Below are 143,775 nucleotides of genomic sequence, written 5' to 3'. Positions count from 1 at the left end.
TTTACAGTTCAGCCATGCCTAGGTCTTCTCTCCAAGTTCTGAAGGTGCTTCTTCACAATAGTTCTTAGAGCTGAAACTTTCTTTCAGTTAGCCCAAGCCCTAGCCACTACATCCCTGAGTATAGCCAATTATTGGCATCAAATGCCTACTTGATGCCTGGCCTTGTTCTTTTTTCTCTACTTTATTGAGGGATAACTAACAAATAAAAATGTGAAATATTTAATGTGCACGGGGTGATGTGTATATATCTGTACGGGGAAAGTACTCCTAGCATAGAGCTAATTAACACATTCATCACTTTATATCGTTACCTCTTGTTTTTTTGTTCTCCGTAAGAACACTTAAGTTCTTACTCTTTCAACACCTTTCGATTATACAATACAATGGTAGCAGTATAGTTCTCATGTTCCACATTAGAGCCCCAGGCCTTATTCATCTTACCACTGACAGTGTGTATATTCTCTTACCAGCCTCTCCCTGTTTCCATCACTCCTTTCACCTCCTGGCAACCACCATTCTACTCTCCGTTTCTGTGAGTTTGGCTTTTTTTTCCCTTTAGATTCCACATGAGAGAGATCATGCAGTTTTTTGCTATTTTTTTCTATCTGGCTTATTTCATTCAGCTATGCCCACCAGTTTCATCTATGATGTCACAAATGGAAGAATTTTCTTTCATTTAAGGCTAAAAAAATCCCATTTTGTGTGTGTGTGTGTGTGACATTGTCTTTATCCATTCATGCATTGACGGACCCTTAAGTTGTTCTGATAACCTTGGCTGCTGTCAATAATGCTGCAATGAAGACGGAAGAGCAGATATCTCTTTGAGATAGCAATTTCATTTCCTGTGGATGTATACCTAGAAGTGAGATTGTTGGATCATATGGTAGTTCTATTTTTAATTTCTTGAGGAACCTCCATACTGTTTTCCATAATGGATGTACTTTTTTTTTTTTTTTTTTGTATTTTAAGGGCCGCACCCATGGCATATGGAAGTTCCCAGGTGAGGGGTAGAATCAGAGCCACAGCTGCCAACCTACACCACAGCCATAGCAATGTGGGATCTGAGCCACGTCTGCAACCTACACCACAGCTTATGGCAATGCCAGATCCTTAACCCACTGATCAAGACCAGGGATCGACCCCACATCTTCTTCATGGATACTGGTCAGGTTTGTTACCACTGAGCCATAACAGGAACTCCCTGGATGTAATAATTTTTATTCCCAGCTACAGTGCATAAGAGTTCCCTTTTCTCCACATCCTCACCAACATTTATCTCTTATCTTTTTCATAAGAGCCATTTCAATAAGTGTGAAGTGATGTCTCAGTGTGGTTTTGATTTTCATTTTCCTTGATGATTAGTGATGTACATCTTCTCATATATTTGTTGGCCATTTGTATGTTTTCTCTGGAAAAAAAATCTGTTCAAATTCTTTGCCTTTTTTTTTTTTTTTTTGGCCTCACCTTCACCATGCAGAAATCCTGGTGCCAAGGATGGAACCTATACCACAGCACTGACCAGAGCCACAGTAGTGACAACACCAGATCCTTAGACCACTGAGCCACTAGAGAACTCCCCCTCTGCCCCATTTTTTAATTGGGTTAATTGGTTTTTTTGGAGTTGTATGACTTTCTTGTATATTTTGGGCATTAACCACTTTTCAAATAGGCAGTTTGCAACTATTTTCTCCTCTTCCATGTATTTCCTTTTTGTTTTGTTGATGGTTTCCTTTCCTCTGAAGAAGCTTCTTAGTTGATGTAATCTCGCTTGTCTAGTTTTGCTTTTGTGGCCTTTGCTTTTGGTAGGTCAACTCCGAAAAATAATTGCCAAGACCTATGTCAAGGAAATTAGTCCTTCTGTTTTCTTCTAGGAGTTTGACAGTTTAGGTCAAGTCATTAACTAATTTTGAGTCAATTTCTATATGTGGGGTAAGATAATAATTCGGTTTCATTCTTTTGCATGTGGCTGGCTAGTTTTCCTAACACTCTCTATTGAAGAAAATATCCTTTCCCCATAGTATGTTCTTGGCTCTTTTGTTGAAAAGTTATGGACCATATACACATGGGTTTATTTCTGGGCTCTCTATTTTGTTCCATTGACCTATATGTCTGTTTTCATGTCAATACCATACTTTTTTTTATTACTATAGCTTTGTAATACAGTTTGACACCAAAGGGTGATCAGCTTTCTTCTTTCTCAAGATTGCTTTGGTTTATGTGGGGTCTTTTATTGTTCCATACAAATTTTAGAATTGTTTCTGTGAAAATTCCTTTGAAATTCTTATAAGGATTGCATGAATCTGTAGATAGTGTTGGTTAGCATATTTAAAAACTGCTTTTTTTGTTTGCTTAGTTCTGGGGCCCTCATGGATGCAAGCCCCCTTGGCTGTCAGAGCTGGATGATCTGGGAACTCTCCTTCAGGTGGCAGCTGTAAAAATGGGGCGCTAGATATGAGGACAAGATCCTTCTAGGGAGATGCTGATGACTCAATTGTCAGAGCAACCTAGAGGAAGAAGGCAGCAGAAGTGCCCACCAGCTTCTCTAGACTCCTGATTCTGGATTCTGGGGAGGAAAGCAGCCAGACCCTGGTTGTGTGCTAAACAAGAAGCCAGATCCTCAGGCAGCACTTGTAAAGTGTGCCATCAAGCCTCTTTCAAGGGAAGACTGGAACGGTTTTTGCCTGAATCCTCTGCACTGAGCCCTGTTGGGGGATAGCTATGATGAGCATTCAGTCCCCATAAGGAACTTTTTCTTCATTGGCTATAGTCCTGTAGCCCCATTGGCTTTCAGAGTTAGGTGTCTGCCCCTCAGGTGTAAGTCTTAAAAGTTGGGGGGCTAGATGTGTGGTCCAAAGCTTCACTCCCCACAGGCAGGGAACTCACTCCCTTTGGAAACTGAGAACATGGACAGCCAGACTGTGGAAGTAAATTGCCGAAGCTCCCCTAACTTGCCAGCAGTAAAGTTCCTTCTTTTCAACCTAGCGATTTCATTAGGAAAAAAATTAACTATATGTGTGCGTTTTAGAAGGCAGGACAAGTTGACTCTTCCGTTCCTACTCTAAATTACACCCAGAAAACAAATATGCCCAGGATGGTTTATGCTGGAAAGATCCTGGTGCTGTAGGAGGTGTCAGGGCTCTTCAAACATTACACTTGAGGTCAAGCAGAGGCTGCCCATTGCAAAAGAGAAGTTCCAAAGGCTTGGTGGTTAAAAAAAAAAAAAAAAGAAAGAAAGAAAAAGAAAAAGTCCCACATTACCATGAGCAAAACATCTGCTTTTGGATTAGGATTCATTTACCGAAAGCCAGGGCAGCAATTACCTGTTTGTTTCCTCTTTAATTTGTTTGTTCATTCAGCAAATATTCCCTAAACATCTCTCAAGGAACTTCAGTGATGGAGACAGGGAAGAGTACCCAGTAAATAAAATCCATGTGAGACAGAGTGGACTAACTGGAAGAGGCCCCAAATCAAAACCACACCGAGCTATCACTTCACACCTGTTGAAATGGCCCTTGTGAAAAAGACAAGAGATAAATGTTGGTGAGGATGTGGAGAAAAGGGAACAGGGAACGCTTATGCCCTGCAGCTGGGAAATAAAAATGAGTACATCCAGGGAGTTCCCACGGTGGCTCAGTGGTAACAAACCCCACTAGGATTCATGAGGATGGGGGTTCCGTCCCTGGCCTCAATCAGCGGTTTAAGGATCCGGTGTTGCCATGAACTGTGGTGTCGTTTGCAGACATGGCTCAGATCCCTTGTTGTGGCTGTGGTGCAGGCCAGCAGCTGTAGCTCCAATTTGACCCCTAGCCTGGGAACTAACATATGCCTCACGTGTGGCCCTAAAAAAGCAAAAGATGAAAGAAAAAGAAAAAAGAAAAAAATGAGTACATCCACCATAGAAAACAGTATGGAAGTTCCTCAAGAAATCCAAACTACAACTACCATGTGATCCAGCCATCTCACTTCTAAGTACATCCACAGGAAATGAAACTACTATCTCAAAGACATAGCTGCACTTCCGTGTTCATTGCAGCATTATTCACAGTAGCCGAGGTTCAAAACAACCTAAGTGTGTGTCATAACAGAGTTTAAAACAAATGCTTTATGGAGATTTTGAAAGAAAAAGGGGAAAAAAATTACTCTTACATTGCCAATTACTGTTACATTATATATTAATGTAACCCTTGGAAAATCTTTGACATAGGTATCATTGTCCTCATTTTGCGGGTAAATAAACAGGAAATATTTGATTACGGATGCTAGCCCCCATTTGCATATCAAGTCATGTAAGTGGAAAATTACCATAATAGTTCCTGAATCCCAGTGGTTAAACGAGCACATGGTAATAAGGGTAAAAAATTCAGTAAAGATGTGAGTGAAAGGAAATCCAGTGGGACTAAAGTCATAAACAAGAAAAACCGGTGCCAGTGCTTGGGCGGGAGCTCTTAATTACCTGGGTACGTCTCGAAGGACTTCTTGAGATATCCTGTTTCCGCACACCTCACTTAACGACAGACCTGCCCACACATCCACCCTCCGCTGTCTGCCAGCCTTCCTGAGCAAGAGAGGGAATTTAGGGCATTTGAGCGCCTGCCTTCCTCCATCACTCTCAAAAGGATGTGTCCTCCATGGCTGCGAGGCAGCCGCATGGATCATGGGGCTGATGGAGATGAAGCAGCTGCGCAGAAAGCTTAGCTCCCTCCACCGCCTCTGCCATCCTTACTCGCGACTGCAAGATCGGATGCAAAACCGCACAATGCTAAAATGTTCAACCCAAATTGTGATCGTTTTCTCTACTTGTCTATATTTCATACAAAATAAGTTTCTAGTTAAGAGAAAAAAGGAACGTCTGGAGGGGAAAAGATTTAACTTTGTCTTTTTGATTGTGAGCCACGCTGTAACAGCAGAGACAGAGGCAGAGGACAAGCAGGGACGGTGCCAGGTGTTCTTGACAAGCCCTGGGGGACCTGGTGCAGCCCGTGCTGCTCTTCTCATCCCTGTCTGGGCCCCCTGGTCAACAGCCCTTTCTGACTCCTACTTGATAAATTCCCCCCGCTCTTGGAGCGCATCACTTGTGAAGGGCAGGTCGGTTCCTGGAGATGCTACATGGATAAGATCTGCTGCTTTAGGCCTCATTTCCTCCTCTGGTTTCAGGTCCTGACCTCGGTTCTCACTCTGCCCTATCATCTCTCTCTTTCCAACTACTCCTCTCTGCAGGCTTTTTTTTTTAATTTTAATTTTTAAATTTATGTTTTATTTATTTTGCTTTTAGGGCCACACCTGTGGCATAGGGAGGTTCCCAGGCTAGGGGGTTGACTCAGAGCTACAGCTGCTGGCCTGCACCACAGCCACAGCAATCCAGATCGGAGCCTGCATCTGCAACCTACACCACAGGTCACGGCAATGCCAGATCCTTCACCCACCGAGCGAGGTCAGGGATCGAACCTGCAACCTCATGGTTCCTAGGCCAATTCGTTTCCACTGCGCCACGATGGGAACTCCTGTGTCTGCAGGCTTTAATTTATCTTCTTATAAACATGATCCCCCCCCACACACACACACACACACACAGGACCCAGACCAGGTTGTTAGTATTCTGCAACTTAGTTACAAGTATCTGTTGGTAAAAAAAAAAAAAAAACAAAGCCTGGGGCTTCCTGCCCAGTTTTGCCTGATGCTAATGCATCCCCTTTTCCTCTGGAGGCTGCCACTGGGATCAGGTAGATGGGGCCCACCTGCTCCTGCCCCCTCATTACATTCCGGTGGGTCTGCCCGAGGAGCTCAAAGGAGTTTGCTCTCCGTGTTCCAGCAGCACTAGGGCCCGGCTCTGGGAAAATTGTGCATCATTCCTCCCTGGATGCCTGTTTCCTGAGAGGGCTCTCTGCTGGCTGCAGTCAGAACCCAGTGAGGTTTCAAACAGGTATTGCTACCCCCTGGTAAAAGCAGCATCTGTAAGGGCTTTCAGGTCTGTGCACAGAGCGCTGGCAATCAGTGTGGGTGGTTGAGGGAGCAGGCCTGCCCACGGGCGGACCCTGGAGCTCTTCTCCGGCCTCTCGTCCCTCCTCATCAAGGCGGGGAGCCTCAGGTCACTTGGACACGTTGTGCCCAGGAGCCCTGCCCTCTCGCTGCGTTCCATCCACAGGCGTTCAGTTCAGGTGACGGGTTTGCCTTCACTCTCCCCTGGGGCCCAGGCTGCCTTCTCGTCCATAGTTTGTCATGATGAGCCAGGATGGATGCTGCTCCGAACCAGGCCCTTAAGTCTGCACTTGGCCCTGGCAGCTCATGAGCTGACTCCCTGCCAGCAGACAGCATGGCGGCGCATCTGCCGCACCCCCTTCGTTATGAATCTCCTTGTTCTTCTGAACCACCCACCTCCTGGCATCCCGCTTCCTTTCAGAAACTCTGCGCTCTTCCCACCAGCATTCCCAGAGGCCTGGTCATGAGGCTTTGGACATTTCTATTTTTAGTTCTGAGCTCCAGGAGAGAAGGAGCTGCAGCCTTGCGCTCTCTTGGGAAGGCTGAGAGCACAATGCTGATGGAAGGGCGGAGAGGGCACGGAGGGGGTTGCGGCAGGAAAGGACGAATGCAGGGTGAGAGGAGAAGGGCAGGATGACCCGGGCCTCTGGGTGCCCTTGGCCTGTGGGGAGGAGGAGACGGATTAGGGAAAGTCTTGAAAAGGGGCAGCATAGCTGTCTGGCACTACAGGGGGCGGGGGGAGGAGCAGGAAGGGGTTCCCCATGCCCAGACTACTGGCGTTGATGAGGGTCCTGAGCAGGTCAATACTGCCTCTTAGAGCAGTTTCAGGAGTGGGGAGGGATGGGGAAGCCTAAAGACAGACCCAGAAAAGTCAGGAAGGAGAGGGGTGGCTGGCATGCAGAGAGCCCTGCTGTACCTGGTGACCCAACATGGTGTCACGAGGGAGGATGGGCAGAGACTCACACGCATGGGGCACGAAACAGGGACAACTGGTTTGCACTGGTCGTGTTTGTTTTTGCCATAGAGGAACATGTTGGAACTCAGAGAGGAAGGCCCTTAGAGCAAGGTGCAGACGGCAAAGGTGCTGGCAGAGGACATGACTGATGAAGTCCCCGCATCACACTAAGGGTGGGAGGTGTTGTGTGCGTGGAGGCAGCGTATGGCCCCAGGGCTGGGACTCTGCTGGGCTCAGGTCAAGCTGGGCTGGGCTCTTGGCTTAGCCTACAGGTGGCATCTCCAATGTTATGCTATCCCCAGATCTGAGTCTTGCTGCCTTTTTTATTTTATTTTATTATTTCTTTTCTTTTTTGGTCTTTTTGCCTTTTCTAGAGTCGCTCCCACAGCATATGGAGGTTCCCAGGCTAGGGGTAGAATCGGAACTGTAGCCACCTGCCTACGCCACAGCCACAGCAACGCGGGATCTGAGCCGCGTCTGCGACCCACAACACAGCTCACTGCAACACTGGATCCTTAACCCACTGAGAAAGGCCAGGGACTGAACCCACAACCTTATGGTTCCTAGTCGGATTCGTTAACCACTGCGCCACGACAGGAACTCCGAGTCTGGCTGTCTTATCAGGGCCTGGAGGTGGAGCCCAGGGCAGTGTTGTGAGAAGAATGTGGGCCCCCAAGGAAAAGGGAAGAGGGTGCGTGTGGCCGGCTTGCCAGTCCCTGTGAGGGCCTGAGCCTGTTTACTCACACAGGGGCCTGGAAGGAGGAAACGAGGTGGGGAGAACATACACACACACACAGTAAGTATGAGTCAGTTTTTCTTCCAGTCTCCTGCAAGGAAGAGTTAGATGGAAAGCACGAAGACACTCAGAGCCTGAATTAGATCCTCCCACCCCTCTAACCTCCCTGCCATGGTGTGGAGGCAAATACCGAGCAGAAGAAAGCCTCCTGCCTGAGGCCTGGGATGTCATGCATCCAGACTGGACCCCTTAACACAGGGCAGAGCTTCCTAACCCATCAGTAGATCATTCACCACGGACCCCGTCTTGGGAATGAGTGGGGCCTGGGGTCGACTGACTTGCCTGGATGTTCAGATCCTAGAGACAGGCCGGGCTGCTCTCACATTCAGAGGCACCCAGATATTGGCTGAATGAACACCCACCTGAACGTACTCATTTTCATGTATGTTAGAAAAAACATCTAGAGCATGTTAAGCCCATGGAGATCATAAAAGACACCCTTGGGAGTTCCCGTTGTGGTGCAGTGGGTTAAGAACCCGACTAGTATCCATGAGGATGTGGGTTTGATACCTGGCCTTGCTCAATGGGTTAAGGATCTGGCATTGTCACAAGCTGTGGTGTAGGTTGCAAATGTGGCTCGATCCTGTTTTGCTGCGGTGGTGGCTGTGGCCGGCAGCTGCTGCTCCGATTCGACCCCTAGCCTGGGAACTTCTATATGCTGTGGGTGCAGCCCTAAAAAGATTAAAAAAAAAAAAAAAAAGGCACTTGAATGAGAGACTAAGTATATTTACTCTGCATTGGGAAATATATATAATGAGCAAGTTAAACACATGATTTCACAAATATTTTTGGCTAGGACAAGGCTAAGTTAAAAAATAATTGATTTAAATTTGATTTCAGGAAACATATAAGTAAAATAACATTACAAGCAGATAGAACCATCATCAGACCAAGATACACTGTCTCCCCCATTGCCTGTATCACCCACAAGAGGTTTGTCTCTGTTCTGTCTGGATGGGAGGAGAGGAAGGAGACTCCCTCAGTGTCAGGCGCTGGGTATACATTTTGCACCTGTTTTTCCTTCAACCTGGTAACAGCCCTTTGACTATTATCTCTCAGAAGTATTATCAGCCTTAGGAGTTCCCGTGGTGGCTCAGGGGAAATGAATCTGACTAGCATCCATTGGAACGTAGGTTCGATCCCTGGCCTCACTCAGTGGGTTAAGGATCTGGTGTTTCCGTGAGCTGTGGTGTAGGTCACAGATGCGGCTCAGATCTGGCATGGCTGTGGCTGTGGCTTAGGCCAGCAGCTACAGCTCCAATTCAACTCCTAGCCTGGGAACTTCCATACGCTGCAGGTGCGGCCCTAAAAAAAAATATATATATATATATATATATATATATATAAAATCAGCCTTAGAAAAATTAGGTAACTCATCCAAGATCAATCAACTATAAATAGAGCTAGAATCCAAGCACAGCTCTGGCTGACTTCACAGTCCTGCTCCTTTTCTCTCTCTGTCTGGCGAGGAGAAGAGAGTGAGTCAGTCTATAGAAAATGTTCCACAGGAGGGAGTTTCCTTGGAAGGTCCCCCGTCTCCATGAAGTCAGTAGTGTCTCCATCTGCCGAGCCACTGTGGGGGATTGGATAAGAAATCACCCCGAGTGAAGCTTTCATCCTGATTTGATGGAAGATTAAAAGAAAGAAAAGAACTGGAGAGGCAGACCTTTAGAGAGTATGCAGCACCCGTGGCACTTCATGCCAGGAACTAATACTTAGGGATTTATCCACTGCAAGATAGTGTGACACTTATCCACACATTTGAAGGCGGTCTTAAGTTTTCACAATTCCCCTACACCAGGGATCTCTGGCTCTTTGCTACTCAAAGTGCAGTCCATGGGGAGTTCCCATTGTGGCTCAGCAGAAATGACTCTGACTAGGAACCATGAAGTTGCGAGTTCGATCCCTGGCCTCTCTCAGTGGCTTAAGGATTTGGCATTGCTGTGAGCTGTGGTGTAGGCCAGTGGCTACAGCTCTGATTCAGCCCCTAACCTGGGAACCTCCATATGCTGTGGATGCGGCCCTAACAAACAAAAAACAAACAATCAAAGTGCAGTCCGTGGACCAGCAGTAGGGTGACTGGCCATCATGGTTTCCTTGGGGCTCTCCTGGACAAAGGTTTTTCAGTGGCAAAACTGAGACGGTCCTCGGATGAGTTGGTCACCCTAACCAGCAGCACCTGGAAGCTTTTTAGAACTGGGGAATCCTGGGCTTCCTCCCAGATCTACTGAATCAGACAGAATCCATCCCTGAACTGTGATCTTTCATGAGCCCATTCAGGCCCGAGAAGCAATGTTGTAGATGAGATAGTGGTGTAGTGGGGTGAACGGTGGCCCCCTGTCTTAATCAGGGGTCTCTGGAACAACCAATGGGATGTATATATAGAGAAGGAATGAGGTTTATTTTAAGGAATTGGATCATGTGATGGTGGTGGCTTGGCGAGTCCAAAATCTGGTGGGGGAGGTAGTAGGCTGGAGACTCAGGAAAAAGTTGTCGTTTGTGTCCAAAGGCAGGCTGGAGATCCAGGAAGAGCCAATATTGCAGATGAAGTCCAAAGGTCATCTGCTGGCCAAATTCCCTCCTGCTCTGGGGAGGTCAGCCTTTTGTTGGATTCAGTCCTCCGACTGATTGAGCAAGGCCCACCCACATCCTGGACAATCTGCTTTACTCACAGTCCATTGATTTAAATGTAAATCTCATCCACACACACCCTCTCTGAAATGTCCCGAATAATATTTGGGCACATATCTGGGCACCATGGCCCAGCCAAACTGACACATGAAATTCATCATCATCCCCCCGAAAAGTTATGTCCATGTCAAATCCCTGGAATAGTCAATCCAGAACTGTTGCCTTCTCTGGAAAAAGAGTTTTCAGAATTAAAATATCTTGAGAGGAGGAAATGGTCTTGGATCTAAGGGCTTGGATCCAGGTAAGCCCTTAGTCCACTGGCAAGGAGAGATGCATGGGAGAGAGAGGAAAGCCACGTAAAAATGGACAGGAGATGCGAAGGTGGTGGCCACAGCCAGGTTCACCCCTAGAATGCAAAGAGGCAAATAAAGATTGTCCCCTGGAGCCTCCAGGGGAAGTGTGGTCCTTCACCACCTAGGCTCAGAACTTGCAGCCGCTAGACTGGGAGAGAGTGCATTGCCGTTAAGCCACACAGTTTGCTGTACTTTCTTAGCGCTGCCACAGGAAATTCATTCAGCAGGGAAATGGCAAGAGGCTCCTCCTCCCTCACTCCTGGACTGTGGTTCCTCACTCTTGGAGTCACACACTCGAGAAGGAAGGTGAGAGGCCGTCCTTTCTTCTACTCCCTGTTCTGTTTGGGCGCCTCCACTCCAGGCTCCCAGGCCCCCTAAACAGGACCCTTAACCTCCGCTCTTCGCAGACCTCCTGCCCAGGCCCTGCTCTGCCAGAGCAGCTCAGCTCTGCTTTCTGGGTGCTAGTCAGCATCTCCTGCCTGCCTGGCACCCCGGTTCTGGGTGCCTCCCTCCTCATAGACTCTCTGTCTCCAAGGATGTGGTCCTGATTCTCTCCTCGGCCCAGGAGGCTGTTCCCCTGCTCAGCCCTGCCCCCACCCACTGTCACCCTGTCACAGGTCAGCAACATTCATTGTGTGTCTTCGTGGTGAGGCGGACACTCTTCAAAGGGTGGGAGGCACCTAGAAGCCCTGCCCTCCACGCGTGTACTCTTTGCTCAGTAATTTCCCATCCTCTCCTGTCTCTGCGACCACCCATTTCCCGCACTGTGCTTTAGGGCCGGCTCCTCCTCTGACTTTCTGGATGCAAGGATTCTACTGTGCTGGATACTAGAACCGGAATCTAACTGTGGTTCACCCTCTTTCAAATATGCCCAGTGTCATTTGTTGGGTTTTTTGGCTTATTTGTTTTTCATTTTGTCTTTCGTCTTTTTAGGCCCACACCCACAGCCTATGGAGGTTCCCAGGCTAGGGGCCAAATCGGAGCTGTAGCCGCTGATCTACACCAAAGACACAGCAACACAGGATCTGAGCCGTGTCTTCGACCCACATCACAGCTCTCGGCAAGTGCTGGATCCTTAACCTACTGAGCGAGGCCGGGGATCGAACCTGTTACCTCATGGATGCTGGTCAGATTCATTTCTGCTGCACCACAATGGGAACACCTTTATTTGGTTTTTTTTTTTTTTTTGGTCTTTTTGCTATTTCTTGGGCCGCTCCCGCGGCATATGGAGATTCCCAGGCTAGGAGTCCAATTGGAGCTGTAGCCACTGGCCTATGCCAGAGCCACAGCAATGCGGGATCCGAGCCGCGTCTGCAACCTACACCACAGCTCACGGCAACACCGGATCGCTAACCCACTGAGCAAGGGCAGGGATCGAACCTGTAACCCCATGGTTCCTAGTCGGATTCGTTAACCACTGCGCCATGACGGGAACTCCTTTTTTTTTTTTTTTTTTTTTTTTTGCTTAGAAAGAAGCCATAGGCCCAAGGAACTAAGGCAGGGATTAAATTTGACACAAGGAGTTACAAATCGTTATTTCATCAAAGCCATTGACCTAACACGCAGTCATGTTAGATATGAAAAGATGAGGACAATGATGTAATGTTTCCCAGTCTAGAGTGGTTAAAATTTATACAAGGTTTAACATAGTCGCTAGAAAAATGTGAGTGTGCCCTAATTTCTAATCCCGAGTCTTAAAAAAAAAAAAATGCATGCTGTAAAATCCACTTAATCAAGATATTACATCAATATGAATTTGTATTTATTTAATCAATGTATCATATTCTCTGAGTATGAGTATACGCCCTTCAGGTGTGATTCTCTTTTTTAAAAAAGAAACCTCTTTTATATCTTTGCTGTAGTTGTACCCACTTTCAAAAATACAAAACAGGGGAGTTCCCGTCGTGGCGCAGTGGTTAACGAATCCAACTAGGAACCATGAGGTTGCGGGTTCAGTCCCTGCCCTTGCTCAGTGGGTTAGCGATCCGGTGTTGCCGTGAGCTGTGGTGTAGGTTGCAGACGCGGCTCGGATCCCGCGTTGCTGTGGCTCTGGCGTAGGCCGGTGGCTACAGCTCCGATTCGACCCCTAGCCTGGGAACCTCCATATGCCGTGGGAGAGGCCCAAGAAATAGCAACAACAACAACAACAACAACAAAAGACAAAAGACAAAAAAAATACAAAACAGGGAGTTCTGTCATGGCGCAGGAGAAACAAATCCGACTAGGAACCATGAGGTTGTGGGTTCGATCCCTTCCTCACCCAGTGGGTTAAAGATCTGGCATTGCCATGAGCTGTGGTATAGGTCACAGATTTGGCTTAGATCCTGAGTTGCTGTGGCTGTGGTGTAGGCCTGCAGCTGTAGTTCCGATTGGACCCCTAGCCTGGGAAACTCCTTATGCCACGGGTATGGCCCTAAAAAGCAAACAAACAAAAAATGAAACATGTTGCATCCTTTTTTTTTAGTGTGTGTGGGGGGGATTTTTAGGGCCGCACCTGTGGCACAGCTCCCAGCTTACACCACAGCCACAGCAACTCCAGATGTGAGTCACATCTGCGACCTACATTGCAGTCTTCAGCAATGCTGGATAATTTATCCCCTGAGCAAGGCCGGGAATCGAACCTGCATCCTCATGGATCCTAGTCGTGTTCTTAACCCACTGATCCACAATGGGAAGTCTGCTGATCACTTTCAATAGATCAAATAATCTACTCCAGACCAAAAATTGTAAGGATTAAGACTGAATTGACCTTCGGCACCAAAGAGACCGTTCTGTCTCAGATTTCTTCAGCTGTCTCATAAATACATTTTCCCAGCTCTTTTTAATTGAATTCACAATTTATTGAGTGCCTCTGATGTGCTTGGCACTATGCAAGATTCTGGAAATACAAAGAGGACCAAAATAACTGTGAAGATCCTAATGGAGTTTACAGCCCACTCCCAGCCCAGCCTGTTGAACTGTTGTCCACTGGAGTGGCAGTTCTAAACGTGGGGTCTCGGGACCCCTGGGTAGGGAAGAGGAATCCATGAGACTCTGAGTGAAGCCCAAACATATTCCTGTATTCATAATAATACAGCCTATTCTCATTTTTCTTGGTGCTTAGATTTTATAAAGCTGCTGTGAACGCTGAATTAGTGACTACCCACCAAACTCTTTATTGCTCCTCAGGGAAACACAAGGTTCAGTTCCCGTGAGCCTCCAGTCACATTGCTGTCATCTGGTCAATATACAACCTTGCATGGTGGGTGTTTCTGTTTAAAGACACCCTAACGTGGAGTTTCCATCGTGGCGCAGTGGTTAATGAATCCAACTAGAAACCATGAGGTTGTGGGTTCAATCCCTGGCCTTGCTCAGTGGGTTAAGGATCCAGCCTTGCCGTGAGCTGCGGTGTAGGTTGCAGACGCGGCTAGGATCCCACGTTGCTATGGCTGTGGCTTAGGCCGGTGGCTACAGCTCCGATTCGACCCCTAGCCTGGGAACCTCCATATGCTGCAGGAGCGGCCCTAGAAAAGGCAAAAAGACAAAAATAAAATAAAATAAAATAAAAAAATAAAGACACCCTAACATAAGAGGATGGGAGCCTGGTGGGCCCTTTGCCATCCACTTCCCTACCTTCCCTGGGAGGTTATCAGGACATGAGCTCTCATGGACTTCCAGGTCCTGAGGGCGTAAGGAGCTTCCTGCCCCAGTCTCCTCAAAATGCGGCTGCAGCCTGGAGCAGGCTCCTCAGCAATGGGCCATCCCACATTTTGCACTGCTGTCAATGGGCCCTTTTTGTCTCTGTGGTGTCCTTTTGGGGGTGCATGACAGGGATGAAGGGAGTTGACAGCCTAAGAGTGGCTCGTTGTATACTTTTTTTTTTTTTCCTTTTATTTAGGGCCACATGCTAGGGGTCGAATTGGAGCTGCAGCAGCCAGCCTATGCCACAGCCACAGCAATGCAGGATCCAAGCCGCATCTGCAAACTACACCACAGCTCAAGGCAATGCTGGATCTTTAACCCACTGAGCGAGGCCAGGGATTGAACATGCATCCTCATGGATACTAATTGGGTTCTTAACCCACTGAGCCACAATAAGAACTCCTGCATCTTTATACTTTAGTCAGACCCCGTCCTTGGCTTTGTTTGTGCTTGGCCAATATGAGCATCTGAAGGCTATCAGTTCTGTGGGTGCCCTGCCCTTGGACTCTGCTCATAGCTGAGCCCTCTGGCCCCCAGATGCCCAGCCTGAAACCCAGGGATGAGAACATTCTCCAGGTCAGCCCTCGGAGCTGAGCTTCAGTGATAGCGACTAGAGAAGGAAGGAGCGGGAGTTCAGTCGTGGCTCAGTGGAAATGAATCTGATTGGCATCCGTGAGGACGCACGTTCGATCCCTGGCCTCGCTCAGTGGGTTAAGAATCCAGCGTTGCTGTTATCTTTGGTGTAGGTCCCAGGCGCGGCTTAGATCCTGAGTTGCTCTGGCTGTGGTGTAGTCCGGGAACTACATCTCTGATTCGACCCCTAACCTGGGAACAGCCATATGAGTTGGGTGCGGCCCCCAAAAAGACCAAAGAATAAAAAATAAAAAAAAGCAGACTTTTTACTAAAGTGAGAAGAAGCAGACTTGATGTAAGGAAATAGATAGGAATGAAGAGTGGACATTTAACTAAAAAATGCTGCTGAGGGTTATACCCTTTGTCATGTTTGGGAACTCTAAGAAAATTGTTGGTTTATTTTGAAATTAGTCTTTGCCGGCCCAGCTGGTTTCTCTGATTGCAACACTGCTTCAAGTTCAGACTGTGGTGTCTTTCATGGTCCATAAATATATAATGATTAACTAGGGATTTCTGTGCCTGGAGGGAGATCCGTGATGCCTGACACCCTTGAACTTCTCAACCAAATGGCACAAGACAGTGCTGTTATTTTTTATGTAATTACAAATGCCTTAAGCTTTCTACATGGGATGAAAGGAGAGTGGGCATCCTATTTCGGCAGAATTTCTCAGTGGCGGGATCCTTGCCATTTGGGACAGGAGAGTTTTTGGTTGTACAGGACCATTTAATTCTACAGGCATTCCCCCCCCAAAATTCTTCTTACCCAGCGAAACCAAAGGCACCTGTTCCTCATTGTGACAAAGTTTACTTCCCCCTATGCATTTCGGAATGTACCCCTCTTGGGGATGGAACTGCCTCCCTGGAGTAGATGGAGAATATCTGAGAAATTCGGCTCAAGCCTCCCTCTGCCTAACTGTGTCATACTGTTTATTTCACTCCGGCAGCCACCTCCATGATGATGGGACATTGATATGAACTAAATGTTTGTGTCCCCCCAAAATTCATATGCTTGAAACACCCCTCCCCCCAATATGGTGGTATTAGAAGGTGGCACCTTCAGGAGGGATTAGATTTGGATGAGGTCACGGGAGTGGAGCCTTTGTGAATGGGATGAGTGCACTTGTAAGAGTGAAGGGAGTGCAGTTCCCTTTGTGGCTCAGTGGGTTAAGAACCTGGCTAGTATTCATGAGGATCTGGGTTCGATCCCTGGCCTCGCTCAGTGGGTTAAGGATCCAGTGCTGCCCTGAGCTGTGGTGTGGGTTGCCAACGTGGCTCGAATCTGGCACCCGCATCATATGGAGGTTCCCAGGCTAGGGGTCTAATCAGAGCTGTTGCTGCTGGCCTACGCCACAGCCACAGCAACACCAGATCCAAGCTGTGTCTGTGATCTACACCACAGCTCATGGCAACACCAGATCCTTGACCTGATGGGCAAGGCCAGGGATCGAACCCACAACCTCCTGGTTCCTAGTCGGATTCATTTTCCACAATGGGAACTCCTGGAACTATTTTAATTTTTTTATTTTATGTGTTGCATTCCACCCCTTTCGAAGATCTTGGCAGTGGCCGAGTACTCCCAGTTTGAGAGGGAGGCCAGCATGGTGGTTGGGTTCTTGCCCTCCCTTGTGCTTCCCCAGTGCTTCCCTGAGTCTGCCTGGCAGCCTGAGCCTGGGGATCCTGCCGAACCAGTGAGCAGCTCCTATGAAGAGAGAGGAAGTAAGGCTTGCAAGTGGGCTCCTGGATGTTCCTAACAGTTCATTTTTACCTGGCAATGCTTACAGGGTGTTCACACTTTATAATTTGCGCCCCCTTTTCGTGTATGTGTTATATTTCAAGTGAAAAAAAAAAGTTAAAAATTTCCTTTTGTTTGCTGACAAAACTCTGACCTTAACTGGAGTATACTCACTCAACCTAATCACCTGAATTTATCCAATTAAACAGTACTGGTCTCCCCCACTACCCCATAAACTCTAAATATTGTGATTTGTTTGCTTATTGTTTTAAATTGTGGCTATTATTTTATTCTAAAAGTACTACATGTTACAGCACAAAAGGACAGCATTGTAAATCAACTATAGTTTAATACAAACATAATAATAAATAAAAACACTAATTACAGTAGTTAATAAGAAATAAAAGTGCTAACTAAACTAGGGTTACGTGTTAATTATAGAAAATTCTAGAAAAGTATAAATAGGAAAATTACAATCTGCAATTTTACCATCAGGGGAAACCACTGTTATTTTTTATTTCCTTCTTGGTTTTTTTTTTTATGCCTACGTAAGCTATGTATGGTGTATACAGAGATAGGTTTTTTTTAACAATATTAGGATCATTTTATTTTTAAAGTTTTGAAGCCTACTTTTTCATTTGATACATTGTGAACATTTTCCTATAAATTACTATACTTTGAAAATAAAATGTTAATGCCTATAAAATATATTATATTTTGCTACTCTAGGTCATTCATTTATTTGTTCATTCAGCGAACCAGTCTAGACTATGTGCCCCGAACACAGTGAGAACAAGACAGACTTGGTCTCTTGTCTTCAAGGAGTTTTCAGTCTATAGGGAAAGAGAAATTGAAAAACTAAATTAAACCAATAAAAAAATCCCAGCTGGGCCTTCTCATGGAACTTGGCAAGTTGATCCTAAAATTAATATGGAAAAGCAAAGAATAGAGGAAAAAATATTAAAGGATAAAGACTGTACCTGAATACTTTAAGTTTTTAAGAGGCATAAATGAAGATAGGGTATGATTTGAATTGTGCTTTTTTGAATGTTGAATTGCTTTAGGAACAAAATGTGTGGTTTTGTGACTATAATGTGATCATTGACATATCTATACATGTCTTACAATTCATAGAATATAGTTTATATATTTTTTTACATACATGGGATCACAGTATGCATATAGTTTTGATGCTGCTTTTTCATCTAACAATATCCCTAGGAAGTGTTCCATACTGATACATAAAAGCCTGTATATTTTAACAATTACATAGTATCTTACAGTATGGATATTCTGTATTTATTTTACCAGTCTTCTGTTGAGTCTTTAACTTTTTTAAAAGGTACGATAATTGTAATTATATATATACATATATAATTTTTTTTTGCACACATTGTTAGAAACAGTGAGGGAAGAAGGAGGCAGAGATGGGAGCAATGAGATCTCAAGCAGACTTATTGACCAACAGAGTGGTTGGGAGCACGGAGCAGAGAGAACTCCGGCTCCCCTCGGCTTAGGGAGCAGCTAGTTATATAGGGAAAGGGGAAGTTCTTATTTTTAGTACATTCTATTTTTAGTGGAGGTCGGAGATGGAGTAAGAAACAAGGAAACCACAAATTATGTTGTTACAATTTAACAGTTTCTCCAGCTACTTTTGTCTTGCAGCTTTGCCTTTCATTTTGTGCAGTTACCACCAAACACACATTAGCAGGTACGTATGTACCATAGATGACTTGAAGTGGAAGTGATGAGTCAGAGAATATGGACATTAAGAAGTTCTGATAGATGTTGCCAAATTGTTCTCCAAGAAGAAGGTAACTATTCATACTCTAATCAACAAAGTCAGAGAGTCCTCGTTTCCCCAAAACCATCACCATTATTATATAGTATCAAGATTATATTATATAATTTTGATCATTATATAGTATCTTTAGTTTTATAAGGTATGATAAGCAAAAAATAATTCCTCCTCTGCTTTTTTTTTTTTTTTTGGTCTGTTTAGAGCCGCACATGTGGCATATGGAGGCTCCTAGGCTAGGGGTCAAATTGGAGCTGTAGCCACCAGCCTACGCCAGAGCCACAGCAACTCGGGATCTGAGCTGCATCTGTGACCTACACCAGAGCTCAGGGCAATACCAGATCCTTAACCCAATGAGCGAGGCCAGCAATTGAACCTGCGTCCTCATGGATCTAGTTGGGTTCATTAACTGCTGAGCCACAATGGGAACTCCCTCCATGTTTGTTTTCATTTCTACTTCTCTAAATGCTAATGAGGTTGGGAATTTTTTTCAAATATTTGCGGAAATATTTCTATTTCCTATTCTAAGAAGTACCTGTTTTTCTCCCCTGGTTTTTCTTCTCTATTAGCTTGCTTATTTTTGTCATATTTGTAGGAATCCTAGGTAAATAGTAGAGTTATTAAGCATCTGTCTGTGGTATATGCTGCAAACATTTTTCTTGGTCTTTCACTCTGAGGAGTTTTATATTTCTATTTAATAAAATCTGTTTTTTCTTGTGTTTTTCCCAACCCATGATTATAAACGTATTGTCTGGAGTTTTCTTCGGTGCTTTTGTAATGTAGATCTTGAATAAATCTGGATTTATTTCGTAATATGGAGTAAGGTAATGATTCACTTTAATTTTTTCCTTATGGCTCCCTATTATCCTAGTGCCATTTTTTTTTTTTGAGTTATCTCTCATTTTCCCACTGTCTAGAAATTCCACTTTTTTTTTTTTTTTGTCTTTTCTAGGGCTGCTCCTGCGGCATGTGGAGGTTCTCAGGCTAGGGGTCTAATTGGAGCTGTAGCCACTGGCCTACACCACAGCCACAGCAACGAGTGGTCCAAGCCGCCTCTACGACCTATACCACAGCTCACAGTAACGCCGGATCCTTAACCCACTGAGCAAGGCCAGGGATCGAACCTGCAACCTTATGGTTCCTAGTCAGATTTGCTAACCACTGCGCCATGACAGGAACTCCTAGAGATTCCACCTTTATCATATGTCAAATTCCTATGAGTTACATGGGTCAGTTTCTGAACTCTACTGTCTTTCACTAATCCATATGTTTATTTGTACTCCAACACTGCGTTGTTTTTTTTTAATTAGAATATAGTTGATTTACAATGTTCTGATTTCTGCTGTACAGCAAAGTAACTCAGTCATACATAAATATATACATTCTTTTTCTTAGATTATCTTCCATCATGGCCTATCCTAAGAAATTGGATATAGTTCCCTGTGCTATAGAGTAGGACCTCATTGCTTATCCATTCTAACTGTAATAGTTTGCATCTACTAACCCCAAACTCCCAGTCCATCCCACTCCCTCCTCCCCTCCTTGGCAACCACAAGTCTGTTCTCTATATCTGTGACTCTATTTCTGTTCTGTAAATAGGTTCGTTTGTGCCCTATTTTAGATTCCACATATAAGTGATATCATATGGTTTTTGTCTTTCTCTTTCTGACTTCACTTAATATGAGAATCTCTCATTGCACCCATGTTGCTGCAAATGGCATTCTTTTGTTCTTTTATGGCTGCATATTATTCCATTGTATATGTGCACCACAAAATCTTAATCCATTCATCTGCCACCGGACGTTTAGGTTGTTTCCATCCCTTGGCTATTGTGAATAGTTCTGCTATGAACATGCAAGTGCATGTATCTTTTTGAATTATAGTTTTGTCTGATATATGCCCAGGAGTGGGATTGCTAGTCCATATGGTAATTCTATATTAAGTTTTCTGAGGAACCTCCATTCTGTTTTCCATAATGATAGTACCAAATTTCATTGCCACCAACAGTGCGGGCGGCTTCCCTTTTCTCCACACAGTCTCCAGCATTTGTTATTTGTAGACTTATTAATGGTAGCCATTCCAACCAGTGTAAGGTGGTACCTCATTGTAGTTTTGATTTGCATTTCTCTAATAATTAGTGATGTTGAGCATCTTTTCATATGCCTGCTGGCTGTACACATGTCTTCTTTGGGAAATGTCTATTTAGGTCTTCTGCTCATTTTTCAACTGGGTTGTTTTGTTGTTGTTGAGTTGAATGATTTGTTTGTATATTTTGGAGATAAGCTCTTGTCAGTTGCATCATTTGCAGCTATCTTCTCCCATTCCAAAGATTGTCTTTTCTTTTTTCTTTTTGTCTTTTTAGGGTTGCACCCACAGCCTATGGAAGCTGCAAGACCAGGGGTTGAATCTGAGCTGTAGCTGCCGACCTATGCCACAGCCACAGCAATGCCAGATCTGAGCCACGTCTGTGACCTACACCACAGCTCACGGCTACACTGGATCCTTAACCCACTGAGGGGGCCAGGGATTGAACCCGTGTCCTCATGAATACTTGTTGGGTTTGTTACTGCTGAGCCATGATGGGAACTCCTCATTTTTTTGTATGGTTTCCTTTGCTGTGCAAAAGTGTGGAGATTTGATTAGGTCCCATTTGGTTATTCTTGTTTTTATTTCTACTGCCTTGGGAGACTGCCCTAAGAAAACAATTATATGCTATATGCCAGAGAATGCTTTGCCTATGTTCTCTTCTAATAGATTTATGAAGTCATATCTTACGTTTAAGTCTTTAAGCTATTTGAGTTTATTTTTGTGCATGGTGTGAGGGTGTGTTCTAGTTTCACTGATTTACATGCAGCTGTCCAGTTTTCCCAGCACCATTTGCTGAAAAGACTGTCTTTTTCCATTTTATATTCTTCCCTCCTTTGTTGAAGATTAATTGACCGTAGGCATCTGGGTTTATTTCTGGCCTCTCTATTCTGCTCCATTGATTCACATTGTTTTACTTATTGCAGTTTTATAGATTGTTTTCATATCTGGTAGGGCAAATTCTCCACTTCATTTTTTTCCTTTTTTTTGATATATTTTTCTTTTCTAGTAGAACTAGGGAAACAACTTTCATGTTCAGTTAAAAATCTTTTTTTGGGGGGGGGGGAAGGAAAAAGGAGTAGTTTTTATTGCTTTGCAAAGGAGACCACAGCAGGCTAGTGACCTGGAGACAGTTGCCCTCCTTGGGAGAGAATAGAAAGGGGTTTTATAGTTTGGGAGTGGAAAATGGGGCCACAGATAAGGAACAGGGTAAGTGCAAACTTGCATTCTTCTTAAAAGCCAGTGTTTACTGGCCCCAGGATGGGACTGATTCTGGTGGTCCTTGAGATTATCCTACTTGTGACCTCCTTTCAGGAAAGAAGGCTTCATCAAGTAGTTAACACCTTCCATTTGTTGGGGGTTTAAATAGGTCTTAAAACAGAACAAAATGAAAAGCATGTGGTATTCATCATAGCTTGTTATTTTCTGTATTTCTGATGTTTTGGTGTCCAGAGCCTCCTTTAGCCTGAAGACACATTCTCCGAGAGTGAACCAAGTCTCTGTGTCTGGACCCATAGAGGTTCAGGTTCTTCATGCCTCCGTGCAGAAGGCATTCAGTGAGAGACAAAGGGATAGGCAAGAAATAGATTTATTAAGATAGGACATTTGCAAGAGTTGCAAGCGGGCAGGCACGGAAGCTCTGCTCACTTAAAAATCTTGTGAAAATGTCCATAGAGATTGCTTTGGATGTGTAGATTATTGGGGAAGAATCAACATTCTTCCAGTAAGTTTTTTTCGTCTGCCTTGTACATTTTTTTATTAGGTTAATTCCTAGGTACTCAGTTGTCTTTGTTGTTCTCGTGAATGGGATTTTTTTTTTCCTGTTACGTTATTCTTTATTACTGAGGATTTTGTAACTAGTCACCTCAGTTATTATCATAGTTATTTTTTCTTTTTATGGCCACATATGTGTGGCATATGGAAATTCCCAGGCTAGGGGTCAAATTGGAGCCATAGCTGAGGCCAATGCCACAGGCACAGCAAAATTGGATCTGAACCACATCTGGGGCATATACCATAGCTTGTGGCCATACTGGATCCTTAAGCCACTGAGCAAGGCCAGGGTCAAACCCATATCCTCACGGAGACAATGTCAGGTCCTTAACCCACTGAGCCACAATGGGAACTCCTATAATAGTTATTTTAGTTGATCCTCTTGGGGTAGCTAGATAGGTAACCATATACTTTACAGAAATAATTGCTTTAATTCTTACTTTACAATATTTATATTTTGTATATTTTTCTTATTGCTCTGGTTACAACTTTCAACGCAGTGTAAATAGTGATAGCCACAGCATGAGAGGATTTTTGTTCTACCATCACATATGATGCCTGCTATATAGCTTTTGGTAGTTATGCTTTAATGAGCTAATGAAGTCTCCAGATACTCTACATGACAAAACGAACTTTTGTCCTAGTTTTATTTTAAAAATATTCGAAACGGGGAGTTCCCACCATGGCTCAGTGGTTAACGAATCCGACTAGGAACTAGGAGGTTGCGGATTCGATCCCTGGCCTTGCTCAGAGGTTAAGGATCCAGTGTTGCCGTGAGCTGTGGTGTAGGTTGCAGACATGGCTCGGATCCCGTTTTGCTGTGGCTCTGGGGTAGGCTGGTAGCTACAGATCTGATTTGGCCCCTAGCCTGGGAACCTCCATATGCCACAGGAGCGACCCTAGAAAAGGTAAAAAAAAAAGACAAAAAAAAAATCAAAATGGGTCAAGCAAATTCTTTTACAAAATCCAACTTACACAGTTTTTTTCTTTTGTTCATATAAAAGATTATATCAAAAGATGTTCTAAAGTTGAACCATCCTCACAGTTGAGACAAACATCATTTGGTCATTTGGTCTTATCTTTTCATACTTGTTAAGGTTTATTTACTAATATTTTATTTAGGATTCTTTAAATGGATTTCATTTTTCAGTTTGTGCTAGCTTGTGTTAGTTCATTACCTATACTAGCCTCCATGTTCCCCTTTCTGTTATTCTTATTTACTTTGGTATTTATTTATTTACTTATTTATTACTTTTTTTAAGGACTGCACCTGCGGCATATGGAAGTTCCCAGTCTAGGGGTCAAGTCGGAGGTGTACTGCCGGCCTACGCCACATCAATGAGGGATACGAGCCACATCTGCAATCTACACCACAGCTCACTGCAATGCTGTATCCTTAACCAGCTGAGTGAGGCCAGAGATTGAACCCGCATCCTCATGGAGACTAGTCAGAATCGTTTCTGCTGAGCCACGATGGGAACTCCTGTTCATTCATTTTTAAAAACAGCAGCATTAAGTGTTCTCTGAGAAATGGATTACTTTCTAGTTGTCCTTAAGTGGAAGATAAAGTTGTGTGATAAAGCTAAATGGTGATGGGTTCAAATTAGCATACTCCAATGAAATTGAAATAAGTAGATCATCAACCTGTATTCCAGCCACCAGTCTGGGGTCAGTGCTGGGGTCCCTTTGCACCAAAAGCATTAGGTTTCTCCCTTATAAAATGTAGCAACAGTTTCCTATTCTAATGTGGCTTAGCTACATTGCAACAATATTGATTTTTCCTTCCATCTCATGAAACCAAGGGGGTATATTGAGGTCTCTGACTATGAAGAAACCTTAGGCCCTCTAGTTTAATCTCTTGATTTTACTTTGCTCTAAGGAGTACATCAATAAATATTTTGAATGTGCCTGTGTGTGAAAACAATGTGAAAAAGGCTATTGAGATTTTGACTGCAGATTTTTTATTGTACCTTCAAGAAACTCAGAAGAAAATAATTTTTCGAGTGGAAAATAAATCATCAGGTAGAATTATGTATCAAAAACAGGAAAGTAGGTGTTCCTGTCATGGAGCAGTGGAAACAAATTTGACTAGGAACCATGAGGTTTCGGGTTCGATCCCTGGCCTCGCTCAATGGGTTGAGGATCCGGCGTTGCCAGTGAGCTGTGGTGTAGGTCGCAACGTGGCTTGGATCTGGCATTGCTGTGGCTATGGCGTAGCTTGGCAGCTGTAGCTCCAATCAGACCCCTAGCCTGGGAACCTCCATATGTCGCGGGTGTGGCCCCAAAAAGACAAAAGACAAGACAGAAAAACAGGAAAGTAATGAAAGTTCTTCTGTGGCCTATGGGCTAAAGACTTCATAGCTATGACTCAGGTTCCATCCCATTTGGGAGGGGTGGCCAAAAATAAGACCCAAACAGGAAAGTATCGCTCAGACGCTGCCTGTCCTCCTACTTTGAAAAGCTACTGGCCAGGAGTACAGGAAGAATTTCGAGTCACTTTTTTTTTTTTTTTCCTTCCCTTTCAGAGAGGCGGGGCTCAAGATTGAGCCTGGAATTCAGATGTCTGTTAAGAACTGCTCTGTGGCAGTAAAACCAAGAGAACAAAGAACTGCCCTGCTCATTGATTCAAACACCACAAGATACAGAGCTTATGCTACAGAGCTTGGGCTACAGGATGGTCAGTGTATATCCTCACCACGGGCAGTGCTTTCTAGGCCCTCATGTAAGTAACTTGGCAGAGTGTATAGACCTTTATCATTGAAACTGTAATCAGCAAAAAAGGAGAAATTGACAAGAAGGAAAAGTTGGGGTTCAAGGTCTATCACATCTGCCTTTTTTTTCCTAATGTCTTTTTTTTTTTTTTTCTGTTGCTAAATCCTTGTCATTTTCTGGTTGCTCTTCATTTCTTAGTGCCTGCTGTAACTCAGGGTCTCTTAACTCAGGGTCTCTTAGCAATTATAACCTGAAAGTGGAAAAAGAACCCTTTCTTTCAGCTTCTCTGGTGCTTTCATCCTCTAAAGAGGGCAATTGTTACTTTTTGAATCTTCTGCTTCATAAATGCAGCTTATTTCCAGAGGTGCCATATTTAATGTAACTATTTTTCTTTGTGTCCTGTGCTTTGGAAGCGTGGTATATAGTGCTTGTAGTACTTTTTCTCCCAGCTGTCACCTATTGAATGACCACACTGGAGTGCATTTATTTTGAGTTTATTAGTATTTGAGACAAATCAAGTGCAAATTACCATGTTTATCAATATAAATATATGTCATATAGTGTGCTATATTATAACATAGTGGAGTTAGCCTAAAATTTTTATTGAGGCATGAGGATATCCAGACGTTTTAGGAAATCACATTTCAGTTTGATGATTTTTTAAAAAATAGGTCTATCTATTCAATTGAAAGATCATTTATAGTTAAAGAAATGGCTTACAAGCATTTTTCAATCAAATGATGGCATTTATGCCATCACTTTTCAATACAAGCTACTTCTAGTTATATCACTAATGCCTAATTTCAATTTGCCTTCTTCAATGAGATTTTCTTGTTTTTATTATTTAGTAGCTCTTGCACTCATTTTAAATTCAAGATGAGATTTTCTGAGCTTCTGGCTGGAACGTCTTAGTTTTTTTTTCCCCCTCTCATGTCTTCCCTGAAATGTAAGAAATTGTTGTCTCTGGTTACAAAGGTAATAGTTGCTCTGATTCCTACTTTTCAAGTGACTGATTTTTTAAAAATCATCCTGAAATGACTCTTTGCCTAACATTTGGTGGTTCTACAATCACATCAGCTCTGAAATACTCCCCGTGTCCTTAATATAACTGTCCAAAGTACTCTCCCACTTAATAATCCAACTGTATTTTCCAATATTTCTCATCCCTCCGGGCTAGTCTCACTCCCTTCTTATTACCTTCAGTCACACCATGTGCTCATCTAGGAAAAATGCTTGTTTAAAATGTAAAATAGGTAGAATTTCATAGCAGCCTGAATTAGAGAAAGGAGGAGAAGTCAGGGGTGGCCCTCAAATGACTGGGAGGGTGAGAAAAACATCCCTGAGAATAAGAACGGAGAAAGCCCAGGTTTATGGGGAAGAGGAAAACTTCATTGTGGCAAGTTGCCTTAAAGTGCCCATGGAAAATATCTGATTAAAAGTGTCCTAAAAAGAAGCCAGAGGAGTTCCGTTGTGCATGTTCAGTGGTGAATGAACAACTAGCAACCATGAGGATGTGGGTTCGATCCCTGGCTTGCTCAGTGGGTTAAGGATCTGGCGTTGCCGTGAGCTGTGGTGTAGGCTGCAGATGCGGCTCAGATCCCGAGTTGTTGTGGCTCTGGTGTAGGCTGGCGACTACAGCTCTAATTAGACCCCTAGCCTGGGAACCTCCATATACTGTGGGTACTGCCCTGAAAAGACAAAAGACAAATAAATAAATAAGTAAATAAATAAATAAAAAGAAGTTGGATATTTGATATGGACTGAGCAGACTGGGCTAGGCTTTCAGATTTAGCAATGATGTTGCTGGTTGTTTGGCAAGCCTGGCAAGTGGATGAGGTCACATTAGGTGTAATCTAAAATGAGATGAAGGAAGGCTAAATAGGGGATCCTAGGAAACTTAACTTTTTTTTTTTTTTAATGGTCCCACCCACGGCATATGGAGAGGTTCCCAGGCCAGAGATGGAATCTGAAACACAGCTGCAACCTATGCTGCAGCTGCAGTAATGCTGGATCGTTTAACCCACTGCACTGGGCTAGGGATCGAGCCTGCCCCTCCGCAGCCACCCGAGCCACTGTGGTGGGATTTTTAACCTACTGCGCCACAGCAGAAACTCTGGAAACATTAACTTTTAAGTAGCGGGGCTGAGGAAGTATAGCAGCCAGGGAGGTTGAGGTAGGTGGGAAATTGGGAGCTGTCATGAAGCCCCGGAAGAAGAAAGTTTTAAGAATATAGCTGTGACCAAAAGTGTAAAGAAGGGGTTAAGAGATCAAAGTGGGAGGGCAGAAAAGATTATGTGCATGGGCAGGCAGTTGGATAAAGTGAGTTGGAAAGGAAGGAACGTGGCCAGGAAACACCCCTGAAATCCAGGGACTGTGATGCAATAAAGTACAGTCCCTGGATTTCCACAGAACTTTACTCCCTATGAAATTAAATTGTATAGTCCTAGAGTCTGATTGTCTAAAACTTTGATAACTACTATATGTAACATATTATAAAAAGAGTTCTAAAGTGGCCAAGAGTGAAAATATAACAAACTGGGAGACAAGAGCTTTGGAAAAATCTAGTGAAACAGGTAGGACAAGGAAAGCAGTTGGGTGTGTTGGGCTAAGGATGAGTGGGGTATATTTCCAAACAGATACCCATTGGAGACCCCACTGTGATGCAGTGGGTTAAGAATCCAACTATTAATGGTTCAGGTCACTGTGGAGGCTTGGGTTAGATCCCCAGTCCTGGTGCAGTGGGTTAAAAGCATCTAGTGTTGCCGCAGCTGTGGCTCAGATCCAGTCCCTGGCCCAGGACCTTCCAAATGTTGCAGGTGTGGCCATAACAAAACAAAGCAAACATTGTATTGAGTTATGCCTCTCACAAGTCTGTCCCTCCAACCCACATCTTTCTCCAGGTCCTCAATCTTATGAAAATGTCCTTTGGGGACTAAAATTTCAACAACATATCCAAATCAGATCTTTTCTTCTGGCTTACCCCAGCCCACCACCAACCCACTTCTCTATTTCAGGAAATGGCAGGACCAGCCAGCCCATTATCTGAAGTGGAAACCTCCATCATTCATCCACTCTGTCCTCATCTCCTTGGTCTCATCTCATCTCTGCCATCATGTTCTGAACTTTCTCCACATTTTCTTCCTTCCTTCCTTCCTTCCTTCCTTCCTTCCTTCCTTTCTTTCTTTCCTTCCTTCCTTCCTTCCTTCCTTCCTTCCTTCCTTCCTTCCTTCCTTCCTTCCTTCTTCTTTCTTTCTTTCTTTCTTTCTTTCTTTCTTTCTTTCTTTCTTTCTTTCTTTCTTTCTTTCTTTCCTTCCTTCCTTCCTTCCTTCCTTCCTTCCTTCCTTCCTTCCTTCCTTCCTTCCTGTCTGTCTGTCTCTCTTTTTAGGGCCGCACCTGTGGCATATGGAGGTTCCCAGGCTAGGGGTCGAATTGAAGTACAGCTGCCAGCCTACACCACAGCCACAGCAACATGGGATCCTTAACCCACTGAGCGAGGCCATGGATCAAACCTGCAACCTCATAGTTCCTAGTCGTGTTCGTTTCTGCTGCGCCACGACAGGAACTCCGTCTCCACATTTTCTTGATTCCATCCTCTTGCTTTTCATTCCCACCACCACCACTGGCTTATTCAGGTCCTGAAATACTCCTTATCCGTCTACCTTCTTGTAGTCGTTTCTCCTCTTCCCGGTCCATTTCCCACAACTCTGATGAAGCATATCGGATCCTGTCCCTCTGCTGAATACAAAATCTCCCAAGGAGCTCCTGCCATGGTGCAATGGGATAGGCCAAATCTTGGGAGCACTGGGACGCACGCAGGTTCAATCCTCAGCCCAGCACAGTGGGTTAAGGGGTCTGGCATTGCTGCTGCTGTGGCTTAAGTCAGGACTGCAGCTCAGATTGGATGCCTGGCCTGGGAGCTCCATGTGCCTCGGCGCAGCCAATAATGAAAAAAAAAAACAAAAAACAAAAACCCTCCCAATTCCAGTGATGAGAAAGGGAGTCTGACCTCCCTAGCATGACATCATGCAAAGCCCCTGCTGACTCAGCTTTGCCCCACATCTGAATGGCATTTCGGTGACTTTCTGCCTCCACACTCCTATCTTATCGCACCACTAAGTTTCTCCTTGATCTGCAGCTCATCGAGCTCTTTTACACTTGATTCACTGTAAAGATGGAGCAATAGTGCTGTGCTGCTAAGATCATAAGCTTGGGTATTGGAGGAGGATAGATGGGAGAAGTTGATTATAAATGATATGGAGCAGCCCTAGAGACAAAAATAGGGGTGGCAGTGACTCTTTGATAAGAAATGTGATCTTCCCCCATTGGACTCTGTCTTTATTAGACTGTATCTCGTAAATAAATCATAATTCAAGGGAGACAAGTATATCCAACAGAGCTAATTTGGCAGAATTTATGATCTGATGAGAAACCTAAGACAAATAAAATGAGGTAATTAATTTGACTGATTTTCTTGGGTTCATAATAAAACAACAGATTCATGGCTTGACACCCACCTCCATACCTTCAAACATACCAGGTAATTAATAGTAAGTGTGACAGGTGTCACCAAGACAAGTCCTACAGGAATTTAGAGGAGAAAGGGATTGTCTGGGGACAGGGTGTTTAGTTTAGGTTTCACCAGAGAAGTAGGACTTGAAACCCAAGGAGGGTGAGCATGGCAGGAGGAATGCTGTAATTGACAGGGAAGGACACAAACAGAGGCAGAGGAGGATGTGTCCAGGACAGAAGGGCCTGGGTAGGGGAATAATGTTGGCAAGGATCAGAAGAAGTCAGGGCGTGATTGCGGGGGGACCCTTTAATGACAAGCTTGATCCCCTAGGCATACTTTACCTAGCAAGGAATGGAAGCCACTGAAGTTTTCCTTAAACAAAAAAATGACTTAAACCAATCTTCTTCTTTTTTTTTTTTTTGGCCATGCCCATGGCATTGAAAGTTCTTAGGCCAGCAGCACAGCAGTGACCCGTTGTCAAGCTGTGGTGTGGGTTGCAGACGCGGCTCAGATCCTGCGTTGCTGTGGCTGTGGCTGTGGCTGTGGCTGTGGCTATGACATGGGGCAGCAGCTGTAGCTCCAATTTGACCCCTGGCCTGGGAACTTCCACATGCTGTGGGTGTGGCCCTGAAAAGCAGAAGAAAAGAAAAAAAAAAAAAGAAGAAGAAGAAGATGATGAAGAAGAAGAAGCCCCACTGCAATATTTCAAAGGAATGTCCATGTGGGCCCCCACTTTCATTCTTGGCTGGATGTTGACAATTATCTGTAGGCTCTTCCCCAGCTCCAGGATTTCTGGACCAATGCCTTGGCTGGTTCCTCAGCCTTGGTTGAGAAATCATGAAATTTCTCCAAAGGATTATTGCTGGCATTGAGTGCAGTTGATCTTAGCCAGATCCTTCAAAGTCCAGGAGAACACACTTCCCACATAGCTCTTTAATGAGCAGTTTTTTAAGAACGTAATTCTGTTGATCCAACTTTTTATAACAGAGTCAAAGTTAAAGGCAAACTAGTTCTTAACACTTTTCCAGATCAGCTGGAATAGCTGTGCCAATTAAACTTTCTGAACCCCTATTTGTCAGGGATGGCTGAGTTCTCTCTAGTTTACCTCGCTTCCTTAGCAGACAGGTAAGAAGTAAAATTATTTATTGGCTTAAAATGTAATACTTTCATAGCCTGTAAAAATGCATTTAAAATTTTCCAATGCAGGGCAGTGTTTCACAAAAACATAGTCATTGTATTTATTTGTACTTTTCATCTATAGTTGGGAAAGCTAGCCCAGAGCTGGCTCACTATCACAGGAGCCCTAAAAAACTGATTGGCTAATGGGTAATTGGGCATGTGAATAGTGATTCTATGGTCCAAATACAAATTTCACAAAGGCTTCTCTTCCTGTCATGAGTGTCTTCTTCAGGACATTTGTAAGCCTGTCTTTCACACGCATGGTCTTCCAAAACTGAAGTTGGTAAAATCATTCCGTTTAGGATATTACTGAATTATTTTCTTTTGGTCTTTTTGCTATTTTCTTGGGCCACTATCGCGGCATATGGAGGTTCCCAGGCTAGGGGTCAAATCGGAGCTGTAGCCGATGGTCTACACCAGAGCCACAACAACTCGGGATCTGAGCCGCATCTGCAACCTACACCACAGCTCACAGCAATGCCGGATCCTTAACCCACTGAGCAAGGCCAGGGATCAAACCCGCAACCTCATAGTTCCTAGTTGGATTCATTAACCACTGAGCCACGATGGGAACTCCAGGATGTTACTGAATTATTTTCAGCCGGTGTAAACGTAATCCTCACATGCCTTTCCCAAGAGGTAAAGAGCTGTTTTCCCCTCTACATAGTGTAGGCTCGTCAGTGGGAGAGGAACAGTTCTCTCTGTTCTGGGGAGGTGCCCATATGACTTTGTTAGGCTATAAACCATCTGGCTTATGCCGTGATATCTGGCTTGTAAGGTGAGCTTTACCTCTTTATGGACTCAAGAGACTCTGGCAACAATTAAACATATTGTGGCTGACAGAGTTCCCATTGCGGTGAAACAGGAACAAACCTGACTAGTAACCATGAGGTTGCGGGTTCGATCCCTGGCCTCGATCAGTGCGTTAAGGATCCCATGTTGCTATGGCTGTGGTGTAGGCTGGCAGCTGTAGCTTCAATTCGACCCCTAGCCTGGAAACCTCCATATGCCATGAGTGTGGCCCTAAACACACACACACACACAATGTTGTATCTGAGCTAAGCTATAGAGTGGGCTGAGGGGAACAGCAAAGAGAAGGTTATTTTTTAAACAGAAATATCCAGTTTAATCCGGTGATTACTCAGTTTTTTCCGTCTGTTAATTTTATCACAATGTAGGCACTTCCCACTCGCCAATCCTCTTTGTATTCAACAGTCAAATGCTTCCTAGAGCTAGTTTAACAGGCTTTGTTAATCACCATTGTGTCTCTTCCTAAGCATGTGTTTGGTGCCAGGTTTTGTCATGGGTCATGGATAGGCAGCCCTTGGGCAGGCAGCCCATGGATACTGGTCGTGTTTTCTTTCTTTATAAATGGTGGCTATCCAGATGTGTCCACCACAGGAAAATTCAAAATTCAACACATGGTTACTATGTGCAACTTCCTTTGGGTTATTTTCAATCAGCTTATTTTTTTTTTAAGTTTTGCCCAACTGATCTCATTTTCTTTTTGAAGGCTTTATCAAACTAGTACATCAGGAGAATGTCATAGACACACATCTTTATTTTAAAAAAGATAGTTTTAAAAATTTCCCGGGACCGTTATGTGCAATTCAGAGAGATGTGGGCAGGATAATAGAAGAGTCATGTGAATTATTCTTTTTTCCTTTTTTTTTAGGGCCTTACCCGCGGCATATGGAGGTTCCCAGGCTAGGGCTCTAATCAGAGCTACAGCTGCCAGCCTACACCACAGCCATAGCCATGCAGGATCTGAGCCATGTCTGCAACCTACACCATAGCTCACGGCAACGCTAGACCTACACCAGAGCCACAGCAACTCGGGATCCGAGCCTCGTCTGTGACCTACACCACAGCTCATAGCAACGCTGGACCCTCAACCCATTGATCGAGGCCAGGGATGGAACCTGCAACCTCATGGTTCCTAGTCGGATTTGTTTCTGCTTCACCACGATGGGAACTCCTGAATTCTTAACTAGTAGAACCACTTACTCCTAAGCCAATGATCAAGATCAACCTGAAGAGAGGTGTCTGTCACTGTGTGTAAGGGCTCTGTTTAGTGTGTAGAGAGGAAACATAAGGGAGTTCCCGTCGTGGCTCAGTGGTTAACGAATCCGACTAGGAACCATGAGGTTGTGGGTTCGATCCCTGGCCTTGCTCATTGGGTTAAGGATCCTGCGTTGCCATGAGCTGTGGTGTAGATTGCAGACGCGGCTCAGATCTGGCGTTGCTGTGTTGCTGGTGTAGGCCGGTAGCTATGGCTCCAATTAGACCCCTAGCCTGGGAACCTCCATGTGCCGTGGGAGTGGCCCTAGAAAAGGCAAAAAGACAAAAAAAAAAGAGAGAGAGAGAGAGGAAACATAGGGTAGCAGCCAAGCATATGGGATCAAGAGCTGGGCTCTTTTGCTTAACAGCTGTTGGACCTTAGGGAACTTGTCCTTCTGTACTTCATTCTATCTATAAAATGGGGATGATAGAATCTACATCTTAAGATTGTTAGGAGAACTAAGTGGGCACAAATAAGGTGTTAAGAATAGTAAGATACTAATCTGTGGGTAGAATTTGTAGAGAGGCAGAGTGCTTTATAATTCAATCACAAGTTGAAGAGCAAGACAAGAAGTTCCCATCGTGGCTCGGCAGAAATGAATCTGACTAGTAACCATGAGGTTGTGGGTTCAATCCCTGGCCTTGCTCAGTGGGTTAAGGATCTAGCATTGCCGTGAGCTGTGGTGTAGGTCACAGACAGGGCTCGGATCTGGCATTGCTGTGTCTGTGGTGCAGGCCTGCAGCTGTAGGTCCAATTAGACCCCTATCCTGGTAACCTCCATATGCTGCAGGTGTGGGCCTAAGAAGACTGAAAGAAAAAAAAAAAAAAAGAAAAGAAAAGAAAAGAAAAAAAAAGCAAGGCAAGTCTCCATGAGAAGAAATGTCCCCTCAAAGTGGCCCAATGAACAGGGATGCTATAGAGAGATCATTTCCTTTAATGGGAAGGTTGGATTAGATGATTTCTTGGGTCTAGGATTCTTTGACAATCTAGTTGTACCCTGAACACTTGACGTTATAATTCTGCTTATATAATTCTACAGAAAAATCGATTATGCTACTGTATGATCCTATTATTTTGTCAAGCCATAAGTACTTTTTTCAACTTTCGAGCCCCAGATTAAAGCCAGAGAAAATCAAACCCAACCAACACAACAGAATGGCTTGAGGAGGAGTGGCCAAGACAGTGGAGCAAGATCCCAAGCTCCCTTCCTCCCAGGAACACATGAATTTTGCAACTATTCACAGACCAACTACCGGTGAGAGCCGCCTGAAGACTCACAGAAAAGGTCTCCTAGGAGCTAAAGGTATCAAGAAGGAACCCCGGGAATTCTCCAGTGGCTTAATAGGCCTTGTCCCTGCTATGGCTCTGGTTATGGCTGTGGCACAGGTTCAGTCCCTGGCCTGGGAACTACCAACATATGGTGGGTGCGGAAAAAGAAGAAAGCTAAGGAGTAGAAGAAGAGCAGGAGGAGGAGGAGGAAGAAACCACAGTGAAAAGAGGAGAAGGGGCAGAGGTACAGAATAGTCAAGACCATACATCTGAGTAGGTGACCCACAAACAGGAGGATAATTATAGTTGCAGAGGTTTTTCCCCCAAAGTGGGGTCCAAGCTCCACATTAGGCTCCCCAGACCAGGATCCTGAACTGGCAAGATGAATCCCCAGAATGTTTGGCTTGAAGGCTGGTGGAGCTTTCTTTAGGGAGACCCAGAGGGCTGTGGAGAATAGACACCACCCTTAAAGGGTGCAAACAAAATCTCACACACTCTGAGAACCAGGGTGGAAGAAGGAGTTTGAAAGAATCCTGGGTCAAGCCTACCTGCTGCTCTTTGAGAGCCTCTTGGAGAGGCAGAAGCAACTGACACTCACTCTGGGGACAGAGATACTGGCAGCAGCCACTTTGGGGGTTCAACCCACCATAAGGACACTGTGGCTGGTAAGCACCAATTTGAAATCTTCCCTTTAAAAAACAAACAAACAAACAAAAAACAAAGGAAAAAGGGAGTTCCCGTTGTGGCTCAGTGGTTAACGAATCCAACTAGGAACCATGAGGTTGTGGGGTTTGATCCCTGGCCTTGCTCAGTGGGTTAAGGATCCGGAGTTGCCCTGACCTGTGGTGTAGGTCACAGAGGCGGCTCAGATCTGGTGTCGCTGTGGCTCTGGTATAGGCCGGCAGCTGTAGTTCCGATTAGACCCCTAGCCTGGGAATCTCCATATGCCGTGGTTGGGGCCCTAAAAGGACAAAAGACAAAAAAAAAAAAAAAAGAAATCTTCAGTTTAGCTTATGGATGCCAGAACCCACCTGTCCACCAGCCAGTCAGCACCAATCCTGGGATACCCCAGGTCAGGCTGCTAGCTGGGAAGGACATAACCTCACCCACCAGCAGGAAGGACCCCTTCAACGCCCCCCCCAAGACACATTCCCACCTACCAGAGGGCCCAGGACCAGCTTCACCTACCTAGTGGACCTATACCAACTCCAGAACCTCTGACCCCTCAATCAGAGACCCCAGGACTCATCTCCACCTACCAGTGGGTAGACTTGCCTTGAGAAGAGACCTCACCTACCAATGGGTGGACACCAGCCTTGTAAACATCCAGAGCCTGCGGCCAGCTGTGGCAGGACATGGTATGCTCACTAGCAGGCCAATACCAACTCTAAGAGCACCAGGGCCCTGCCCCTTCCCAATATGAGGCCGACATTGACGCCAGGACACCTTGGGGCCCACAGACAGCCATGTTAAGATCTGGCCCCATCTACCAGCAAGCCATCACCAGTTCTGGGTTACCCTGGACCTGTAGCATGTTCAGAATCAGCCCCACCCATCAGTAGGCTGACACTAACTACAAGACCCCCAGCCCAGCAGCTAGCTGCCCTGGGATCCAGCTCCCACCCATCCGTGTGCTGGCCCTATCCCTGGCATACCCGCCCCCTCCCCGCTCAGGGATCTGTAGGCAGTTGCCTCATGATCTGGCCTGGCCCACTGGTGAGTTGGCACCAGGACCAGGATGCCCCTGGCTGTGCAGACAGCCATGCCAAGACCTAGCCTAGTCTACCAGTCGCTGACAGCCTCTGCACAAGTTAGGGTGTTGCGAGCAACCAGAATGGGCACCAACCACACTTACTAGCAGGCCCACAGTAGTCAGCCCACTTACAACAGAAATTCTCAAGCAGCCCATAGGGAGGGCACCCTAAAGCAAATAGCTCTGGTAAGCAGAGACGCGTGTGCTGCCAGGAACCGTAGGATGTGTTCTACATAAGGCCAATTCTCCAAGATCAGGAAGCACATCACTGACCTACCAAGTGCATAGAAATAAAAGCAGAAAATTAGGCAAAATGAGGCAACAGAGACTTATGTTCCAAGCAAAAGAAAAAAAAAAACCCAAACAAACCTCAGAAAAAGAACTACGTGAGTGGAGATAAGCAATCTATCAGATAAAGAGCTCAAGGCAATGATCCTAAAGATACTCAAAGAACTCGGAAGAACAGTGAATAGAGTGAGAAGCTGGAAGTATTTTTTGTTTTGTTTAGTGGCACTTGTAGCATGTGGAAGTTCCCAGGCCAGGGACCGAACCCACACCACAGCTATAACCAGAGCACCAGCAGTGACAATGCTGGATCCTTAACCTGCTGAGCTGCAAGAGAATTCCTAGAAGTTTTGTTGTTGTTCTTTTGGGGGGGGCGGGGTTTAGAGCCGCATCTGCAGCACATGGAAGTTCCCAGGCTAGGGGTCAAATTGGAGCTATGACTGGCCGGCCTCAGCCACAGCCACAGCCACAGCAATATGGGACCTGAGCCGTGTCTGCAACCTACACCACAGCTCAAGGCAATGACAGGTCCCTACTTTCAAGGGAAAAAAAATTAATGTTCAATTCTGGATGTTTGGTGGTATGGCATGTACCTTTATATTTCCATCTGGAACATCTTCTGGACTTTCAGTATCACTTGTGGTAGGCAAAATAATAGCTTCCCAAAGATAGCCACATCCTAATCCCCAGAACTTGTGACTATGTTTCCTTACATACCCAAAGAGATTTTGCACATGTGACTGAACTGAGGATTTTTTGAGATGGGAAAATTATCCTGGACAGAATGAATCCAGTGTAATCATAAGGGTCTATTTTATGTGAAAGAGGGAGTCAGGACAGTCAGAGGAGGAGATATGACAAGGGTAGCAGATGTCAGAGAGGCCACAAGCCAAAGAATGGGGGCCGCCCCTGGAAGTTGGAAAAGGCAAGAAAGCAGATTCTCCCCTGCAGCCTAAGGAAGATAAACCTACTGATACCTTTTTTTAAAAATTGAGATATATTTGATATATAACATTATATTCGGTTCAGGTGTGTACCGCATGGATCCGACATATATATATCTTGTGAAATAATCATCACAATAAATCTAGTTAACATCCCTCACCACACATAATCAAATTTTTTTTTCTTGTGATGATACCTATACCGCTTCTTGGATTTTAGCTCCTCAAAACCCATTTCAGACTCCTAACCTCCAGGACTGGAATACAATTGTGTTTTTAAGCCACTATTTTTTTTTCCCCCTTTTTATAGCCATGCCTGCAGTATGTGGAAGTTCCTAGGCTATGGGTCGAGTTGGAGCTGCAGCTGCTGGCCTATGCCACAGCCACAGCAGCACCGGACCTAAGCTACATCTGTGACCTATGCTGCAGCTCGAAGCAACAATGGATCTTTAACCCACTGAAGGAAGCCACAGATTGAACCTTCATCCTCATGGACACTATGTTGGGTTTGTAACCTGCTGAGCCACAGCGGAAACTCCTTAAGCTACTAAGTTTTATGTAATTTGTTACAGCAGCAGTAGGAAACTAATACACCATGAATCTGTGTCCAGATATCTTATTGCCTATTTGACAGCTTCATGTGACTGTCTCATAGGGATCTCAACCCTAACATACTACAAATTAAAACTTTACTATTAACTCCCCAAACCTGGTCACTCCACCAGCTTTTCTCATCTTGGTAAATGGCACCAATCAACCAATTATTAATGCCAGACATCTGGAAGTCAACCTGGTTTCCCTCCTTTTCTCTGACATCCTCTCATACATAAACCATAATTAAGTTTCATCAGTTCTACTTCCAAACTAAATATCATAGCCATCCACTTCAACTGAATTCCACTGCCACCATTTTTTACAATTAATTTTATTTTATTCTTTTTACTATGGGATGTGTGCATATACTATACAATACAAAAGATATTATAAAAAGGGATTCAGTGAAAAGTCTGTCTCCTCCCAGCCCTGCCTGATGCAGTTAGTGGTACTAGGGTTTTTGGTTGGTTGGTTGGTTGGCTTGGGGTGTTGGGGGGGGTGTATCCTTTCAGATACTTGTTTTTCACAGCCACCACTCTTGACTCCCACCCAATTCATCCTCCACAGAGTAGCCAAAGTGATATTTGAAAAAGAAATCCGCCGGCACTTCCTTGCAGGAAACCCATTAATGTCTTTTTTATAGCTGATGTGACGTTTTGGTGGCTCCAGGCTAGCTGCAGGAGAACTAACAGTTCATGAGTTCACATGTATTTTGTAAATTAGAACATCATTAATGGAAATACATCCAGTGCAAAAGTTTGGACTTGAAATTCACTTCATAGCAAGAACCTTCAATGAATTGTTAGATTGTTTAAAACAGTTTCACCCAGGGTAATTTAATGGTTGTGAAAAGCGTTTTAATGTTTTAAACCGCCAATTCAAACTTCTTATCAATGGCAACTAAGACATCTGAAAACATCATTAGAAAATCTTCATCGGGAGTCCTTTGAGCCTTTTCCTGCCATTGCAATGTTCCTTTCTGCAAGTCTCTAGGGCAGGTAGGCAGGGGGTGGGGAGTTCCCCCGCCCGGGAGGCGGAGGCTGAGCTCAGTATGAGGATCAGCTGGTTTCGGCCTTGCCTTGGTCATCATCAGCATTCCACAGAACCTTCTGGCAGACACCGTTCTGGAGTGGCACGGCTTTACTCTCGAAAGGGCCCTGGGTGGACGGCAACGCGAGCGAAGTGTTTTGGTCATGCCGATGCAATGACTGCGAGAATGGAAGGCGAAAGAAACGGCACCTCGGACGCAAAGCCAAAACAACCAGCCCATTGGGCGTCTGGGTTCCAAGCACTCGGTTGGCAAGCGGAGGAGTGGCTCCGGGGCGGGCACTCGAGCGGGCAGCCCGCGGCTACGCCACGACCAAGGAAAGCACCGCCCCGCCCCGGCCCGGCCTCCCGGCACAGCCAATCGCGGAAATCCTCCCCGCTCACGTAAGGCGCGGTCGGCGATTTGGCGCTCGGTGGGTGTGCAGAGCGAGCGGGGCGAAGGGGGAGTGCGGAGTGGGGGGTCGAGCGCGTCATCGCCTGCGGGGCCGAGTGGCGGAAGCCGAGGGGGCGGGCTCGCGCCGACCTGCTTTCCGGCGTGACACTCGGCTCTCGCCCGTGACACTCGGCTCTCGCCCGTGAGGCCCGGTGGAGGCGGCGGGAGGAGCGGTGGACCGGCGTTTGGTGAGAACCGCGCGCCAGCTGGGCACTCGGGGTGGGGGAGGCGGGCTCGTGGAGCGCAGTCTCCCGGCCCCGATCCTGAGGCCTCAGCTCTGTGGCCCGCCCAGAGCTCGCCCCGACTCCCGCGGGCCTGCACGCCAGGGCCGCTCTTTAGTCCAGATGTGGGCTCTGCCTTTGGCAGGTGGCACAGAGAGGTTGAGTGCGGACCCCGGGGGAATAGCCGGGAAGTTGGGGCGCGGGGTGTTAAGGGGGCGGTCGGGTTGCCTTCCATCCTTACCTGCTGTCCTGAAAGATAGCGAGCATCCCGAGGCGGGGGTGGGCAGGAGAGCGCAGAGAGCGCCAAGGCAGGCAAGTGGCCCTGGGGTGTAAAGCATTGGATTTAAAGATGATCTTGAGGGTCTGCGCCCAACTTTGAGTATTCTGAGTTTCCTTGGAAGTTTGGTAGGCGTTTATTTTTACCCCCAATCTTGAGCACTCTTGTGTAATTGTAAGAGCACGAGAAAGTATTCTTTGGAATACTGATGGAGAAGAGGGGTCGGGTACAGTGTAGCATTTGGAGAGAATTGGTTAACCTGACTATGCAAGCTCTGGAAGAAGTCACCCGGAGTATAGCTCAAGATAGGGTTCTGGACTTCAGATCGTTTTATATGGCTCCCTGCTTATTCCTGTGCGTCTCATCCCCTCTGCACTGAAGGAAGTGTGATACATCGCATGTTTCATTTATTCCCATGGTGCCTGGCAGTTCCAGGCACAAGGAAGGTTCTCAGTCATGGGTGTTTATGAAATGAACAGACACAGGCAAACACTGGATATACATGCTACCCTGAATGCTGATTGGGTGTTCGGTTCTGGCAATAATTAACTGTGATTCGGGGCAAGTAAATTGGGTTTCACTGTACCTCAGTGTGCCCATCTATAAAATAGGACTTATAGGCTAGGGCTGTGAGGATGAAATGTGTTAATGCTTGTTAAGCTTTTAACACAGTGCTTGGCAGCTAATGACTGTGATGGTTTCTTCTGCTCAGAGCCTGCTGGAGCCAGGTGTTCGTCTTTTTCCATAGTTGAGTAGGAGTTAATTTTTCTGGAAAAGGTCACTTACCTTTTGTCAATATTTATAATGTTTAGTGATGGGTTGAGAGATTGCAGGTTTCTCAGAGTTTGCCTGTGAGTTCAAAGTGAAGGCTTTTTTTTTTTTTTTTCTTTTTTGGTATCTTTGTTTTAGTAGCTCTGGTTACTATTAAGGAATTGAGTGAAATGGATGTAAACATCCAATTCCACCTGCTTCCTGAGCTTTAGTCTTTAAGGTCTGTGGATTGTGCATCTTCAGGGACAAAGATTTCTTGTTTTTAATATTTCAAGTATACTGAAAAGGACAGAAGACAATATGACACCCTCTACCAATTATCAAGATTTAACATATGTTAACATGTTACTGTATTTATTTCAGAGCTCTGCTTTGTGATTTAAAAAAAATAAATGTTTGGGAAGTTCCTCTTGGGGCTCGGTGGTTAACGAACCCGACTAGTATCCATGAGGGTGTGGGTTCAATCCCTGGGCTCTCTCAGTGGGTTAAGGATCCGGCATTGACATGAGCTGTGGTGTAGGTTGCAGACGTGGCTCGGATCTGGAGTTGCTGTGGCTCTAGCGTAGGCTGGCAGCTACAGCTGCAATTCGGCCCCCAGCTTGGGAACCTCCATATGCTGCAGGTGCAGCCCTAAAAAGCAAAAAAAAAAAAAAAAAAAAGTTTTTATAGAGAACAAAAACTCTTTAAGCTCCCTTTTCCTTTCCTTTCCCTCCTCCTTCACAGCTAACTGCTTTCCTGAATTGATGTGTAATTTTGCTATAGATCAATAAACAGCATATAGTAATGTTTTACTTTTTTTTTTTTTTTTTTTGCCTTTTAGCCGTGTATCCGAGGCATATGGAAGTTCCCAAGCTGGGGGTTGAATCGGAGCTGTAGCTGCCGGCCTGCACCACAGCCACAACAATGTCAGATCCGAGCTGCATCTGCAACCTGCACCGCAGTTCAAGGAAACACTGGATCTTTAACCCACTGAGCGAGACCAGGGATCGAACCTGCGACCTCATGGATACTAGTCAGATGTGTTTCCCCTGAGCCATGATGGGAACTCCATGTTTTACATATTTTTAAATGGTGCCCTTTTGTATCTAACTTTTTAGAATTTTCTGTTTGCCTCTAACATGTTTTTTGAGATCGATTGATCTATCTATATTTGCCACACCCATGGCACTTGAGAGTCCCCGGGTCAGGGGTCAAACCTGCACAGCAGTGACAACACTGGATCCTTAAGCTGCTAAGCCACCAAGAGACTCCTAGATTTAACAATATTGATACCTTGAGACATTCCATTTTTTTGTTGCTGACCAGGATTCCTCTGTGTAAATAAATATTTTTATCTTGTTTTACGTTGCTCTTTGTGCAACTGAAACCCTCCTATTATAGTTAAGTCTATGGGTCACATTTATTCATTCCTTACTGCTCATGGACACTCTGGTCACAGTTTGGTATAAAAAGGGATCTTTGGGCATGACATTTTGTCCAGAACAAATAATAGTGTATACAGGGCTGAGGAAAAAAATTATGCTGCTTGCAGTGCTTCTCTTTGGGAAAGTGAACTGGCGAAGATCTATTATGTAGCCTGGTGTCATGTATTAGATTGTAAGTTTATAAAAATCAGAGGTAAGGTCTTCGCTCCACGTCTCTAAGTTTTCTTCACAGCGCTCCACACAGATTCGATTCTCAACAATTGTGCCATTGGCCGTTTTTACTTTCAGGGTTCTCATAATCCTACATGTATTTGAAAAGTTGTGGCTAGCAGTTTTCAAAACTACGCTTTTGGAGTTCCCGTCGTGGCACAGTGGTTAACGTATCCGACTGGGAACTATGAGGTTGTGGGTTCTATCCCTGGCCTCGCTCAGTGGGTTAAGGATCTGGCATTGCTGTGAGCTATGGTGTAGATGGCAGACGTGGTTCAGATCCCGAGTTGCTATGGCTGTGGCGTAGGCCAGCGGCTACAGCTCTGATTAGACCCCTAGCCTGGGAACCTCCATATGTCATGGGAGCAGCCCTGGAAAAGGCAAAAAGACAAAACCCCAAAACCGAAAAAAACTGTGTAATAGCTTTTTTTTTTGCTTTTCAGGGCCACACCCATGGCATATGGAGGTTCCCAGGCTAGGGGTCCAATCGGAGCTACAGCTGCTGGCCACAGCCACAGCAACACAGGATCTGAGACGCGTCTGTGACCTACACCACAGCCCATGGCAACGCCGGATCCTTAACCCACTGAGCAAGGCGAGGGATCGAACCTGCAACCTCCTGGTTACTAGTTGGATTCATTTCCACTGTGCCACAATGGGAACTCCTGATGTCTCTAATGCCTTTAAACTTTCCCATTTTCCCACTTAATTAAGAAACATAATTAAGGGCAGTTAAAAAATCAAAGTATGCACAACAGCTTATAGATTATATTACTAATTGCATAATACTATATGTATAAAATATATTTGTATTTATATATGTGAAGAAATATATGTGCATTTATTTATTACGCATAGTTTATGGAAGGATAGATAAGAAATTAACTCTAAGCCTCCAGGGAAAAGAACTACGTTTCTGGAACAGATGAGAAGACTTTTTGCTCAACAGTCTCATGATGATTCTCAGTTTTAAGCCACGGGAATGTACTACCTAATCAAAAAATAAGTTAATTAAAATTATTTTTTTAAAATTCTCCCCTTAAAAAAGGATTTTAGTGGTATCATTAAGAGTTAATTTTTTTCCTTTATATTTCGTCCTTAGTACATTGTTGTACTTTTCATAGTGTGTATATCTGGCTACCTTACTTTCAGTTATGGTAGAAAAATCTGTTCAGTTACCTTGTAAATGCTAAGCATTTTAGTATTGCCAGATGGAAAGTTATTGTTCTTTTAAAAATAAATATAGGGAATTCCTGTTGTGGATTAGTGGAAATGAACCCTGACTAGTATCCATGAGGGTGTGAGTTTGATCCCTGGCCTTGCTCAGTGGGTTAAGGATCCAGAGTTGCCGAGAGCTGTGGTGTAGGTCACAGATGTTGTTCGGATCCAGTGTTGCTGTGGCTGTAGCGTAGGCGAGTAGCTGTAGCTCTGATTCGACTCTTAGCCTGGGAACTTACTCATGCCATGGGTGTGGCCCTAGAAAGCACAAGAAATGAACCAAAAACTCCAACAAATTTGCCCACCATAAATGAATTGCTTTGCCTTGTCCAGCAAAATTAAATACCACCAAAAATTTATTCAGCTCAAATTTAATGATGAGTGAAAGTTTATGTGCTAGAAGGCTTAGGACAACCATTTTTGGAAAAATATTTTTGTCTGATGACTAGGTAGTGCTTGGATTGTAGAAATACAACTCCCTTGGCAGAATGCTCATTTCATTATCCTATAAATGCTTTCTGTTGGGTAGGATTAGCTCTCACTGGAGATTATGAATTCTGAATCAGCCTATTGATGGGCAGTTGGTGTGCTTCCAGATGCTCTAGCCTAAGAGAGATGAAGTGTCAATAGTGGAAGGCTACTAATGGGATTTCCACTGAGTTTTCCGAGCTTCCCTTTTTTTTTGGCATCCTTGCTTAAGCTTCTCTGGATTCGTGATTGAAAATTCTAAATGTTAGCACACCTCCTGAGACATAAGCATTGAGATCAGTCCATGAAGAGAAATTTTACATGGATGAAAATAAGTTGAAAAAGCTCCAGAAAGCATAGCTCTTATCCCTTGTCCCTTTTACTTTTTGAATGGAGGGTGTAGAATGGCAAGGGGGTGGGTGGGCAGTGTCATTGAGCAAGAGTGTACATGTTTATGGTACGGCCATAGTGCTCAGAGGGAGGCAGCAACTGGGGTGAAGATGAGCTGAGGTCTGTGTGAAGGCTTTCCTGAAGAGGTGACCCTTAGTCTGAATTTTAAAGGAGGAAGCAAACAGACAAACAAAGAGTTCCCGTTTTGGTGCAGTAGAAACAAATCCGACTAGGAACCATGAAGTTGTGGGTTCAATCCCTGGCCTCACTCAGCGGGTTGGGGATCTGGCATTGCTGTGAGTTGTGGTGTAGACGGCAGACGAGGCTCGGATCTGGCGTGGCTGTGGCATAAGCTGGCAGCTATAGCTCCCATTAGACCCCTAGCTGGAGACCTTCCATGTGCAGCAGGTGCGACCCTAAAAAGTAAAAAGAAACAAAGAAAACTTTATTGGAATATAGTTGACTTTACAAAATTGTGTTAATTTCAGGAGTACCACAAGGTAAATCAATTAAATGTATATCTATATTGCTCATTCCTTTTCTGATTCTTTTCCCATGTGGGTTATTACACAGCACTGAGTAAATTTCCCAGTGCTGTATAGTAGGCCCCTGTTACCTATTTGATATACAGTAGTGTATATATTACCAATCCCAACCCCCTAATTTATTGCTCCCCACGTTTCCCCTTTGGTAACCATAAATTTGGTTTCAAAATCTGAGTCTGTTTCTGTTTTATGAGTTCTGTTGTATCATTTCTATTAGGTGCCACATTTAGTGATCTCATACGATATTTGTCTTTCTCTGCTTTTCTTCACTTAGTATGGTAATTTCTAGGGCCATGCATGTTGCTGCAGATGGCGTTGTTTCATGCTTTTTTATGGCTGAGTAATATTCTCTTGTAGATATGGACCACATCTTCTTTATCCAGTCTTCTGTTGATGGACATGTAGTTTGCTCCCATGTCTTGGCTGTTGTAAATAGTGCTGCAGTGAGCACTGGGGTGCATATATATTTTGAATTATGGTTTTCTCTGGATACATGCCTAAGAGTGGGATAGCTGGATCCTATGGTAGTTCTATATTTAGTTTTTAAAAAACATCCTTTCTGTCCTCCATAGTGATTGCACCAATTTGCATTCCCACCAACAGTGTAGGAGGGTCCCCTTTTCTCCACACCCTCTCCAGCATTTATTGCTCATAGACTTTTTGATGATGCTGTGAGGTGATACCTCATTGTAGTTTTGATTTGCATTTCTCTAATGAGTGATGTTGAGCATCTTTTCATATGTTTTTTGGCCATCTGTATGTCTTCTTTGGAGAAATGTATGTTTAGGTTTTCAGCTCATTTTTCAGTAAGTTTTGTGTGTGTGTGTGTGTGTCTTTTTTAGGGCCGCACCCACGGCACATGGAGGTTCCCAGGCCAGGGGTCCAACAGAGCTGTAGCCGCCAGCCTACGCCACAGCCTACGCCACGCAGGATCTGAGCCGCATCTGCAGCCTACACCACAGCTCACGGCACACCACAGCTAACAGATCCTTAACCCACTGAGCAAGGCCAGGGGTTGAACCCCCAACCTCATGGCTCCTAGTCGGATTCGTTAACCACTGAGCCACGACAGAACTCCAATCTTTCTTTCTTTTTCTTTTTTTGTCTTTTTACTATATTTCTGTCTTTGTGTCAATATTGTACTGTTGTGATGACTGTAGCTTTGTAACAGTATATTTTCTTAAAATGTCAGAGAAAGGTTGGAGTCATAGTTGGTCTACTGGAATTTTATAACTTGATATGGGTGTATGATACAGAAGTGAGTGTAGAAAAAGGTTTAAGAAATCATTTTGGTAAATGGTTAACTATAGGACTTAAAACTAAGGACTTAACTGAGGACTTAAAACTGCAAAATTTTATGTTTATATTTAGGATCTGTTGTTCTGATTATAAATAATTTTTATTTTTCCACCTTTAGGAACTCTATTTTGAGAACCTCTCAAAAAGGAAAACACAAATCATGGAAAAGAAGGAGAACAACCGAAAGCTTCGGGTTTGTGTTGCTACTTGCAACCGTGCTGATTATTCTAAACTTGCCCCAATCATGTTTGGCATTAAAATGGAACCTGAGTTCTTTGAACTTGACGTGGTGGTACTCGGCTCTCACCTGATAGATGACTATGGGTAAGATGAAAGCTTTTTCTTATGATATTCTTCGTTGCAACATAAGGTACTGGAGAGAACATGGATCTTGGAGCCACGCGGACCCAGCTTCAAATCCCAGTTCTACCATTTAGTTTATGTATTGGCCTTGGTGAAGTTGCCCAGCCTCTCTGAGCCTCAGGTTGCTCAGTTGGAGTGAAAACTTGTGTTGTAGGTTGTGAAGAATAGAGACAGTTTTATAATTATCTATGCAGTAATGCTGCCTAATAGATGCTTGGTAAATTACAGCTACTATTACTGTTATTTGCTATTAATTTCAGAAATGGCATTTATAAATAGAAATTGTGTAACTCTAATGTGAGTCTATGCAACCTGTCTTGTGAGTTCTAATGGTACTTCTGCATTAATGGTAATAAGAATTACTACTGCAAATAAAGCAGTAGATATGGAATAAGATTTTTAAAATCTAATTGATCTACAAGTTAAGTAGAATTTTATATTACCATTACCATTGGTACTTACTTTGGTGACATTAGATTTGTTATGGATCACAGTCTAAAATATGAAAACAAAACTTGGGAGATCTTTGAGGGAGTAGGATCTATAAACCAAAGATGAACATTCATTTTGTTCTATGTAATGAAGTGGCATTTAGTGCACCCTTGTGGCTTGATGACATTAATGCAGCTTCCAAAGATGGTTAAAAAAAAAAAAAATATATATATATATATATATATATGAAAGAAGCTTGTATTAAAGTAAAATAATCTAGGAGTTCCCGTCCTGGCACAGTGGTTAACAAATCCGACTAGGAACCATGAGGTTGTGGGTTCGATCCCTGGCCTCAATCAGTGGGTTAAGGATCTGGTGTTGCTGTGAGCTGTGGTGTAGGTTGCAGACGCGGCTCAGATCCCACATTGCTGTGGCTCTGGTGTAGGCTGTTGGCTACAGCTCTGATTAGACCCCTAGCCTGGGAACCTCCACATGCCGAGGGAGCGGCCCTAAGAAAAGGCAAAAAAAAAAAGACAAATAAATAAATAAAGTAAAATAATCTTTTTCAGACTGTCCTTTAAAAATAAGATAACGGAGTTCCCGTCGTGGTGCGGTGGAAACGAATCCGACTAGGAACTGTGAGGTCGTGGGTTCGATCTCCAGCCTCCCTCGGTGGGTTAAAGATCTGGCGTTGCTTAGTGGGTCTGGATCCTTAGTGGGTTAAGGATCTGATATAGGTTGCACACGTGGCTCGGATCTGGCGTTGCTGTGGCATAGGCCGGCAGCCGTAGCTCCAGTTAGACCCCTAGCCTACACCCAACCTCCAAATGACTTGGGTGTAGTCCTAAAAAAAAAAAAGCAAAAACATAAATACAAATAAGATAATAACAATAGCAAAAGTGAAAACTTGCCTCTAAAAACCAATTTAGCAAATTGCTCTAAGAAAGTGCTTAAAGAATAGAGAAGAAACTTCAGGATACTGCAGAATTTTTTTAAAAGAAATTTTATTGGGGTATAGTTGATTTACAATGTTGTTTTAGCTTCAGGTTTACAGCAAAGTGAACCAGTTATACATATATCCATTCTTTTTTCCCATATAGGCTATTACAGAACATTGAGTAGATCTCCCTGAGCTATACAGTAGGTCCTTGTTACTTATCTATTTTGTATACAGTGGTGTATATGTATCAATCCCATCCTCCCAATTTATCTCTCCCCTCCATGCTTTCCCTTTTGGTGACCCTAAACTTGATTTCAAAATCTGTGAGTTTGTTTCTGTTTTATAAATAAATTCTTTGGTATCATTTTTTATTAGATTCCACATCCAAGTGATATCATATATTTGTCTTTCTCTGACTTACTTCACTTAGTATGATAAGTTCACAGATTTTTTTTTTTTTGTCTTTTCTAGGGCTGCTCCCTCGGCATATGGAGGTTCCCAGGCTAGGGGTCAAATCGGAGCTGTAGCCACTGGCCTACGCCAGAGCCACAGCAACGCCAGATCTGAGCAGCATCTTCAGTCTACACCACACCTTATGACAACGCTGGATCCTTAGCGCACTGAGCAAGGCCAAGGATCAAACCCACATCCTCACGGATCCTAGCTGAGTGCATTACTGCTGAGCCATGACAGGAGCTCCTGTAGTTCTAAACCATGTGAATTTATTATTTAAGAAAACATTAAACCAACAGAAACAATAAGCTACCTTTCTATTTCAACCAGTTGTATTTTAAAAAAAACACAGCATTTTTATGCTCTTAAGAATTGGGCATTGGAGTTCCCGTCGTGGCTCAGTGGTTAACAAATCTGACTAGGAACCATGAGGTTGCGGGTTCCGTCCCTGGCCTTGCTCAGTCGGTTAAGGATCCGGCGTTGCCCTGAGCTGTGGTGTAGGTCACAGATGTGGCTTGGATCTGGTGTGGCTGTGGCGCAGGCCAGTGGCTACAGCTCCGATTAGACCCCTAGCCTGGGAATCTCCATATGCTGCGGGAGCAGCCCTAGAAAAGGCAAAAAGCCAAAAAAAAAAAAAAAAAAGAATTGGGCAAAAAAATCAAATAAATAACATAGACTATTTAGAAATTCATTGGTTCATTTATTTACTCAGCACATTTTTTCAAAGAGGCTAGGACTGTTTCTAAGCATCCTACAATACATAGGTCAGCTCTCCTCAACAAAGATCTATCTGGCCTAAAGTGTCAATAGTGCTGACACCGAGAAACCTTGCTCTATAGTATTCCCCCACAAAAAAAAGTGAAGAAAATGATGGAAACAGTGCTGTATTTTAGTCTGTAGAGTTGGCTTAATTGTGAGTTAAGTGACCTGCTCCCCTATTAACATTAACCTCAAATAGATGGGATTCAAATTCACCCTTAGCAAAATTGCACATCACTTTATGGCTCTATGACTTGGCACTTGAGGAGTGCTTGAGAATTTTATTTATTTATTTATTATTATTATTTAAAAATTTTTTGTCTTTTCCATCATAGCTGGTTTATAGTGTTCTGTCAATTTTCTACTGTACAGCAAGGTGACCCAGTGACACATACATAATATACATGCTTTATCTCGCATTATCATGCTCTATCATAAGGGACTAGATTTAGTTCCCAGTGTTCTACAGCAGGATCTCATTGCTTATCCATTCCAAAAGCAACAGTTTGCGTCTTGCTTGAGATTTTTTTTTTTTTTTTTGGTCTTTTCTAGGGGCGCACCTGTGATATATGGAGGTTTGCAGGCTAGGGGTCTAATTAAACCTACAGCTTCCAGCTTACACCACAGCCACAGCAATGCAGGATCTGAGCCAGGTCTGCGACCTACACCACAGCTCACGGCAACACCAGATCCTCAACCCACTGAGTGAGGCCAGGGATGGAACCTGCAACCTCATGGTTCCTAGTCGGATTTGTTAACCACTGTGCCACGATGGGAACTCCTTGCTCGAGAATTTTAAAGTCATACACACCAACTCTGCTGTACTGTCTCTGTGTGTGTGCGTATAAGTGTAAATGTAAATAACCTTCTTTCCCTCCCGACCCATCCCCCCACACACAGTATTTAACACAGAGCCCTGAACTGTGTGTTCAAGTGGTGCTCATTACATGTGAGCCCTGGTTCCTGTTCCCACCAGTTGTTTAGAAAGGGCTAAAATTACTGTCTTGGAGTCAGAAGGATTAACATCCTAATGGAAATTGCTCTGGATAGGAAGTGAAAATAGAAACAAATGAAGGTGAAAAACTTAGGATAAGACTGTCAACCATGCTAATTAATTAGGGAGGCAGGAGTATCTTCTTGGGAGGAAGTGAGCAATTTGTACGTGGAGTTGACTCTAACAGAGTTTCCCTTAGGGCCACATCTTTGGCATATGGAAGTTCCCAGGCCTAGGGGTCGAACTGGAGCTGCAGCTGCCGGCCTATGCCACAGCCATAGCAATGCAATATCTGAGCCACATCTGTGACCTACATCACAGCTCACAGCAACACTGGATCCTTAACCCACTGAGCAAAGCCATGGATCGAACCCTAGTCCTCATGGATACTAGCCGGGTTCGTTATGGCTGAGCCACAATGGGAACTCCATGAATAAGTATCTTTAGTGTAATCATGCATAAATTATGTATCTCAAGCCTTTGGATGGTTGACCGTCTTTGTACAGGTGTCTGAGCATTTTCTTCTGGAAGAGACATGATGGGGGATATTTATCAATGTAAGAGCTGAGAAGAAAACTTAAGAATCAGATTCCTTCTGCTGTTGGAAAGGTGAATTGGAGAACTGCTGGCCATGGCTTTTTACACTTTTAATATCCAGCAGCACAAAGAAAAGAAACAGTCAGAAAACAAAAGCTGATAGATTATTCAAATGATTTTCGTCTAAGAATGATGCTCTCAAATTCGAGACAAGGTTATTTAAAAGGAGGTTATTTATCAGTGAAGGTTAATGAGAAGCCGTTCCCGTTGTGGCTGAGTGGAATCTGACTAGCATCCACGAGGATGCGGGTTCGATCCCTGGCTTCACTCAGTGGGTTAAGGATCTAGCATTGCGGTGAGCCGTGGTGTAGGTCGCAGACGTGGCTCAGATCTGGTGTGGCTGTGGCGTAGGCTGGTGGTTACAGCTCCGATTAGACCCCTAGCCTGGGAACCTCCATATGTCATGGGTGCAGCCCTAAAAAGCAAAAGCAAAAAAAAAGATTAATCAGCTGTGGTGGTTATGAGTACCCTGAGACCCCTACTGCTGTGAAAAGAGGGTCAGTTTGGGGACTTAAGATACATGCACTGGATCAAGTCTAATTTCATTCAGAGAATATATTGATGGCCTGGTTTTGTTACAGTCCCATGGTTTTTTTTTTTTAAATGTTCATGTTGGGCAGCAGTTCAAACTAAATACTTAAAACATCTTTGTCTAGTATGGAATTTAATTTAGAAATAAGCTCAGTATTTTATTTTAAATCAGGCCTTGGCAAATACTTCAGGTCTATTTGGTGTTATGGGACAAAGCGTTTTGGTTTTTGAGATCCTCTTTTGGGGGGATTCTAATTCTGGTTTCTGAAAGATTCACATGGTCAAGACATAGCACAGGCAATTTGCCGAAAACAAAATCGTGATAGCACCAAGACAAAAATTACATTTCTTCCAGGGGAACAGTGATATGTTATAACTGACTCCCTGACACAGTGAAAGCCAGAAGACAATGGAACATATTTCATGTGCTCAAAGGTGGGGGGGGGGACCCTGGTAACCCAGAGTTTTTAATTCAGTATAATTATTTTTCAAAATAGAGTTTCAGGAGTTCCCGTCCTGGCACAGTGGTTAACGAATCCGACTAGGAACCATGAGGTTGCGGGTTCGGTCCCTGCCCTTGCTCAGTGGATCCGGCGTTGCCATGAGCTGTGGTGTAGGTTGCAGATGTGGCTCGGTTCCCATGTTGCTGTGGTTCTGGTGTAGGTTGGCAGCTACAGCTCCAGTTCAACCGCTAGCCTGGGAACCTCTATGTGCCGTGGGAGCAGCCCTAGAAAAGGCAAAAAGACCAAAAAAAAAAAGACAAAATAAAGTTGCAGCTATTTCCAGAAAACAGCTAAACAAATTATCACCAGCCTATGCACTCCAAAAAAGGCAGAGGCAAATTTTTCAAACTAAAGAGGAATGATACCTGTGGGGAAGCTAGATCTACAGGTAGAAGTGACTAGAAGTGGTAGCATACATGGATATATATATATAAAAGAGAGAATGCATTTGAAAGAGTAGACTTTATTCTTTAAAACAGCTTTAGGTCTAGCAGGAAAATCGAGCGGGTGATACAGGAGTTGCCCATATACCCCTCTCTCCCCACACATCCCCATTATCAATATCACCTCCCACGCCGCAGTGAGACATTTTTGTTTATAGTTGACAAACCTACATTCATACATTGTCACCCAAAGTCCATAGTTTACGTTAGGGTTCAACTTGGTGGTGTAAGTTCTCTGGATTTGGGTGCATGTATAATGATATGCATTTATCATTTTAGTATCATGAAGTCATTTCCCTGCCCCCACCCCAATCTCTTCAAGCTACTCATCCCCTCCTCTCCCCCACAAACCCCGACCATCACTGATCTTTTCACCCTTTCCATCATTTCCATGGATTTTTGCCTTTTCCAGAATGTCGGTTGGAATCATGTAGTATGTAGCCTCTTCAGATTTCCTCTTTTCATTTAGTAATATGCACTTAAGTTCCCTTCATCTATTTTCATAGCTTGAAGTGCAGAAAAATAGTCCATTGTGGGGGCATAGGATAGTTTATTTATCTGTTCACTTACCAAAGGATACTTTAGACGAGATTGGATGCGTTCAGGATGGCATGGCCATAGACCTGAAGGATATTTTAATTGCTTCCAAGTCTTAGCAGTTGTGAATAAAGCTGCTGTAAACATCCATTTTGCAGATTTGTGTGTCACATAGGTTTTCAGCTTCTTTAAGAAAAAAGAAGGAGCATAATTGCTGGATTATGTGGTAAAAGTGTGTTTAGTTTTGCAGGATACTGCCAAACTGTCTTCCAATGTGACTGTTTTTTTTTTTTTAATTGAAGTATAGTTGATTTACAATGCCGTGCCAATTTCTGCTGTACAGCAAAGTGACCCAGTCACACACACACACGTGTGTGTGTGTATTCTCTTTCTTATATATTATCTTCCATAATGGTCCATCCCAAGAGACTGGATATAGTTTCCTGTGCTATATATATAGTAGGACCTCATTGCTTATCCATTCCACATGTTGGCTGTATCATTTTGTAAACCCCCCAGCAGTGAATGACAGTTGCTGTTGCTCCAACTCCTTGCCAGCATTTAGCACGTTAGTATTCTAGATTTTGGCCATTTTAATAGATGTGCAGCAGTATCTCCTTGTTTTAATTTGCATTTCCCTGATGATATATGATGTGGAGCATCTTTTCATATGCTTACTTGCCATCTTTATGTCGTCTTCGGTGAGGTGTAAAGGTCCTTAGCCTATTCTAATTTTTATTTACTTTTAAAATTTTTATTGGGGTGTGGTTGATTTACAGTGTTGTATTAGCTGCAGGTTTATAGCAAAGTGAATCTTTTTTTTTTTAAATACACATACAGGTATTAGTTTGTTTCTTTGTTTTGGCTGCTCCTGTGGCATATTGAAGTTCCCAGGCTAGGGATCGAACCTGTGCCACGGCAGTGACAAAGCCGGATTCTTAACCTACTACACCACAAGAGAACCTCAATGAATCAATTATACATATACATACATCCATTTTTTTCCTTATAAGTGATTACAGAACACTGAGGAGGCCTCCCCGTGCCATACAATAAGTCCTTGTTGGTTAGCTATTTTATATATAGTGGTGTGTATGTGTTAACCCCATCCTCCCAGTTTATCTGACCCCTTCCCTCCATTGTTTCCCCTGTGGTAGCCATGAGTTTGATTTTGAAATATGAGTTTGTTTCTGTTTTCTTTTTGTTTTTTTTTTTTTTGTCTTTTTGCCATTTCTTGGGCCGCTTCCGCGGCATATGGAGGTTCCCAGGCTAGGGGTCGAATCAGAGCTGTAGCCACCAGCCTGCGTCAGAGCCACAGCAACACGGGATCTGAGCCGTGTCTGCAACTTACACCACAGCTCATGGCAACGCCGGATCCTTAACCCACTGAGCAAGGCCAGGGACCAAACCCGCAACCTCATGGTTCCTAGTCGGATTCGTTAGCCACTGAGCCATGATGGGAACTCCGAGTTTGTTTCTGTTTTATAAATAAATTCTTTGGTATCACATATTGGTGATATCATATGATACTTGTCTTTCTCTTTCTGACTTACTTCACTTAGTATGATAATCTGTAGGTCCTTCCATGTACCATTTCATTCCTTTTACGGCTAATATTCTGTTGTATATATGTACCACATCTTCTTTATCCATTCCTCTGTTGATGGACATTTAGGTTGCTTTCATGTCTTGGTTATTGTAAATAGTGCTGCAGTGTGCCTTGGAATGCATATATCTTTTTGAATTTTTATTTTCTCCAGATGCATGCCCAGGAGTGGGATTGCTGGGTCATATGGTAATTCTATTTTTAGTTTTTTGTGGAACCTCCATAGTGGTTGTACCAATTTATATTCCCACCAACAGTGTAGGAGGGTTCCCTTTTCTCCACACTTTCTCCAGCATTTATTGTTTCCAGACTTTTTTTTTTTGGCTTTTTAGGGCCGAACCCACAGCATATGGAAGTTCCCAGGCTAGGGGTTGAATTGGAGCTACATCTGCCAACCTATGCCACAGTCACAGCAACACAGGATCTAAGCCACATCTGTGACCTATACCACAGCTCACGGCAATGCTGGATCCTTAACACACTGAGCGAGGCCAGGGATCGAACCTGCAACCTTATGGCTACCAGTCGGGTTTGTTAACCACTGAGCCATGAAGGGAACTCTAAGTTTGTAGACTTTTTGATGATGGCCATTCTGACTGGTGTGAGATGATACTTTATTATAGTTTTGATTTGCATTTCTTTAATTATTAGTGATGTTAAGAACTTTGTTTTGTTTTTTCTTTAGGGCTGCACCTGCAGCATATGGAGGTTCCCAGGCTAGGAGTCGAATTGGGGCTGTAGCTCATGGCCTACGCCACAGCCACAGCAATGTCAGATCCAAGCTTCGTCTTCAACTTACACCACAGCATGTGGCAATGCCAGATCTTTAACCCACTGAGCAAGGCCAGGGATCGAGCCCTGGTTACTAGTCGGATTTGTTAACCACTGAGCCATGATGGGAACTCTGAGAATCTTTTCATATGCTTTTTGGCCATCTGTATGTCTTCTTTGGATAAATGTCTGCCCATTTTTGATTGGGTTGTATGCTTTTTTTGATATAAAGCTGTATGACATGTTGGTTTATTTTGGAGATTAATCCCTTGTTAGTTGCTTCATTTGCAGAGATTTTTTTTCCAGTTCTGCAGGTTGTGTTTTTATTATTTATTTATTTATTTATTTTTATAGATTAAAGTGTTTTTTTTTTTTTATTTTCCCACTGTACAGCAAGGGGATCAAGTTATCCTTACATGTATACATTACAATTACATTTTTTTCCCCACCCTTTGTTCTGTTGCAACATGAGTATCTAGACAAAGTTCTCAATGCTACTCAGCAGGATCTCCTTGTAAATCTATTCTAAGTTGTGTCTGATAAGCCCAAGCTCCCGATCCCTCCCACTCCCTCCCCCTCCCATCAGGCAGCCACAAGTCTTTTCTCCAAGTCCATGATTTTCTTTTCTGAGGAGATGTTCATTTGTGCTGGATATTAGATTCCAGTTATAAGTGATATCATATGGTATTTGTCTTTGTCTTTCTGGCTCATTTCACTCAGTATGAGATTCTCTAGTTCCATCCATGTGGCTGCAAATGGCATTATATCATTCTTTTTTATGGCTGAGTAGTATTCCATTGTGTATATATAGCACATCTTCCGAATCCAATCATCTGTCGATGGACATTTGGGTTGTTTCCATGTCCTGGCTATTGTGAATAGTGCTGCAATGAACATGCGGGTGCATGTGTCTCTTTTAAGTAGAGTTTTGTCCGGATAGATGCCCAAGAGTGGGATTGTGGGGTCATATGGAAGTTCTATGTATAGATTTCTAAGGTATCTCCAAACTGTTCTCCATAGTGGCTGTACCAGTTTACATTCCCACCAACAGTGCAGGAGGGTTCCCTTTTCTCCACAGCCCCTCCAGCACTTGTTATTTGTGGATTTATTAATGATGGCCATTCTGACTGGTGTGAGGTGGTATCTCATGGTAGTTTTGATTTGCATTTCTCTTATAATCAACAATGTTGAGCATTTTTTCATGTGTTTGTTGGCCATCTGTATATCTTCTTTGGAGAAATGTCTCTTCAGGTCTTTTGCCCATTTTTCCATTGATTGATTGGCTTTTTTGCCGTTGGGTTGTATAAGTTGTTTATATTGTGTTTTTATTTTTTTAGTGGTTTTCTTTTTACCCAAAAGCTTTTAAATTTAATTAGGTCTCATTTGTTTATTTTTTATTTTATTTTCATTACTCTAACGGGTCGATCAAAAAAGATACTGCTTCCACTTATGCCAAAGAGTGTTCTGCCTGTGTTTTCCTCTAATAGTTTTATAGTATCAGGCCTTAAGTTTAGATCTTTCATCCATTTTGAGTTTATTTTTGCATATGGATTGGAGAATGTTCTAATTTCATTCTTTTACATGTAGCTGCCCAGTTTTCCCAGCCCCACTTATTGAAGAGACTCTCTTTCCTCCATTGTATATTCTTGCCTCCTTTGTCATAGATAAGTGGGGATTTTTTTTGCCACACCCATGACACATGGAAGTTCCCCAGCCAGGACTGAATTTGAGCTGTAGCTGTGATCTGTGCCACAGTTGTGGCAATGCTGGATCCTTAACCTGCTTTGCCACAGTGGGAACTCCTGTAATAGGCTAGGGGTCTAATTGGAGCTGTAGCCACCAGCCTACACCAGAGCCACAGCAATGCAGGATTCGAGCAACATCTGCAACTTACACCACAGCTCTCGGCAATGCCTGATCCTTAACCCACCGAGCAAGGTCAGGGATCGAACCCACAACCTCATGGTTCCTAGTCAGATTCGTTAACCACTGAGCCACAGCAGGAACTCCCTGTCATCTCATTTTGACTAACTTTCTGTGTTTATGGTCTTTTTTCCACAGGCTGCAGGATTGTAGTTCCTCTTGTTTCTGGTCTCTGCCCCCTGGTGGGTGGAGCTGGATCTTGTCCATCTGATGGTCAGGGCTGTGTTGAGGGGTATGTTTAGAGGTGACTACAAGCTCTAAATGACTTGAGGGAGCCTGTCTGCATTCAATTTCATTTATTTTTTGGTGTGAGGGCTGTTTTTTATATGGATGTCTGTCACCTCTTTGCTCAGGGTATGCTAGCTTTTATCCCCTTGATAGATGCAACTGATGTTGTGGTGACCAGAGCCTGTACTGGATGTTGAGGGGGGTCTCTGCTCTGTGGTTGTCACTGGCCTTTTGGGGGCAGGGTCTGTATCCTAGTTGTTGGAGTAGTAGTCCCCAGTTGTTTCTGAGCCGTATTTCTGTGGCACGAGGTAGGTGGGATTGGAGCACTCCCAGTAGGAAAGGAACCCCTGAGTGTCTCTTTGTTGGTCCTGTTCACCTGTGAGTATGCTCTGTTGTATCACCTTTGACCCAATTTGCAAATTCACAGAGGACACTTTGTTAGCACTGCTCTGCTGGCAATTGGGCCTGGTGTCTCTCAGGCATTGTTTTCACCGGGCTACCAGTGAAGATTCACTGAGGTCAGGTCCCAGGACTGCAGTAGTTGTGTACCTGGGCCTGGTGTGGGCGCTAGGGAGGCAGCTCAGACTTTGTTCTGGCCCAGACCTGGTGTGTACATGCCCACAAAGTCCACAACTGCTAAAGCCAGACCCGTCTCAGTCTTGAGGACACTTATTTGTTCACATGCTCCCCAACTGCTGAATTTACAAAGCCAGGAATGGAGTTGCCCATCTGTGATTCTTGCAGCCGGGAGGAGAAGTTTCAGCTCTTCTTCTTCAGTCCAAGGCCCCTTGGCCTCAGCTGTAATTTCAACTGAACATCCTCGTGTGGGCAGTGCACTGAAGACTGCTTCCAAGGCAGCAGACATCGGGCCTATCCAGGCAGGAGGGAGGGTAGGGTGGTGTCCTGGTGTACAAACCTGCTCAGAGGGAGGTGAGCTGGGGATCTGGCACATGGGCTGGGGATCAGGTACACAGGCTTACTCCATGGGAGTGGGCTGGCAGAGTTTGCTGTGAGGCTTACTCCGAAGGGAGGCTTGGGTGGGGCATGCCTGCTCACTCTGGCAGGATTTATTCAGCCCATTTTTAAATCTGGATGTTTATTGTTGAATTTTAAGCTAATGGGTCAAATAAGAAATCCTACAGGGAAATTAGACAGTATTTTGAACTGAGTAATAAATATTACAATATGTCAAAATCTGTGGGTATAGGTGAAGCAGTGCTTGTGGAGAAACATGTAGATTTAAATACTTATTTTAAAAAGAAAAGTTTAGGAGTTCCCAGGTGGCTCAGTGAGTTAAGGGTCCAGCATTGCCACTGGTGTTGTGGTGTAGGTTTGACCCCTGGTCTCAGAGACTTCTGCATGCCCCAGATGCAGCAAACAAAAAAACAAGCAAAAAACATCAAAAGTTCGGAGCAAAGGATCTGTCTCCTCTTTAATAAATAAGAAAAGAGAAAACTGAGCCCAAAGTAAGTAGAAGGGAGGAAGATAGAGTGGAAATCAGTGAAATATAAAAGAAGATTGGCGTTCCCGTTGTGGCGTAGCAGAAACGAATCCCACTAGGAACCATGAGGTTGCAGGTTCACTCCCTGGCCTCGCTCAGTGGGTTGAGGATCCGGCGTTGCCATGAGCTGTGGTGTAGGTCGCGGATGTGGCTTGGATCTGGCTTTGCTATGGCTGTGGTGTAGGCCAGCAGCTGCAGCTCCGATTAGACTCCTAGCCTGGGAACCTCCATATGCCGCAGGTATGTCCCTAAAAAAAAAAAGCAGATTAAATAACAGAGAACATTAATCAAGGGAAAAGTTATTTCTTTGAAAATACTAATAAAATTGACAGACTCCTGCAGAAATAATAAAAAGGGAACACAGAAATCACCAACAGAAGTTGACGGAGGTATCACTACTGATCTTACAGCTGTTAAAAGAATAAAAGGGGAATGTTAGGCCAGTAAATTTGACAGTCAGTTTAGATGAAGTAGACAAACTCCTTGAGATACACTGCTTACCAGAGCTGACAGAAAAAAGAGAAAATCTCAATAGCTCTATATCTATTAAAGGAATTGGATTTATTATCAAATACTTAAAAATAACTTCTTACAGAGATGGCTTCACCTTTGAATTCTATCAAACATTTAAGATCTTCCACAAACTCTTTGAGAAAAACAGAGGAGCCAGGGGACTTCCTTGATTATTTAATAAGGTCACCATAATCCTGATATCAAAATCTGACAAAGGTATTACAAGAAAATTCAGATCAGTATCCCTCATGAATGCAGACATCAACATTTTAAACAAAAAATTAGCAAATCATATACAGCAATATACAAGAACCAGATAATACATCATGACCAAGTGGGTTTATCTCAGGAATTCAAAATTGATTTAATATTTGAAAATCACTTAGTGTGATTCATGTGTTAACAGAATAGAGGGGAAAATCAACACAGTCATCTCAATAGGTGTTAAAAAAGCCTTTGAGAAAATTCAACAACTAGTTATGGTAAAAAACAAAAAAGCAAAAAACGAAAAAACCCGCTTTTAGCAGACTTGGAATGGAAAGGGAATTCCTCAGCTGATAAAAGCAAAGGAAATTCCTCAACTGATAAAGGCAATCTGTGAAAAACCTATAGCTAACATAAAATTTGTTTTCCTTGGAGTTCCCGTCGTGGCGCAGTGGTTAACGAATCCGACTAGGAACCATGAGGTTGCGGGTTCGGTCCCTGCCCTTGCTCAGTGGGTTGACGATCCGGCGTTGCCGTGAGCTGTGGTGTAGGTTGCAGACGCAGCTCGGATCCCGCGTTGCTGTGGCTCTGGCGTAGGCCGGCGGCTACAGCTCCTATTGGACCCCTAGCCTGGGAACCTCCATATGCCGAGGGAGCGGCCCAAGAAATAGCAACAACAACAACAAAAAAGACAAAAGACCAAAAAAAATAAATAAATAAAATTTGTTTTCCTCCTAAGATTGGGAATAAGGTAAGGATACCCCCTTTCACCACGTTTCCATCACTACATGTAACAGCCAATGAAGCAAGAAACGCAAAGACACAAAGTTTGTCTTTACTTACAGACATCATCATTGCTTCTGTAGGAAAATCCAGAGGAATCTATAATATGACTGCTAGGCCAACTGTATGATGTATGTAAAGAATCCTTCATAATCTGAGAAAACATAGTGTCATTAAATGGATTAGGTAGATACCGAGTTGTGCTATGAATGTGTTCTCAACCATGTTAACATGCATAAAATGGCTAGAAAGAAATATATCAAAATGCTAATACTGATACTGCAGAGTGGTAGGTTTATGCATGATAATTTTCTATATTTTCCAATTTGTTAATATGTATTTTTTTTAAATGTTGTATCTTTCGAGTTCCCATTGTGGCTCAGTGGTTAATGAATCCAACTAGGAACGATGAGGTTGCAGGTTCGATCCCTGGCCTTGCTCAGTGGGTTAAGGATCCGGTGTTGCTGTGAGCTGTGGTGTAGGTTACAGACATGGCTCGGATCCCGTGTTGCTGTGGCTCTGGCGTAGGCAGGTGGCTCCAGCTCTGATTTGACCCCTAGCCTGGGAACCTCCATATGCTGCGGAGGCGGCCCTAGAAAAGGCAAAAAGACAAAAAGACCAAAAAAAAGAAAAAAAATTGTGTCTTTTAAAATCTAGTCATAACAGACAGGAAACTTTCAGGCATTGAGAACTGCTATTGTTATTAAAGCATGAAACAGACCTGAAACTGCATTTCACACATAATTTAAAACCTACCTTTTCATCCCAATCAGAATTATGCTGCATTAATGGTACCATATAAAAAGAATTCAGGCAATAATTTCCATCATTCATACAGTGACATATAAGGTATCCTGGTTCCATACTATTTTTTTTTAAATGATCGTTGCTTTTTGTTTTTGTTTTTGTTTTTTTGTGGCCACAGCATGCAGTGGCTTGATTCGGGACCTCAGTTCCCAGACCAGGGGTTGAACCCAGGCTGCAGTGTTAAAAGAGTGGCTAAGTCCCAACCACTAGACCACCAGGGAAGTCCCAGTGAGCTTTGCTTTTATAAGTAACATTTTTTTCTATAAGTAGCATATTTCTTTTTAAAAATTATATATATATATATATATATTTTTTTTTTAAGAAGAAGAAGTTGTGACCACTATACAACTTGGTCTCTTTTTTTCCTAATGAAAATATTCTCCCTCTGATGTTTCTCTCTCCAGGGGCTCACTGAAGGGGGCGCAAATAAGACCCCCCCCCCCCCCCGAGGTGTGGGCTGTGTTGATCTGGGTGGTGGATACAGGGGTGTTTGTGTAGAAAAATTAAGCAACCTATCTTTATGGTCTGTGCTTTTAATTTTTTTTCCTGAATGTGTTTTATTACATTTAGAGTTGTACAACAATCATCACAATGTGCTTTTAATTTTTGTGTGTAAGTTTTACTTTTTTTTTTCTTTTTGCCATTTCTTGGGCCGCTCCTGTGGCATATGGAGGTTCCCAGGCTAGGGGTCTAATCAGAGCTGTAGCACCAGCCTACGCCAGAGCCATAGCAATGCGGGATCCGAGCCACGTCTGCAACCTACACCACAGCTCACAGCAACGCTGGATCCTTAATCCCCTGAGCAAGGCCAGGGATTGAACCCACAACCTCATGGTTCCTAGTCGGATTCCCTAACAACTGAGCCACGATGGGAACTCCAAGTTATACTTAATTTTAACAAGGAAATTTTGTGAAATATTTTTCCCTCCAGGGTTGACATTGGATTGCTTTTGTCCAGCATTTTTATAGCTCTGTACTTAAGAACATGCTCTCGCCTTTTCATTTCTCTCCCACTTTAGAAACACATACCGCATGATTGAACAAGATGACTTTGACATTAACACCAGGCTACACACGATTGTCAGAGGGGAAGATGAAGCCGCCATGGTGGAGTCAGTAGGCCTGGCCCTTGTGAAGCTCCCAGATGTCCTTAACCGCCTGAAGCCGGATATCATGATTGTCCATGGAGACAGGTTTGATGCCCTGGCGCTGGCTACATCCGCTGCCTTGATGAACATCCGAATCCTTCACATTGAAGGGGGGGAAGTCAGTGGGACCATTGACGACTCCATCAGACACGCCATAACGAAACTGGCTCATTATCACGTGTGCTGCACCCGGAGTGCCGAGCAGCACCTGATATCCATGTGCGAGGACCACGATCGCATCCTGTTGGCAGGCTGCCCTTCCTATGACAAGCTTCTCTCCGCCAAGAACAAGGACTACATGAGCATCATTCGGATGTGGTTGGGTGGGTATCAGTCTTTATTCAGCCTAATCCCTGCCTTTGTCAGAAAGGTCGGATGTGCTTCAGTCCTTTTGGAGACTTTGGTGGGTAGAAGGTTGCATTAGCAATCAGGAGGCTAAGGTTTGTAGCCCATATAGATCTCACTCTATGGTATGACGTTAGCTTTCTGAGACTCCCCTTTTCTATAAAAGAGACATAATGGATTGAATTTTTAAAATCTATGCTGTATTTATACAAGGGAATGCTTTTAATCCATTATATATGATGTTAATGGGTGAATAGTTAGTAGTTACAAGAACAGATCCTGACATATCAAAAAGGGAAAAAAAAGCAGGAATAAAATTATAAAATACGCTATTTTTATAAAAACAATAACATAATAAAAGGTTGAGAAGTGTGTGTGCCAAGCCATTTATAATCTTTCTGGTTAGTAGAATTATGGGTGTTTTTTCCCCCTTTGTTTTTTGGCAAAATGAAAACGATTGTTATTTTTAATTTGAATGCCTTTCTTATGGGCTTGTTGGAATACTCAGGTGAGATAATTAATATTGAAAGCAGTTAATAAGCCGTAAGTACTTAATAATAATATAAAGAATTAGGATTATTCTTAAAAAGGAGAAGTCATAGGTTACCATTAGCATTTGTTACTCAGTAAATAAGCCTTAAGGCCTGTTCTTAATGATCTGGATTTCTGGAAATTCCTCTTTGCTAATCAGAGGTAGAGAAAATAGGTTTACAAACAATGTCCATTGGTTCATTTGTAGTGAGAGTGCTATCTGAGAGGACACCTAATCTAATCACCTGTTAGGTATTTAGGACTCTCCTCCCTGAAGAGGTAGATCTGTTGAAGAGTGAAGTTAATGAATACTAAGTGGAGTTGATGATTGTGTAATCACAGTGATTGTGTATATTTTAAACCCAGAACTCATTAGAATAGGAAAGAAATTGGGCTTTTCTACTATATAAATTCATTCTATGTATTTCTTTCTTTTTTTCTTTTTTTTTTTTTTGTCTTTTTAGGGCTGCACCTGTGGCATATGGAGGTTCCCAGGTTAGGGGTCCAGTCGAAACTACAGCTGCTGGCGTACACCACAGCCACAGCAACATCAGATCCGAGCTGCATCTGCAACCTACACCACAGCTCATGGCAACGCCAGATCCTTAACCCACTGAAGCCAGGAATGGAACCCAAAACCTTATGGTTCCTAGTCGTATTCATTTCCACTGAGCCACAACAGGAACTCCCATTCTATGTATTTTTTATCCTTGGACAAATTTCGTAGCTATCAGGAAACCTGTCAAGATAATGCTGATGGGACAGACTTCTTTCTTTTCAATCTCCCCTTTCTGAAAGCTTCTAAGTAAACATTCTTGCATTCTGTTCTGATTATAGTGTTAGCTCTGTCTTCTGAAAAACTTGTAAGTGAATAGAAAATAACCTTTATAAAGCAGAATGCAGCTAAATTGTACTTGTAAGGCTTAAAGTTCTATTTGGAACCATTTAAGCAGTTTCTTTGTGAAATGAAGAATGACAGAATAGAAAAAACTAGATTATTATTATTATTTTTTTTTTGCCTTTTTGCCATCTCTAGGGCCGCTCCCACGGCATATGGAGGTTCCCAGTCTAGGAGTCTAATCAGAGCTGTAGCCACAGCAACACGGGATCTGAGCCCCATCTGCAACCTATACCACAGCTCATGGCAACGCCGGATCCTTAACCCACTGAGCAAGGTCAGGGATCCTGGTTGGATTTGTTAACCACTGTGCCACAATGGGAGCTCCAAAACTAGATTATTTTTAAAACTAGTTGGGGAGTAAAAGGCATTGAGCCAAAGCCACCTACTCCTGGCAGTAATACCTTTTGTGCAAAGGCTGTATTTTTTTTTTTTTTTTTCCCCACAGATGAAGCATATGGAAGTTCCTGGGCTAGGGGGCTGAATCAGAGCTACAGCTGCCAGCCTATATCACAGCCAAGCAAGCCACGTCTGCAACCTATACCACAGCTGAGGGCAATGCCAGATCCTTAACCCACTGAGCAAGGCCAGGGATCAAACCTGCGTTCTCACAGATGCTAGTTGGGTTCTTTTCCACTGAGCCGACTAGGAACCATGAGGTTGCGGGTTCCATCCCTAGCCTTGCTCAGTGGGTTAAGGATCCAGCATTGCTGTGAGCTGTGGTGTAGGTCGCAGACGCGGCTTGGATCCTGTTTTGCTGTGGGATGGGTAGCTCCAGCTCACGGTCCTGTGTTTTCTTTTTCTTTTTTCTTTTTGGTTTTTAGGGCCACACCTGCAGCATATGGAAGTTCCCAGGCTAGGGGTCGAATCGGAGCTGTAGCCACTGGCCTACACCACAGCCACAGCATCGCAGGATCCGAGCCGCATCTGCGACCTATGCTCACAGTTAACACCGGATCCTTAACATACTGAACAAGGCTAGGGATCCAACCTGCATCCTCCTGGATCCTAGTCAGATTTGTTTCTGCTGAGCCCCAATAGCCACTCTTGTCCTGTGTTTTCTTTTTCACCGTGTTTTTTTTTTCTTTTTAAGATGTCTAGTTTTTGCTCTTTTGTTACCCCTTTTTAATGAAGAAACCGCTTAAATGGCTCCATATAGAGCTTTAGGTTACAAAGTGCAATCCTGCTGCTTTATGCATTATGGGGTTATTTTCTAAATACTACAAATCTTGCTTAATCACACTTAAAGTGGAAGATAAATGAGGTGTGGAAAGTTCTCATGGGGTACACTGCTGGAATTTTTCTTCCTTTTCACCTTCCACTTGGCCCTTAGCAATAAGTCGTGTAGATTGATTCTCTGCACGGGACCAGAGAAGCTCCATTTGTCCTCATTGCCAAAGAAAAATTGCTACCAAGAAAGGAAGCCGCAAAGAGACTTGCCCTATAAGTGCTCTCAAGACCACGTGAGCAAACTGAACCCGGAGAAGGAGCGTGGGCTAAGGGGACCTTGTGACAAGTACTGTATTTTGCCACCACCTGTGTACCTGTGCTTTAGGGTTTTTTGTATCTGCCATGGGGAATCTTGTATGAATAATTCAACTGCCACATTAAAGGCTGACATCATTCCTCTGCTTACCAGTCACAGAGGAGCTGATGCACATTGTAGAAATACGTGTTAGAGCAAAACTAGCTTGTGCTTGTGGCCAGATTTTGGCATCTACATAATATTTCCAGATCCTTTACAACAAAGACACCTCTTTTAACGCTGTTTCTCCTCACCTTTTTTTTTTTTTTTTGTCTTTCTGTCTTTTCCAGGGCCTCAGCCGCGGCGTTTGGAGGTTCCCAGGCCAGGGGTCGAATCGGAGCTGTAGCCACCAGCCTACACCACAGCCACAGCAGTGCCAGATCCGAGCCGCATCTGTGACCTACACCACAGCTCACGGCAACGCCCGACCCTTAACCCACTGAGCGAGGAGGCCAGGGATCGAACCCACGATCTCATAGTTCCTAGTCAGATTCATTAACCACTGAGCCATGACGGGAACTCCATGTTTTTCCTCACAATGTTTTAATCCTCTTTGAAGTAGTTTCTTGGTAATGGCCCCAGTCTCTACCTAGTGGATTATCTGAGTTTGTGTTGATTGCATCTTTCTAGACTTATGTTTCTAATCAATTCTTCTAGGCCTTTAGGTCTTTTTTCTACTTTGTTCAAAAATTGAATAATTATATTTCCACTGCCAATGTAGAACGTGATGGGACCAATTTTTTTTTTGTCTTTTGTTGTTGTTGTTATTGTTGTTGTTGTTGTTGTTGCTATTTCTTGGGCCGCTCCCGCGGCATATGGAGGTTTCCAGGCTAGGGGTCCAATCGGAGCTGTAGTCTCCGGCCTACGCCAGAGCCACAGCAACGCGGGATCCGAGCCTCGTCTGCAACCTACACCACAGCTCACGGCAACGCCGATCGTTAACCCACTGAGCAAGGGCAGGGACCGAACCCGCAACCTCATGGTTCCTAGTCGGATTCGTTAACCACTGCGCCACGACGGGAACTCCCCAATTATTTTTTAAAATACAATTGTGGAGCCTGAGTCTTATAAATCAAATACTACTGAAGATGATCAGCAAAAATTTTCTGATACCATTAAATCATTAGAAGTAACTGCCACTGTTTGAATTTGGATTAATAAACATAGTTCATGAAAAGTTGATCATTAAAACTAATATCGGGAGTTCCCATTGTGACTTAGAGGTAATGAACCCAACTGGTATCCATGAGGACATGGGTTTGATCCCTGCCCTCGCTCATTGGGTTAAGGATCCAGCATTGCCATGAGCTGTGGTGTAGGTCGCAGATGTGGCTCAGATCTGGCGTTACTGTAGCTGTGGTGTAGGCTGGCAGCTATAGCTCCGATTCGACCCCTAGCCTGGGAACCTCCGTATGCAGCGAGTGCGGTCCTAAAAAGCAAAAAAAAAAAAAAAAAAAAAAGGAAAGTAGAGTTCATTTTCAGTTTTATGAGGTAATATAGGCCCTGCTGCAAAATGTTTTGTTATTTGGCATAGCACTGTCCATCCAGATTTTTTACATTTTTGCTGAGGAACTGTCCTTGGGATCTTCATCTGGGGATGAGTGAAACCTTTCTGGTCCTTTGAACAGAGTCAGAAGCACCGGCCAGTTGTTGCGTCTGGTACGTGATGGTATGGGGAAGCTGCTTTGCATTGTATGAACTTATTTAGTGCGCATTCAGTCTCTAAATGTCCTGCTTTGCAACACATCGTTCTTCATTAATAGTGCTGATAATTCATTAGAAACACTGGTCAGGAGTTCCCGTCGTGGTGTAGCAGCTAACGAATCTGACTAGGAACCATGAGGTTGTGGGTTCGATCCTTAACCCACCTGCTCAGTGGGTTAAGGATCCAGCGTTGCCATGAGCGGTGGTGTAGGTCACAGACACGGCTCGGATCCTGTGTTGCTGTGGCTCTGGTGTAGGCTGACAGCTACAGCTCCAATTCGACCCCTAGCCTGGGAACCTCCATATGCCACAGAAGCAGCCCTAGAAAAGACAAAAAGACAAAAACAAACAAACAAACAAACAAACAAAAAAAACACTGGTTAGAAACTGGGAAGCATCATATTTTCTCATGCTTTGAAGTATTCTGGATTTTAAAGCAATGAGGTCTCATGTCTGCTACCTAACATTCCAAGCCCTGTTGTAAAATGGGAAGTTTGCTGGAGAATCCTTGGACTTGGGCTCTCAGTTCTCATCCTTGGCTCCTAATTTGGATGCCCTGCTTAGCATGTGATGAAACAGTTGTGCCTTAGAATTTTTAAAAGCAGACACGTTGGAGGCTTGCTTTCTGGAATGTGTTTCTTCTTCCTCCCTGAAGATGCTTAACTAATGAAGCACTGTGGTTTGATTTTTCTTTAAACAGGTGATGATGTCAAATCTAAAGATTACATTGTGGCCCTCCAGCACCCTGTGACCACTGACATTAAGCATTCCATAAAGATGTTCGAGTTAACCTTGGATGCGCTTATCTCATTTAACAAGCGGACCCTAGTTCTGTTTCCAAATATTGACGCAGGTAATTGCACTCGAAAATGAATGAATGCCACCTGCCTTTCCAGTGTGATGTGTCTGTGATGTCTTCCTTTGACTGTCTTCCTGTCTTTCTCACCTTATCCTTGAAAACCATTCTGTTCTGAGATGCATTCTGATTTTCAGAGGATCACCAATTTTGCATTAGGTGGAAGAGTGTGTGATATTACTGTCAAGCCTGGTAGAATAGACACTTGAAAGAAAGAAATACTTGAAAAAAAATGCCACATCTCCACTCGGGTTTCATGGTTAGTCTCTTGCCTGCAGTGTTCATCCATGAGAAAATGGAACAGGCAAGAGATAGACACCTTAGAATTGGAAAGAGTATCTATAGGAATGTAATGATCCTACTGACCACAGTAAAATAGCCATTCTTGGTATTTCTTGTTCTTTCATTTATGTTAGCTATACTTTAATCATTTTTTTTAATTAAAAAAAATTTTTTTTTGTCTTTTTGCCGAGGGCGGCTCCCTCGGCAAATGGAGGTTCCCAGGCTAGGGGTCGAATCGGAGCTGTTGCCACCAGCCTACACCAGAGCCACAGTAACGCGGGATCCAAGCTGTGTCTGCAACTTACACCACAGCTCATGGCAACGCAGGATCCTTAACCCACTAAGCGAGGCCGGGGATTGAACTCGAAACCTCATGGTTCCTAGTCGGATTCGTTAACCACTGAGCCACCGCGGCAACCCCCAGCTATACTTTTATCTTGAGCTTAGGCAGTTTAGATCTGTGGTCCCCAACCAGTTGATCCTTAAGCCTAACCTGATAGATCACCACCTAGTGGATGGAACCGTAGTCTGGTGTTAGTGAGACCTTCGGTTAATGGTGGAGATATGAGAAATAAATGAGAAACGCCAGAGCAGGGCCTGATACTGAGGGAGTTTCAAATACTGGTTGTTGTTAGCTGACAATAACTCATTGCTAAGCTTTTAGGTATTTCTTGGTAGAGGAGGCAGGACCCTTTCACCCTCTTACTCTGAAAGAATCCTCTTGGTGTGGCTGGAGTAATCTTTTCTTTTTTTTTTTGGTCTTTTCGCCTTTTCTTGAGCCGCTCCCATGGCATATGGAGGTTCCCAGGCCAGGGGTCGAATCGGAGCTGTAGCCACCAGCCTGCACCAGAGCCACAGCAACGTGGGATCCGAGCCACGTCTGCGACCTATACCACAGCTCACAGCAACGCCGGATCCTTAACCCACTGAGCAAGGCCAGGGATCAAACCCACAACCTCATGGTCCCTAGTTGGATTTGTTAACCACTGCGCCACGACGGGAACTCCTGGAGTAATCTTTTCTTAACGTTAGAGGGAACAAAGTGGGGTGTGAGTAAGGAAAAAAATTCAAGAGCCCCCAATCCTGGAGCTCCTTGGTAGCTCAGCAGGTTAAGGACCCAGCATCATCATTGCTGTGGCTCTAGTTACTGCTGTGGTGCCAGTTTGATCCCTGGCCCAGGAAATTCTGCATGTCACGAGTGCAGCTGAAAAAAAAAAAAAAAAAAAAAAAGAATCCCCCCCACCCAGATTTCATCCAGGTAATATATCAGTATTTCAAAAACCTCATTATTTATTCTTTTCTAATCCTTTAAAATTTTATATATATATATATATTTATCATATAGTGTATCTCTTGTTCATTATTCATTGTTGGTGATATTTTGTTTGTAATACACCTGCCTTATTGTATATACTTGAGAATTAGAGATACTTTACCCCTATGAAAGGAAAGGGTCTCAGCAATGCCTGAACCATGTCTGTCACTCACGTCTCCTTCTCACAGGGTTTCTGATAAAATGTATACAAGGAACAACAGGGCAGCGAGCATCAGAGCATCACTTTGTCATGATCTGACCTAGTGCCCAGTTCCCTAATGTGGGATTCTCTGGAGAACAGGGTTAGTGCCTGTGGTTTAGACATAGGGCCAGAGAGACACCTTCACCTGAGCCCTAATCTGAACCTTGGAACAGTAGCACCTTCTGGTGTGCCCTGCGTTACAGTTATAGGTGATAACTGGCATGCTGTGGCAGGAGAAAAGTCACCAGGCCTGCTCGAAGTGGCCAGAGTCCTCTATCTACCTTGCCACAGAGAGAACACATGCAGCCCAGCATCTGTTAAACCAGTGGCTCCTGGAGTTCCCGTCGTGGCACAGTGGAAACAAATCCAACTAGGAACCATGAGGTTGCAGGTTCGATCCCTGGCCTCGCTCAGTGGGTTGAGGGTCCAGCGTTGTGTGAGCTGTGGTGTAGGTCGCAGATGCAGCTCGGATCTTGCATGGCTGTGGCTCTGGCATAGGCCGGCAGCTGTATCTCCGATTGGACCCCTGGCCTGGGAACCTCCCTATGCCATAGGCATGGCCTAGAAAAGGCAAAAAGACAAAAAAATAAAAAATAAAAAAATAAGTCACATACCCTATAATTCACCCATTTAAAGTTTAATATTCACCAACTGTTACATATTCACAGCTTGTACAATCCTTGCCACAGTCAATTTTAGAACATTTTCATCACTCTAAAAATAAACAAAAACAACCTTGTACCACTTAGCTGTAACCCTCTAATCCCTAAAAAGACAAAAGACAACAAACAAAAAAACTGGTGGCTCCTGCCTGGTTGCGAACACTGGTGACTCCTGCCTGGTGGCTGTCCTGCTCTCTAACCAGTCAGACTAGCTGTGTTGCCTGCCTTGGTGGGCAGCAGCCAGGAGGGGTGAATAGTGAGGCAAGCAGCAGAGAGGCCTTAAATATTGCCTCCCCCCCCCCAATGCATCTGTAACTTTTTTTAAAACTAGGCATTTACAATAAACTATCAGCCACAGTATCAGGATCTCTCTGTGTTTTCTTGGAGCTTAGTCCACATAGGTGGGAGTGCTTGCTGTTCCGTTGAGCTGTTGTTAGTGTAACTATGACCATAGCTGAGGCAGAGGCCCCCCGATCACTTTGGTGTGGGGACCCAGAGACCCTTCCGTTTAGGCCCTCGCGGCCTGTCTGGAGCCTCTTAATTGTTGAGGTAAAGGCTTTTCCTGGGAAATGAGTGTTTGCATTGTACAGTGCTGTCTGAAGAGACACAACTGCTGCCGTTTAAAGTTTCTAGATGAGTTGGAGTTCCTGTCATGGCGCAGTGGTTAACGAATCCGACTAGGAACCATGAAGTTGCGGGTTTGATCCCTGGTCTTGCTCAGTGGGTTAAGGATCTGGCGTTGCCGTGAGCTGTGGTGTAGGTCGCAGACCTGGCTCAGGTCCCGCATTGCTGTGGCTCTGGTGCAGACTGGTGGCTACAGCTCCAATTAGACCCCTAGCCTGGGAACTTCCATATGCTGCAAGAGCGGCCCAAGAAATGACAAAAAGACAAAAAAAAAAAGTTTCTAGATGAGTTGAAGCAGAGGGCTGACCAGATTTTTTTTTTTTTTAGATATTCATCATTCATGAAAAGATCAGTGATTAAAATAACTATTTCCCTAATACCTGTTAGACGTTTTTACAGGGGAGATTCTTTAAGTAGGGCTGTACCTGCCAGTGCACAGTGCTCCTTTATCTCATAAGCCATGTAACAGTTCTTTTCATTTTTACAGGGAGCAAAGAGATGGTTCGAGTGATGCGGAAGAAGGGCATTGAGCATCACCCCAATTTTCGTGCTGTGAAACATGTCCCGTTTGACCAGTTTATACAGCTGGTTGCCCATGCTGGTTGTATGATTGGGAATAGCAGTTGCGGGGTACGGGAGGTCGGCGCTTTTGGAACACCTGTGATCAACCTAGGAACACGTCAGATTGGAAGAGAAACAGGTAGTTACCTTGGCTTCTATTTCCACTGACTAGGTCTCATATGTATGTATGAGGTCTTACAAGGTATGCATGCATCCGTGCCGGCATAGGTGTTCATCAGTAAGCGAGTGAGTGAGGTGACTGACCCATTCTAGCCTGAAATCTATAAAGAGCACACATGATGATCAATTTTTTAAGGCTCGACTTACATCTTTATTGTCTTTGTGATTTCAGAGCCAAGAGTTTCTTAATTATGGCCTTTGATGGCTGTGTTTTAAGAGAGAATGTGGTTGAATGGGTTGTAAGTCTACGAATGCAAGTCTTTCATTTTCTTGGGCCCAGTAGAGTCCCTGTAGTCAGCACTTCAGAGCATAGCGATTCTAAGATGCCTCCTTAGTAACTAAAGTGTAAGTAGGATATTATTAATGAATTTCCTCACTGAGCTAGGTCCCCTTATTAACATTAATTCAAATTCTCCTGCTCTCTACCTGCAAATATATTTCTGTAGCTAGTGAAAAAATGTATATAGTTAATAGAAAAAGAACTGGACTGGAATCAGGAGATTAGTTCCAGCTCCGCTCTTTCTCCTCTTCTTCCTAATTGCCATCCTAACTTTCTGTTATCTTTGAACCTTCTTTCCCTTTGCTTCCCAGCATAGTCCTTTGCTTCCTGCTTCAAAGAAAATAGAAGCCATTAGATAAAAATGCTTTCAACTTCATTAATTCATTCATTAAGAAAATACATAGAGGAGTTCTCGTTGTGGTGCAGCGGAAATGAATCTGACTAATATCCCTGAGGAGGCGGGTTCAATCCCTGGCCTTGCTCTGTGGGTCAGAGATCCGGTATTGGCTGTGGGCTGTGGTGTAGGTCACAGATGTGGCTCAGATTCCACGTGGCTGTGGCTGTGGTATAGGATGGCAGCTGTGGCTCTGATTTGACCCCTAGCCTGGGAACCTCCATATGCTATGGGTATGGCCTAAAGGAAAAAACAGTCAAACACAACTTGGAAGTTACAAGATAACTTGTAAACTTATGAGTTAAAGGAACAATTATTTCTTGACACATACCAGAATGTTGACACATTTATTTCTTGACACATATCAGAATGTTGACACGTGGCCCGATCTAGCTGCAAGGGAAGCCAAAGAATACATGTGTATATTCTTTAGCTGGATGATCAGATGCCAAGCTAAAAATTCAACTGCTCCTGCAAAGGATATTGAGGACTCTGGTGCACTCTACCAGAAACGGTATTCAAACAAGGGGTGAAATGAGGTGACCCAGGGAGAACATGTAAATCGGGAAGAGAATAGAGCTCAAGGCTAACTTCTGGCCCTTCTGATGAGGAAGGAAAGACTGAAAAGGACCTGCCAGAAAACTGGAGTTTTGGAGTTCCCCTCGTGGCTCAGTGGTTAACGAATCCGACTAGGAACCATGAGGCTGCGGGTTCGATCCCTGGCCTTGCTCAGTGGGTTAAGGATCCGGCGTTGCCATGAGCTGGGGTGTAGGTTGCAGATGCACCTTGGATCTGGTGTTGCTGTGGCTGTGGCGTAGGCCAGTGGCTACAGCTCCGATTGGACCCCTAGCCTGGGAACCTCCATATGCTGCGGGAGCAGCCCTACAAAAGGCAAAAAGACAAAAAAAAAAAAAGAAAAAGAAAAGAAAAGAAAGAAAACTGGTGTGCAATATCATTAAAGTCCAGAAAAGAAAGTGTTTCAGGGAGATGGTGTTGAATGCTGCTGAAAGTTCAGATAAGATGGGAACAGAGGACTGAACTCGGGATCTGGCACCGTGCTCTCCTATCAGAAGCCATCTGTGGCATTGCCGTGAACTGTGGTGTGGAACACAGACACGGCTTTGATCCTGTGTTGCTGTGGCTGTGGTGTAGGCTGGTGGCTACAGCTCTGATTAGACCCCTAGCCTGGGAACCTCCATGTGCTGTGAGTGTGGCGCCCCCCCCCCCAAAAAAAAGGAAGCAGCAACAGTCTGTATTTTCTGTCACCATGCTTAACAAACTCATGCCCCTACATCCTTTCTTTCTTACCTTCTTGTCTTTGGAGGGTATGGGGTGTTGGGTCACCCCTGCCTGTCTGCTGCTCAGCCTCCCGCCTGTGTCCTAATCCCCCACTCCTCTTGCCTTTTTAAGCACCTATCAGCCGTCTTTTCTTTCTTCATCCTTTAGCCTCCTCATCATTTAAATTTGCCCAGGCTTCTGGTAGCTTAAAGACAAAACAATACTAAGCAAACCTCGCCCTGACCCCACCACACCCTTGTCCAGCCATTAGCCTTCTGCTCTTGTCTTCTGTAGCCAAGTCTTTTGAGAAACATGTCATTGTTACTCCCTCACATTGGTCAGAAAATGTATGGAGACAAAGTGACTACATCAGCAGCCCACTGGCTCATTGACTAACTGAACAGCATGGCCTGACTGGCTGATCGAACCCCTGGCTGAGCAGATGGAAGGCAGGGCGGGTGGAAAGAGTGGATGGGCTGGGTGATCAGATGAGTGGCAAGTGGACAATGGGTTAATTACCTGGTTTATTTCAATAAACAAAAGCTGAATTGACTGTCTTTGGTGATAAAGGAACCTAGAGCCCTTCAATATTTGATAGACAGAAATCTTGCTGAGAGTGCTTTAAAAGATACAAAGAAAGTTCTCTCCTAGAAGACTTGTTTGACATCTTCTGGATGTCAGGGCTAAATCTAAGTGCAACAAACTGCTAATTTCTGTATTTTTTGGTTTTCCCCACTTCTGAATCATTGTAATGGCACTGGATTTGCCTAGGGGAGAATGTCCTGCATGTCCGGGATGCTGATACCCAAGACAAAATATTGCAAGCACTGCACCTTCAGTTTGGGAAACAGTACCCTTGGTGAGTGTATACTTTTTTAAAAAGTGAGTTAGGGAGTTCCCGTTGTGGCTCAGTGGTTAATGAATCTGACTAGGAACCATGAGGTTTCGGGTTTGATCCCTGCCCTTGCTCAGTGGGTTAAGGATCCTGCGTTGCCGTGAGCTGTGGTGTAGGTTGCAGACTCGGTTTGGATCTGGCGTTGCTATGGCTGTGGCGCAGGCTGGCAGCTACAGCTCCAATTAGACCCCTAGCCTGGGGTACTCTATATGCCGTAGGAGTGGCCCAAGAAATGGCAAAAAGACAAGTAATAATAATAATAAATAAAAAAGTGATTTAAATAGTGGTGGGGGTGGGGGCACCTCCATTATCCAGCTGTGATCACTGTCATTCCATATCCCTAGGGTTCCCTAGCTGCTGGTGAGACAGGGCTCACTAATATACCCCCTGTTATTCTACCAAGGGTTCCATTGGAGAATCATTTGTTTATCTCAGTTAATTTATAGCACTTCTGCTAGGAAGTACTGCTGTAGCCTACTCTGAATTTCTATAAATATTAAAAAGTAAAATAACTGAGTTTTTAAAGAAATAGTACAGTTTGGAGTTCCCGTCGTGGAAACGAATCTGACTAGGAACCATGAGTTGTAGGTTCAATCCCTGGCCTTACTCAGTGGGTTAAGGATCTGGCATTGCCATGAGCTGTGGTATAGGTGGCAGATGCGGCTCAGATCTGGTGTTGCTATTGCTGTGGCTGTGGCGTAGGCCAGCAGCTGTAGCTCTGATTAGACCCCTAGCCTGGGAATGTCCATATGCCACAAGTGCGGCCCTAAAAAGCAAAAAAAAAAAAGAAAAAAAAAGCACAGCATTTTAATTTAGATGGTCATCCTTTCTATTTCAAATTAAAGAGATTTTCTGGTATTTTAACACTTTTTTCTGAAAATAACTTTTTCCCCACAAAAGAAAAGAAACTAAAAAAGCAAAAAAAAAAAAATAGTACTGTCCCAAACTGTGAAATTTTCTGAAATTGGCTTAACAAAGATAATTTTTCTTTGATGAAACAGGCATTTTGTTAGTGGTATTTCCAGCTGGACATAGTTGTATTTCAATCAATAATGGTATTAGAGGAGTTCCTTTCATGGTGCAGCGGAAACGAATTTGACTAGGAACCATGAGGTTGTGGGTTCGATCCCTGGCCTCACATAGTGGGTTAGGGACCCGGCGTTGCTTTGAGCTGTGGTGTAGGTTGCAGAAGTAGCTTGGATCTGGTGTTGTTTTGGCTCTGGCATAGGTTGGTGACTACAGCTCTGATTGGATCCCTAGCCTGGGAGCCTCCATGTGCCTCAGGTGCAGCCCTGAAAAGACAAAAAAGCCAAAAAAAAAAAATGGTATTAGATACTCCATGGATAACATGAAGGTATTTAGTTACAGTGTTGTGGAAGAGATCCAAATGTTACTTTAAAAAGGAGACGGATAAATTACTTATTACATATGTATTACCTGAAGTTTCAGATTCCATTAAAACCATGTCCTCAATATAATTTAATATGTACAGGAGATGCATTTAATTTAATTGACTTTTTGGATCTTGCAGTTCAAAGATATATGGGGATGGAAATGCTGTTCCAAGGATTTTGAAATTTCTCAAATCTATTGATCTTCAAGAGCCACTACAAAAGAAATTCTGTTTTCCTCCCGTGAAGGATAACATCTCCCAGGACATTGACCATATTCTTGAAACTCTAAGCGCCTTGGCTGTTGATCTTGGTGGGACAAACCTCCGAGTTGCCATAGTCAGCATGAAGGTAAAATAACTCCTAAGGCCTTAACTTTATATCCCATAGGAAAAGTTGATTTTTTTTTTTTTTAAGTGTGGTTGGAATGTAGAACCAGAACTGATAAAAGAGCCTGTAATCCTTTGGCCACCAGAGTAATTTTTGGATCCATTTCAGTGGTTGCCTCACTATTTTACTAAGAACATTGTAAGGAGGAAAAGTCTCAGGGATTCCAAGGTAGTAGCCTTGAGTCGACTGTGAGGAACCCATTAGGTATTGGAGGAAGCATACGCCACCCAGGAGACCTGAAATTCTGTACTCGGTAACAGTTTGGAGCATGGAGTATGCTGCCTACTCTCCCTGTCCAGGGCGGGGATCTGCAAATGATGAAAGGAATTGCTTCTCCTCTTAAACATGATTTTAGTGGAAAACTGCCTACCTTCAGTCTCCTAACCAAATCATCACCATATGGACAGAGCCTCTCTAACGTACCAAATTGTCCCTGTTCAAATGATCTCTGATGACTCAGCAAGGAAGGATAAACCTCCCAGAAAAATCTTTGTTCGAAACCTTATAGGTATAAGAAGGCACAGGAGTCCATGAGAAATAGCAAGGGTTTTGAACAAAACAAGGTTGTTAAGATCCAATCGAAGCAAAACAAAACATGATTTTATCTGGTGAAGCCCAAAGTCCTCCTTTAGAAACACTTTTTAAAAAGTCGGAGTAGGGAGCTCCCTGGTGACAGAGCAGTTAGGGACTTGGTGGTGTCACTGTTGTGGCTCAGATTACTGCGGTGGCATGGGTTCGATCCCTGGCCTGGGAACTTCCACATGCTGGTGGCGTAGCCCTAAATAAATAAATAGATATTCCTAATAGAATATTTTCTCAACATGAACATGACGTATATTCCGTATCAGTGGCCAGCACACTCTGGGGTGGCATTTATAGAAGCATTCCCATTAAAATCAAGAGGAAAAGATGTATTTTTCTGCAACATTATTTAACTTAATTCTCAAAGTTATAAAGGGGGTAACGCAAGAAACAGCAGAAATGGCACTTGTGGATGGGGTAAAACAAAGTACATTATTTATGGACAATATGAATAAACCAACAAGCTTATAGAATTAATAAAACAATGGGGAGTTCCCGTCGTGGCGCAGTGGTTAACGAATCCGACTAGGAACCATGAGGTTTGGGGTTTGATCCCTGCCTCACTCAGTGGGTTAAGGATCCAGCATTGCCGTGAGCTGTGGTGTAGGTCACAGATGTGGCTCGGATCTGGCATTGCTGTTGCTGTGGTGTAGGTTGGCAACTACAGCTCTGATTCAACCCCTAGCCTGGGAACCTCCATATGCCTCAGGTGTGGCCCTAAAAAGCAAAAAAAAAAAAAAAAAGAAAAAGAAAAAAAGAAAATACACACACACACCCAGCTCCAGCCCATACTAATTAGATGCTGGCCAGGTGATTCTGGTGCACAGTGAAGGCTGAGAAGCACAGTAGGTTTATTTTTAATGACAGTCATTAGTGAGCTTTAACCCCTGTAAGTGGATAAAAATCCGTTAATAACAGAAGAATGGAAAAAGATCTTGTTGAGAACAACAGAACTTCTAAGAATAATCTAAACCAGAAAACTATGTAATATTGATAAAGAAAATTAGAAAACTACTGTAAAATATAAAGACTTGAAGAATACCCTGGGAGTTCCATTGTGCCTCAGTAGTTAACGAGCCCTAGTATCCATGAGGACGCGGGATCAATCCCTGGCCTCACTCAGTGGGTTAAGGACCCAGCATTGTCTCGAGCTGTGGTGTAGGTCACAGACTCGGTTTGGATCCTGAGTTGCTGTGGCTGAGGTGTAGGCTGGTGGCTACAGCTCGGATTAGACTCCTAGCCTGGAAAGCTTTGTATGCTGCGGGTATGGCCCTAAAAAGACCAAAAAAAAAAAAAAAGAAAAGAAAGAAAGAAAAATATCCTGGATGGGAATGCTTGTCAGCACTTTACAAAGTCAGTTGTAAGTTTAGCATAATTTCTGTCAACATTTCACTGAGGTTTATTTATTTATTTACTTTATTTTCCTTATACTGTACCTGCAGCATATGGATGTTCCCAGGCTAGGGGTTGAATCAGAACTGCAGCTGCCAGCATATGCCACAGCCACAGCAATGGGGGACCCTTAACCCAGAGTGAGGACAGGGATCGAACCCACATCCTCACAGACACTATGTCAGGTTCTTAACCCTCTAAGCTACAACAGGAACTCCTCAGTGAGGTTTTTTAGAGCTGAACAACGTACTGAAATTTACTGAAATAATGCAAGAAGAGCAAAGGAAAAAATTTAAAAGCAAGACTAATTGGGACTATCCCTGATTGGTATTAAAACGTATCACAGAGCCCAGTAATCTAAGCATCATAGTATATACCTTTATTGGCTTCATTATGGGAGATGATTAAAGCTTAATGACTGAGGATATTTATTTGATTGCTTCAGTATATAAACAAGGACATTTTGTCAACCTAAAAGAGTAAAATATGATTTTTTAATGAAGATTTAGGTGAGCCAATACTGACCTTATGCTTAAGAGAGGGGCACATCTGGGTGGCTGTGGAGTTGTCACTGCTTCAACGGCCACATGCCAGCCTGGCTTCCCAGGAAACGATGTGGGTGTGTCCCAGGGCTGGCCCAAGCCAGACAGTGTCCCCCTTGCCTAGCAGTCATCTAAATCAGCAGCACTGTCCTAGAGCAATGTCCGATCGACCTTAAAGAAGGTCAAAAGAGTCACTGTCTGCTTCTTAGCTAAGACCAGTGAGACACATCTGGTTTTCTCTTTTAGGGTGAAATAGTTAAGAAGTATACGCAGTTCAATCCTAAAACCTATGAGGAGAGGATTAATTTAATTCTACAGATGTGTGTAGAAGCCGCAGCAGAAGCTGTCAAACTGAACTGCCGGATTTTGGGAGTAGGTGAGATCGTGAATCCCACATCCAAGCAATGTTCATTTTAATGCACAAAGTTTGCTGAGCTGTGATGCGTGACGGAACGTGCAGTCACTATGTGTGTAGGTGGCTCCAGGTCCTGGAGCAGGGCCTTCAGCCGCAGCAGAAGCTGTCAAACTGAACTGCCGGATTTTGGGAGTAGGTGAGATCGTGAATCCCACATCCAAGCAATGTTCATTTTAATGCACAAAGTTTGCTGAGCTGTGATGCGTGACGGAACGTACAGTCACTATGTGTGTAGGTGGCTCCAGGTCCTGGAGCAGGGCCTTCCTGGGACCCCAGCGATCGCTATGGGAGAAGCAATGATGGCACTATCCGTCCAGGGGGAGCTCCAGGTTTAGCTCAGAACTGCCTTCCGTTTCCTTGCAGGCCCTGGTAATGTTTGTCTTAGGAGATCTGGGCTGAATTCCTTTATGTTGCAAGCCCAGAAAGTCGGCACACTTTTCTGAGGTGGCTCATTGGAATTATTTTCCTTGTGTTTGTGGTGGAGCTCAGGCATTTCCACAGGCGGCCGGGTAAATCCTCGGGAAGGAATTGTGCTGCATTCCACCAAACTGATTCAAGAATGGAACTCTGTGGATCTCAGGACCCCCCTGTCTGACACTTTGCATCTCCCCGTGTGGGTAGACAACGACGGCAACTGTGCCGCTCTGGCAGAAAGGAAATTTGGCCAAGGAAAGGGCCTGGAGAACTTCGTGACGCTTATCACAGGCACAGGTAAGAGGAGTAGAAGGCTGCCTCAGGAGCTCGAGGGTGTGCACCACTCAGCCAGGCACGTTGACACGTCTGCTTTCACGTCTGCTTTCGCCTTCGCTTGAGTTAGAGCCTGAAAGTGAGAGCTGAGGGCCCGCCCAGGACCTGGAGCCACCTGCATACACAGAGCTTGTACTTGACTCTGTGCTTCGTCTGCGGTCTTCTAAAGTCCCAGGAACTTGTCAGAGCTATTCAAAGCCCCCATTCCCCAAAGCTTCTCATTTCTTGGCTTTTTTCAAATTTTTTTTCCACGTTTTATTTATTTATTTATTTTTTATTTATTTTTTGGTCTTTTTGCCTTTTCTAGGGCCGCACCCGCAGCATATGGAGGTTCCCAGGCTAGGGGTCAAATTGGAGCTGTAGCCTCCGGCCTACACCACAGCCACAGCAACGCGGGATCCATCCGAGCTGCATCTGCGCTGCATGTCCAGCTGCTTCCGCAACCTACACCACAGCTCCCGGCAACGCCAGATCCTTAACCCACTGAGTGAGGCCAAGAATGGAACCCGCAACATTATGGTTCCTAGTCAGATTTGTCAACCACTAAGGCATGACGAGAACTCCACGTTTTAATTTTTTTATTAAAGTACAGTTGATTTACAGTGTTGTGCTGATTTCTGCTTATAGAGCAAAGAGACCCAGTCACACAATATACATATAGGCTCTTTCTTATATTATCTTCCTTTATGATCTATATGCCAAGAGACTGGATATAGTTCTCCGTGCTACACAGTAGGACCTCATTGCTTATCTTTTTTTTTTTTTTTTTGGCTTTTCTAGGGCTGCTCCTGCGGCATATGGAGTTCCCAGGCCAGGGGTCTAATCAGAGCTGTAGCCACCGGCCTATGCCAGAGCCACAGCAACGCGGGATCCATCCGACCTGAATCTGCACCCTATGTCTAGCTGCTTCTGCAATCTACACCACAGCTCACGGCAATGCCAGATCGTTAACCTACTGAGCAAGGCCAGGGATTGAACCCACAACCTCATGGTTCCTAGTCGGATTCATTTACCACTGCGCCACGACAGGAACTCCTCATTGCTTATCTATTCTAAGTGTAATCGTTTGCATCTATTACAAATCCCTTCCCCCCCTTGGCAGCCACAGTCTGTTCTGTCTCTGAGTCTCTTAATGTTTTGCAGCTTCTCATTTCTCATTCCCCAGCTTTTCCTCCCACTCGCTTTGGTTAATATGTCGTTTGCCCCAACTGTGGTCCATTGCCCTGGCAGCAGAGACCAAGAAATATACTTTGCTTTGAAATGTTTTTGACACGCTGTGGTAAATGGAATGACTGGCTTACAGGACCTGCTCTCCCCAGTATTCTGTGATAGTCTATATGGGAAAAGAATCTGAAAAAGAATGGATTGTGGATAACTGAATCACTTCATGGTACGCAGAAATGATCACAATACGGTAAATCAACACTACTTCAATAAAATTTTAAAAAATGAAAAAAATACATTTAAAAATGTTTCTGACAAGTGGCCCCTGGGTAGCTCCCTCTGCTCTCAGGGAGTTCAGAGGTGGGTGAGAGAAAGGCAAACCCCTCAGAGCTGGCCCTCCAGGAACCACCACAGTCTTTGAGAATAGGGTTTAGTATTAGCATCTGTATTGGGCATGGAGTCTGCTGTTCAAAGCCACTGCCAAGCTGAGGATGAGGGTAGCGGTGATGGGACCAGAAAATGCCAGAAATCTCTTATTAAGATTCAGCTGTTTTTTTCCTAATTAGTCCCTTGGTCATGGTAAACTTTCTCAGAGTTGCAAAAAAAGTTGATTCTGCCAGTTTATTCACTGCTTTGGTGGAAGGATGGACTTTTGGGGTTCTCTACTCTGCCCCTTTTGCTAATATCCCTTTTTTTTATTTCTCAAATGAATTTATCACATCTGTAGTTGTATAACGACCATGACAATCCAATTTCACAGGATTTCCATCCCATAACCCAAGCACATCCCCCCACCCCCCAAACTGTCTCCTCTGGAGACCATAAGTTTTTCAGTGTCTGTGAGTCAGCATCTGTTCTGCAAAGAAGTTCAGTCTGTCCTTTTTTTCGTATTCCACATGTCAGTGAAAGCATTTGATGTCGGTGTCTCATTGTATGGCTGACTTCACTTAGCATGATCATTTCTAGGTCCATCCATGTTGCTAAAAATGCTGGTATTTTGTTCCTTTTAATGGCTGAGTAATATTCCGTTGTGTATATGTACCACATCTTCTGGATCCACTCCTCTGTCAGACATTCAGGTTGTTTCCATGTCTTGGCTATTGTAAATAGTGCTGCAATGAACACTGGAGTACATGTGTCTTTGTGAGACATGGTTTTCTCTGGATAGATGCCCAGGAGTGGGATTGCTGGATCAAATGGTAATTCCATTTTTAGTTTTCTGAGGAATCTCCATCCTGCTTTCCACAGTGGTTGCACCAATTTACATTCCCACCAACAGCGTAATAGGGTTCCCTTTTCTCCATACCCTCTCCAGCACTTACTGTTTGTAGACTTTGATCATGGTATAAGGTAGTACCTCAGAGTAGTTTTGATTTGCATTTCTCTAATCATGAGTGATGTTGAGCATCTTTTCATGTGTTTTTTGGCCATCTGTTGTGTCTTCTTTGGAGAATTGTTGGTTTAGATCTTCTGCCCATTTTTTGATGGGGTTTGTTTTTTTGGTATGGAGCTGCAGAAGGTGTTTATAAATTTTGGAGATTAATCCCTTGTCAGTTGATTCACTTGCAAAGATTTTCTCCCATTCTGTGGGTTGTTTTTTTTTGTTTTGTTTAGGGTTTCCTTTGCTGTGAAGAAACTTTTAAGTTTGATTAGGTCCCATTTGTGTATTTTTGTTTTTATTGTCCAGTTTGTTTTTTAATGGAGGAAACAGATTCATCTAGTAAGTGTATGAGGCAGCACCTGATCCCATGTGTGCCTGACTTCAAAACTTGTTTGCTCTTAAACTCCACGTATACTGCCTCCCTCCAGGAAGCTCATGCACTTGTCTTAGGTTCATGGCAATTTTAGCAAGCTTGGATATCATTTCTAGTTCAGAGAGTAATAACCTGCAAATTACAGGGGCTGGGGTTAGGGAGTAGGTGCCACAAGAAGTAAGAGATGGCAGGACAGGAGTTCCCGTTGTGGTGCAGTGAAAATGAATCTGACTAGGAACCATGATGTTGTGGGTTCGATCCCTGGCCTTGCTTAGTGGGATCCCTGGCCTTGCTTAGTGGGTTAAGGATCCAGCGTTACTGTGAGCTGTGGTGTAGGCCAGCAGCTATAACTCTGATGTGACCCCTAGCCTGAGAACCTCCATATGCCGAAGGTGTGGCCCTATAAAGAAAAAGGAAAAAAAAAAAAAGAGAGAGATGGCAGGACAATTCCAAAATGTAGAGCCTGTTAAGGCAAAATGCCCTTTACTCTTTAGTAATGCCTCAATTCCATAACAAAAGATAGTCATTGATATTCATAATTATAGAATCATAGTGGGTTTTTTTTTGTTTTTTGTTTTTGTTTTTTGGCTGTGCCTGTGGCATGCAGAACTTCCTGGGCCAGGTATCAAACTCAGCCACCATATCAGCGACAAGAGTCCCAGTAATGGCAACACCAGATCCTTAACCTACTGAGCCACAAGGGAACTCCTGAATCATAGATTTTTAGACATGATGGTATTAAGTAGAAGCAAAATTGTATTTCGTATTCTCTAAGAAAAGAAGTGATACATAAGACCTTTTAGATTGTCTTTAGTTTCCCCCAAAAGCAGAGCCTGAGACAGGGATTTCGGTGGGGGTATTTTATTTTGGAGGTGATCCTGAGAGGCAGGAGTGAGGAAGTGGGAAGAGTGGAACAGAGCAGGAGAGACATCGGAGGATGCATTATCAAAATTGCCTTGAAGGTACTGGGGGTTCACGCAAACCAGAACCTCCCAGGAAGTCTGCCCAGTACCATCCAGAGTCATCTACTTAATCTGCTGGCTCCAGTCTCTCTTTGGTTGAGGGTTACCTCTGAGCAGTGTGCTTACATGGCTGTCAAGCTCTTACCTGTGTGTTGGAGAAGACTTTGGTGAGAACGGCAGCCGTGTGTGCCTGAGATGGTACCTTGCCGTCGCGAGGGGAGTCTGAGCTTGCAGGGACTGTCTGCCACAGCCATGGCAGACGTGAGCCCATAGCGAGCCAAGCAGATACAGGGCATCGGAAGACCAGCTAAAATTATTTCCATCCAAAATGGGAGTTCCCATCGTGGTTCAGTGGTTAACGAATCCGACTAGGAACCATGGGGTTGCGGGTTCAATCCCTGGCCTGGCTCAGTGGGTTAAGGATCTGGCGTTGCCATGAACTGTGGTGTAGGTCGCAGACACGGCTCGGATCCTAAGTTGTTGTGGCTGTGGTGTAGCCCTGTGGCTACAGCTCCGATTCGACCCCTAGCCTGGGAACCTCCATATGCCACGGGAACGGCCCTAGAAAAGGCAAAAAAAAAAAAAAAAGATTCCGGATAATGTTCTGGTTCTTAGTGTGTTTCAGCTGTCTAGGAAAGTAGACACTCCACAGAACCTTACATCCCAAAGCCTTGTAAGCGGAGGAGGCATTGCCACAGCAGTTTTTTGTTTCAGGTGCAGAGCCACCTCAGTAATTGTCATCTCTCCCTGTAGGAATTGGCGGAGGGATCATCCATCAGCATGAACTGATCCACGGAAGCTCCTTCTGTGCTGCAGAGCTCGGCCACATTGTGGTGTCCCTGGATGGCCCTGACTGTTCCTGTGGGAGCCATGGGTGTATTGAAGCCTATGCCTCTGGAATGGCCTTGCAGAGAGAAGCCAAAAAGCTACACGATGGTCAGTTTCTTTCAGCTGAGGAATTCAATCCCAAGTACTTCCCAGTATATGTGCCAAAGAGAGCGGATGGCTCAAGTCAGAACTTGCAACCTTTTCACTCCCTAGAGGAAAAGCGGGGTTCCCTCATACTGCAGCTCAGAGACTTCTTGGACCTGACCTGTATTAACACTCTTAGTCTCCAGCAGTGAAGGTGGACTGGGGTCTTGAGCTTCAGGACAGCAGGGGAGATTTCTTTGTTTTTTGTCATTATTTTTTTGCCTTTCAGAGCCGCACTCGTGGCATATGGAGGTTCCCGGGCTAGGGGTCGAATCAGAGCTACAGCTGCCGGCCTACACCACAGCCACAGCAACATGGGATCCATGTTGGGAACCTACACCACAGCTCACAGCAACGCCGGATCCTTCACCCCCTGAGCAAGGCTGGGGTCAAACCCGCATCCTCATGGATGCTAGTCGGGTTTGTTAGCTAGCCACGATGGGAATTCCAAGATTTCTTTCATTTTTGTTTTCTTGGCCCCTAGCCAAGAAAACCAGGTTGGGTGAGTCCTTAATACAGATTTTGATGGGGAATTAAATGGATGACAGTTTTTGAACTCTGAGAGGTGGATTCATTACAGCTATTTCTGGATATGTTAGAAAAGTCAGGATGTAGGTTAGTCCAGGGCAAGAGGGAGTCATTTAATGTCATTACAACATGATGTGTCAAGTGCAGTGAGAATGATGGCCAGGAAACTTAGATCCATATAGGAAGGACACCAGTGTTCCCTCCCCACCCTCTCCACACAGGGAAGGGAGCATTAGGGGGCAGCCCTGGGGTTTGAGAGTTAGAGGGTAAATGGAATTAGCGAGGCAAAGGTGGATGAGCAAGAGAGCACTTCCAAGCCCAGGAAACAGTGGTGTTGGTGCATAAAGGGTAAGGCTGGGTATAGTGCAGCTAGAAGTAAGCCAGGACCAGCAGCTAATGGAGTAGCTGCTGAAAATTTTTAGGGAAGACACAGATCAGAATTTTATTTTATTTTTGTCTTTTTGCCATTTCTTGGGCCAATTCCACAGCATATGGAGGTTCCCAGGCTAGGAGTCAAATTGGAGCTGTAGCCGCTGGCCTATGCCACAGCCACAGCAACGCGGGATCCGAGCCGCGTCTGCAACCTACACAACAGCTCACGGCAATGCCAGATCCTTAACCCACTGGGCCAGGCCAGGGATTGAACCCGCAACCTCATGGTTCTTAGTCGGATTCGTTAACCACTGAGCCACGACGGGAACTCCCACAGATCGGAATTTTAGACTCTTCACCAAACTGTAACCTGTGTTTTCTGGTGCCAAAATGGTAGCTGAGTGGAAGGATGGCTTTTAATGACATTTCTAGCATGACTTGCAATTTTCTGAAAGTGCTCCCTTTGGACAACTTTGGGGTTGGGAACATATGTGGAGGAACTGAGTTTGGCAGGTGGTGGCTGGGAACCAGGGGGACATCCAGGTGGCAATGGATAGGAGGCAGCTGGCTGCAGGGGGCTGCTGCTTGGGAGAGGTGAGTGGGCCCATGGTGGGGATGTGGAATCCTTGGCATTGAGGTGGTCATTCAGCCTGTGAATGAGACTTGGAGGGAGACAAGAGTTAAGAGTGGCATCCTCTGAAACATCAGCAGGGTAGGGAGGAAAACCAGGAAAGGGTAAAGTCACAGGAGCCAAAAAGGGAGTGTTTCAGGGAGACAGTAGTCAGCAGTGTTAAGTGCTGAGTAAGAGAAAACCAGAACAGGTCAATGGCTTTGACCATGAGAAAAGGTATCATTTGAAACCCCGAAAACAGTGAATTTTTTTTTTGCTTTTTAGGGCTGCACTGGCAGCATATGGAGGTTCCCAGGCTAGGGGTCGAATCAGAGCTGTAGCTGCCACAGCCACTCGGGAACCGAGCCTCATCTGCAATCTACACCTCAGCTCATGGCAATGCCGGATCCTTAACCCCCTGAGCAAGGCCAGGGATCGAACCTGCATCCTCTTGGTTCCTAGTCGGATTCCTTTCCACTGCGCCACAACAGGAACTCCCCAGTGGCGATTTTTAACCTTTCTTTTATCCTCACCCCTGCTAAGAAGCCTAAACGATTAGACACTTTCCTAATCATTCTACCCCATGATACTATAATACCATAGATATGTTGTTTATCCATTTATGAACTGTCTGTCCGAAAAGGCTAAGAATTTTTTTGCCTCCAAGAACCAACTTTCACCCCCCGCCTCCCCGTGGGGGTGAATGCATGTCTGAAGAAGTTCAGTCAAGGAGTTCCTGTCTGACTAGTAACCATGAGGTTGCGGGTTCGATCCCTGGCCTTGCTCAGTGGGTTAAGGATCCGGTGTTGCTGTGAGCTGTGGTGTAGGTCACAGATGGGGCTCAGATCCCGCGTTGCTGTGGCCCTGGTGTAGGCCAGTGGCTACAGCTCCCATTAGACTCCTAGTCTGGGAACTCCACATGCCGCAAGAGCGGCCATAGAAGAGACAAAAAAAAAAAAAGTTCAGTCAAGTAGTGGGAACAGGAGCCTAACAACCCTGAGTTAGGAGAGAAGAGGGAGGAGGCATGGCACCTGTGAGCGCATACAGATGGAAAGGAGATGGGGAAATGGAATTGAGGGTTGAGAACACAGGAGAGGGAAGGGTGGTGGAGAAAGGCTCAGGAGGGGAAAGAGATGAGCGGCAAAGCCTGGGTGGAGGGTGCAAGAGGGGGAAGCAGCGAGGCTGTGCAAACACAGACCTGTTTGCAAGCAGGTGCAGAAAAGGAGGGGTGTTCCTGCCTGCAGGTATCCTTTATCTGAGAGGTCAGAAATAGCGAAATCTTTTGGTTGTGGAGGCGGGGGTAGAAGGTTTGAGGAGATGAAGGCTGAGAAGGGGCAGTGAGCGGGAATGGGGAGAGAGAGTGGTCAGAGCAGCTGTGAGGGGTCCTGGACGATAGGAGACCACCACGTGGTATCTAGGTACCCTCTGCTTGGTTGGAATCATCTCCCATCAGTAACAGCAGCTTGATCTGGGTTGGTAACTGGCAGAGTGAGGGGCAGAAAGGCAGAGACTGTAGATAACAGAGATTATCTACCGTTCATTTAGCATTTACTGTGGCCAGCACTTAACTGAGTTCTTGATGTCATTTTCTCATTTAATCCCTAAAAGAATCCCGCGAGGGTAGTATAATATTACCCCGGCCTTCGAAGTGTGTGGAGGGGACGTGACATGGACAGGGTAGTGCGGCCAGTGGTGGCAGAGCTGGCAGCTGAACCAGGTCTTAAGCACTGCTGCACCTTCCTGCCCTGTTGGACCCTGGCAAGTAATGCAGCTTCGCCTTGGGACAGATAAGGAGGGAGATGACGGCAGAGGAGTTCCGGTAATTTGGGATTTGAAAAAATGCTTCAAAACTCTGTTTCATACGGAAGAGAGGAGGGAGGGAGGCTCTGGTCCGAGTTGAGGGTTTTGCCGTTAGGGAAGTTTTGGGTGATGTATAACCAGGCAGCAAGAGGGCAGCAGAGGCCTGTGGCAAAGGTACGTGGATGGGAGGGCTCGCTGCCCACAGGCACAGTTGTGAGCTTGGCCTCCCCACAGGGCGGCCACAGAATGACGGCTGCTTCTCACTTCTGCTTAAACAGAAGACCAGCTCTTGGTGGAAGGGATGTCCGTGCCCAAAGACGAAGCTGTGGGCGCGCTCCATCTCATCCAAGCTGCGAAACTTGGCAATGCGAAGGCCCAGAGCATCTTGAGGACAGGTGAGCATGCAGCACTGGGCAGCTCTGGTGAGCGGCTCGGGGTGGTGGGGGGAGCCCTTAGATGCCCAGCTGCCCTCAGGACCAGTGCTCTGGAATGTCTGTCCGAAAGTAATTTCTCTTTCTTCTTTTTTTGCATTTTAGGGCTACACTGGCATATGGAGGTTCCCAGGCTAGGGGTCGAATCAGAGCTACAGCTGCTGGCCTACACCACAGCCACAACAGTGCGGGATCGGAGCCGTGTCTGTGACCTACACCACAGCTCATGGCAACGCCGGATCCTTAACCCACTGAGCGAGGCCAGGGATTGAACCCGCATCCTCATGGATCCTAGGCGGATGGTTAACCGCTGAGCCATAAAGGGAACTTGCAGTAATTTCCCTACTTACTGAGACAAGCAAAAGTCTAGAGCCATACCACCCTGAACGCGCCCAATCCCATCTGATCCCTGAAGCTGAGCAGGGTCGAGCCTGGTTAATTTTGGATGGGAGACAAACAAAAGGAATTGCATTGAAGGTATTCAGCAGCATTGCCTTTTAAAAATTTTATTTACTTATTTAAAAGTATATTGATTTACAATGTTGTGCCAATTTCTGCTATACAGCAAAGTGACTCATTCATACATATATATACACACACATACACATTCTTTAAGGAAAAAAAAATACTATTTCCCATCATGGTTTATCCCAAGAGCTCTCATGGCAGGACACATGAGTTCCCAGGGAGGTGTGGGCTCCTCAGGTGGCACTCAGTTGCAAGGCTGTCCACCTCGGCAATCTCTGGGGGGGACTCTTTGTTTTTGTTTTACGACTGTGCAAAAACTACTTGTTCATTTTCTGGGAATTTAGAGAAATAGAGGAGAGTGAGAAAAAGTATCTTTTGGCTTTACCATTCAGAGATAGCAACTATTAACATTTCCTTCCAATCATTTTTTTTAACATAGATCACATAGTACATACACAGTTTTTTACCCAGCTTTTTTCATTTCAGAGCATCCCATGACCATCTTTTTATCTTAAGGATAAGTCATAAATAGCTTTAGAAGTACAGCTTCCTATGAGGTAATGCAAACGAACTGTTCCTGGCCAGTGCTCTTTTCACTTCCTCTTTGACTTTTTTCTTTCTTTCTTTTTTTTTTTTTTTTTAATGGCTGCAGCCACAGCATATGGAAGATGCAATGCGGGATCCTTTAACCTACTGTGTCAGGCCAGGGATTGAACTCATGCCTCCACAGCAACCTGAGCTGCTGCAGTCAAAGTCTTAACCCACTGCACCACAATGCGAACTTCCCTGTCGGGCTTTAAATTTGGCTCTCTCCTAGATTTTTTTTTTTGCGCTTTTTAGGGCTGCACTTGCGGCATATGGAGGTTCCCAGGAATAGGGGTTGAATCGGAACTACAGCTGCCGGCCTACACCAGGGCCACAGCAATGCGAGATCCGAGCTGCATCTGCGACCTACACCACAGCTCATGGCAACACCATATCCTTTACCCACTGGGCAAGGCCAGGGGTCGAAACTGCTACCTCATGGTTCCTAGTTGGATTCGTTTCCACTGGGCCATGACAGGAACTCCTAGAAACTTTTTTTTTTTTTTTTGGCTCTGCCAGGGATTGACCCCATGCCACAGCAGCTCCCCAAGCTGCTGCAGTGACATCACCAGATTCTCAACCCACGGCACCCAAAGGGACCTCCACAACTTACTGTAATTTTTGTTTTCCTGTAGCTGGAACAGCTTTAGGTCTGGGGGTTGTGAACATCCTCCACACCATGAATCCCTCCCTTGTGATCCTCTCTGGAGTCCTAGCCAGTCACTACATCCACACTGTCAAAGATGTCATCCGCCAGCAAGCCCTGTCCTCGGTTCAGGACGTGGACGTGGTGGTTTCAGATTTGGTGGAACCCGCCCTGCTTGGTGCCGCCAGCATGGTCCTGGACTACACAACTCGCAGGATCTACTAGGCTTCCCGGCAGTGGACATGGACCAAGACTCAAGAGCTCCTTGGTGGAATCAGGTTGTCTTCTAGATGAGCATTTCTTAAAAAAGCAAATTTGGTACTTAGATTTGTTATTTGGCAGGTGACTTTGGCAGGGACGTTGTTGCTTTTAGTCTCCTCTTCCAAAGTCCCTCTCTTCCCAACCCCCACTTTTGTAGCTGCTGCTCTTTCTGGGGTCCTTTCAGCTCAAACCTTGGAGGGACCAGTCACCATCTTCTGTACCAAAAGGAGCTGCAACAGTAGATGAGGAAGCCTTAGGACGCTGCTTTCCAGATGTAGCGCTTAGACCTACAGGCCTTGCTGGGGTGTGACCTTGATACCAGCGTTTGGCTCATTAATCCTTCTTCCTCTGACCCTAAATTCAGGACACATAAATGGATCGAGTCAGGGAACAGAAGGAAATCGCATCATGAAAGGCTTATGTAAACTTTGTAAAGACCGTTTTATCAAGGTATTTTTTTTTTTACAATGCACCATTTGAAAAGCTTTGACATACGTACATACCTGTAAAACCATGACCACAATTAAGACTCAGATGAACTCCTCCACCCCCACGTGACACCTGTCGAAAGATGTTATTTGCTAGTACTCTTGCAGAACCTTGAGCAACGTTATTGACCTTGTCCTTACCTTCTTAAGGACAGCTGAGAAGCCACTAAGACTTAGAGCCTCTGAAAGATTAGCCTTCCCAGGAGTTGCCACTGTCACGCAGTGGGTTAAGAATCTGACTGCAGCAGCTTGGGTCTCTGTGGAGGTGCAGGTTTGATCCCTGGCCAGTCACAGTGGGTTAAAGGATCTGGAGTTGCCATACCTGTCGCTTGGATTCAGTCCTTGGCCCTGGAACTTCCATATGCCACGGGTGCAGCCATTTAAAAAAAAGAAAAAAAAATTAACCATCCCCTATTTTTTGCTCCTGAAAAATAGACACCTCTCTCTTCAATAGCTTCTCATACTATGTGGAATGTGACCTTAGCGTGTTGATTAAAGCAGTGTTTGTTGTGTGTCAGACCTAGAGGCCACATCTGTGAATCTGGATTCTGGCTAAGTGAGATTCCATGCTCGCACTGGTGTCAAGTTACAAAAGCCAAGGTGCTTGCTATAAATATCAACCTGGAAGAAATACTAATAGCCACCATTTCTTAAGTGCCTACTGTGTGCCAGGCTCTGAACTTGGTGCTTCATATACATTATTCTAAATTCTTACAATGAGTAAGGCAGGTATTTTTAATTCCCATTTTATAGAACCCCAAACCAAGTTTTTAAGTGGCACGCCGAAAGCCATGTGGCTAGTCTTAGAGACACCGTTTGATCTGGGGTCCCTCTGTGCTTTTTCTGCTACGCCACACAACCTCTACTCATATCAAAAATTTTCAAAGTGCAAATATATTCAAATTTACTCCAGGCTACCAAAAGCTTTCACAAGAATATCTCATTAGCAGATGAAGTGTTTTATCCCTGACACCATCTCTCAGTGGTGAAGTGAATCATATTTCTGTAGGATGTGGAAATTTTGCCAGTGCCGTATTTGGTCTAGTGACAGATTTTTATGGGTACTTTTTGATGATGTAAAAAAGCGTATGCATATGTTTTCCAGATTGTTATTTTAGGAAAACCTGAAGGTTTCTATAACACATTGTTTCAGTGTTAGCATATAAAACAATCAAGATTGCATTTGAAGTATTTCCTTCCTGGTGGGTTAATGTGAAAAGATAGGTTGATTGACTCCTACAACTCTATCAGCTCTGATCATCTCCAGGACCTGGTTATGGTTGAAACATTCCACGTCGATTCCTGGGAAGGAAGCTATCTGGCTTGGCTTCTCAGTGTCTGGCGCAAGTTGGTGTACTGTGAAGGGGCATTAGTCATTGTGTTGTGTAGACAGTTGTGTTGCTACCAAGTTTCACACCAAATATTTGGAAGAATGGTATTGAATCTAAAGCCAAATCTTAGTTTTTATTAAATTCGTGGAAAGGCTAATATATTCCAACATAATTATTACATATAATTAAGTGATCACATCTTAATTTATTTTAATGTACATATGTTACTATTCTGAGCCACGTTCTAAAGAAAAAATAAATGTGGAAATTCCGACATTTTTGTATTTTGTTTTTGTTCTTAATTAACTCATTAGCTAAAAGCATTTCCCTTCCCCGAAGGGATTTATTTGTTGCGTTGCTTACTTTTTGAAGGTCATGTAACTTCTGTAAGGCATTTAATATGAACAACTCCCCCAAAAAAACCTTTGATCATAGAAAGCATGGGTATATAACTTTAAAATATATATATATTGCAAAATGATCACCACCCTGTCTAGCTAACATGGTTACCATACGTAGTTTTTTTTCCTTGTGATGATAACTTTTAAGATCTACTTTTATAGCAACTTTCAAATATGCCATGTAGTGTTAGCAACTGTAGTCACTAGGCTGTACATTTTCATGACTTACTCTACAACTGGAAGTTTGTACCTTGAGGCCATCTTCACTCACTGCATCCACTTCCCCATCCCCTGCTTCTGTCAACCACCAATCTGGTCTCTTATCTATGAGCTTGGTTCTGGGGTTTTTTTTTAGATTCTACAGAGAAGTGAGATCATATGGTATTTGTCTTTCTTAGTCTGACTTATTTCACTTAGTGTAATGCCCTCAAGGTCTGTCTGTTTCACAGGTGGCAAGATTTTTTTTTTTTCCTAGTCTTTTTAGGGCTGCACTCTCAGCATATGAAAGTTCCCAGGCTAGGGGTGGGACTGGAGCCGCCACAACCATAGCCATGCTAGATCTGAGCCACGTCTCCAACCTACATCGTAGCTCACGACAACGCTGGATCCTTAACCCACAGAGTGAGGCAAGGGATCAAACTCACATCCTCATGGATGCTAGTCAGGTTCATTACCGCTGAGCCACAGTGGAACTGCCAAGATTTCATTTTTTTTATGGTTGAATACTATACTGCTGTATATATACTTACATATTTCCTTTATCCATTCATTCTTTGATGGACATTTAGGTGGTTTTCATGTCTTGGCTATGTAAATAATGCTGCATAAAAGGGTGCATGTATCTTTTTGAGTTGATGTTTTTCTTTTCAGATAAATACTCAAAAGTGGAACTGCTGGATCATATGGTAGTTCCATTTAAAATTTTTTGAGGGACCTCTATACTGTTTTCCATAGTGGCTGCACCAATTTACATGCCCAAACAGTGCACAAGGTTCCCTTTCTCCACCACTTGTTATTTCTTATCTCTTTTATAATAGCCATTCTAACTTTTTTTTTTTTGGTCTTTTTGGTCTTTTTGCCTTTTCTAGGGCCGCACCCATGGCATATGGAGGTTCCCAGGCTTGGGGTCCAATTGGAGTTGTAGCTGCCAGCCTACGCCAGAGCCACAGCAATTCGGGATCCAAGCCGCATCTGCAAACTGCACCACAGCTCAGAGCAACACCGGATCCTCAACCCACTGAGCAAGGCCAGGGATCAAACTGCAACCTCATGGTTCCTAGTCGGATTCATTAACCACTGAGCCACGACAGGAACTCCTATAATAGCCATTCTAAGAAAGGTGACATCTCATTGTGGTTTATCCAAAAAAACAAAAAAATTTTTTTGTCCTTTTTAGGGCTGCACCTGCAACACAGGGAAGTTCCCAGGCTAGAGGCTGAATTGGAGCTACAGCTGCTGGCCTATGCCACAGCCACAGCCATGCCAGATCCGAGCTACATCTGCGACCTACACCACAGCTCATGGCAACACCAGATCCTGAACCCACTGAGGAAGGTTGGGGATTGAACCCATATCCTCATGGATAGGAGTCAGGTTCGTTTCCACCCAGCCACCATGGGAACTCTTGATTGTGGTTTTGATTTTTATTTTCCTTGATGTTTATTGATGTTGAGCACCTTTTCCTTTACCCTACTGGCTTCTTTGGAAATTGTCTCTTCAGATCTTCTGCTTATTTTTAAACTGGACTGTTTTTATGCTATTGAATTTTAAGAGTTCTTCATATACGTGGATATGAACCTTTATCAGATAAATGATTTGCGGACATTTTCTGCCTTTCAGTAGGTTGTTTTTTCATTTTGTTGATGGTTTCTTTTTAAACTTGATGTAGTCCCACTTATTTTTGCTCTTGTTGCCTTTGCTTTTGATGTCCAATCCCCCAAAATCATCACAAGATGGATGTCAGGGAGCTTACTGTGTGTTTTCTTCTAGGATTATTATGGCTTCAGGCCTTCCAGTCAAGTCTTAAATCCATTTGGAGGTGATTTTTGTGTATGGTGTAAGGTAATGGTCCAGTTTTCCCCATACCATTTACTGAAGTGACTGTCCTTTCCCCATTGTATATTCTTAGCTCCTTTGTCATAAATTAATTGACCATATATGTAGTAGGTTTATTTCTGGGCTCCCTACTCTTCGATTGATCTGTGTGTCTTTTTATGCCACTGTCATACTGTTTTGATGACTACAGCTGTGTAATATGGTGTGAAATCAAGGCAGGTGATACCTTTAGCTTTGTTCTCTCAAGATTGCTTTGGCTATTGGGCATCTTTTGTATTTATATGCAAATTTTAGGACTGTGTGTTCTAGTTTTGTGAAAAATGCCACTGGAAGTTTGATAGGGACTACACTGAATTTGTAGATTGCTCTGGATAGTATGGACATTTTATTTTTATTTTTTTTGTCTTTTTGCTATTTCTTGGGCCGCTCCCGCGGCATATGGAGGTTCCCAGGCTAGGGGTCGAATCGGAGCTGTAGCCTACGCCACAGCCACAAGCAATGCAAGATCCAAGCCTCATCTGCGACCTACACCACAGCTCATGGCAATGCCAGATCCTTAACCCACTGAGCGAGGCCAGGGATCAAACCCACAACCTCATGGTTTCTAGTCAAGGATTTGTTTCCACTGAGCCACAATGGGAACTCCAGTATGGACATTTTAACAATATTAACTCTTCCAATCCTTAAGCATGGGGGTCTGTTTTTGTCTTCGGTTTCTTCATTGGGTGTCCGAAAGTTTTCACTGTACAGTTCTTTCACCTCCTTGGTTAAGTTTATTCCTAAGTATCTCATCCTTTTTGATGAAATGGTAATGGGATTATTTTCTTGATTTCTCTTTCTGATAGTCCATTATTAGTGTACAGAGATGGAAAAAGATTTCTGTATACTGATTTTGTATCCTGCAACTTAATTCATTTATTCCAACAGTTTTTTGGTGGACTCCTTGGGGTTTGCTATATATAAAATCATGTCATCTAAAAATAGTTTTAGGAAGTTCCTGTGGCTCAGCAGGTTAAGAACCCAGGCAGTGGAGTTTGCCTTGTGGCTCAGTGGTTAATGAACCTGACTAGGATCCATGAGGACACGAGTATGATCCCTGGCCTTGCTCAGTAGGTTAAGAATCCTGTGTGGCTGTGGCTGTGGCTGTGGTATAGGCCGCAGCTGTAGCTCCGATTGGACCCCTAGCCTGGGAACCTCCATATGCCATGGGTGCAGCCCTAAAAAGGCAAAAAACAAAAAAACCCAGGCAGTATCCCTGAGGATGCGAGTTTGATCCCTGGCATTGCTCAGGAGCCACAGATCGAGCCTGAATCCTCCCTGGCCTACAGCTCAGATCTGGGGTGGCTGTGGCTGTGGCTGTGGCTGTTGCTGTGGGGAAGGCCGGGAGCTGCAGCTCTGATTGGACCCCTAGCCTGGAAACTAAACAGTTTTATTTCTTCCTTTCCTTTTCTTCTTTTATTGCCTAAGTGCTCCGGCTAGGTCTTCCAATACTATGTTGAATAATCTCTAAAATTTGACAAAAGGCAAAGTGGCCCCAAGAAAGTAGTTTGAAACTAAGTGTTGAGCACTCATGGATCAACTCCTTTTTATGAAGCCCCATGTGGGTAACACAGGCAGCAGAAATGATCCGAAGTTACTACTGCTGTGAAACAAACCACCTTAGAACTTAAAAGGCATATTAAACAGTAATACCTTCTCTCAGGGTTTCCATGGGTTAAGAATTTAGGAAAGGCTCTACCTGGCAGTTCTGACTCAGCATCTGATGCACTTACCCTTAGACAGTGGCTGGAGCTGGAATAGGAAGTGGCTGGAAAATTAGGGACTGGCCGTGCATCTCCTTTGCTTGTAGTTTCAGGGCCTTTCAATCTGGTCTCTCCACATGGGCTGACTGGGCTTCCCCTATAGCATGGATGCTTCAGGATGGTAGAGCATTTTTACATGGTGGCTCGAGGACTGCCAGCTTGTGTGTTCCAACACACCAGCAGTAAGCTGCATTGCCTTTTACAAGCTAGCCTTGGAAGCCATATAGCATTACTGTCATTATCCAGTTACTTCTTGGAGACAGTCATAAACTTTACTGACACCTTATAACCGCCACGTCCACCCTCATGAAGCCCATCCCAGGTGGAAAGCAAGACCAGTCCAGATGACACCAAGATTATGAGAAGGTAAGCTGTCCCACATAGGTGGCCGTGAGAGCTCAGGGGGAGGAATTAAGGAAAGGCATGGTGGGCATTGCCTTTGAGCTAGTTCCTAAACCAGATTTTGACATTTTCAGTGGCCTCAGCAAGGCCCAGAAGAAACAAATGGTTGGTGAGCAACAGTAAGTGATTGCTTGATTGCAATCCAAAGTAGCTAAAGGGGAGGAATAAGCAAAGAGGCCAGAAACTGGGCCAGATCAAGGAATGCCCAACTGAGAAGCTTGGATGGGGGAGATAGGCAGAAAAGTAAAAGTTCCTTTTCCTTACAGACTCAATTACCATAGGAGAGATAGTGGACTTTGCTCTTTGGCAGTGGCAAGACCTACCCCTCGCTCCCCCACCTCCTGAGTGTGTTGTTACAGGAGTTCACATCAGTCTCCAACTTGGGCTACCTAATAGTACCAGGTAACTATTAGATTTCTGAAATACAGCTTTGTTAGTCACTGCAACTGTCACCTAAAATGTAACAGGTTCTGAGGGCAGATAATCAGTGTTGATGTCTGAATGGAATATACAGTCTCCTGCAGGCACCTGATGAGCAGCGTCCAGAACGCTATGATGACGCAAATGTTCTATAATCGGCCCCCTGCATGTGGGTGCTACCTACCCACATGTGGCTACTGTACTGGCCAGCAAGGTCTAGATGAAGGATTTGACAAGAGAAATAAAATAAGCAAAGTACGAGGGGTGGCACAGACCCCAGAGTAATGCTCTGGGGATTCAGAGTAAGGGGGCCAGGCTGACTCAGGTTTACTGGCCGAATCCAAAGGAATAAAAGGTCTCACTAGCCTCTATCCCCCAGAGAAACCCCTGCTGAAACAGACTCTCCAAGGTCCTACAATAAGAGCCAAAATGTCTAGCATGGTGAAGCTCTACTATGTCTGGTAGGCAGTGAAGGGTTAACTTTTAGGCAAGGGGAACTCCCTTTTCCAATGGGAACTCCTACAGACAGGAGCTATTTCAGTTCAAGGCAGGTGTGGGCACCCAAGGGCTGTGCCTCCTCTCCCCTGGAGAAGAGAAAAGGAAATTCCTTACCACTCCGAACTGCAGCACATCTTGAGGCCAATAATTATGCTTCATGTTTGTTTATAGTTTTAAACAGAAATTTATTCTCAGAATAATGCACAAAAGCAGAGGTTGAGGCTGCCCTTGGGAGGCCTCCCTCCCTTCCCCGGGCACCTCCGCTCCTCTCTGAATGCCAGGGAGAACACAGTTGAAGGAAACATGCAATCACAAACAATGATCAACTCTAAAGACAAAAAGGTTTGGTCCAAAAGAACTCAACATAATTAATCCAATTACTGTGAAGAGCTTCACTGAGTAGGATTAAGATATTGCAGATGTAGTGTTTCCACACGGTGGCTCTTCAGTGCACCAGGGGGGCCTGCTTGAGGGAGATGAGGACAGAACGCATGCGGGAGACATCTTTGGCCTGCTTGCTGGACTTGGGGTTAAAGTCACACAGCCGGGCCACCCGTTCCCACTCCGTGCCTGGGGACGACTCTTCAATGTCATTTACAAACGCTTCTTCTGCTGCCCTGGAAGCAACAACAAAAGATGTTGATTGAGTGCAGAATCCCCCTGTGTGCTACCTGGTGGCTGCCTTGTTATGGAAGCAACTGCCTCTTCATGCCTGACTTAATGGCATTCTGATTTTCCAAAGAGCAACAGCCCCTGGCCCAGGTAAGACTCGGGGCAGATGCGTGGCCAGCTTTCCTAGGCACAGGGTGCCTGGGCTGCTATGTAAAATGTTGGAATACAGGTGTTTGGTTCAGGGCTCACTCTCTCTGATGATACAGAGAATTTGAAAACTCCTTAGCCAGCTACTCACTGCCTTCAAGGGCAAAGCAGCAGGCTGGCCAAGAACTTCCGTAGTTTGTTGGGCTATTCTAAGTTTCAAGTAAATTTAGAGACTTCTGAGAAGCCTGATAAGCCTCTGCATTTATTCCTAAGGCTGGAGAGAAACAGGGCAGATCAAAAGGAAATCAAGACAAAGCTCCCATGCTAGCAGGCACTAGAGACTAAAAGCCATTCTGGAAGGGGTTTGTTCGGACATTCTCCAGTTCAGCCAAAAGTTTGCCATTTTCCCTCCAGCCTGGTGCCGCGGGCCTCTCAGGGCACACGCTGCCAGTGGCAGGCACCCAATGGCTGAGAGCCAATCCATGTCAGTCGCTTTTTGGTAGGATGCTGCTCCAACATTCTTTCACACCAAGGTCAGCCCATCCCCAACTGGTAGGAGCTACAGCCTAAAAGGACAGTGGTAAAAGGAGGGAAGACACACTACTTCATCTACTCCAACAGGCATCACGGGCAAAGCGAAAGCAATGGAGATGACTGGTCTGTGGGGAAAGGGGTGGCACTCTCACAGGGATGGCCGTGGCAAACACCGCTGAAGCCCAGAGCCACTACAAGACTGCGACTTCATGGCACACACAGGGGCGGTGAGAAAGGTTTACTTAACTGTTCTAGGCTGTAGCAAGGATGGTTTATGTTTGTGCTTAAAGGTGAAGAGAAGAAAAGAAACGAGAGAAACTTTAGGTCAGATACAGAAAATGAGAATGAGCTCAATGCAGATGGTCAGTAAGCTAGACATGCCCTTGCCACTCTGTACGCTTAGGGACGTGCCGCTGGCTTTGCTGGGCCACCCTGCTGCCCAGCAAACCCAGACTCGACCTTTCCAGTCTCCATTTCTACTCCAGAGAGAATGTGCAAAAAGCAAACCCAACACCACCTGTAAATCCAGCATTTCACAAGTCTCGCTGCAAATGCACCCAGGGGCCCAGTTCTGTCTCCTAAGGGGAGGAAGAGCTCAAGGTCACGGGCCCTCAGAGGCTCTACAGCCCTCAGCCTGTCGCCTGTCCTTCCCACAGGTTCTTCTTGCTCCATTCCATCCTTGCCTCCCTTCTAACAAAAGCTAGTCCTAATTTTGAGGAAATGGAAGTGATTCAGGACTACTGTTTTGATAATAGGAATTCTTAAAAAACAAAAGACTTTTCCAGAGAAGATGCAGTTTTCGTGAGGGGGGGAAAGCCAAAGTGGCCCAGATCATCAGCTCTGGCTCTCTTGACCTCAAAGCCAGGGAGTGGGGGTGGGGTCTCTTTATGCCAGGGTGGGACATAAGGCATCAGAAGCCAGCCCCCGAACTACACTTTCTGGTACGTGAGACCACAGAGAAACAATTACACAGCCCCCTCTGCTCTGATTCTTCTGCCCTGAGGGAGAGGCAACCAATTCCACATTCTTCAAAGGCACCCAGTGTAGACAATGCTGCCTTCACTGGCTCCTAACCCAGGCCTCCCCCTCCCCCAGGTAGGGACACCACCCCTTCCCACCTGGGGCAGGGTGGTGGCAGCAACAGTAAGAGGTCAGAGCCCTCCCCCGTCCCAAAGCCTTCCCAGACACTATCACAAATGACCCACATTTTGGAAGGGTGTCAGCTTCCTTCCCTCCTAAACCCCGAAACAGAAAATGGCACCCAGAGTTGCAGGGAGTTGATTCTTAGCAACAGACAATGGAACAGAACCCCAGCTTATCAACCCCTAGGCAGCCCCCACCGTGCTGATTTGAAAATTAAGTTTAAAAGCAAACAAACTGGTGACATAAAAGGAGCATTAACTAAATGAAAAGTAGAAACAATCAAAACAAGAAAAAGGAATTAGTGTTGCAACATACACATAACCAATCACGTCAGCGAAGGGTTGTTTGTAGAAAGCTTCATCTGCCACCCTAGACAGCAAGAGGTCCAAAAGGCAGGCAAGCAGGCAGGAAAAAAGAGAGAACATTGAGAAGCAGAAACATCTCAAATCCACAATAGAGGCACGACTGTGCTCTGCGGACCTGCTCCCAAGGCACCATCCTAACCCGGGCAAGGCTTCCAGGGCCAGACCCTCCAGCAGGGCAGTTTCCTGCTGGTCCTCCTCGCAGGAAGGGTTCTCCTGAGGGAGCGCTGCCAACTTCATCCCCAGGCCTTTCCCACAACGGCGAGCATCTTCTAGGCACCCACTTAGAGCCCCTCGACAGACATGTGTCCATTTGGTCCTCGACCCTAACAACCTAGTGTTCACCCCACACTGTACAGATGAGCGAACAGGGGATGGAGGCCTAGAGAAGAAATAACCTGTTCAGCAGCAATGGAAGAATTCACGACCAAGGCCCCCTGGGGCCTCACGCTGCTGCCCAGCTGGTGCGCACGCAGGAAGCCACACCCCCTCCCTGCCAGCCTCGCCAACTCACTGGGCACCCATCCTGCCAGACAGCAGGCATGCTAGGTCCCAAAGCCTGCGAGCTTAATCTCAGATTATCCGACTCCTGCTTCCCCAACACGGGGCTGGCTGGGATCACCTCCAGCCTCCTGTGGTCATTTCAAAATGCTCATCACCTTAAAAAAGCACCTGGAGGCAAGTGGGGGGAAGACCTGCAGCCAAGGGTCCGGGCTCTGGTCTGTCTCTGAACCCAGCTCCTGTCCTCTCAGGCCCTGCCAAACGCAACAGCTCTGTCCAAGTACAGCCCAGCAGGCAGAACGTCAGCCCTCCTTACCCCTCACATGGGAATGGATCAAAAACGGCAACTCCGGGACAAGAAAGAAAGGGGGGCAACCTGGGCTCAAGTTTACACCACAGGGGACAAGGCTGGACTAGACTCTGGCCCCAGCTGGCCCCCCTCACCCCACATGGGTGGCAGGGAACCTCCCTCCAGGAGGCTTACCCTGTCCTTTGCCAAGTCGGTTTGAGGGGTAGGAGTGTGAAGGGTGTTTTTTAAGGAGAGTCATACCTGGTCATTAACCGAAGCTCACATATTTATGTGAAGGGAAATTCTAGTAATTTTAATTTATTTTTAAACTTACACATACCCCTGCTTTTCTCATTTTGGTTTTATACATAGGAGGTGTTTTGTGGAAATTTAAAGAAAGCAAAAAGAACAACCTGATTTTAACTCCAAGTGAGTCAGCAGGAAAACAGAGTTGTTTGTGGGCACAATGGGTGGGAGGGAGAGGAAAGGCAGGCCAACTCGTAAGCCTATAATCCTTTTAGTTTACACAAAGGGCTAAATCTAATCAACCTCAACTTGTGCTGGCTTTGACTGAGAGAGAAGAAAGGTTTCCTGATTCCTGTGCAAGGCCTCACTAAGACAACAAAAGCGTGCATGTCAGGCTTTGTGCTCCTTTGCAGTGACAGTAGGGCTACGGCCCCAGATACAAAAGGCAAATCCCACAAACACAGGCGGGCCCTCCACCTATTTGTTCTTCACCCACCTGAAAGCAGCATACCTCAGGGGAGCAGGGAAGGAGCTTCGGGAAAGGGGAGAGAAGGAACAGCTTCAGGCCTGACCCTGTGAGCTCAGCAGACCAACGTGAACAGCCCAGGGGGGGCATGGAAAATGTTTGCCACCACTGAGAATCAAGGATTTCCCACACTCTTACTAGCCCTGAAAGAGGTGAAACTAAAGCTACCTTATAAAAGGTGCAATAGGCTACTGTTTGCAAAGTCACCACTTGCTGCCCCCTCAGTTCCTTTTCTCAAACTACTCAAACTACTCTCTATTCACCTGAAGACAGACAATGACAAAGATGAGTCACTTTATAAATGTTTAGGTTAGAGGGGAAAGGGAGAGCACTCCGCACTGCCAAAACCTCCAGGGGAAGGTGTGCACCACTCAAAGACGTCCCTCCGGGTGTTCTGTGATGGCTCCCACCCCAGCCCACTGAATAGTAATTGGAATAAGGTGTACCAACCCACCCTTGGGTCCTGGAACCCTGCTGACAGTGACTACTGGCAAGTGACCCACTTCGAAGGCCTATGTTCTCAGTGAGCGGCAAGTTTCAGTCTCTTCCTCTCTCTGGAATTTGAGAGCTTCATCTATTATAAGATCATCCAAACCAACAGTCTGCAATTCTAAGAAAGGTCCCCAAACTCTCAAACAATGCTGGGAGGGACTAAACCTTCACAACTGAGCTCCTGAAAACAGGTGTGATTACTCTCTCCAAAGACCACTGACTACAGAGAGAGGTTTTTTGTTTGTTTGTTTGTTTTTTCTCTTTCAACAGAAGAGATACAAGTTAGCAACACTGGCTTGAAAAAAATTTCTGCAGTGGGAAGCCTATTCCCAACATAATCATTTTTTTTAAGCCTGAGAATCTGTACATCAATGTGCTTCAACATTAGGGACACTGAACATGGCGGGTCAGCCTTGTTTCTCCATGTTCTTCTGAGCAGGCTCACAGCCTGAGGTGCCTCACCAGGGCAAACAAGGTCTCCGAAGTTCTTTGCACAAAGCACCCACCCATCTGTGTTTAGAAATCTGAACTTGCCTCTGGGGGCACTCATCTTGAATGAGCACAGGATAAAGGAGCTTGGACCTGTCAGCACTTCAAAATGACCACCATCTCAGCAAAAGCCCCAGTAGCTAATGACACCCTTAGCATCTCAACCCCGACCAGACAACAGCCCCACTGTACTTGTCACAGACCTTCAAATGGAATCCAACAGGCACGCTTACAAAGTCCATGCCCCACAGGAAGGTGGCCAGGACACAGGCTTGAGCCTGGCACCTAGGGCAATGACAGAAATAAGGATAGGAGACAGGTGGCTGAAGGCTGCTACACAAACAGTCCGTCTGTTCTGCCATAGCTGCCCCACAATGACAGAAGCTGTCTGGCAAAGCAGTCAGCTCCCTCTTTTCTGGCAGTGGGTTCCAAGCGCAAAGCATTTAAGACCACAGCTGCTGGGTGGTGGTGACACGAGAATGACTAATTTCTCCTATAACTACTTAACCTTAAGTAAGAGTAAATTCTGAAAAGAACATTTAAAGAAAGTCAACCCGAGATTTTCTTAGACACAAATAATAAGCACCCAGAGAATCCTTAATCCTGAAGTCACTGTGTTGGATCATCTTGGCCACCTAGTGAAAAAGCACATGTCCCTGCTAGCGGACCCTCTGGGAAGCAGCCCTCGGAGCGCTGGGCTGTATTTAGGGGATGTGACACAACCCAGTCGACGTGATCACCTCCAAATACTGAAATCCTGGCAGAATCATGAAAGCGGCCTTTCACTCCAGGGCTACATTTTGACACGTGGACTTGACCCCTGAGGTAACTTTTTCTTCTGCGGAACCACAGCATTATAGGACATGCATGTCAACTCAGCTCTAGTGGCAGAGCTAGACTCACTACAATGGGGATCTGAACTACTCGCAAGACCACGGAGACCCATGACCCTCATGTTTTAAGTATTTTTTAGAAAACCTACAAAGACACTCCACACTACAAGAGGTGGCAGCTGAAAGCCCATACTGGCTGCTGGAAATGGACCCGACTCGTCTCGGCAAATGACCTGTGCTAGAAGCGGCGCGGACTGACCTGTTGTTTGCTTTCGTCTTTTGTAACTGCTCGTCCTGCCTTGCATACCACTCTTCCAGCTCCTTTATTGCCTTTTCTTTCCACTCTGCTTCCTGCTTCCGAGAATTGGCATCTTTAAAAGGAATGAAAAGAAAGACAACACAAATGAGGCAAAATACAAACTGAATGTTTACTTCACTGTTTATTTGGAGTTTACTAATCTTATGCTACGTGCGAGTGCATGTTTGTGTTAGAGGGAGAACAGTCAGGAGGGAAGGAAAAATTCTATTTTCCCTGTTTGTACGTCCAGCTCTGGATCTCGGCTATCTAGTCAAAATGTTTCACCACAATTTATCCTGGTCCATCTACCCTTTAGTGGATCTCTAGTTTGGGGGTTTTTCTGAGGGAGGAGAGGTAGAAGTATTGCCTTTTTACTTAAAAAAGACTTTGGAGTTCCCGTCGTGGCGCAGTGGTTAACGAATCCAACGAGGAACCATGAGGTTGCGGGTTCGATCCCTGCCCTTGCTCAGTGGGTTAACGATCCGGCGTTGCCGTGAGCTGTGGTGTAGGTTGCAGACGCGGCTCGGATCCCGCATTGCTCTGGCTCTGGCGTAGGTCGGTGGCTACAGCTCCGATTGGACCCCTAGCCTGGGAACCTCCATATGCCGCGGGAGCGGCCCAAGAAATAGCAACAACAACAACAACAGCAACAACAAAAAAAAGACAAAAGACAAAAAAAAATAAAATAAATAAAAAGAGACTTTGGAGGCACCAATTGGGGAAAATGCAATTACAGGCAATTCTTTAATAATGCTGCCAATACTAGTTCAGGATGGACTATTCACATTAAATAATCTTTTATTATTATTATAAGTTGATTTACAATGTTTCAAGTTCTGATGTACAACAAAGTGACCCAAACACATTTCCCTGTGCTGTACAGTAGAATCCCATTGCCCTTCCATTCCAATAAATAATCTTTTAATAAAATCTCATATTTTCTGCACCCCAGGTTGGACCATGAATGGTTCTGTAAAAGACAAGGTGGCACTCTCTTCACTAAATGTGGTAGAAGTACTTCTATGACATAGGGGGGAGGGGGAGGGTTCATTCTTAATAGCTCTCCAAAAAATTCTAGATGAGAGAGAGAAAATGCACACCTAGCAAGTCTGCCAGATTGTTTTCTGAACCATGAACTTTTTCAGGACTAAATATGGGGTTTCCCTAAGACACTGAGCTAAAGAAACATGTTAGTAAATGGTAGAAAAGAAAGAAGTAAAGGTCACACTATTGCTGCAGTTGACACAACGTTATCCTAATATTTCAATTTAAGCGTATTCCTTTTTGGGGGGCGGGGGGCGCACCCGAGGCATATTTAAGTTCCCAGGCTAGAAGTTGAGTCAGAGCTGGCATCACAGCCATAGCAATGCGGGATCCAAGCCACGGCTGTGACCTCCACCACAGATCACGGCAGCACCAGATCCTTAACCCACTGAGCAAGGCCAGGGATTGAACCCTCGTCCTCACCAATGCTAGCTGGGTTTGTGACCACTGAGCCATGACAGGAACTCCCATTTCGGTATATTCTTAAGGACGTCCTCTCTGGCAGATGTTTTATAGATGCCTCATTTAATCTTTACAAAAATCCCAAGAAGGCAAACTAGTTCCATATTCAGCAGCAAGTCTGAGCAACTTTCCCAAAGGTTATAAGCAGCAGAGCCAAGATTCAAACCCAGGGTCAACTCTAAAGCACACATGTTTGTACTTGATTATGCTGCCTCCAGAGGGAAGGACAGAAAGGGAGGCAGGCCCAGCAAGAATCACGAGATGTGACCAGCAGGTAGGCACCAGTGATCCAGACCAGAGTCTGGAGAGTGCAGCGCCAGAGCCCAAGCTCTGATGAGCATCCTTGAGGAGGAAAGTAGAACGCAAACAACCACTCAAAGAAATGAAATGTTCAGGGCAACTGCAGGCATTTACAAGAAAATTTTTGGAGTAACAATCTGTGTCTGTACTACTAGAAACAGCTTAGAAGCAGCCAGAATCTACCCAAAGGTTCAGATTAATAAAGATCTTTATTCGGTTAGCTTAGCAGAAGATGATCTGTCACTCAGAAGGAGAATTATTTTGCTCAAATTTTCCACCCAATACTCAAGTGTGATGTGTGTCTGTCCATGGCATCAGGGGTATGTAGAAGAGAGGGCACTGTGAAGCAATGCAGGGAGAGATGCTGTGGGCCAATTGCACCCTGTAGACAAGACTGAAAAAAATTTAAAATAGAAGGTCTCCTTTTCAGAGTTGTGGAATTACTTGCAAGAAATTACAGAGATGTGAACTTACTTCCAAAAAACTACTTTTTGATTGGAGAGTATCTTTCTGCATAGTCTAATGATCACATTTTAAATGTTATTATATATTAGGGATTAAAAGATGGAAATTTATTGCTGAAAAATTAAATCTAATAAAAATTGTGTCCATCTGCACAGATTGTGCATAAACTATTTCCTTTAAATCATCTTCTTGGAGTTCCCATTGTAGCTCAGTGGAAACGAATCTGACTAGCATCCATGAAGATGCAGGTTCAATCCCTGGCCTCGCTCAGTGGGTTAAGGATCTGGCCTTGCCGTGAGTTGTGGTGTAGGCTGCAGATGCAGCTCGGATCTGGCATTGCTGTGGCTGTGGCACAGGCCAACAGCTACAGCTCCGATTTGACCCCCAGCCTGGGAACCTCCATATGCCGTGGGTGCAGCCCTAAAAAGACAAAACCCAAAAAAACCATCTTCTTGTTTTTACAGCTTTATGAAGTGATGCTGGTAATAAGAATCTGGAATTCTTAAATGCTTAACCAAGCTGTCATACAATCTCTTTGAGAAGAAGGGGGAAGGGAGGGTGAAAAATCCTCTTAGAGAGCAGGGCACACTGACAGCTGTCTTCTCTGGCCATCCTCATTACCCGATTGCAGTAAATTACCGGAGAATGCAGCCTGCAGCTGAGCTGAAAACCATGGACAGCTATGCTTCTCTATTTTTAGCATCTTGCACTTTCTCACAGTGCTTTCAAATATAAAAGGTGAAACTGCAGCAACACCTAATTCATGGATCAATTTAATTTGATTCTGTTGGAATATGAGGCCAAATGTTTGACTTCCCTCAGGAAGGCATCCCAAGAAAACAACAGTTTATGGAATATTCCCAAAGAGGCTAATTTGATATTGAAAAAGAAAATGCAATTTTTTCTAGATACCAAACTATACTCTACTTACTCCCTCCATGGGGAAAATAATTCTGCTACATTTTGGGGAAAGGGAAAAGATAAAGCTGGGTTCTGCAACATGAAAAATACTCCACTAGTACTAATACCAGCTATGTCTTGCCTCTAGGCCTACTCAGAAGAGATATTCAAAGAATAAGTATGGACAAAGGCTGCTAGCTAGCACCATGAAGACCTATTGACCTAAAGACCACCATGAAGTCCTACAAACCTAAAGCTGCTATCCAGTACAGTGGCTAGAGTGATTCAAATGACCTGAAATTTAAAATTCAATTTCCCAGTCATACTAGCCACATGTAGCTAGTGGCTACCACACCGAACAGCAGAATATTTCCATCGTCAAAGAAACTACTATTGGATAGTGCTGTCAAGGTTCAAACCTAAGTGTGCCTTTTGCTCTGCAAGCCATAGAAATTAGGCTGGAGAGAGAAAAGATTTTATACTAATTGACTGTATTATCCGGGTCAAGTCCCTTCCTATTTCTAGGTGTCAGTTACACCATGTGAGTCATGTTTTTACTAGTTTAGTGATTCACAGGAAGGAGTAATAAAGCCGACACTATGGTTACATAGAAGACTGTCATTTCTAGATGTACAATATTTCAATATGAAGTATGTGATGTCTATATCTTAAAGTGGATCCGAAAAAAATGACATGGATATTCACGATACACATATACCTGTGTGTGCACATGAATGTCTAAAATATACACACACACATACATGCCTCACTTACATAAAGATAACCCAATATGGCAAAATATTTATCACTGAATCTGGAGGAGGAACACACATTTGTTATACTCTATTGTTTGAAATTTTAATAAAAAGTTGAGAAAACACCATCCTGTGGATAACATTCCCCCCCAACCTCCAACTCTGCCGTATGTTTCCAACCCTCAAGTACAGATCTTTTCTGATCTTAACTAAGAGATGACACTCCATGGAGAAGGCTCTTCATCAAAGGCCTTTCATCAAAGGCCAGGCTGGCTGGCACTGATCTCAGGCTCGGCCTGCCCTAGAGATGGTGTAGGCTAAAGGTAATGCAGCAGAAGGGATGGGTGTGGATTCTGATGCAGGACAATCTTAAGCTGAAATTCTGACTCTACCAACCTCTAGCTGTGTGATTCGAAAACTTACTTGTCCTATGATCCTCACTTTCCTCACCCATAACTGTAAAAACTTATCTTGCAAGGATATTAGGGTAAGAAAACCAAATTGTACATGTCAGGGTTTCCTGACATCCCTCACATTTTCCTCTTAGACATTACCTTAAATTCAGCCTTCAAATGGTAAATGGGCTGTGAAGTCCCTCCCATGGATATAATACCTTCAGGTTCACAAAGCACTCTCATAAATACCATCTCAGACTCCCTTTGGGTAACACTGATCTTACTTCACTGATGAAGAAACACACTTGGTTTGAGCAACCAAGTGCCCATAGCTGCTAAGAGTTAGGGCTGGGCCTGGAACCCCTGTCATTCATTCCACGTCTCAGGCTCTTTCTGCAGCACCACTCTGCCCTTCCTGAGAGGAGATGATGCACGTGTGGCTCTCTGGGCTGCCTCAATCTCCACACAGTGGCCTGTGATCAAGCATCTCCAAGTGAGTGGCCTGTGACCTTCACAATAAGAAGGCTATCTTCCCCCAAACTGGACAAGGACTTTATGGCTAATTCAAGTTAAAACCAGATCAAAGCAGAGTCAAGGTCAACTATTCCACTGAAAACAGACACCCAAAGACAGACACCCAAAGACAGAAAGGGATTCCTTACCAAGGGCTTCCAAGCGTTCCGTTTGCTCTTCTCTCCATTTACGGATACTTTCAGGCTCTGACTGCAATCGATCCACTTGTGAAATAGCTGCATAACTGTCTGTCGGCCCATTACTCTCCTTTACACAAAACACAATTGTGCTCTATCAGTACTGAAACCTCCCCGCAGAAATGTGTTTCACCCCAGTTAGAACCCCTGGTAATGTGCAGGGGATGACCTCAAGGAATGACCTCTTGAAGGATGACCTTAAGAGCAACAACACAGCTTTAAATGCTGACAAGGAGCTTTCAACATTATGCACTCAATCCTTGCAACCCACAAGGGAGGCAGAATGGTTGTTATCCTGTAAATAAGTGGGACATGGGAAAGCTGGGTAGTGGACTTACTGGAAACAGTCTTATCATTTTTTTTTTTTGTCTTTTTAGGGCAGCATCCACAGCATATGGAAGTTCCCAGGCTTGGGGTCCAATCAGAGCTACAGCTGCTGGCCTACACCACAGCAATGCCAGATCCTTAACCCACTGAGCGAGGCCAGGGATCAAACACACATACTCATGGGCCCACATACTCATGGATACTAGTTGGGCTTGTTACCACCAAGCCGTGATGGGAACTCCAGAATCTAATCTTTAGAGAATTATTCCACCTACTGAACGACAGAATATTACCAGCTTAACCTAACGAGACCATAAACAAAGATGGAAAGAGGAGTTCCCTATGTGGCACGGTGGGTTAAGAACCCAACTGCAATGGCTCGGGTTCAATTCCAGGCCAGGTGCAGCAGGATAAAGGATCCCACATTGCCACAGCTGTGGTTCGGATTTAATCCCTGGCCTGAGAACTTCCGTGTACCATGGGTGTGGCCATTCAAAAAAAATTTATTTACAGTAGTATTAGGAACAAATTAGCACTTTCCATGTGTAAGTCACATAAAAGCTTTATTTCCCAAACATCCTGTAAGCAAGTTTTTATTCCCATGTCACAGCTGAGGGATTAAACAGAGGCACAGAGAAATGACATGTTCAAATTCACAGCCCAGTAAGGGATAAAGCCAAGACGGAACCCCATTCTGTCTCACTCTAAAGGCCAAGCTCTAAGCCAGGGATTGAAAACTACAGCCAGGTCAGCCACCCATTTTTGTAATGAGCTTTTACTGTACATAGCTGTCTTCATTCACTTACATACTGTCCACAGATGCTTCCACAACAGAATAGTTTGACAGAGACCTCCTGACCCACCAAGCTTAAAATGTTTACTATCTGGCCCTTGACAGTTCATCTTTGGCTTAAACTAATTCGACTAACCTTGTCCTTCTTGACAGGTAATTGGCTGAAGAGGGGACAGAAACCCAGGCAGAAGCAAGGCAAGCAGGCTATTTCCCCAGGCCACAGTGATCACCTCCATCTGGTCCAGACGGAAATACAGGACTTTAAGTGCTCGGGAAAAAAACTCCACGTTGTTCTAGCTAGTATGACATGCACACAGGAGGCCCAGAGGTGCTAGAGCTATTCTGCCACTATGACAGAGGACAAAACTGCACACTGAGCCTGCAGAAACAGAGTCCTAGAGGAAATGAGTCCGAGTCCCAGTCCAAGGACCCTGAGCCTCGCTTAGAACTCTTTCAATTCTATCGACTAGTAAATTTTCTGTAATTAAAGCCGATGCAAGGTGATCTGATAACCAAAGCTTAGCGATACAGAGGGGAAATAACGGTAGGCATCACGAATACCAGCCACCCTCACCCTCAATACAATCTGAAAGCTCAAAGGATCAAATGTTGGCCCCACCACATACTACCTGTTATTTTCAGGCTCCTGGTTTAATCTCTGTGTGCCTCAGTTTATTCATCTGTAAACGGGAATAATAATAGTATAGGTCCCTCAGGTTGTTGGGAGAACTAAAGATTCAGCATGAACAGTGCTTGACGCAGTGCACGGCACATAGTGTATAAATTAGCTGTGGCTACTGCTGCCACCACCACCACCACCATCATCATGAAGGGTCATTTCTTGAGAATAAAGTTGGTACCACTAGGGCCGGGTCAATCACATTTTAAAAGAAGGCCCTATCAATGTCACTTCTCTTCAAACCCTTCTACTTTGGCAGGTAACATACCAGTTACTAATACATCCAGGAAAGTCAAAGGAGTGCAGTCCTTTCTAGGCCAATCAATTCGAATCACAGGAGAGAAAGACTCTCAAGCACTATCATTCAACATAATCATATTCTGTACCTGGTAGTATTCGCCATTCATCACTCCATCAACGGCATCTGCAAGACATAACATTTCAATCTGTCAATCGGGGCTGGTCAAATGCTAGGCCAAACAGTTTCAGAGCACGATACAGTATTGTGTGCTATAGGTACTCTAAGTTGCCAAATGCTAGGCCAAACAGTTTCAGAGCACGATACAGTATTGTGTGCTATAGGTACTCTAAGTTGCCAAATGCTAGCCCCATGCTCGGCACAAGACAGAACAATGGACAACTTCCTAGTTAATGAAATCAAGATGTGCTCATAAACAAAAGACTTCACCAAAATGTGGACAAATCTGTCTCAAGCCCCCAAGCCCCAAAGCTTCTGATATTGTCTTCTGGCTCAGAGAGACAACTTAGGAGCCTGGCAGAAGAGTCTCACAGAGCAACAGTTTCTCTATGAAAGTTCTGGAGAAGGCAAAGGAGAAACATGGCATGGAATCCTTCACAGTGAGCAGAGATGTGCAGCTTCATGTTTAAACCAAGATGCTTTTGGGGGCGGGGGATGGGGGGGTGGGGGTTAGGACTCTCCATCCTGTGGAGTAGGTTTGGCACCTGAGGGTCTACACTTGAGACTTCTTGCTAATTCCTCTAGTCCACGTGAAATTTGGAATTAGCCCAGAACAGTAAGATTTGGGCATACCAGATTAAATCAGTGTTTTCAAGGATGCAAGTTACAAAAACTCAAAGCATGTACAATCTGATCTTATTAGCACAATTAATTGTTCATGAGCTAAAAGAGAAAGTCTATTTCAGAAATATGAAAAATGTCTAGATAAGACCCAGAGATTATCAATCTATACAGTACTAACTGATGGTCCATAGTTAGTACTTAAGAGATTTTACTTAAGATAGAAAGTACTAGACCAGGACATTTCACAAAATCAGGATTTCCAGGACTGGGGGGTACAAATAGAAGATCTGGCAATACTGGGCCTGCATTCCTGACACAAAGGCAGCCCTAGGTACAGCATGCTCTGGTCAATTTACCAGATCCCACTAGCCTCATTTCCTCTTTTAAAACCCATACTGTATGTCCATAGTTCAGTTACATGATTGGCCCAATAAGTATGTGTTTCTAACCCATGCCCTGACCCAAGAGCCATCACTGAGACAGTCTGTATAGGGTTCCACACAGCCTTTTGGAGCAGCTGCTCTGCCTCCCCTAAAAGCTTCAATATAGGCAACATAAAAATGGAGCTTCCGGGAGTTCCTGTTGTGGCACAGTGGAAACGAATCCGACTAGGAGCCATGAGGTTGAGGGTCCGATTCCTGGCCTCGATCAGTGGGTTATGGATCTGGTGTTGCTGTGAGCTGTGGTGTAGGTTGCAGACGAGGCTTGGATCTGGTGTTGCTGTGGCACGGGCCCGCAGCTGTAGCACCAATTAGACCCCTAGCCTGGGAACCTCCATATGCTGCGGAAGCCACCCTAAAAAAAAAGAAAAAAAGAAAAAGAAAAAAAATTGGACTTTCCACCTACATATTCTATGTATCTGTTGGCTGACACCTATTTACTGCCTACTATGTAGGACTTCTGTTATTTTGTCCAACCGTTTTCAAACTACAATGATCATGTCATCACATGGGGTAGGAGAGGAAGAGTAGAGGAGATGAAACTAAAAGATACAAGAATCCAAGCAGTAAAAGGCATGCAGAGAAGCTAGTGTGGGTCCCCATCACAAGGCCCTCGAATATGAGAACTTATCCTAGAAGCCAGAGGCAGGGTCTCTCAGCAGCATTCTTCCCTCTGAACAGGTGAAGATTTTATCAAACCACTCCTCCAGTCTTCTGGGTTGTTATCTAATTAAACCCAACAAGAACTGCCTATTTTGCAAATCAGCCCTAACATTTTATCCATTCTTTTCATTCTCTGGCTCCTCCCAATGACCCTCCTTTTGGCTTTGGGAAGATTAAAAACTCTCATTTCCACAGCGTGTTTCCCTGATAGCAAAACACTGTTTTTACAAAAAGGAAAGTGGAGACAGAAAAAAATGCCTTACCATTACTCAGCCTATTGGTTTTCTCTCTCTCTTTTTTTTTTTTGGGGTTTACCTAATGCATATACATGAAATTTCTCTCAGCAAAATGTGACTCCTATAACATATGCTTTTTAGTAATTCATTTCTATCATTAAATTCTCAACTTTTGAGTATGAAAACACCTACTACTTACTGCTTCCAGTGTGCCAGACACCATGTTAAATGCTTTCTATATATTAAATTTTAATCCTCAGAACAAATCTGTCAGCACTTTACAAACAACCTTAATATACGTGTAGGCTTGCTTCCTTGAAATGAGTAAGGTGTTCTTGAAGGGGCCGGTAATTGATGACAATATTCTCTCTAAATTTTTTATGTTTAAGACATATAAGAAAAATATTAAACTCATGCATTAGGAGACAATCAGCGTTTAAAAACTGGTGGAACACCTGACCAAGCAGGAAGTCAGAAGAAGGATCCTCTGATAATCTGAGGCATGAAAACAAACCACAGGATCTAAGCACTTGCCAACCCACCACAGCTCTGATCCACCTTTCATGTGCTGGTTCTGTATCAATTATTTCAACCTGTTTCTCATGCTTTTCTTCATTTCCCTAATTGTTTTATTCCTATGCTTTATTCATGATACTACAAAAATGAGTTTCTTATAGTTCCCTTGTGGCACAATGGGTTAAGGACCTGGCATTGTCACAGAAGTGGCTCAGGTCACTGCTGTGGTGTGGGTCTGATCCCTGGCTTGGGAACATCTAAAGGCTGTGGGCACCGTCCAAAAAAAAAGGCATTTCTCCTATTTTTTTTTTTTTGTCAGTGGCTTTTTACTACTTCAAGCTGTTTGTATGCCACCTACCCAGAGAAATTTAAAGTATTCTATCAGGTTTTGGAGCTATGAAGTTTAGCAAAAAACTAATGAAATTATTTGGGCGCATATTCAATTGCTCCTCAGTAATAAATTACTTGCTACAGAATTAATGGTTCACAGAACATTTATTATTATTATTATTATTATTTTGTCTTTTTGCCATTTCTTGGGGCACTCCTGCGGCATATGGAGGTTCCCAGGCTAGGGGTCAAATTGGAACTGTAGCCGCCAACCTACGCCAGAACCACAGCAACTATGGATCCAAGCCCCATCTGTGACCTACACCACAGCTCACGGCAATGCAGGATCCTTAACCCACTGAGCAAGGCCAGGGATCAAACCTGCAACCTCATGGATTCGTTAACCACTGAGCCACGACGGGAACTCCCAGAACATTTAAAGACCTCTAAATACCAGCCATTTTTGCCTCCTTTGGTCTCTCATGTGTATTTCCACCATCAGCATGAGCACCTAATTTTTCAGGGCTTCAGTGATACTACAGACTGAGTTTTATCATATTTTAAAATTTGTCCTAATCTGATAGCAAGAAAAAGAAATTTTAAAGTGGCTCTGCTGTGCCAATCTTCTTTCCTGTGAGGTGTTTAAGTGACATTTGATTTTCTTCTTTAACTAAACTGCCTGAGTTTCCCCCATTTTTCTGCTTCTTTTGTTAAGTATTCTTTCCATACTATTTGTGCTCTCATGGTAAAAATACTCTCCCTTCTATCTTTTTGTATGGTTTATGATATTTAATACCTAGAACTATTTAACTTGTATGAGATGCTATCCAGTTTTTTTTTCCTTTATGATTGCTCTTTCTGCTTTTATGCTAGCAGACTATCTACTCTAATCACTTTTCCTCTTTTCCTCTGGTACTTAAAAAAAAAAAAAAAAGCCTCAGAGTTCCTACGGTGGTGCAACGGCATTGGCAGTGTCTTGGGAGGACTGGGACGCAGGTTCGAGCCCTGGCTGGGCACAGTGGGTTACAGATCTGGTGTCGCCGCAGCTACGTCTGAGGTCAAGACTGCAGCTCGGATCTGATCCTCGTCCCAGAAACTCCATTTGCTGTGGGGAACCGAGGGAGGAAGGCAGGCTGGCAGGAAGGAAGGAAGAAGAAAGTCTGGGAGTTCCCACTGTGGCACAGCAGGTTAAGGATCCTGCATTGTCTCTGTGATGGTACAGGTTTGATCCCCTGCCTGGTGCAGGGGGTTGGTTAGGGATGCAGCGTTGCCACAGCTGTGGCATAGGTTGAAGCTATCAATCAAAGTTGATCCCTAGCCAGGGAACCTCCATATGCTGTGGGTGTGGCAAAAAAAAAAGCCTCTCTTAATCCACCTGAAATTTATTTTTGTGTAATAAAAAAGAGTGAGATAATCTTAAATCTTAGCACTTACAATAGCTCGTCTGTCCAGGCCTACATTCTGGTTAATATATTACAGTTAACACCCCAACTATCCAGTTAATATATTCCAACCCAGGGCCATTGCCAGTAGGAGAGACTCTGATCACTACTCCAGACACAAAACTCAAAGCAATTCTTAGCCCATAGCTCCTTCCAGGTCACGTGCTGCCTTTCCTTTAGGTCTGAAGACTCATTCAGATCCACTGGCAAGGGCTTTGAGCTTTTATTTGTTACTATACTACTGTACTGACATTCAACTGGCTCCAGTCAAAGGATTGTCTGTTGCTGTAGAAACATGCAAAAGAAAAGCCATCCAGGGCCTTGATTTAGTAAGGACAACTAAGCCAAGCAACTTGATGCTCCAGAAGGAAACTTTCTAGGGCATCAGGAACTCTAGACAGAAACAAGGGCCGGGACAAGTTTCCAGAGATGAAAGACTGTCCCAAACCCACCTTCAATCTCCCATGTCTCCCATGTTCCCCAACCACTGGAAATCAAGCAGACCTGGGTGTGAATTCCTGCGCAGTCACGTCTTAGCTTGCTACCTTAGGAACCCTGCTTAAGTGCCGCAATTGGTCAGTTCTCGCCTGAAGTAGGATGACGCTACCACTCTGCCTGTAGAGCTATTGTTGCCAGGATCTGAAAGTTCAGAGAATCTGGCATACCGCAAATGTGCACTATTACCAAGTATCATGCCTGAGGTTTCCCTGAACTTCCTTCCACCACTGCTACCAAGAAAATTCCTCTCCACGTACAGAAACCTTTCCTTTACGTACCTCTCTTCCCACAGTCACTGCCTCACTGCCACACTCTCTCAGCAGCTCCTTAATCACATCTCTTAGCCTCCTCCATCCTCAGCCCTCATGATTGAGGGCTTTTCCATAGCTCTAGACTTGGCTGCCTCTTTCTTCAATAACTCCGAGCCACTTCACTCCAAGCCTCTCACCTCTAAACTTCAGTTTTTCTGATCTCCTGAGAATAACACCAGGCCTAGCCTGTCCTCCACGGGAGTTTTCCATAAGGCTGGAGTTTAGATATGTTCCTCTCTCCTCAATCTCGCTTAGAACCTCCTGCCTATACATCCCTGTCTAACACATCAGATACAGAGATCCCTCCTAAAATCTGTTTCTCATTACACTCCAAAGCCTATAGGGTTTGTAACACCTTTCTCATCCCACTCCCAAGGAATAACAGGTACTGTGTTAATAACACACCAGGTTGTGTATGTAAGCACTTCACAGGTGCTCACATAATCCTAGCAACCCCGGGCGGTTTATATCTGCACCTTTTATAGAGGAGAAAACCGAGGCAGGGCAGTGGCAGTGGTGTTGGTTATATAAATTGTCTGAGACCACAAAGCTTAACTCACATTCAAGCAGTCTAGGACAGCACAGAATCTTAACCACAAGAGTGAGTGACAGAGAGAGAGAGAGAGAGGGAGGGAGAGAGGGAGGGAGAGAGAGAGAGGGAGAGAGAGAAGAGGTAAAGAAAATGTCCAACCACTTCTCTACTCCCCAAAGGAAGTGCTGACCACTGCATGATTTTTTTTTTTCTGACCACTGCACTATTACCAACCTCAATTACACTGTTAGAGATCTGGCTTTAAGTCACTAAATGCTTAGTTTACTAAGAAAGGACTTCCTAGGAAATAAGTCAGCAATCGTCCCTTCCTTCCCTTTGCTGAAAGCTCGATGCACAAGGGATCCATGTCCAACTTTACTCTTTCCCTTCTCTCTCTCCAAACTGTCCATCACCAACAACTGCTGGTTCTACACAGGACCCCTGTACCTGACATTTTCGCACATTCCTGTGAATCTACTACATGCCAGACACCCTGCTAGGCACCGGGGAAACAAAAGCGAGCAAGAGCTAACACTGTCCTCAATCAGGACAGCCTTCTGTGAGTCCTGATGCTCCCAACTCTGTCCTCATCAGGGCAGCCACAACTGTCTTTCAGAGATGGCAATCTCTCATCCCACCCCACCTCTGCCTAAAAACGCCAACAGAATATGCTACAATCTAAGGTAGGGAGAATTGGAGCTCAGCTGTTAACGTGCCCTTTTTTCTTAAGCAAGTCATTTCTCTGTAGGACTCATGCTTCTTTCTATCAAATGAGGGGAGATGAACTAAGGATCTAAAATAAATTTTGATTCTCAGGCAAACAGTGAAGACCACCCACAGCAACTAAGAAACCCTAATCACTGAAAGCCAACTTTGTTTTCCCACCATAGCCTAGAGTTCAGCCCAACATGCTGGCTGTAAATTACCTTTTTAGGCCTATTACCTGTTCTGTAAGTTCGTACGGGGGAACTGACTTGCATGGTGTAGTTTAAAAATTCAGGCTGCAACCTAGCAGTCTCCCCAGACCCACTCCCCCAAAGGTTCTGGCTGGCTGAAGACTGAGACTCCTTAGTCTGACTGCTTTTACAAAGACCGCTCATCGAGCGCACCAAAGCCCCAGTTTCCAAAATTCCTCATCATCTCACTCCCAGCAGGTTCCTCTCATTTATGTCACCTGCATGGCCCCTTGAAGGTTTGGGTTTAGTATAAACACACCTATCTGCCCCGCTAGTACCCTATTCTCCCTTAATTGGAATGTTTTTTTAAGCAAATGAAAAGCCAAGTCTCCTTTCTTCTACCGAATTTCCTACTTCCTTAAACGATTGAAAAGGTCTCTTGCACTCGTTTCCTCCCTCCTACCACCACAATTCTAAACTCTGCACACCGGTAAGGCATTCAGAGGTCAAACTGGTAGCTTACCACGTGTTCCCTTTCCCTCCTTTTTGCTGGCGTTTGCGTGGGGAGAGGCCACGCCACATTTTCTACTCGCCTCTGGGAAGACTGGTCCAGACTAATCTCAGGTTCTGTTTAGGCAGCACTCCTACCAAAAGCTGTTCCCGGAGGAAGTTGAGCTTCGGAAATCCTAGCCGCAATACGTTCGACAAATGGCAAAACTCTTACCCTCTTTAGCCCGAGTTTGTCTCTCCAGAGCTAGACCATCTTTCCTGCATTCCCTACTCACTCCTCCTTTCCTCCCTCGAACCCAATATTCTGTACATTAAGTGCTGAATTGCACTGCAATTGTTTGTGTGTCTCAAAAACAATACCACTATTCTTATCTTTTTTTCCGTCTTCCTTCCTGCTAACTGGTCTGTGTTAAGCTCAGCCTTGTCTGTTAACTCTGGCCAACTGCGCCAATGCGGCTGTGCCTCAGAAGCCAGGTTCAAGTCAAAGCAAGTACTCAATGAAAAGTTCCTGAATTGAACAGGCTTCTTAAGGCTCCTCAAACTGTCACCTTCTTTTCTTGGCTTTCTGGCTCCGCCTGTACCCAGGAGGGTTCACACACACTCACAGAACAGACTAGGCTTCTCGAGCCCAGGTTTCTGCATGACTGAACCCGGGTCTCGTTTCCTCTTTGCACTCCTCAACCTCCCGGTCAGCCAACAACAAGAGTTACACGGAGCTCTCAGACGCACTCCGGACCGAGTTTCCGGACAACCGCTCCCGCCCCGAACGCGCCCGGCACTCACCCGGACCCCCCGGCGGCTCGCCGTGCGGCTGGGGCCCAGGAGCGCCTCCGTCCAGGATGGCGAAGGCCTCGTCGTTCTCGATGCCAGCAATCTCGCTCTCCTGCTGCGCCAAGAAGGCCGCGGCCGGGTCCTCCTCGCCCGCCACTCCGTTCCCCAGCGAGGGGCCGGCGGGGGCGCCGAACGGATCTAAATCAGCCATGGCAGGCGTTCAACTGCACAGAAATCGACGCTGAAAGACACACCAACCGACCCGCCGTAACCGCGCCCGGCAGCGGCCGCTGTGGTGGCAACGCGACCGGAGGACAAGCTGGAGGAGGGAGAAGACGGAAGCGGAAACCCTACCCCCATATCCGGTTGATATAGGCAGTGTTGGAGAGCCGAAAAGGTAATAACCAATCAGAGGACAGAAATGGTTCAAGTGCTAACCAATCAGCAGGAGGAGGGGAAGGCCCCCGAATAAAACTCGTGACTCGGGAAGCACCTGCGTGGAAGGCGCTAAGCCCCTCCAGCCCCCGGGAGCCGGAAGTGGTGTGTGTCCGAAGACAGCCTTGCCTGACCCGCCTTAGGGGCTGGACTGACCCGGGACAGCCACCTCAGAAGGGACGCTCGTGTTGAACCGGGAAGTGAGGCGAAGTCAGGGCGGTGATGGCTGGCCGATTGCAAAAGAGTCTAGACACTTAGGCTTTTGGGATCTCATTTTCCGCATTTGTAAAATGGGAACAAGTGTCCTGCACTGCCTCCTTCCAGGATTACTGAGAAAACCGAGTCCTTTTATGGCTCTGTTCTGGCTTTCTAAAGAAAAAAAAAAAAGTTTGTTAACCCATTCACCCAGGGGTTATTTTGTCCTTTAGAGCTGCCTGACTTAAATGTAATCGCTTCCCATTCATTGTGACTTTTCTCCTCCATAGTATTGTTATAAAAAGGAGAATGTAACCCCTTTTAGAAAGCCTTTCGCATACAGTACTCTTTTCAGAGCTAGGCAGAAATTTCTAGAACCGAAAGATGCCTTAAGGATTATCTGGTTCATAGGGAAACTGAGACCCCTGCGTGAGAGAAGACGTGGTTTTCACGGGGAGTCAGTGGCCAAGAGGAAACCCAGGTCTCCTGAGCAGCTCCAAATGGTTCTAGCCACAATCTTTTGTATTATACTCCTTTCCCACCTAAGGGAGGCAGGAACTTTACTTTTTTATTTTTTATTTTATTTTATCTTTCTGCCTTTTCTAGGCTGCTCCTGTGGCATATGGAGGTTCCTAGGCTAGGGGTCTAATCGGAGCTGTAGCCACCGTCCTACTCCAGAGCCATAGCAACGCTGGATCCGAGCCTCGTCTGCGACCTACACCTCAGCTCACGGCAGTGCTGGATCCTTAACCCGCTGAGCAAGGCGAGGGATGGAACCCTCAACCTCATGGTTCTTAGTCGGGTTCGTTTACCACTGAGCCATGACAGGATTTCTTTAAACTCAGGTGCATGTTCATAACATGGCTAATTTTGTCTATACCATAGACAAGATAATAGAGTGATTCCAGTTACTCATGCTCATAGGGGGAAGGTTGCTTATGCACTGGCTAACAGAAGGACCTTCTTCACCACCACCCTAAAAAGTCAAAAACAGAGACAAACCTAAAAGCCAGCCAGAGGTCAAAGTTGCCTCCAGAGGTAGTCCACAAAGGAGAAGAAAGTGGTTTTTGAAAGTAATCATGTATCTTTGTTGACACAAAAGGGTAATTATTTCCTTACAGTATGTACTTACTTTTAAAGTCATTTCAAGTATGGAGTGTAGGAAAGTTTTGAAGAAAAACACATAAGAAACTAAAAACTTTAGGGCCTGCAACTGACTCAGTTTCCTCCTCTCCTTGTTTTAATGCTCATTCTAACAAATTGGCAACAATGCATGAAGTAATTTCACATTCACCTTCTTAAAACCACCTATCCTATTCCTGTTAGGAGGATAAGGGACAGTGACTCCCATGCGAGGGTCTAAGGAAGATAACTTTTGGTTGCTCACTAGAGTAGCAGCTACGTGACAGCATTCTCTCCAGGGCAGATGCCTCACTCTGGAGAAGCTTCCTGAGAGTCACCAGGAGGAGACACCACCTGTCATCATCCAAAATTAGCAAAATTCCCAACTCAAAATTGTGAAAATCATCTGAGGTGTTTAGGGATGATGATGTCACAGAGGAGGTGGCTGGGAGCTCAGTTATGGAATATGGGTAAGATTTAGAAGAGTCACTTGTAGTGGCCTGCTATTACTGTTGTGCAGAGTTTCACAGCTTGGCATGTTTGGAGGAGGGAGAGTAAATTAGTTTGAGGTTCTTATGAAGAGGAATAATTAAAGGTAGATCTGGAGACAGGAGTTCCCATCATGGCTCAGTGGAAACGAATCTGACTAGTATTCATGAGGACGCAAATTCGATCCCTGGCCTCGCTCTGTGGGTTAATGATCCGGCATTGCCGCGAGCTGTGGTGTAGGTCGCAGATGTGGCTCGGATCTGGTGTTGCTGTGGCTGTGGCATAGGCCAGAGGCTACAGCTCCAATTCACAGTTCCCACCCTCTAAACCCCAAAAGGATCTGATGCAGGAGCAGTAAGAAATGCATACAAATTACTATAAGAGAGGGGCAGATGGTGACGGGGTAGGGGTGTGGAGAGGGCAGAGAGCAAGCAAAGAACTGAAAACATGGAAGGGAGGCAGGTCATGTGTGTGTATATAGAAATACTTTCATACAGGAAAGTTCTTTCTCAGTGTCTTGTCTCACCACGTAGTCCTTGAGGTGAGGGCAGGGGCCATGTCTGCCTTGCTCATCTTTGTATGCTCAGGGTCTAGCATTATGCCTGGCACGTAGCAGGTGTTCAGTAAATATGTGTTGATGGAATGGAGTAGCATTTGAGATGGATCTCAAAGAAGTGTTGAGTGAGATGATGAAGAGGGAGAAAGTCCAGGGGTGGTGCTGTGCTCTGAGAAGTAATTTGGCCAGATGATGGAAGGTTGGGAAAGTAAATGGATACAGCTGAAGAAAGCACGTTGGCATCAAATCATGGAGGGCTTAGTGCCTAGTTGAGGAGTATAACCACATTTGCAGAGGAGGAGCCTTTGAAGGACTTTGGGGAGCCAAGGACTTGGTCAGAACCCTGTTCTGGAACAATCTTCGGGCAGCTCAGGCAGCGTAGCCCAGGAGAGGGTTCTGAAAGCAGGAAGGACAGTTAGGAAAGACTGCTGCAGTGGCTCAGAGGGAGATGTGGGGCACCAAGGATGATCATCTAGGGAACCGAGCAGTGGGCTCAGGTGGGAGGAGAATAATGGAGGTACTATAATTAGTACTTGGTAAATGATAGCCTTTAGAAGGCAGAGAGAGGGAGGGAGAGAGGGAAAGAGGAGATTCAAGATAACATTTATAGCTTGGAAAACCCTGGACAGAAATAGCCACAACAGGAAAATCTGGTTGTGTGGAACGGGGAAGGAGATGAGACATATGAAGAGTTCAGTGTGGCCGTGGTGAGCACAAGAGACCTGTGGGGTATTCAGGAGACATTCAACAGTGTGCTGGGAATCTAAGTCTGAAGTTCAAGGGTAAAGTCCTCATTCCAGCAATGGTGGGCCAGTTGCTGAGGGCCAACTCTCCTGTTGAAAACAACTAGAAGAAGCTGGGCAGAAAGTTTTTAAAGGGAGTTCCTATCGTGGCACAGTGGTTAACAAATCCAACTAGGAACCATGAGGTAGCGGGTTCGATCCCTGGCCTTGCTCAGTGGGTTAAGGATCCAGCGTTGCCGTGAGCTGTGGTGTAGGTTGCAGACATGGCTCAGATCCCGCGTTGCTGTGGCTCCAGTGTATACCAGTAGCTACAGCTCTGATTAGACCCCTAGCCTGAGAACCTCCATGTGCCACAGGAGCAGCCCTAAAAAAACAAACCAGTCAAGAAAAGTGATCTGAACATTTGGAGCCACAGTTCCTCTCAAGGAAACTGGTAGTTCTAAAAGCAGAGGCTGAGAGCTGATTGGAGTTTTCAATACACAAGGCTGGTGGAGTTCCCATTGTGGCTAAGCATAATGAACACGGCTAGTATCCTTGAGGATGTGAGTTCAATCCCTGGCCTCGCTCAGTGGGTCAAGGATCCGGCATTGCCATGAACTGTGGTGTAGGTCGAAGACACAGCTCGGAACCTTCGTTGCTGTGGCTGTGGCGTAGGCTGGCAACTGTAGCTCCATTTCAGCCTCTAGCCTGGGAACTTCCATATGCTAAAGGTGCAGCCCTAAAAAACAAACAAACCAGGATGGGAGAAGAAAATAGATGAGGGCCTACCAAGAAGAAGATGCCTTGATAAATGTATCAGGATTTTTCTTGGGCCCCCCAAAGGGCTACACACTAGGAAGAAAAGGGGGGAAAGTCCTTGCTTGAATTAAAATGACCAAAGCTTTCTAGTTCCCTTTAGCCTGGAGGTATTTGCTAGAGTAAATTCTCTCTGGTGGGAAAAAATTTTCATCCAAAAATAACTAAGCATGTAAAGACAAAACATGCTCAGAGATGTGTTCAAGGACAGACATACAGTAGAAATCCCAGGGGATTCAGATAATGGAGTTATTAGACCCAGACTTTTTGTTTGTTTGTTTGTTTGTTTGGGGTTTTTTTTTTGGTCTTTTTAGGGCTGCACCTGTGGCATATGGAGGTTCCCAGGCTAGGGGTCGAATCGGAGCTGTAGCTGCTGGCCTATGCCACAGCCACAGCAATTCTGGATCTGAGCTGCATCTGCGACCTACACCACAGCTCAAGGCAACGCCAGAAACTTAACCCACTTAATGGGAACTCCCGACCCAGACTTTAAACTAACTATGATTAATAAGTTTAAAGAATTAAAATATTGAGTTTTAGCAGTTTAAAAATTTGAGAACTAAAATTTACAATGTTTGATATTAAGAATTCCATGGAGGGAGTTCCTGTTATGGCTCAGTGGTAACGAACCCAGCTAGTATCCATGAGGATTTGGATTCCATCCATGGCCTCGCTCAGTGGGTTAAGGATCCAGCATTGCTGTGAGCTGTGGTGTAGGTCGCAGGCACAGCTCCGATCCCGTGTTGCTGTGGCTGTGGTGTAGGCTGGCAGCTGCAGCTCCGATTTGACCCCTAGCCTGGGAACTTCCATATGCTGCAGACATGGCCTTAAAAAGGCAAAAAACAAACAAAAAACAAAAAAAAGAAAGAAAGGAAAAAAAAAGAGAATTCAGTGGATAGATTTAATAATGGACATAGCTGAAAAGAGAGTTAGTGGGCCAGAAGATAGAGCAGAAAAATATCCAACCTGAAACATAATGAAAAGGATGAAAAACAGAAAAGAGCATTAAAAACATGGCATATGAGGAATACATTTTATAATGTAATTTTAGCAAGGAGAGGAGAAAGAATGAAGCAATAATAGAAGAGAAAATGGCTAAGAATTTCCGAAAATTGGTAAAGGAAAACAAACCACAGACTCAGGAGAATCACCATAAACTCCAAGCACGATAAAACAAACCTCCTCCTCCCCCAAAAAACAACTGTAAAATCTGCATTCCTGGGGTTCCTGTTCAGACTTAGCAGAACCTGACATTGCCTCTGTGAGGCTGTGGGTTGGATCTCCAGACTGGCCCAGTGGGTTAAGCATCTGGTGTTGGAGCATGCTGCAGCACTGGTCAAAGATGTGGTTCGGATCTTTTGTTGCCATGGCTGTGCCATGCATTGCAGCTGCAGCTCCAGTTCTACTCCTGGCCTGGAAACTTCCATATGCCAAACAAACAAACAACAACAACAAAAAACACTACATGCCTGTTATGCTTTTTTTTCTTTTCTTTTTAGGGCTGTACTCACGGCATATGGAAGTTCCTAGGCTAGGGGTCAAATCAGAGCTACAGCTGCTGGCTTACACCACAGCCACAGCAATGCCAGATCTGAGCCACATCTGCGACCTACACTGTAGCTCACACAATGCCGGATCCTTAACCCACTGAGCAAGGCCAGGGATTAAACTTGCATCCTCATAAATACCAGTCGGATTTGTTTCTGCTGCAGCACAATGAGAACTCCTGTTGTGCATTTTTAAATTGACATCTAAACTTTTTCATAACTTAATTAGCTGCAAGGGATTTATTTTCTTTTCTTTTTTTCTTTTTTTTTTTGTCTTTTTGCTATTTCTTTGGGCCACTCCTGCGGCACATGGAGGTTCCCAGGCTAGGGGTCCAATCGGAGCTGTAGCCACCGGCCTACACCAGAGCCACAGCAATGCAGGATCGGAGCTGCGTCTGCAACCTACACCACAGCTCATGGCAACGCAGGATCGTTAACTCACTGAGTAAGGGCAGGGACCGAACCCACAACCTCATGGTTCCTAGTCGGATTCTTTAACCACTGCGCCACGACGGGAACTCCTCAGATTCTTAATTTTGCTTCATACTATCATTCTAACATTTGCCCCTTATCATACTTCCTTGTATGTAATATAATTAACTTTTAAAACTATCCCATGACCATAAGGCTCTGAATGTTAAATTTTTGTTGGGATTGATGTCATTATTAGTAGTATACATTTAATCAAAGCAACAAAATATACCAGAAATTTTCATAAATATTAAATATGTTAATATTAAGTATTACTAACTATAAAAGTAAAATTTTGTTAGAAAGAGCTAGATGTGTTTGTTTATTGCTGTGTAATTAGACATTAGTACCTTAAAATAACAAACATTATATCACCGTTTCTGAGGGTCAGGAAACTGGGGGGGCTTAGGTGGGTGGTTCTGACTCAGGGTCTCTCATGAGGTTCTCTCACATGGCTGTTGACAGGAGGCCTCAGTTCTCTGCCACATGGACCTCTCCAAAAATTTGCTCATGACACAGAAGTTGACATCCTCCAGAGTGAGTAATCCAAGAAAGAATGACCAAGAAGAGGCACAGTGTCTTTTTAAGAGGTTTATTAGGTAAAACTCACTTATCATACAGTTCACCCATTTAAAATATTTATAAAGGTCAGTGGATTTTATTATATTTACAGAATTGTGCATCCATCACCACTCTCAATTTTAGAATGTTATTACTCCCAAAAGAAACTTTGTACTTTTAGTCACCACTTTTCAGTACCCTCAACACCCCCAGTTCTAGGCAATCACTCATTTTCTATTTTCTGTCTCTACAGAGCTGCCTATTGTGGGCTTTTCATAAAAATAAGAAGGGAATTAGACAACATGTAGTCTTTCGTGACCGGCTTCTCTATTTAGTGTAATATTTTCAAGTTTCATCCATGTTGTAGCATGTATCAGTATTTTTTTTTTTTGGCCATGCCCATGGTATACAGAATTTCCCTGAGCCAGGGACTGAACCCATGCACAGCAGCAACCCATAACACTACACCACCACAGTGACAACAACACCAGATCCTTAATCCACCGAGCCACATTTTTTATTTGCTTTTTTTGTTTGTTTGTTTTGTTTTAGGGCCTCCCTGCAACATACATAAGTTCCCAGGCTAGGGGTTGAATTGGAGCTATAGTTGCTGGCCTACACCACAGCCATAGCAATGTGGGATCTGAGCCATGTCTGTAATCTATAGCACAGCTCATGGCTACACCAGATCCTTAATCCACTTACAAGGCCAGGGATCAAACCAGCACTCTCATGGATGCTAGTCGGATTTGTTTCTACTGAGCCACAACAGGAATTCCCCCCCAAAAAACACATTAAAAAAAAGACATTATAAAGGTCATAAAAGGACATACTGACAATCGTATGTAATAAATTTGAAAACTTAAATGAAATAGAGAAATTCCTAGGAAAATACAACTTAAAAATAATGCAAGGAGAAATAGAACTGAATAGTCCTATAAACTAGTAAAAACATTTTTAAATAAATTAAAACCCCTCACACAGGAGTTCCCATTGTGGCTCAGCAGTAAGGAACCTGACTAGTATCCATGAGAATTCAGGTTTGATCCCTGGTCCCACTCAGTGTGTTAAGGATCTGGTGTTACCATGAGCTGTGCTGTAGGTCGCAGATGCAGCTCGGATCTGGCATTGCTGTGGCTGTGGTGTAGGCTGGCAGCTGCAGCTCCGATTCAACCCCTAGCCTGGGAACTTCCATATGCCATGGGTGCTACCTTAAAAAATAAAATAAAATAAAATTCTTCACACAAAGAAAATGCCCTTTGGCTTCATTGGCAAAAATTCCAGTCTGCACAAATTCCTCCAGAGAATTTTTTAAAAAGATAATACTCATTTTATGGGAAGCATAATCATGATACAAAACCCAACAAACACGGTAAGAGAAAGGGAAATTTTATGTAAAGTCATTCATGAATATAGTTGAAAAAACCCTGAGTGGGAGTATGATGGAGTAAGCAAATGCCTCCTGGCTTTTCCCACTGAATGCAGTCATAAAACCCAGCCAGAATGCATGAAGCAGAAGCAGCTATCTGAGGACTCTGAAAAGTAAAAGTGGCGGACAAATTGGGGACGTTAGGAATGTGAAGCACTGAAGTGGTAATGAGTTCACCGTCTTTTATCCTCTGCTCCTCTGCCACTATGAAAGTGCATGGCAGAGTGGGCTAAGCAAAGCTCTGGCTTTTACTTTTCTCTGGGTGGAGGACCGAAAAGAGAAACCGTGGGGAACTGATTAGTACACAGGAGATCAGAGTGAGTGAGGGGCTTGGGAGCATGACCCCATAAAATTGTTTACAATTTCCTGGGCTCAGCCCTTACCTGTGGTTCAGTTGATCTGGTCCTAGTTGGCATATAAAAGTCTTAACTGAATTTACCATCAGCCAGGTCCCAGAGTGGTCGCTGGGTCGTGCAAACTTGGGACAGATCCAAATATTTTTGTAAGGTCTTTGAAGATTGAAATGAAATTCTTTGTTTTGGGGGGGGTTCTTTTTGTTTGTTTGTTTTTTTCTAGGACCGCACCCATGGCATATGGAGGCTTCCAGGCTAGGGGTCTGATCAGAGCGGTAGCTGCCGGCCTACACCAGAGCCACAGCTGGATCCTTGACCCACTGAGCGAGGCCAGGGATTGAACCCGCAACCTCATGGTTCCTAGTCAGATTCGTTAACCACTGAGCCACGACGGGAACTCCTGAAATGAAATTCTAACCACAGCCCACAACATGTCAGTTGGAACTTATGGCTTGAAACTAATTAGGTCAACTGCTTACTTATACAAAAATTTCAACATCTTTGTAGGATTTAAACAAGACCCAAAGTCTCATATCATATATCTAAAATATTTAAGATACAGTATTTAAAAACTACTTGGCATATGAATGACCAGGAAAATCTCAACTCACAAATAAAAAGAAATCAATAGATGTCAATACCAAGGTGACTTTGACACTGGAATTATCTGCCAAAGACTTTACATCAGCGATTATAAAACTAGTCTAAGAAATAATTGCAAGCATCCTTGAAACAAATGGAAAACTCAAAAGTTTCAGTAAAGAAATGGAACAAACAAAATGGAACAATGGAAAAAAATGGAATTTTTTATGCTTTATATTTTTTACAAAATGGAAATATTTGAACTAGAAAATTTTAAAAGCAAATTTAAAAAACATCACGGGTTATACCCCAAAGCAAAATGGAGATGACAGAGGTAAGAGTTACTGAACATGAAGATTGATCAGTAGATATTAATCTGGACAGTGAGGGAAAAAAAATGCTGAAAAGAGCCCCAGGGACCTGTGGAACAACAAGTCCAACATTTGTTCCATCAGACTTCCAGAAAGAGAGGAGAAAGAGCACAGAGCTGGAAAAATATTTGAAGTAATAACAGCTGAAAAGTTTCTAAATTTGGCAAAGATGTAAATCTACAGATTCAAAAAGCTCAGTGAACCCCCAACAAAATAAAACCAAAGAAATGTACATCCAGTCACATCCTAGTAAAACTACTGAAAGCTAAAGAAAAAAAAAAATCTTTAAAGAAGCCAGACAAAAATAACACATTACCACAAGGGGCCAATGATTTCAATGAGTGTTGAATTTTCATCGGACACCATTAAGGCCAGAGGAGGTGGCACAACACTTGTAAGGTGTTGGAAAAAAGAACTATCAAGTGAGAATTTTATATCCAGTGAAAATATTTCACCTTCAGTGAATATTTCATGAAGATAAAATAAAGACATTTCCAGAAGAAGGAAAAGTAGGAGAATTTATGGTCGGATGATATGCTCCAAAAGAACTGCTCCTGAAGAGTTTTCAGAGGAAAGGGAAATGACACCAAAAGGAATCTTGAAACATCAGGAATGAAGGAAGAGTGGCAGAAATGATAAATATCTAGGCAAAAAGAGTAGACTATTATTTTCCTCTTGAGGTCTTGAAAATAAGCTTGATGTTTGAAAGCAAGAAAGAAAAGTGTCTGACGGGGTTTCCAGACACCATGTCTTATATATGACAACTATAATATAAAGGAGGGAGGGGAAAGGGACCTAGATGGCAGTAAGGTTTTTATATTCCACTTGAAGTAGGTAAATATTAATTTAAAAAAGATCATTAAGTTCAGTATGTACTTTGTAATCCATAAAACAACCTCTAGAACTTTTACACCAAGAGATATAGTCAAAACACAATAAATTAAAATAGGATAGTAAAATTTTTACAAATAACCCCAAGTAAGGCAGAGGAATGATAGAGGGGAAAGGGGGAAAACTAATTATAAAATAGTAGACCTAAATCCAAACATGTCAATAATTGCATTAAATGTATTTTAAACACACCCATGGGGTGGGGTGGGGGGAACAAATGGTTAGAATGAATAATAAAACATGAACCAAGTATATTCTGCCTATAAGGTACTCACTTCAAACATAATAATATAGATAGGTTCATAGTAAAACGATGGAAAAAGATATTACCATGCATGTCATGTCATGTCAAAGTAGACTCAAAGCAAGGAAAATTACAAAGGATAAAACCATTTATTACATAATGATAAAAGGATCAATTCACCAAGAATTCATTACAATTCTAAATAATATGTGTGTGTTACAACAATGGTCTTAAAATAGATGAAGAAAAAACTGACAGAAATGAAAAACACAAATCCACAATTATAGTTGAAAAAAAGTATAATGGATGCTCTTTGACTACAATGGAATGAAAGTAGATATCATAAACAGAAAGATATTAGGAAAACTCTACACCTTTGGAAATTAAACAGTACACTTTTAAATAATCCATGAGTCAAAGAGGAAGTCTTGGGAGAAATTAGCAAGTATTTTGAAGTGAGCAGGTGAAAATACAACATTAAAGTAGTTCTTAGAGTGAAATGTATAATATTAGATCCTTATATTAGAAAAGAAGCAAGGTCTCAAGTAAATAATCTAAGTTTTCACCTTAAGAAATAGAAAAGAGCATAATAAAGTCAAAGCAAGCAGAGGAAAGAAACAATTAAAAGCATAAATCCATAAAACTGAAAAATAAAGAAAACTTAGTGAAATTAAAATCTGACTCTGAAAAAAATTCCATGAATCTCTATCAAGACTTACAAGTAAAAAGACCCAAATTAGCAATATTGATTGAAAGACACTGGAAACATTAAAAAGATAATAAGAGAATGTTATGAACAACTCAATGTATAGAAATTGGATAATTTAAGTGAAATGGACAAATTCCTGAAAGCTATAATGTATTCAAGCTCACCACAGATGAAATAGAAAATCTAAATAGTCCCATAACTCTCTAAGAAATTGGGTTTGTAGTTTAAAACCTTTCACAAAAATAAACCTCCAGAGCCAGAGAGCATTGCTGGCTAGTTCAACTAAATATTTAAATAAGTATGACCAATTCTACACAATGTCTTCAGGGAAAGAGAGAGAGGGAAATGTGCATTTCCCAATTCATTTTATGGGGAAGCATTACTCCAATACCAAAAGTAGACAAAGGCAGTATCCCAAAAACAAAACAAAACAAAAAACCCCAAAACAAACAATAAACAATAAAACTATAGACCAATATCCCCTAAGAACAGAAATGCAAAAATCCTACAGAATGTTAGCAAATTGAATCCAGCAACATATAGAAAGAACAATACATCACAACAAAATGGAGTTTTTCCCAGGATGCAAAGATGGTTCAATATTTGAAAAATCAATGTATTCTATCACATTCACAGTCTAATGAAGAAAACTCACATAATTATATTAATTCACACAGAAAAAAATGGACAAAATTCAACTTTCACTTTTTATGAAATAATCAGCAATCTAGGAATATAGGAGAACTTCCTCAGCCTGATAAAGGACATCTATGAAAAACTCATTATTTTTAATGGTGAAAGGCTGACTGCTGTCCCCCTAGGGTCAGGGACAAGTCAAGGATGTCCCCTCTCATCATTCCTGTTCAACATTGTACTAGAAGTCCTAGTCAGCACTGCAAGACAAGAAAAAGACATGAGGCATACAGATTGGAGAGGAAGAAATAAAACTGTCCCTATTTGTAGATGACATGATTGTCTACATAGAGAATATAAAAAAATCTACCCAATAAACTCTCAAAATAAGTGAGTTTAGCAAAACTGCAAGGAATATGATTGACACACAAAAATCAATTATATTTCTATACAGTACTAGCAGTGTATGAAACTAACACTTTTAAAATACCATCCACTAGATTTACAAGGAGATCCTGCTGAGTAGCATTGAGAACTATGTCTAGATATTCATATTGCAACAGAACAAGGGGGGGAATGTATACATGTAAGGATAATTTGATCCCCTTGCTGCACAGTGGGAAAAAAAAATTAAAAAAAATAAAATAAAATACCATTCACAAGAGCTCCATGCGATAATTCTACAAGTATAAAACTAAATGAATATATAGTGGATGGAATCCAGTAATACTTTAAAGAAATTATATAATTTGAGTCTAATAGTTGTATAAGTGTATATTGTATTTTATATAAAAATATATACATAATATGTCACAACCAAGTTACATTGTCCCAGGAATGGACAGATGGTTTTACATTGATAGATTAATAAAAGTTACTTGTCCTAAAACAAGGAGAAAAAATGCTCTTTTTAATAAGGATGCAGAAAAAGTATTTGATAATTCAATATCTATCACAATAAACTTTTAGCAACTTGGACTCAAGGGAACCTTCTTAAAAAAACCAAGTCATTATTTATATATGATAAAACTGTTTATACAGAAAGTATGGAAATATCTACAAATAAATTATTACAAATTTCTTTATATATTCTGGATACAAGTTTTTTGCCAAAGAGGTGATTTGCAAATATTTTCTTCAGTTGTGGTTTGTCCTTCTATCCTCTTAACTGTGTCTTTCCCACTCAGAGTTTTTCATTTTGATGAGGTCCAATTTATCCATTTTTAAATGGATCATGCTTTGAGTGTTCTACTTAACAAATCTGTGCTTAACCCAGGTTACAAAGAATTTCTCCATGTTTCCTTCTAAAACATTTGTAGTTTTTACATTTTACATTTAGAGCTACGATTCATATTGAGTAAAGAGAAGATATTTACTACGTGTACAACTAATAAAGGGCTCACATTCAGGAGTTCCCGTCGTGGCGCAGTGGTTAACGAATCTGACTAGGAACCATGAGGTTGCGGGTTCGGTCCCTGCCCCTGCTCAGTGGGTTAACGATCCGGCGTTGCCGTGAGCTGTGGTGTAGGTTGCAGACGCGGCTCGGATCCCGCGTTGCTGTGGCTCTGGCCTAGGCCGGTGGCTACAGCTCCGATTCAACCCCTAGCCTGGGAACCTCCATATGCCACGAGAGTGGCCCAAGAAACAGCAAAAAGATAAAAAAAAATAAATAAATAAATAGAAAAAAAGAGCTCACATTCAAAATATCTAAAGATCTACAATCTGCGAAATGGAAAATCAATATCCAGAAATCAACTGTATTTCTATAGACTAACTCTAAAAAGAATAAATAAATTTTTAAAAGGAATACTACATATATATTTTATTTTATTTTTTGTCTTTTCTAGGGCTGCACCCGTGGCATATGGAGGTTCCCAAGCTAGGGGTCTGATTGGAGCTGTAGCCACCGGCCTACACCAGAGCCACTGCAACACGGGATCTGAGCCGCGTCTGCAAACTACACCACAGCTCACGGCAACGCCAGATCCTTAACCCATTGAGTGAGGCCAGGGGTCGAACCCGCAAACCTCATGGTTCCTAATCGGATTTGTTAACCACTGAGCCATGACAGGAACTCCTACATATATGTTTTAAAGGAATACTATATATAAGGTATATATTTTAAAAAATATTATATAATTTTTAAACATCAGGTACCTGGGAATAAATATAACAAAAGTTGTGTGAGACCTCTAGAAAGTAAAGTATAAAAGAGAAATTAATGAATACTCTCCAAAATGGAGAGATATACCATGTCCATGAATTACAAAAATTGATATTCTAAATACATGAAATTTTCCTACATTGATCTATAAATTCAGCAGGATCACAACCAAAGTCCTCACAGTTTTTTTGTGCATCTTGACAAACTAATTCTAAACTGAATAGGATATGATAAGGCTATAAAAATGGAGGCAGTGGTATTGGTGTAAGGCTGACAAATAGGCCAACGGAATAAGAAAGCTCGTCATGGACATGTGATTTTAAAAGGTGGCACTGCAGAGAAGAAGGAAAACTGGTACTGGGACAATTACGTTTCCATGTGGGATATTTGTGACCCTAGGCTAGAGAATGATTTCTTCAAGTATCAAGAACAGTAACCAGGAGTTCCCGTCGTGGCGCAGTGGTTAACGAATCTGACTAGGAACCATGAGGTTGCAGGTTCGATCCCTGCCCTTGCTCAGTGGGTTAAGGATCCGGTATTGCCGTGAGCTGTGGTGTAGGTCACAGATGTGGCTCGGATCCTGCGTTGCTGTGGCTCTGGTGTAGGCTGGCAGCTGCAGCTCCGATTCGACCCCTGGCCTGGGAACCTCCATATGCCGTGGGAGCGGCCCAAGAAATGGCAAAAAGACAAAGAAAAAAAAAAGAACAGTAACCAAAAAGGAAAGACAAATCAGATGAATTAAAAGTAAAATATACCTTTACGAGTTAAAAGGCAAGCCACAGAATAGAAGATGTTAACCACATGTGAAACCTATAAGGAGCTCATATCCAGAATATATTCAGAATTCCAACAAGTCAAAAAGAGAAAATAGTCAACCAAACAGAAAAAAGCAAAGATTTCACAAAAGAGCAGATCCAAACGTCCAATTAACAGGAAAAGGTGCTTAACTGTAATTATCAATCAAGAGAATGCAAATTAAAACAGAACTGAGATAACACTTCATATCCAATTGGCTCTCATTTAAAAATCTGACAATCTCAACTACTGGCAAGCATGTAGAAGCAACAGGATTTCTCATGTGCCGCTGATGGCAAAGTAAATTGGCACAATCACTTTGCAAAACAGTTTAGCCTTATCTAGAAATGAAGACAGTAATTCCCCTCCTGGCTGTATATCCTAGATAAACCTGAGTACATGTGCACCAAGATACATTCACAAGAATTGCATTATCTATAATTGTCCAAACTGGAAACAACCCAGATATCTATCAAGAGGAGACTGAATAAATAAAAGGATGTGCCTACAGAACACTATACAGACAAGGCGTGGGAAGAACTACACCTACATACAACGTGGATGAATTGTAAAAACACAATTCGAACAAAAAGAGCCAGACACAAAATAATTCATATGGTACAATTCTCTTATGTAAAGTTCAAAAACAGCCTGAACTAATCTGTGTTTTAGACATGCCTACTCGGATGGGCAAAACCATATAGAGAAGCAAGGGCTATACCATAAAAGTCAGAGGGGAGAGACGGCATTAAAATCAGGAAGGGGGCCACATAGGAGACATTTCAGGTATTGGCAATAATCTATTTCTTGAGCTCGATAATGATTACATGGATATATGCAATATTTAAAATAATTTATGAAGCTATACAGTTATGAGTTGTGTGCTATATTATCGTTTTTGGTCTTTTTGCCTTTTTAGGGCCACACCCACGGCATATGCAGGTTCCCAGGCTAGGGGTGGAATCAGAGCTGGAGCCACCCACCTACACCAAAGCCACAACGATGTAGGATCTGAGCTGCGTCTGCGACCTACACCACAGCTCATGGCAACACCAGATCCATAACCCACTGAGCAAGGCCAGGGATCAAACTCATGGATGCTAGTCCATGAGCCACGATGGGAATTCCATAGACGTGTGTTATATTCTTAAAAAGATTTTAAATGTTCTGAGGAGTCTGAATAAAGCCTTCCAATAATAAGTGTTCTAGTTTACATGTGATATATTTACTTTTGTTCAAAGATATAATACTGTTCTTTTGAAAGTAAATGTGGAACTTTTTATGTTTTCCTTTAAATGGTACCAAATACACATAGAGCCAAGAGAATGGGAGCTCTTTCTCATTGCCAGGAATAGTGAAGATGCAGAGAGGACATGCTTAGCAGTGGATATTTTCTAACGTACTTTTAAAAAAGTGCAGAGGAAACGAATCCAACTAGCAACCATAAGGTTGCGGGTTCGATCCCTGGCCTCGCTCAGTGGGTTACGGATCTGGCATTGCCATAAGCTGTGATGTAGGTTGCAGACACAGCTCAGATCCTGCGTGGCTGTGGCTGTGGTGTAGGCTGGCAGCTGTAACTCCAATTGGACCCCCTAGACTGGGAACCTCCATGTGCCGCAGGTGAGGCCCTAAAAAGAAAATATATATATATTAAATATTCTAAGGTAGATGGCTAGGTGGTAAGGAATAGACTCGTCATGATTCTGTGGCCTGAATGAAACAATGCACTATGACTGTCATGTTTCTGAGCCATGCTACCTGTGTTTTGTCCTACAGAACTCTTCCTCAGGAATAAAACTTTCTCTGATAAGAGTTGAGCATGGAAGAAGCAAGGTTATTAAACAACAGTCATCAAAAGTAAGCCCATGAAAAGACATCCAACATCATTTAGGCGTCAGGGAAATGTGAATCAAAACCACAATGAGGAGTTCCCGTCGTGGCTCAGTGGTTAACGAATCCGACTAGGAACTATGAGGTTGCGGGTTCAATCCCTGGCCTTGCTCAGTGGGCTAAGGATCCGGCATTGCCGTGAGCTGTGGTGTAGGTTGCAGACACGGCTCAGATCCCGCGTTGCTGTGGCTCTGGCGTAGGCTGGTGGCTACAGCTCCGATTGGACCCCTAGCCTGGGAACCTCCATATGCTGCGGGAGTGGCCCTAGAAAAGGCAAAAAGACAAAACAAACAAACAAACAAAAAACACAATGAGAAACAAGAACATACTGTATAGCAACAGGGTAATACTACTTAATACTGTATAAGAACCTATAAGGGGGAAAAAATCTGAAAAAGAATGGAGATTATATACATGCATGATTCCTTTACATTGCTGTACACCTAAAACTAACACACCTTTCCTTTTTTTTTTTTTGTCTTGCCATTTCTTGGGCTGCTCCCGTGGCATATGGAGGTTCCCAGGCTAGGGATCGAATTGGAGCTGTAGCCACCGGCCTATGCCAGAGCCACAGCAACTTGGGATCCAAGCCGCGTGTGTGACCTACACCACAGCTCACAGCAACGCCGGATCCTTAACCCACTGAGGGAGGCCAGGGTTCAAACCCGCAACCTCATGGTTCCTAGTCAGATTCGTTAACCACTGAGCCACGACGGGAACTCCTAACACACCTTTCTAAGTCAACTATTCTCCAACCAAATTTATTTTTTTTTAAAAAAAAAAGCATAATGAGATGCTACTTGCTCCCAACAGGATGATAGTAAGTAGAAAAACAGATAATAAAGAGTTTTGGTAAGGGTGCAGAAAAATTAGAAGCCTTACACATTGCAATTGGGAATATACAGTAATGCCACTGCTTTGATGATTAAACATAAGAGTTAAAATTTGATCCAAAAGTTTTATTCCTAGGTATATACCCAAGAGAAATGAAAACACATGTGAACACAAAACCTTGTACACAAACGTTCATAGGGCTCTATTCATAATTGCAAAGAAACGGAAACAACTCAAATGTCCACAAGCTAACAGATAAATGGGTACATAAAACATGACATATCCACACAATGGAATATGATTTAACTTTGTAAAAAGGAATGAAGTACTGGCACACACTGGAAAGTGGCAGACCTTGAAAACATTATGCTAAGTGAAAGAAGCTAGATAAAGGGTCACATTTTATATGGAATGTCTAGAATAGGCTAATCCATTGAAACAGAAAGTAGATTAGTGGTTGCCTAGGACTAGGAAAGTGAGGGGATGAGAGGTTTACAGCTAAGTGGTACAAGGTTGTTTTTTTTTTTTTTTTAGAGTGATGAAAATGTTCTAGAATTGTGGCAGGGATTGTACTGGTCTGGGAATATATAAAAGTTGTTGAATATTATACTTTAAATGGGTGAATTATATGTTATGTGACATATCTCAATAAAGCTTTTTAAAATATGTCATCTGGGAGTTCTCATCATGGCTCAGTGGTTAACGAATCCGACTAGGAACCATGAGGTTGTGGGTTCAATCCCTGGCCTTGCTCAGTGGGTTAAGGATCCAGCGTTGCCGTGAGCTGTGGTGTAGGTCGCAGATGCGGCTCGGATCCCGCATTGCTGTGGCTCTGGCATAGACCAGGGGCTACAGCTCCAATTCGACCCCTAGCCTGGGAACATCCATGTGCCGCGGGAGCAGCCCAAGAAATGGCAAAAAGACAAAAAAAATTAAAAAATAATAATAAAATAAAATAAAATATGTCATCTGGAGTTCCTCTTGTGGCTCAGCAGAAACAAATCTGACTAGTATCCACGAGGATGCAGGTTCCATCCCTGGCCTCACTCAGTGGGTTAAGGATCCAGCATTGCCATGAGATGTGCTGTAGGTCACAGATCTGGCTCGGATCCGTGTTGCTGTGGCTCTGGCTGTGACGTAGGCTGGCAGCTGCAGCTCCGATTCAGCCCCTAGCCTAGGAACCTCAACATGCTGCAGGTGTGTCCCTAAAAGATAAAAACAAACAAACAAGTAAATAAATAAATAAAAATATGTCATCCTTCCATTGTGCTTTTTAATACTTCTGAACAACCCAACTTGGACCAAAATATTGCAGTTTCTAACTTCACATGTTAACAGAAAGGTATAATAAGACAGAAAAATACAACAGACTCTTCTTTGGATTTTGCTGTCTTGATGGAAGAAGGCTTCGCCGATGCTTCACTGACACCGGTTTAAACCCTTATGTGGCATCCTGGGAACATTTGGGATAGGTAAAGTTTGCTCTGTGTGTGTATATGTAAAGTGTTTGACAAATAATTTTGAAAGGGAAGATGGGAAAAGAGAACTAGAATGAAATCTCCACCACAGGTCTAGTCTCAGATTGATTTTAGGAAAAAGGTAAATGTTTACACTGAGTACTTGTTTAAATAATAATTTTTAGATATCCTGAATTAGATGAAATATATTATTAAAATTAATTTCACCTGTTTCTTTTTACTTTTTTTTTTTGTCTTTTTAGGCCTGCACATGTAGGTTCCCAGGCTAGGGGGTCTAATCGGAGCTGTAGCTGCCAGCCTGCACCATAGCCACAGCCACATTAGATCCAAGCTGTGTCTACAACCTACACCACAGCTCACGGCAACGCCGGATCCTTAACCCACTGAGCAAGGCCAGGAATCGAATCTGCATCCTCATGGATGCTAGTCAGACTCTTTTCCACTGAGCCACGACAGGAACGCCCTCTTTTTTCCTTTTTAACATGGCTACTAGGAAAAAATTGCAATGAACAGGGGTGGCTTGCATAATATTCCTGTTACATCATGGCACTGGTATAGATACTCTTCTCCCAGGACAGGGACTGTGTCATCCCCACAACCCCAGCACCTGGCACAGGGACCTGCACAGAGAAGCCTCAGTGAATGGCGTGTGTGTGTGTGTGTGTGTGTGTGTGTGTGTGCGCGCGTGCGCCTGAATTGATAAGTACATTCATGAATGAATGAGTGAATGAACAAAGGTTATAGATGGTTTTTAAGGACCTGGTCAGTTTCTTCTAATTTGCTGAGGATTGTAAGTACACAAATAAACGAAAGGGAAACAGAGGTAGTTAGAAGTGAGGAGGCTTTGAGGTAGGGAGTTTCAGAGAATATTTTATGGGAACCTCACTTAATATAAGGGCCAGTGAACCTGGACCCTTGCTTCACCATCTTTCTTTTTCCTTCAAAAATGTCCTCCTGCGGCACTTTAATAGATGCCAGAGATTTAGCACATCCCATCACCCTGGGAGGTAGGCACCCTTCTTGATGTCTTTTTATAGATAAGGAAACTAAGGCACAAAGATGTTGGTAACTTTTCCAGGATTACCCAGTAAATGGTGGAACTGCTATTTGAACCAGGCCATCTGTCCTCAATGTCCAAAACCCTAATCACTACACCATCCTGTCTCACATCCTGTCATCCTGCCTAAACATCTCTCCAGCAGAGATGTAGGTTTCTTTTTTCTCCCTTTATTCACCTCTCTTCCAGCCCTAGTTCCTCAGACCTTGTATTCCAGGAAAAAGTTCTCCAAGAACCTTGCTTAACTGGGAACAGTTGTAAGGAAACCCCAACTTCCCCACAAATGAGACACACACACACACACACACACACACACACACACACACACACACCATAGCTGCACAGTCAAGCACAACAGCCAAGGAATCCTGCCCCCCTCTCCCGTCCCAACACTGTTCCTTCTGCTTCCATCCCTGAGCCTGCCCACCCCCACCTCCTCCCTCCCCAGCCCAGGTGGCTCCGCTCCCAGGCCTGGAGTTGGCCCTCCCCTGCTTTCCGGGCAGACTCAAAGGAAACGGGTGTTGGAGGAGCCTGAGGCTTCACGACTCTAAGCAAATGCTTTACCTGTCAGTCGAGCAGATGCCTGTATGGCAACTACCCGGGTACAGAATAGGGACCTTCCAGACATCACCTTGGCCCATGCCCAGGAGATGCCTCCATCTCACCCACCATCACTCACCAGGGACTCCTTTCCAGCCTCTGCTTGGATGCCTCCAGGAACAGAGTGACCCTGAGTTTCCACCCACTGGGAATCAGTGCCCAGGAGATGCCTCATTCCCACCCACCAGAGACTTGTTTCCAGCCTCAGATTGGATCCCTCCAGTAAGAGCCTGACCCTGAAGTCCCCCCACTGGAAGGAGCCCAGGATCTCCACTTTCAGGGCCAAACAGACTAAGAAGGAACCAACAGGCCATCTTCCTCTCTTTCTCTCTCTCAATAAACTGTGAATAATAATGAATTTACTTATTCTCCCACTTAAAAAGCTGTTTAAATCCTTTGAAGAATCTTGCAAGGTAGCTTGGCCAGACAGCAGGCAGGGCAGTCCAGTGCCTCTGGTGGTGGGGCCAGGGTCTTCCACTCGCCTGTCTTTTGGTCCAGCAGGTAGGCGTTTGGATTGATAGTGTAGTCCTTTGTCTGGACATCGCTGGCTGTGGTAACGCCTCCACACACAAACACCTTGCTGTCTCCAATGGAGCAGATCGCATGGGACACATCCAAGGGGCAGTTGTTGGGCAAGAGAGGCACCGAGGTGGTCGTCTTGTTGGCCTTTATCTTCTGCAGGTTGATCTCCACACTCTGCCGGTGGCTGTACACACAGAGGATGTTGTCCTGATGAAAAGAGAGCAGGGGCCGGTGGTTGAACTCGATGGGGAAGGTGATACACTGGACCACGTCCCCAGTGTTGGTGTCGAAGCAGTCCACCACCCCAACCCGGGAGATGTAGCCCTTCACCAGGCACCGCCCAGTGACAATGTACAGGTTCCGGTCACCCTTGGTGATCACGGCTGTGCCGTCCATAGGGATGCTCATCTTCCCTGCGAGGCACCAGGCCTCCTTGCGTTCATCATAGCGAAAGATGTTGGAGACATACCGCCTTGGAGCGATGCTCCCGCCCACTGAGTACACCGTCCCCCCACAGGTCACCATGGTGTGGAAGACAAGCCCAATGGGCAGGTCGGGCAACTTGGTCCAGGAGTTGTCATCCATGTCATACCGCCAGGCTGTCTTCAGCCCTGAGATCTGCTCCGTGGTGCCACCAGAGATGTAGATGTAGCGACCGGCCGCGGTGGCGCTAAGGGCTGCCGCCCGATAGGGCATCTCCGAGAGCTTCAACCACAGGTTCTCCTGGATGATGTAAGCGAACACGCCATCGTTGAACTTGCCGTGGGCCTTCTGGCCTCCGAGGATGACCACCGAATCAAGCAGGGCCCCTTTCCGCTGGTAGCTCAGCAGGCTGGTTGGCCTCTCCTGCTTGCGGTCCACAAGGACACTCTCAATCAGGGTGGAGTGGGCTGAGCTGTTCTCCATGCCCATCAGCTTGTTGCTGGCATACATCAGCGTCTTGTTGGAGACGGCATTGAGATTGATGTAATTGAAGAACTTCTTGAAATACTTCTCCCGCTCATCCTTCCGGAAGTATACCCAACTGAGGAGTGCCTGGAGAGCCTGGTCCTCGTTGAGCACGTGCAAGTTTTCATCGCGCAGCAGGCGGCCGAAGATGACAGGTGGACAGCGCATGAAGTGCAGGGAGCCCTCGGGGCTGGCCCAGTAATGGAAGTTGTCGCGAATGCCGGAGTAGGCCAAGTCCGAGACCTCTTTGAGTTCAAACAACTCGGCCAAGAAGAGGTAGCGCAAGCAGTTGGCACGGCGGATGGACTTGATCAGGAAGTCATTGCAGTGAATTCGAAGGCGGGGGGTGTTGAAATACTGGGCCCCGCGAAGCAGCTCCTCCACGTTCTGCTCGGAGATCACCACCTTGCCGCTGTAAAAGTAGTCTAGGAGGTGGTCCACCGTGGTCGGACTCAGGTAGTTGGGGTCGATGGTGATAAAGAGCTCATCGGTGGTTTTCATGTCGTGGTTAGAGATGAGGCTCTTCACCAGCGGAGAGACGGCAGCCAGCACGTTGCGATGTGCAAAGAAGACGTGGTGGTCCACAGTCAGGGCCATGTCCCAGTACTCTTTGCGTTTCCTCTGTTTGTTCAGGTTCTGCAGCACGAAGCTGTTGTAGTTTTTCTCGGTGAATTCCAATTTCATGGTGCTTCTTGCTGGCTGAGGCAGACGATCAGCAGCAGGTACTGGAGAACGGACTTTCTCAGGCCTTTGGGATTCAGATGGATGGTTGTCTGCAGCGCAGTTGAGCAGGGAGCCGGGCGGGTGGGAGAGAGGATGATGTCATAGAGTGGGCGAGGTCATCACAATGCCGACCCCCCCACCCCAGGCCTTTCTCAGAGGCACAGGGCTTTTCTCCCCTCCGACGGCCCCGACCTGATCTGCCAAGGCCAGGACGCATGCTGGGGTCCAGAACTCAGGAGGACACGCAGATAGGTCGCAACTCCCACCTGGGAGAGTGCTGCTAGAACGCCAGAGCCACTTTAGGCAGGGGTTGGTGGAGGGAGGGTGAGGGAGGCTGGGGGAAGGAAAGGGATTATTAGATCATCTAGAAGAATGTACTTTGTGCAGGAGGGAAACTGAGGCTCGGAGAACAGAAGGGGTTTGTCCAAGGTCATGTAGCCAGTCGGAAGCAGCAGGGCCTGGGACCCAGGCCTTCTGTAATGAAGCACTTTCCCCACCTTTCAGGACACTCTGAACTACTCAGCTCCTCTGTCTGTGATTCTCAAGCCCCAACGCTCTCTTCTCTGCCAAGGCCCCTGGGTATCAGAGAAAGAGAGCTCTGTTCTATGGCTTCTTACCTTTGGGTACACAGAAAACATTCCTTATAAAACTGAGAGGTAGGAGTTCCCGTCGTGGCTCAGGGGTTAACGAATCTGACTAGGAACCATGAGGTTGCGGGTTTGAACCCTGGCCTCGCTCAGTGGGTTAAGGATCTGGTGTTGCCGTGAGCTGGGGTGTAGGTCGCAGACTCTGCTCGGATCCCGCGTTGCTGTGGCTCTGGTGTAGGCCGGCGGCTACAGCTCCGATTGGACCCCTAGCCTGGGAACCTCCATATGCTGTGGGAGCAGCCCTGGAAATGGCAAAAAGTCCAAAATAAATAAATAAATAATAAATAAAATAAAATAAATAAATAAAACAGAGGTAGAGGCCAGTCACTGGAGCAAAAATGCAAGTGTTATCCTTGCCCCGGGGGATGGGAGTGCGTTGGAAGCCCTGATTATTTCAGTATTCCCTGAAAACCGGACAGTCTCTCTACACTTCCAAGCCTGTAAAATGTTGGGGGCTGTGATGGGTCGGCTCTCTTCATCACGTGTGGACTTGGACAGGTT

At 44.3% G+C, this 143,775-nt stretch overlaps 3 protein-coding genes and 1 long non-coding RNA gene across 9 annotated transcripts; 2 read left to right on the top strand and 2 right to left on the bottom strand.

Annotated features, from left to right (window-relative positions):
* Positions 1-25,012: 25,012 nt before the first annotated feature.
* GNE (glucosamine (UDP-N-acetyl)-2-epimerase/N-acetylmannosamine kinase) lies at positions 25,013-92,699 on the top strand. 4 transcript variants are annotated; one of them, XR_007133252.1, is made up of 12 exons: positions 25,013-25,135; positions 46,143-46,348; positions 61,932-62,383; positions 67,764-67,916; positions 71,492-71,704; positions 74,469-74,556; positions 76,124-76,334; positions 79,136-79,265; positions 79,794-80,015; positions 84,685-84,867; positions 88,022-88,232; positions 88,492-88,550. XR_007133252.1 is itself a non-coding variant. In XM_047767916.1 (12 exons), exons 1-12 carry the CDS (start codon positions 25,064-25,066, stop codon positions 90,566-90,568), a joined length of 2,283 nt encoding a protein of 760 aa, XP_047623872.1. In that variant the 5' UTR covers positions 25,017-25,063; the 3' UTR covers positions 90,569-92,699. The 4 variants fall into 4 exon arrangements, 3 of the variants coding, with proteins under 3 accessions (XP_047623872.1, XP_047623874.1, XP_047623873.1); XM_047767916.1 differs by lacking the exon at positions 88,022-88,232 and adding an exon at positions 90,333-92,699 and having other exon boundaries at positions 25,017-25,135; positions 88,492-88,608; XM_047767918.1 differs by lacking the exons at positions 25,013-25,135; positions 88,022-88,232 and adding exons at positions 39,116-39,181; positions 90,333-92,699 and having other exon boundaries at positions 88,492-88,608.
* Positions 92,700-96,337: 3,638 nt separating this feature from the next.
* Positions 96,338-108,527, top strand: LOC125120131 (uncharacterized). The gene is made up of 2 exons (XR_007133253.1): positions 96,338-97,485; positions 107,793-108,527. It is a non-coding gene; the product is annotated as an uncharacterized LOC125120131 (long non-coding RNA).
* CLTA (clathrin light chain A) lies at positions 98,166-119,850 on the bottom strand. 3 transcript variants are annotated; one of them, XM_047767922.1, is made up of 7 exons: positions 119,503-119,850; positions 111,690-111,727; positions 109,457-109,574; positions 104,435-104,546; positions 100,753-100,806; positions 99,542-99,577; positions 98,166-98,618 (listed from the first exon to the last, which is right to left on the bottom strand). In XM_047767922.1, the coding sequence occupies exons 1-7, from the start codon at positions 119,699-119,701 to the stop codon at positions 98,447-98,449; spliced, it is 729 nt and encodes a 242-aa protein (XP_047623878.1). In that variant the 5' UTR covers positions 119,702-119,850; the 3' UTR covers positions 98,166-98,446. The 3 variants fall into 3 exon arrangements, with proteins under 3 accessions (XP_047623878.1, XP_047623876.1, XP_047623877.1); XM_047767920.1 differs by lacking the exon at positions 100,753-100,806 and having other exon boundaries at positions 119,503-119,849; XM_047767921.1 differs by lacking the exons at positions 99,542-99,577; positions 100,753-100,806 and having other exon boundaries at positions 119,503-119,846.
* Positions 119,851-140,730: 20,880 nt separating this feature from the next.
* CCIN (calicin) lies at positions 140,731-142,861 on the bottom strand. Its single transcript, XM_047769561.1, has one exon. The coding sequence runs from the start codon at positions 142,586-142,588 to the stop codon at positions 140,822-140,824; it is 1,767 nt and encodes a 588-aa protein (XP_047625517.1). The 5' UTR covers positions 142,589-142,861; the 3' UTR covers positions 140,731-140,821.
* Positions 142,862-143,775: the final 914 nt, after the last annotated feature.

The sequence above is a fragment of the Phacochoerus africanus genome, chromosome 2, assembly GCF_016906955.1.
Source record: "Phacochoerus africanus isolate WHEZ1 chromosome 2, ROS_Pafr_v1, whole genome shotgun sequence".
Classification (NCBI taxonomy): domain Eukaryota; kingdom Metazoa; phylum Chordata; class Mammalia; order Artiodactyla; family Suidae; genus Phacochoerus; species Phacochoerus africanus.
Note: the sequence above shows the minus strand (reverse complement) of the source record. Positions and strands in the feature narration are given on the sequence as shown.

Bases quoted from the DNA above. Each gene is read 5' to 3' on its own strand.
- CCIN (XM_047769561.1), bottom strand. From the start codon at position 142,588: ATGAAATTGGAATTCACCGAGAAAAACTACAACAGCTTCGTGCTGCAG.
- CLTA (XM_047767922.1), bottom strand. From the start codon at position 119,701: ATGGCTGATTTAGATCCGTTCGGCGCCCCCGCCGGCCCCTCGCTGGGG. The intron at 104,547-109,456 runs GTAAGGAATCCC...TTCCTTTTAAAG, and splicing joins GGAACGCTTGGAAGCCCTTG to ATGCCAATTCTCGGAAGCAG. The intron at 100,807-104,434 runs GTCAGTCCGCGC...CTTGCTGTCTAG, and splicing joins AAGACGAAAGCAAACAACAG to GGTGGCAGATGAAGCTTTCT.
- GNE (XM_047767916.1), top strand. From the start codon at position 25,064: ATGCTACAGAGCTTGGGCTACAGGATGGTCAGTGTATATCCTCACCAC. The intron at 67,917-71,491 runs GTAATTGCACTC...TCATTTTTACAG, and splicing joins GTTTCCAAATATTGACGCAG to GGAGCAAAGAGATGGTTCGA. The intron at 84,868-88,491 runs GTCAGTTTCTTT...CTGCTTAAACAG, and splicing joins AGCCAAAAAGCTACACGATG to AAGACCAGCTCTTGGTGGAA.